This window comes from Pristis pectinata, chromosome 27 (genome assembly GCF_009764475.1).
Source record: "Pristis pectinata isolate sPriPec2 chromosome 27, sPriPec2.1.pri, whole genome shotgun sequence".
Lineage (NCBI taxonomy): Eukaryota > Metazoa > Chordata > Chondrichthyes > Rhinopristiformes > Pristidae > Pristis > Pristis pectinata.
The window spans coordinates 16,263,328-16,373,074 of record NC_067431.1 but is presented as its reverse complement, the minus strand read 5'-3'; the positions used below and the strand labels follow the sequence as shown (position 1 = coordinate 16,373,074).

The window sequence follows — 109,747 nt, the reverse complement described above, 5'->3', positions numbered from 1 at the left end:
CTTTTTTGTTCTACAGTTGTCTCTGACCCCAAGGCTAGTTCAAACAAGTCACAAAGCTGATTAGTCTGTGAAATGACAGTGGGTCTGAGCAGAAGAAGGTGAAATTCTTCATGTACATGGAGACTTTGACTTGTGCCACTGCCTGGGATTGTCACCCCAGTTACACCTGTGTTCTTCCTGATGGGTTTGGCAAAAGGCATGTAATATACCACACACAAATAGGACAGTGGTGAGGGCAGCCTTGTCTACTCCAGATTTGAAAAGGAAGGTTTCTGTTTCCAACCCATTTATATGGACTGCACTTATGACGATTGTGTAGAGCAGTTGTATCCAATTATGGATTCCCTCCCCAAAGCCCATTTTGGAGTGCATCTCCAAAATATACTTATGTGATAACAATGCTGACATTGTTGTAGGGATGAATCTGTTGTGGTTTGGAGAATTCTCAGATGCTGTCCCAGACTCATTTAGCCTCAGGGAAGTATTTATACATAGATGTGGTGCTTGGAGAAAGTGGTGTGTGTGCATATGTGTTAGAGAGAGATATATACACACACACACACACACACACACACAGGATACAGAGAAAGCTACCCTCTCATTCTCTCAGCAACTTTTGTTGGTTGGTTCAGAAGAAAATAAAGGGATCCCATGCTAAGACATAAGGTACCGCATGTTTGATAAAGTATTTTTTGGGGGATGCTGGTTAAGGCTACCAAGTCTGAGTGTACAGTACTGTTGTGGACTAGGTTACTATTGGTGAATGTCCCTTTAAGATAGAGCATAGTGTGTGTGTGGCGTGGTTACGACAACAGAAGATAAAGGACGTAATGAAGTTTTTGAAGCAGTCAGTTGGAATCAGTCAGAAGAGAGAGAGAGAGAGAGAGAGACACTACCCTGCTAGTTTCTATCGATGGATGATAAACAGTAACTGGGTCTGTCACTAGAATCCACTTATGGATTTTTGGAGTAATCTAGTGGAGTCCACTTTGTCGTTAACCTGTAGAGGGAAACAGGTATTTGTGTGGACAGCCACATCTCGGATACCTTTTGGGGTGGCAGATGCTTCGGAACAAGTGGTGGAGTTCACTTTGTTGTTGACCTGTAGAAGGAAACAGGTATTTGTGTGGACGGCCACAATTCGAGTGCCTTTTGGGGTGAGGCAGATGCGGTGGAGTAGTCACTGCTGAGTAGACACTGAGGTGTCGCAGGGGTTCCATTGTGGAACATTTGGATTTCGTAATTACTCTCTATTTTCTCTCTACATCTACATCTTATCTTCAGTCAATGGTGGTTTTGAAAAAGTCTTTGCTCACATTTCACCTTATGGCTTGCTGAACTGAACTTTGAGAATTACTCCTAGACTTGGGGTTTGGGAATTTGCCACACACACACTTCGAGTTTAGTTTTGGGGTTAATGTTTAAGATTTAACATTTTTACTTCTAACATTCTAACACTTATTTTTCTTATTATAAGTAGTTATTAATAAAGTAGTTTTTAACACTTATACATGCCTCAGTGTGTTTCTTTTGTTGCTGGTTCGTAACAGTACTGCTTAATTTTCACCACACTGTTGAAAAAGTTATTCAATTAGGTTGATCAGCACTGCCAACCACTTCGCACGGCCAACCAGCCATTATTCCCATCTCCAATACCAATAAAATTAAAACGAAGCAAGAAATTGGAAGAAATGTCCAATGCCCAATAACTTCCCTCCTGGGTTTTTATTTGCAATAGTGTATTGGAAATGAACCCTTAATCTCCAGAAACTCCAAGATAATCTGAAGGATGGGAATTCGGGAGTCTCAATTGCTATGAATCGATGAACTCTGTAGATTTTACAGAGCGAACAGAAAACAAAATGATAGGATTGATTTACATTAAAAACTTTAAACCCAGAAGGGAAAAAAAACTCCACCAGAGAAGGGGGGGAAAATTAGAAGGAAAACAGTCAAGACGAAAGTAAAGGGAGATATAAGCATAGAGATAGACGGGGATCCCGGGGTTTCCTGGATACCGGGGCCATTGCCAGGGTAACGGAGCGTTGCAGGGCCTGGTTCAAGGCGGCCGCCTGAAGGGACGGCTCTCGTCGTCGGTGGCGGGATGTGCGGGTGAAAGCCGGGCTGGAGTCGGGACATCGCGGTGTGAGGGAGGTGAAGCCACGGGGTTCCAGTTTAACGGGATCTAAACACGCCGAGACAGACGCTGGCTGCTAAACCAGCAGATAAATCCCGGCCATGCACATGGAATGATCACTGAACCATTCTTCTCAACACCCGGGACGACCAAATGCCCCTTCCAGCCAATGAAGGACTTTGAAGCGTATTCACAGTTGCAATGGATGAAACAGCCGACTTGTACACATGCAACAGCTTTGTACTGGGCAGCGGAAGGGGAGGAATTGAAGGGACATGGTGTGACGGGCTGTGTGGAAGACTTCAGATTTGATAAACTGCAGTGTGTCCGATTGCACTACTGTGAAGCGCCTGGGGACGTTTCACTGTATTAGAGGCGCTTTACTGAGTATTGTTTTACGTTGTTGTACCATAATGCTTTAAAGCACACCGCACCAGATAAAAATTATCGCTGGGACAACATCCTGGAAATCCTGACCTAACCACCTTAACAAGGTGCAGTGGTTTAGGAAGTTCCCACCACCACAAAGGAAGATTAATACAAAGTTGGGTGGCAGCGACCCAGTTGGGGTGCAGTCTATGCTACGTGCTGAACTTACTTCAGTTCATCCGATTTGTTTCGTCTCGTGTTTGAAATCTTAACTCATGGCATCTTATAAAACTGAGAAAACCTGGGATGACTTGCAAGAAAGGTACAGAATGAGTGGTGTTCTTGCAGTATATCTCGTTACAAAAATTACATAACACTGTAGTATCTATTGAGTTTTTTTTCAGGATTTGATTGAAACCAAGCTGTGTTGTAAAGACTCCAAGGCGTACTCCGCCCCCTCCTCCGTCATCACACAGATTGAAAATCTTATTTTGCAATTCATGAAATGTTTAAGGCATTTTGATGGGATAGTGACGCGTCACTACCTGGCATTTCAGCTGCATTGCAGATGATCTCGTATCTTTGACCCTGACGCATAATGAGAGAAGAGAAAAGAGTTCTCCAGAACTGGTTTTCCTCACCTCTGCACTTAACACCAAAACTACTAAAAATAGTTATCTTTGCACTTATGGAAATGAGTTATCTTTGTGATCCTTTCACAGTATTATTTGATACATATGTAAACTTGCACAGATACTTATACTTTGGGCCCAATTCAACTCCTTTTCTAGTGCTTGGGGTGTTCATAGCTTATAACTTGACTTTACCTAGGGGACACAGATCTTGCCCAAAACTTGATTGCTGTCGCAATGCAGCTGACTGATTTCTAGAGAAATGGAACTTCACTAAACTTCATGACAATTTTGCTTTTTCATTCCGCAAACACCTCCAATAAACACAAAATCAACGCCTGATTAAAAAAAAGTAGGTTTACAAGTAGATCTCCAAAGAACAGTTCGAAAAAACTTCTGCTTACTTGGTACTACTTGCTGTATGTTGAGTGAACCGGAATTTCATTTCTTTCACATAATGGATAAGATGCTTCTCTGGAATCAGTGTATTATAATTAATTCATTAAAGCTGTTTTAGTAGTCTTCTGGGAAGCAATTATTAAGCATGGCTCATTTTACAATCTTCCTACTTCAAAATGTTTAAATTCACATTTCTTTGCTTTTTCTGTTATGTAAATAAGCGCCCGAGTGCCATTATATGAACGGAATGTTCTGTTTGCAGTGTTTCATTGGCCGATTGGAAAGAAAAAATCATGGAACAGTACAACGCAAGAAAGTCGTCAGGACCATTGAGTCCACACTGACTCTTTGAATGAGCAATCCTGCATTCTTGTTAACAAACAATCTGTTGGAGGAACTCAGCGTGTCGAGCAGCATCTGTGGGAGGAAATGGATTGTCGACATTTTGGGTCTAAACCCTGAATCGGGAAAGTCCTGATGTAGGGTTTCGACCCGAAATGACAATTCTTTTCAGCGCACCACTCCTTCGGTACTGCACTGCAAGTGTTAATCTATATTTTTAACAGTGGTTCTTCAACTCATGAGATGACTCAAAATAAGGTTTATTTGGAGAGCAATCCTGCGGAGGAGAAAGGCAAATAGTGTCTAACTAAAGTGTTTTCTGATAAAGTTACAGAGAGGGTTGATGAAGAAATGCAGTTGATGTGATATGTATTGAGTTACAAAAAGCATTTGATAAGCAGCCACCTAATAGATTAAAGGCCAATAAAAGGGTCTACGGTGGCATGGATAGAAAATTGGCTAAGCAACAGGAAACAGCAGTAGTAAAAGGTTATTTTTCAGATTGGAGAGAAATGTAGAGTTCCTTAGCGATCAGTACCAAACTCGAGGCTTTTCTTAATGTATATGTTAATAATTTGGATATGGGTGTGCAGGGCATATCTTCCAAATTGCAGATGACACAAAGTATTGAATTGTGGGGCAGATAGTAATACACTTCAAGGAGATATGAACAGGCTGATGAAGTGGGCTAATGGATGGAAAATGAAATTTAAATACTGAGAAATGTGAATTGCTATATTTCAGTGGGAAGAATGAGAGGCAAATGTGCACAGTTCATTGAAAGTGGCAGGGCAGGTTCCAGAAAGTAGTTTAAAAAAAAGATTTTGGGCTTGATAAAAAGAGGCAGAGAGTTCAAAGGCTAGGAAATCGTAATGATTTCATTAAACATCGGTTTGGCCACAATGGAATATTGTATCCAGTTATGGGCACTGCACTTTAGGGAAGATGTAAAAGATTTCAGGAGGTGCCGAATTCATGTAGTTAAATGATTCCAGGAATGAGGGACTTTAATTATGTGGCTAGACTGGAGAAGCCTGGGTTTGTTTTCTTGGAACAAAGGAGGTTGTGAGGAGACCTAGTAGAGGATTTAGGAATCAAGCATAGCATGAACAGACTAGAGAGAAAGAAACAATTCACATTGGCAGAGGGATCAAACACTGGGAGACATAGAATGAGTTGATTAGCAAAAGAAACTAAGGTAACAAGAGGAAACATTTATTTATGCAATGAATGGTTAAGAGTTGGAGTGTACTGCCATTGGTAGTAACAGTCTAATTCAATTGTAGTTTAATAAATATCTAAGGAGAGACTTTGATAGGCTTTGGGGAGAAGGCAGGAGGGTGGAGTAACTGGATTGCTCTTGCACAGAAATGTTACAGCCTCAAAAAGCCAAATGGTCTTCTTCTATGCTGTAACCATTCTTTTACTTTGTCCATGATTGCACCATCTATTCCTTTGCAGTTTTAATCGCATTCGACAGAAGCTTGGCCTTGTTCCCCAGACAGGACGGGATAACCCTATGGCTAAGGACGTTCATCAAAGTGCCCATTCAAAGAGTCAACATGATAGACAGAATGTGCACTCCCCATCCAACCTGCCCAGGTACACTTATTTCAAAAATTTTTGTGGAACAGAAGGTCTCCTTGACTTTTTTCCCCTAATAGATCATTACTGATATGTACCTCAGTTCCATTCATGCATATTTGCTGAATGTCCTTTGCACCTTTAACTCAAAGTCTATACACTCTGTTCTGAAAAGTTGAAGTGACCCTCCATATCCACAGCTTTGAGGGAGAGAGTTCAAGAGTTCCAGATTTTTGTTCCTTCCTGTGAAAAAGTGTTTACTCACTTCCATTGTGAAACAAGTTCAAGGTCTCAAAGGACAAGGTCTCTGAACACAGCCTAGAGTTAAATGATTTATTTACAAAGGTAAACACAGGGAAAAGGTAAACAGGGCAACATACACACACGCACACACACCAGTGATAGCAAGCATGGGAAAGTCACAACAGGGGCCACAATACACACACACACAATGAACTGGGTACTAACAATCAGGCAACACAATACACTACCCACCACCCCTTGACACAGTGTAGGCACGGCTCCACGCCACCGGAATACTAACTTAAGATGCTTCTAACACTATCGAAGTGCACAGCTTACCAGCAGTCTCTCCAGCATTGTTCACAATTCCTTCAGGGCAACAAAGAGACCCAACCCAGCACATGGGGCACTCCTTATAGTGCTGGAGGGCTGGGTGTGGTCCAGCCCAGGTAGTTCAAACAGGCCAATGGCCTGAGGCCAAGTACAAAGGTGCTTAAAGTGACCAATGGTCAGGTGTGCACTGATGGGTGGGGTGGAGCCAAACTTGATTGACAGTGGTGTGTCTTTCGACCAGGTAATGGGCAGTGTTGTCACATGACAGCCACGACCCTCCACAATGCAACTTCATCTGTTAATCTGGAGTGAAACAGTTTCTCTCTACCTATCCTATCAAATCAATTTATCACTTTAACAGCTCCACTCTATAATGTCCCTAAAGCCAACGGAATGTACACCAAGTCTCCTCTAATTACCATACTGATAAAAGCTCATCTTTTGGGTAGTTGAAATGGAAGCTGACAATGAGCTTGAATTTCAGTTTACAAAATCTTTTAGGTTCAATGACATGAAGAAAATCTGAGTTCCAAATATGATTTTATTAATCATTCTTTGAAAGAGGACTGTTCAGTACGCCCTCTCTAACTAACCAGGAGTTTGTTGTTTTTTGGGCAGATTAAGATAGTGGAGGCTGCAATGACTGACTTAGGAGTTGTGCTGGGGTCCTGGGAAAAAAAACATTTGATCTCAGTTTGAATTTTTGAACAAGGCCCCAACAAAGGAACAATATCTTAATCACAGTCTATCTGAAAGTTATAATGGGTGGATGGCCAGTGGAAAGTATATTCATAAAACTGACTTCCTTCTCATTACCACATCATTCAAAGATTTTTTGTGGAATAGAAGATGGGAACAGGAGCCACCCCAATTACACTTTTTACCGAATAGTGCCAAGTAACATAAGTTTTTCATCATGTTTTCCCGTCCAATCAGAGGGCCATATTATTATTTGTTTTGTATATTGATTATTTTTTCCTTTGTACACACCTCACTCTTTCTAGATTGTTGTTCCATCTGATGCAGTTCCCAATAGACCTATTGCTGATCTTCGACGGGGTCACTGGGTAGTTGGTTCCTCCATTGTACAATGACAGGTAAGGGGAATAAAAATCTGGTTTAATTAATAGTGGATCTATCATTATTAAAATGATACAGGATTATAATAAGGTTATATAGATGAGGACTTTTGCCATCTGGATTTCCTATTTAAAATAAAGTATTTACATCAAATAAAATCAGTGAAGAATCCTTTTTAAGGAAACGTTTCTTATCCAAGAAACCGTGGGTAGCTTACAGGCATATCTCTGTGGTCATTTACTGAAAGCATTTCCTGAGGCTTGAGAATGATCTGGAGATCTTAAGAGAACTGGGAAATGTTTGGATCACTAGGGCAACTGTACATCTGAAAGCTGTGTAATTCGGTTGAGCTATCTTTTATTTGGTGAGCAGGTTTATTTGATATAAGGGAAAGAAACTACAAATGCTGAAATAAAAAACAAAACAAAAATAAATCATGAAAATCCATATTCAATGAATTTCATTATATCACTTGTATCACTTCCTCAATTCTGCACTAAGCATTTTTTATAGGCTGATATTTTAGTGCAGGAGTAAAATAGAATAGAATAGAATAAGGTTTATTATCACTGTCTTAAATGATGTGAAATTGTTGTTTTGCAGCAGCAGTACAATGCAGTACAGTACAGATTGAGGAAGTGATGACTTTTTCGGGGGGCAGCCCTTCTTGTGAATTGTCAAACATTTACTCAAACATCACCAAATACTTGTTGATTGATCTTACTGTGTATAAATTAGCAATCATGGTTATTCACATCACAACTGTGACTGTACTTAACTTGTTGTAACATCCTGTGATTCTGGAAAGTGCTGCATAAAAGAGTATTCTTTCACCACAAACAACATTCTTGTTCTGCATTATCAGAATCAACATCTTTCTGATGAAACTTTAAACCTCCATCCACCCTGTGTGCCTTCAGTGCCAAAGTTGTTGTTTAAATTGTTATAAAAATAATGGATGCCTGGAATACGTTGCCTGATAGGGTGGTGGAGCAAATTCATTGGTGCTATTAAGAGGGGCTTGGATGGGCACATGAATGAGGAAATTAGAGGGATATTGGGCATACTGTAGGTAGGAGGGATTAGCTGTGTCGGCAACAACATTATGGACTGCTGTACTGTTATAAAAATAAAAAAGAGCAATAATGAAGAATAGTTGAGGGATCTATTATTTTACCACTTAGGTAGTCAGCATTTCATTTGCTTTTTTTTTGAGGGAACTTTCTATATTAATTGACCAACACTATCCTGATTTGCCTGTAGTAGTTGTACCTCAGAAGAGATTGTGATGATTCTGGGTCGCTAGAGCTTGTGGTGGATACTACATAAAGCAATATTATTTTATGTTGCACGAAGGAGCAGCTATTTGTTTATTGCTGCTACAGTGGATTAAATCTGCCCAGGTATCTTTTTCTTTCATCAGAACATAATGACAGCCATTTTCAGATCCCGCAAATAACCATGAGGTGAATGGCTAGTTAACAAGCTTTTAGAGGTGTTACTTAAGGAGGACTTATTGATGAGAGCCCCTACAGTAATTTATAATGGTGTAGGAGTTGCTGTTTGCCATTGTCATGTTCAGAACAGTGATTTGCTTTCTGTGAATGTGCAGTTTGAACAGAGAAGAAGCACCAAGTAAGTCAACGCACAGCAACTTCCAGCAGCCAATCAATCCTCTAAAATTCTCCCATAGCCCTGACGCTGCTATGATTTGCCTCACAGATCGTCCTCTGCAGGTAAGACTTTGCCTGAGGAGGTTGTTACACCTGTGTTCTTATATTCATGAAAAGCTTCTGTTGATCATGGTACTTTCTGGAAAGTTAGCTTCTCTTTCATACTTGCCATTTTTTAAACTCCTTGCTGGATTGTGGAACATTTCCACAGTGCAGAGTGGTCTCCAGTATCTCATCAATGTCGGCTTTCTCCTCTATAAGTGGCACTGATCACTGAAGTTTTAATTAATCATGGTTGGGGTTACAGTTGAGTATGATGAAGTTCTCTTCTGGCATCTGCACTTCCCAACAGGTGTCACTGGAAAATAATTGGAAGCACAAATGCAATTTGGTTTTTTTTCCTCCCTCCGAGAATGGTACATGATTACTACTATGTTGCATTTTCACATTATGTGCAGCATAAACTCCTCCCCAAATGAAGCAGTTCATGCCTGCTTGCAGGAAGGCATGGACAGCATTTGGGTCTGGGATGATAAATGGCAAGTAACATTCATGGCACAGAAGTACCAGGCAATTACCATCTCCAGCAAGAGATTCTAACCACGTACCGAACACGTTGAAGGCTGAGTACCCTGCGGCCAGAGACTCACCTCCTGATGTCCCAAAGCCTTTCCACTACTTATGAGGTACAGTTTAGGAGCATGATGGAAGACTGCACTTGCCTGGATGACACCACCGTCTAGACAAAGCAGCTTGGTTAATTGGTACCTCATCACCACCCTATCACTACCAGCATACGATGGCTGCAATATGTATCATGGGTAAAGTATTCCCCAACTTTTTACATCAACATGTAAGATATTCACAAATACAAATGGCTACACTGACAACTCCTCCCAAATCTGCAGATTATACCATCAAAACTGACAAGGGCTTCAGGCACATGGGAACACTGCCACCTGCAGGCTTTTCTCCAATTTACACACTATCCTGATTTGGAAATATATCGCCATTCCTTCATTCCTGGATCTCCCTTCCCAACAGTGCTGTGGGTGTATCTTCACCAGGACTGTACTAATTCAAGAAGATAGCTCACCACCACTTCCGCAAGGCAGTTAAGGATGAGTGATAAATATTGACCACACCAGCGATGCACAGATCCCGGTGAATAAATTAAAAACAATAAGTCGATCTTATCTCTACAGTATGATAAGTTTAACAACCTGAACTTACACTTTAGAACGTTGGCATAACTTACTATTCCCTTTTGGATCCCTATAACATCTGAAAATTGATTTCTTTTCGTAAACACTACATTTATTCCTGTGTATAGACGTTATTAGGTATTACCGTTGCCGTTGGATCTGTATCTTGAAGTCAAACCTAGAAGCAGTGATGAGGGATTGTCTTAGATGCTGATGTTCATGCAAAATTCTGTCAAATGTCCACAGAAGAATTCTCAGGTACTGTCTGAAGATAGGTAGGGAGCTCTCCCAATGTCCCTCAATCAGCAGCATCAAGCCATAGGACTAATAGATCTCATAGCTTTTTAGTGGAGGTGCCCTGCTTTTATTTTCGTTGGAATTTGCTATCAGTGTGATTACTCTGGAATGTGGGGAGAAAAGCAATTGTATGACTTCATTTGTTTTTAGAAGGCATCTTCAAGGAGACGAGAGGGAGACGATAAAATGTCAACAAGAACGTGGAGCCCCAGCACAGGAGTTAAGTGGGTAAGATAGCAAAGTATCTATCCCTGGCTGAGTTCATTGAAGGGTTCTGCTTTTGCTACTATGTCCTAAAGAATGGGGGACCAAAAAAAAAACTCCAACCCTCCGATACCCTCACTCTCCCTAGCACTTAAAACATGAAGTTCTTCATGCCCTTGGAATCAGGCAGGTGCTGTGTGGGTTCAAAATAAAAACAGAAAATGCTGGAAAAGCTCATCAGGTGAGGCAGCATCTGTGGAAAGAGGAACAGTTAGTGTTTCAGGTTGAAGACCCTTCATCAGAACTGAAGGGTTTTCAACCTGAAATGTTAACTGCTTCTCTTTCTACAGATGCTGCCTGACCTATGAGTTTTTCCAGCATTTTCTGCATTTATTTCAGATTTCCAACATTTACCATTTTCTTTGATTTTCATTCATTGTGCAGGTTCACTGTACTGAAAAATCATACCTGGTGGTAAAGCAGCTCACAGATGGAATGACATTATCAACTTCCTGGGTGAAGGATGTGCAAGATACAGTTTAGTTTCTGTTTTTTTTCCAATTACTGCCCCTCTCTTCAACTTTCTTGGTGACAAAGACAGACCATCAGACATCAACACCAGAGGTTTGACTGGTGTCTGTTGTTGGTTAAATTGCAGGGTGTGGTGACTTGAGAAAAAAGTTGACCTGAGATACTCCATCCTTGGTTGCAAATTATCTGAAGTCCACATTCCAAATGGGATTTTTGTTTACCCCTCCACATTTTCCTATGGGATAGACAGAGGTCATTGCAGCCCATTGAATCGATGTGACTCATAGAGCAGTCCCATTGCCCTCCTAACTTTCCACTATTCTCACCATATTCCTAGAATTTCTATTGCTCAACTACACTCTTGGGGCAATTTATAGTGCCTAATTAACCTACCGATCCACACTTCTTTAGGATGTGGGAGGAAACCTCAGCACCCAGGTAATGCACATGCAGTCACGGGGAGAATGTGCAAACTCCACACGGACAGCGTTGGAGGTCAAGGTTAAACCTAGTTCACTGGAGCTAGGAGGCAGCAGCTTTACTAACCATGCAGAACAAAACTGGACAACAGGAGGATATTATAGAGTCATAGAGCAATGCAGCACAGAAACAGGCCCTTTGGCTCAACCAGTCCATGCTGACCACGATGCCCACCCAGCTAGTCCCAACTTCCTACATTCGTCCCATGTACCTATCCAAGTGCTTCTTAAATGATACCATTGTACCTGCCTCAACCATTTCCATATACTACATGCAGCTCATTCCATATACTTACCACCCTCTGCGTGAAAAAGTTACCCCTCAGGTCCCTTTTAAATCTTTCCCCTCTCACCCTAAACCTATGCTCCCTCGTTTTGGACTCCCCTACCCTGGGGAAAAGACTGTTACCATCTACCTTATCTATGCCTCTGATAATGTTAAATATTTCTATAATGCCACAGTGGAAAATCCTTTGGATTGCTGCTGATGTGTCCTTCTGGGCATGTAACTTCATTCCATTTGACTGCTTGCAGGAATCTTCAGCCTACCACTTCTTCAAGAAAAACCAACTGTTTGCCTGGAACTTTGTGGACACAATCATCTTGGAGGTGATTCAAGATGAATTGGTGCCTGATATCTTAATGGAAGTGCTATTGCATGATGACACTGAGGTACTGCTAACAACAAATATTGCCACTGTAAAAAAATGCACAATCCAGATGAAAGTATGATTGCTGTATAATAATTCCTATAATTCTAATAGAATTACATTGTGTATATAGTGCTAAAACTGGCCATTTGAACCAAAGTGATACCAATGTTTGTACTGCACTTGAATTTTTTTCCAGCCTATTTTATCTGACAGTGTCAGCATATCCTTCTACTTCTTTTTAGGGACATTTGAGAGACTCTTAGATAGCAACATGAATGATAGAGAAATGGAGGGCTATGTGGGAGGGAAGGGTTAGGTATTAGAGCAGGATAAAATGTTGGCACAACATCATGGGCCTAAGGGCCTGTACTGTGCCGTGATATTCTATGTTCTTTTGTTTTTGCTCATAGCTATCGAACTATATGTTGAACATATTGTGTCATTGCTCTTACTCCTTGCAGCAGTGTGTTACTCATTCTCGCCACTATCTGTGTAAGATTTTTTTTCTTGAATTCTCAATCAAATTTATTAGTTACTTATATTCCCCTATTAGCAGCTGTCACTTTTCTATACAGAAGATTCTTTGTGTGTTTAGTACTTCCTGATGCTTATGTGCTCTCAGTCTTGCATCATCTTTGCCACTCATTGTTACTCTTTGCCCATTGCTTCTGAATCTTTTTTATAATGTGGAACCTTGAACTGTGCACAACGTTGGGTGGTCTGACCAAGGTATGTGGAAACCAGAATGGTATACAAACGGTATTTGTTGGTATTGAGACTGAAACTCTGCACGGTATTCCAAGTGGAGAACAGGACTATACCCTCAAGTATCTTCTAACTAATGAGAGAGACCAAGGCTGCAATGAGGGAGACCAAGCCTCCCTCATTACAGAACTCTAACTAAGGTCTTTCCTGCAGACACGGGTCATATATTGCACTGAAACACAGACCAACAAAGTTCCAGGTTTGATTATTGGTGTCTGATGAACTGTCTGGTCTCAGAGTACGTGGCTGCCACATTTGACCCAAGAAGCCCAATCCCCAATTCCTCGCCAGTGATCCTTGCTGAAAATGGTGATATGAAGAAGCTGATAATGATGGAATAGGGAGACACAAGAGACTCTGTAGATGCCGGAATCTGGAGCAACACACACAAAATGTTGGAAGAACTCAGCAGCTCAGGCAGCATCTATGGAGGGAAATAAACAGTTGACATTTTGGAAGTCGAAACCCTTCATCAGGACTAGAAAGGAAGAGGGCAGAAGCCAGAATAAGAAGGTCGGGGGAGGAGCAAAGGCTGGCAGGTGACAGGTGAGGGGGGAAGGTAGGTGGGTGGGGGAGGGGGAATGAAAGGGAGTGATGTAAGAAGCTGAGAGGTGATAGGTAGAAGAAGCAAAGGGCTGAAGAAGAAGGAATCCAGTAGGAGAGGACAGTAGATCATGGAATAAAGGGAAGGAGGTGGGGAATAGATGGGCAGGTCGTGAGGGTGGAGGAGGGGAAAGAGAAGGAATGAGGGAAGACAAGGGGCGGGGGTTACCAGAAGTTAGAGAAATCGATGTTGAGGCAGTCTGGTTGGAGACTCCCAAGGTGGAATATTCCTCCAACGTGGCAATAGAGGAGTCCGTGGATAGACATGTCAGTATGGGAGTGGGATGTGGAATTGAAGTGGCTGGCCACTGGGAGATCTTTGCTTTTGCGGCAGACAGAGCGAAGGTGATCGATGAAGCGGTCACTCAATCTGCTTCGGGTCTCACCGCTGAAGAGGAGGCCGCACTGGGAGCACTGGATGCAATAAATGACATCCTCAGATTCCCAGGTGAAGCAGTTCCTCACCTGAAAGGACTGTCTAGGGCCCTGAATATTGGTGAGGGAGGTGGTGTAGGGACAGGTGTAGCACTTAGTATGGTGGCAGGGATAAGTGCTGGGGGTGGTTCATCCGTGGGGATGGATGAGTGGACAAGGGAGTCACAGAGAGAGCGATCCCTGCAGAAAGCAGAGAGAGGGGAGGGGAAGATGTGCCTGGTGGCGAATCCCGTTGGAGGTGGCAGAAGTTCCGTAGAATGATGTGTTGGGTGTGGAGGCTCATGGGGTGGTAGGTGAGGACAAGGGGAACCCCCTCCCTGTTATGTCGAGGAGGGAGATGGGGTGAGGGCAGGCATACGGGAAATGGAGGAGATGCGGGTGAGAGCTGCATTGATGGTGGTGAAAGGGAAACCCCATTTACTGATAAAAGAGGACATCTCTGATGTCTTGGAATGGAAAGCCTCATCATGGGAACAGATGCAGCGGAGGTGGGGGAACTGGGAGAAGGGGATAGCATCCTTGCAAGTGACAGGGTGGGAAGAGGTGTAGTCAAGGTAACTGTGGGAGTCAGTGGGTTTGTAAAAGATGTCAGTGGTTAATCTGTCTCTGGCGATGGAGACAGAGAGATCCAGGAAAGGGAGAGAGGTGTCGGAGATAGACCAAGTAAATTTGAGGGCAGGATGGAAGTTGGAGGTAAAGTTGATTAAATTGACGAGCTCAGCATGGGTGCAGTGTATGTGGAATAGGGCTTGCCTCATTGCACCTCTTTGGCATTTATTGTACAAGATTAGAAATGAAGTGTGCCCAGTGGGAGAGCCACAGCACCCTTGGAATGCATTAATGTTATCAGGAGAGAACTGTTCTACAAAGTTACTATATCAGCTGCAATGTATGGCAAATGCAGAGTTATTTCTTATCTTATTTGTTCAGCATTGTTTGTCTGCAAGGTTACTCATTAACACCTGAGTCCAGTTTACTGAGGTCACTCTACATGTTATTCCACAGAAGTTTGCCTAACTTATGTTTTAAAACATTGCTTTATTACCCTCTCCCTCCCAAATCTTATGTTTAATTTAGTCATTGAATGGTCAACGTTCTAAAGGTGTTCATTTTTGTGTCAGAGTGTTAAATGATTTAGATTCATTACATAATGATTAAATCTAATCTGGCCTATTCCTACTTCATTTAAAAATATATTGCTCTGGGAAACTATCCCACATGCACTCTGGGAATTTATTACCATTACAATATGAACTGTTCTGCAACTCCCAGACTGTGGAAATTTAAAATTACTCAAATCACCCTCATGTTTTTGCTACATTTCCCTTAGCTTTACATTGTTCATAGTCTCCCTGTTGCTGGATGGTCTTTTAGGAAGCTTCCATCAGAGTCCTGCAATCTTTTCTCTTTCCTGACTGAGATAGAGCTTCCAATATTAAATACCTTCTCTCAACTGCTGAGATTTCCCTTGTATTGATACTGTTTTCTTTCCCTGCTTTCCCAATATTTCTGTCCTTAAAACTGGAATGTTTAGCTTTCAGTCATGCTCAGGTTATAGCTCTATTAAGGTGACATCATTGTAATCTTTCAGTCTAATTTATGCTGACCACCCATTTTATGACCTCTACTTTGCATTCTGTGTGGTTGTAGAATCCATTCAGAGGGTATCTGGTGATTGTTCTCAATCCTGTCTTCCTCATATTTATGCATTGGAACTGGGACAAATGGACAGAATCATAAGCATGAAGCTGAAAGAAATGTGATTTGAGAATTTGAATCAGAAAGACTTTGGAGAGTCACCTGTGTACGAAACCCATATCTAAACTTCCAGATACATTGAACTATGGAATTATAGTAACAGAGAAGGAAACTCTATTTGTTACCTCAGAGTATGTGCCAACTTCCAGTAAAGGAATCTAATCCGTCCTGTTTCCCTGCTTTTTACCACAGTCCTGCTAATGTTTCTCTCATAATTGCCTATTTATTTCCCTTTTGAAGGCACTAATTGATACTTTGTCCACCATGGCCCTAGCCAGTGAATTCCAAATCATAACTGTTTTCTGTATTTAGTAAAAACTTTGCATTCCCCTTGTACCTTTTGTTTTTAATTTGTGCTTCTTGGTCCTTGAACCATCTGCTAATGGGAACAGTTATGGTCTTATACACTTCCATCAAACCTCCTCTCAACCCTTTTTGCTCCAAGCAGAACAACCCTAAATTATCTGATTTAACATTAGAGCTGAAATCCTTTGTCCCTGAAACAATTCTAGTAAATTTTCATCTGTAGTTTTTCTAGAACTCACATCCTTCTGCGCCCTCTCTGGAACTTGCATGTCCTTCCGAGAGTTAAATGATCAGACATTGTCCATAAGTTTGTTTTATACAGGTTCAATATATCTGTCTTATTATTGTATCCTTTGTTTCTGTTTATGAATCCCAGGAACTGCTATGTTTTACCCTGTCTACTTGCCCTGCCACTTTCCAGAATGTATGCATAAATGTACACAGGCTGTTCTTGCACAACCTTTTAGAATTGTGCAACTTAGTCTGTAATATATCTCTTTATTCTTTCTGCCAAAGCGCATCACTACACACTTCACAGTGTTTTGTCTACCACTGCCTACTTCCATTAACCAGCAATCCAAGTCTTTTTTTGTTGCAGTTTATTACTATTCTCTTTCCTGTTTACCATATTTCCAAACTTGGTGTCTTTCGCAAATTTGGAGACTTTATCTTGTATGACCTTGTCTAAATCATTACGACACAAAAGGGAAAAAGGTCTCACGGCTGTTCCCAGTCTGATGATATCTCTGTGGTAATAAGCTCAATGAGGAACAGGGAGAGAGCAGCTTCCATCACATCCCATGAGCAGGTGATGAGGGAGAATATACCATCCAGGCAGTCCATCTATAAATGGATCAGATGCTGCTAGTCCTCCACAATGGCCTGTATTCACCACTGCCTTGGTTACAGCTCTGAACCCCCAATCTCAGCAATGAGCAGCTGTACTGCTTGCCCAGGTTACCCAGTGCCAGTTCTCACAGGCAGCATTCCACACCAAGCCTTGGAGAGATTCATTGCTAGACTTGCATCAGCTTTCCAGCACAGGAGTGAGTCAGTTACGCATATATGCTGACTTTATTAGTACTCTAGTTGCAGGGAATGATCCTGGGCACTAAGTGAGATACAAGGATACAAGCCATTGAAAAATTTTTTAAAAACGCTTCTAATTTTTTTCCCCCAGTGTCGACCAATATATGCACCAAGTATGAAGAAATCCCAAGTTCAGAATGAATTGCAGTAAGTATAATGAACAAATGAAACATTTACATTGTTCCTTTTATGGCTTCATGATTGTGACTGCAATTCAAAAGTAATGTGGAAAATATAGTAACCAATCTGTACACAGGAAGTTTAAACAGCATTGAGTGCGCACAAGCAGGAACGTTAATCAGCCCCAGTTATCATCCAAAACTAACTATATATAACATGAAGTTATGGATACTCATGCACACATTTAGCCCATGGTGTTAAGGATGCACATATGCCCCTTCAAAAGCCAGCAAATTTAAATCCTCTGCATCCCTTCGTGATTCACATCTACATTTTAAATGTGATGTTTTTCATGAAATGGGGCTGCTGTAGCACCAGTAATGCAATGAATTGTCATCCTGGGCTATGTGCTCACGTCTCTGGAGTATGAGTTAAGTTAATGAAGTTCTGTTTCAGAGATGTCAAATGGACTGTAGCAGTTCAAAGAGGCATTTCTCAAAGCAACAAGGGATAGCATTAAATTAAATTGAACCAGCAATGTCAATATCTGGTAAAATGAATAAAAAAAAGGGAAAAAACTGAGACATGACTGGCATCTCAAGCTGACCCATTTATTACATGCAAGCCCCCACATCAAGATTAGTCACCAACAATTCTGGAGCATTCATCTTGAATGAAATGTAATTGCAGAATTCAGGCACAGTCAGTATTCAGATTGAAGTGATGTGATACTTCAAGGATTCCATTCTTCTGTGGAGAGGGATTGGGGTAGGGAGGTGATCTGCATCTACATTTTAAATGTGATGTTTTCATGAAATGGGGCTGCTTTGGTAACATTGGTATTGCATTGGTAGCTCTAAATGCTGTATTTCAGCAAGGATACCTTTATATATTAGGCTGTATAATCTCTCAGGTTATTGTAACTTGATTAAAATAAATCTGATGAGGAAATTATAATTCCACTGACTTCCACTTTATTATTGTTAATGTTTAAAACTATATATTGCATAGTTTACATATCAGGAAAAGACTGTCAATGGAATTGGAGCTTCTCTCACATATGTTGTACCTGTCCCCCAGATTATTAAGTTTTAGGTTCCTGAGTTATCAGAGCTTGGGAGATCAGTTGCTTTGACATTGACATCATTTTCCTGAGAGAAACAGGGGAATGGGCAGGAGAAGATCAGCTCAAAGAACAAGGCAGCAGCAGGTACACCCCCCTCTGACTGAAACTGAAAGAAGAATGCTGTATTCCTGGAGTTGAGCTTCACTGTAAAGAATGAGCTGGTCTGGTGTCTCAGGTACTGTTCCTGTGGGATAAGCAAATGTCTTATAACCACCTGGCTCACTTTAACATGATACCAGCAAGCTATGGTCATCAGTGCAAACACCCCAACCCTGGAAGCTACAGATGAGGGCTAGGAAGAATTCTACTTCAACTTGAACAAGTCCTAGCCCAAGTCCCAAAGTGATCCAGCAACCTATGGTCATCAGAGCTATTCCATTGGGCAAACAGAAAGCTATTCAATTCCATTGCTCCTGTTCCAGAACCAAGATCACTTCAATCTTGGTCACTGAGCTGCAGTGTGCAGATGACACATGCATACATTCACATCTGGAGGCAGAGCTCCAACTCATTGTTAATTCATTCTGTGAACCATAAGGGAGATGACACTGAACAAATGGGAAAGGGGGTAGGGGTGACCGGTGGGCAGGAAATCCCAGGGCAGTCCTTGCAGTAGATAGCTGCTGAGTGGCAGAGTCCTGAGCCACAACAGTAGTCCTTCTACAGTGTGGCTGGATACAACTGTCCACCTGCTGGAAACACTGTCATGCAATGAGTTCTGGCAGTACTGGCAATGTATAAAATGAACATGTACACAATGAATTATGAATGATTTGTGACAAATTTTACTTTTAGTACAATAAAATAAAAATGAAATTTCAGATATTCAAACACAAAATCCTGCCATTCAATATCTCACATCTATGTATATGAGATATTCAGTGGAAAAATTCTGTTTGAATGTATGAAGTCTATTTTGATTACTATTTAAGATATGGAAGTGCAACGTAACATATCAGTATTGTACACTATCTTGCCCATTATCGACACTTTCAGTATACCTTCATATTATTGCAGCAGTTGACCATATTTAGTTAAACCCAAGAAGGTGTAATTGAGCACTCAAAGGATTCATTGTAAGCTTTCTGGCACCACCCAGAGTGTTCTTGAACACAAAGCCAGGACCACGTAGAAAAAATCTGGACATGAGAACACTAAAGTTTCCTGGGCCCAGAGGCTAACAATGGTACACAGATCACAGAGCCTTAACCTTGGGTAACTGAGCACTTGGAGATGCACAGACCTAGTGAATCCAGGCAGAGTTCAAGCATTGAAGACTGAGACTGTTGAGCACACCAGTTGCTATGGTTGCTTGTAGAGGCTGGTTATCTGACCCAAACCCAACAGGACTTGTACATCAGATTAATTTTGGATCAAAAAAATTACGAATCTTTGGGCTCAGTTTGGGTTGGGATTGGCTGTGGTCAGATAGCATTTTAATTTTATACCTGAGCAGACTTGTAGACACCCTACAAGAGATGGGCTGGTAGGCTGATAGTTTAAAGGCCTCATTTACTTGGATTTTCTGAGACTTTTAGGTGATCTTTTACTTCACAAAAGCATAGCTTCGATGGGACTCGATTGACGCCAGATGGCAAATAAATTACAGACTAGGGGTATGAGTATAGGGAATGATCCAGGTTAGAAGCTACCTTTCGCAGGGGCTTCTGGAGCAAATTGTTGGCATATAGCTATGTACAGAAAGGAAATGGTTATCAGTGGTTGTCGCTAAGTCACAGTGGTCTTCAGGATTTTCTTCATCACCTTCAGTGGTGTAGTAGAAAGAATGGGTGGTTGAAGGGGAAGAGGACTATCCCATAGCATTTTAAAGTGATAACAAATCTTTTCTTTTGCACCTCAGCTAGTTTTTATGGTCTTGTGGTTTCTGAATGAAGGACCTGGGGATAGTGGTGATGGTGTACCGGCTAGAAGGATCTGTTGATCATTGCTTCTCTCTGATTCAAGCATTTACAATCTCATTATGAGGAAAGGCAAAAACTTGGAATTTTCAGACTAGAGCACAGTATTTCAAAATACACCAATAAGGACATTTGATAGTCAAGGAAATGGAGAAGATGAGCCCAGATTTTTATTTGCAATTATATGTGGAGATAAGATAAGGAGATACGGGTTCAAAGTCATTAACTTTTATCTTTCCAAAGATATCTGTTCTAGATATACTATCTGAAATTAGTTACTTTCTGAAAACCTATAAAATTTGGTTTTGAATGTATCTTCACCTTCTGCTCCCCTCAATTCCTCAGGGACCCTGTTGCACTGATTGACTACTTGCTCATTGAAATAATGCTTCCACGAGTAAATGTAAATAGGCCCTCTAACATGCACACCATGGTCTAGCTCTACTGTACTGAACTGGATTAAACAGCTTGCAGTGGACTACTGGATAATATAGTAAGATCATTTAAGAACCATTTGATTACAGTTGGGAGTGGGAAGATAAGGGCTCTCTGCAGATAGTCTCTCACATCACTATTTATCTCTATGGCACATTCCCATGCAACTGCAGGAGATGCAATTCCTGCCCTTCCCTTCTACCATCCAGGGGCCTAAACAGTCCTTCCTGGAGGAGCAATGATTCAATTACACTTCTTCCAGTTTAGTGTATTGGATTTGGTCTGTGGTCTCTTCTGCCTTGGAGAAACCAAACACAGATTGGATCATCATTTTACAAAATGCCTCCATTCAGACTGCAAGGGTGATATTGAGCTTCCTGTTACTTCTCACTTTAATTCTCTGTTCTACTCCTGCTTTTACCCCTCTGTCTTTGGCCCCCTACATTACTCCATTGATGCTCTATGTAAGTTTGTCATCCTCTGGGTGCATTGAACAACTTGAGATAGCCACTCCTTATTCTCTCCACAGATGGGGCAGTACCTCTCTTTTTCAATTTCTTCCTTTGTTCTATCTCCAACTGTCAATTTTTAACTTAGTTGTTACCTTGATATCTTTGGTCTGATTCCTATCACAGACATTCCCTCTGTTCTCTCCACCCCTGATTTCTCACTTTTCCGGTTCTGATGAAGGTTCTCTGATCTATTGACTTTGTTTCTCTTTCCACTGATGCTGCTTGACCTGCCCATTTCTGCCAGCAATTTTGTTTCTGATTTTGTTTCTAATTGTCAACATTTACGGCTTTTTTTCTCCAATTACTGGTCATCTGTTATCAGTGGTGTGATTTTTCTGGTAGATTTTTAAAACTTGCCTTTTCTATTTTTCAGACAAACAGCACAACTGGTTGCATTCAAGCAACGACCAGCAGTGTCAATATTGGAAACACTCTTGGAGGAAGAAATCAGTGACCTCACAAGAGGATTGATCAGAAATGTTCTTGAGGAGTTTGTTAACGTTCACCTGACCACTGCCACCGTCAATAAATCTCTGACAGAACTAATAATGGAGACGATTGAGCCAATGGTGCCACAACTTGTAGGTCTCCTTAGATTTCCCTGAATGATAATCTGTCATTGACCAAGCAACGCACTGAAAAATTCACTCTTTTCTTTCTGTCATTTAATACTGTCAACATAATAGATGGACAAAATTTCTTCTATTTGTTGGGATGGGGAAAAAAAAGCAAGAAACTAAAATGTGTATTTTTATTTTGGGCACTTCAAAGCACCTCACAATCAATGAAGTATTCTTAAATTGCTGCCACTGTTACAGAAAGTAAAACCTGAAAGCCAGTTTGTTTACAGGAGTCTCCCACCAACAGCAATGTGATAATAAGTCAGGTATATTTCTGTGTTGATTAAGGGATAAATATTGACCAGGACACTGGGGATTTCTCTGCTGTTATTTGAGGGTTTTTTTTGTTATTTCTACTTAATTAAATGTCTTATCTTAAAAAAAAGAACCTCTGACACTGCATGCTCCCTGAGCACTGCACTGGAGCATCAACCTTGACTTTTGAGCTCAAGTCTCTGGAGTAGGACTTGAACCCATAACCTTCTAATTCAAATTTGAAAGTACTGCCAGCTGAATCATGGCTGGAAAGATGATAAATGACATTTTAATGTGGATGTTAAACTATGATAGATATGAGATCTTTGAAGTGTCTTCACTATTACCATATAGGAAGTGCTGGGACCAATATGTGCACACCCAGAACTCTCAAAAAACACTGATGTTGGTTGAGGGCAAAATGTCTGAAACTCATAGAACATAGAACAGTACAGCACAGAACAGGCCCTTCGGCCCACAATGTCTGCGCCGAACTTGATGCTGAATTAAACTTATTCTCTTCTGCCTGTACATGATCCATATCCCTCCATTCCCTGCGTATCCATGTGTCTAACAGCCTCTTAAACACCAGTATCATGTCTGCTTCCACCACTGCCCTTGGCAGGCTGTTCCAGGTACCCACCACTCTCTGTGTTTAATAAAAAAACTTGCCCTGCACATCTCCTTTAAATTTCCCCCCTCACTTTAAATGCATGTCCTCCAGTACTTGACATTTCTACCCAGAGAAAAAGATCCAACTGTCTACCCTATCTATACTCTGATAATCTTATTAAACCTTCTGATCTTTTTTTTCAAAAGTGGCATTGTATTTTCAAGTTCTTGGTTAATCACCTCATCAAAAAGACTTCACAATGCTGCTCTATAATGTTGATCTGGAACATAGGCTCAGATTTTAAGATGGACCTTGAACAAGTAATCTCTGATTCAATCCTGCATGAAGAGGAAAAGTTCTCTTTAGGCAATATTATTCCTTAACCAATGCTGACGGAAATTGTATATTTGGCCATTCATTTCATTGCTGTGGTGGTGCAGAATGATTACTTAGTTTTCCTATATGTTTAAATATGCCTAAGGGCACTCACATGAGTTTGTAACTGTATGCTTTTTTTAACCCCACAGGTGAAAGAAACAGTAAATGAGATGGTACTGGAGGAGATCCTGCAGGAAGATATTGTTCCAGATGTGTTAGATGAGGAAATGAGGAATATCGTGTTGCTACAGCTAAGTGAACATGCCACTAAAGTATATGAACAGCAGATGGAGGAGGTAAGAGGAGATAGTGATGGTTGTTATCCCTTGTATCACACTCAAATGATCAATGTAAAAGTGCCTATAAAATAAAATCTATCCACTGTTCTGCACTTACTGTGGTAAGTAGATACACGAGTATAGCACTGGATTATAAAGTTAGAGTATGCATTTCCAGCAGTCTGAACAATAAAACTGGCTAGGCATTCCTACTCTGGGGAAGGGAAAACAGCAGACATTTGAGTCACCAGCTCATGATTTCTGTTGACAAGGATACCCATAAGCTCATTTGGAACAGTTGTGCTTGATTGATGTCCTTCTGCGGTCAAATATCTGGCTGGTAATTCCTGTTATGGCTTACAGATGAGGAGTACACTTTTGAAGAAATACTGGAAGACTCCTCTTACTTTTTCAATCCAATGTTTTTAAGACACAGGTCTTTAATTTGAGTGTAAGCGACAGGATAAATTTGGATTTATCCAAATTTTGGCTGATCTGCCAACATTTGAGGGATCAAGGTGATTGTTATAAATAAACTGGTTAGGAACCTGTCATTTGAAGATTTCTTGGGGACAGCCTTATGAGGCAAAGCCAAAGAAAGCAGTAAATATTATTTTGTCTTTGGCTCCTGCAAGGACCCAGGCAAAGATCCAATTGGGGCTTGCATTCATTGTCAATTTCAGGTGATATGAGTGCATCATTGATATGACGAAGAAGCTATGAAAGTATGACAGTGTGCAGGAATTGGATTCATCTGGGTATGGTGTATTCTATAAAGGAGATGGTGTAATCTGTAAATGTGGGAGGTGAATATATCAGTGGACAATATTTTGTAAAATCACAAGCATTATTAATTAACAGACATCTTGGTGCAGGTCAGAATATATGCTGGCAAGAGACTGATTGACATGTTTCTTCTGGAGACTCTGCTGAAAACTTTGGGAAATGAAGGGAGAGCATTCTCTGAAGAGATTGAGTTGGACAGGCTGTTAGACAGTAAGTTGTATTCTTCTCATCTGCACACAGTAGAATGCTGGTGATTGCAACCAACAATGTACTGACCATTGAGCAACAGTGCAGAATCTTGGGTTTTCCCAAGTTTCTACCCACATGGTTTGAGTTTGTTGTAACATGCGACCAAATGTTTCCCAACAAAGGAGAAGGAGAATGCGAGAGCTCATGAAATTCCTTCCTTTCCTCTGTATCTTTGATGTTGCTGAGGCCACTCTGCAGAATTCCAGGTCCAACCCTTGTAGAGTATCGTGTAGAAAAGAGGGGAAAATGTAAAAAAAAGGGGAAATTTCTATTTGCAAATAACATTTGATTTATGACTGCATTAGTAGAGCAAGAATTCACAACTTCCTGTGTCAGCTGAGAATGTTACCACTGAAACAGCTGATCAGGTGGATTCTCTTGCAAGCTTTCAATGAATGTTTCATTTATTTTGTCATAGGATCTTTGTTTGCTGGTTGACAACTGAGAAGAGTTACCTCGTCCTTTTTTAGGTTCAATGCTTGACATTCTTTTGGCCCAGTACCTCAACATCAGCCAATATAATTGTGTAACCATTGACAATGTGGCATTAAGAGATTACCATTTGAAGGCTTTTACTGATGTGGTGAGTGCATATTTTTCACAATCGATTCCCAATATATCCTTCTGGGGGTTTATACTCTTGCCCCCCCCCCCCCCCCCCCCGCAAAGCCATTACTTACTTCAGTATTTTTTTAAACTTTTGTTAGTTTTTTTTATAATTATCAGTCCAGGGGATTTTAAGAAACAATTTCCATTTCAAGCATCCCCCATCAGCAACAAGCTGGGTACTCTACACTATGTCTTCAAATACTCCTAGAACAGATACAACACAGGAACAGAGTAACAATCCCTATGTTCTTTTCCCATCAGTGTGCTCTAATCCCTTTTCCAATGCACCATAAACTACTCTTGACTCTGTCTTTAGTTCCCACACCGATTGTACATGGTCACTTTGAGCTGGCTTGAGAAACTAAGGGATTTTTTCTGTGTGTTGCATGCACATTAATGAATGTTATGCAGAACCAATAAAATAAGGAGGCAGGAATTACATCATAATCATGCTGTGTTACCTGCTGATAACGCACAGTTGTAATGGAGTAGTGCAGCAATTACAGTTCCTCCCATCTGACATTTCACACTTTTTTTTACTGGAAAGGTTCTTAAGAATTCCTGGGGGCTGTGGAAAATGAGGAATCTATGGTGTAATGCAGCCTGTTACCCTGCAGTGAGGTTGCCAGTCAGGAATCTTGGAATTAATGGTGATTGCACTCTGTTTGCCTTGAACAGGCGCTGGATGTGATTCTGACGGAAATGGGTGAACATATGGATGAGGACATGGCTGATCTTTTCCAGTATGAAAGGCAAATAGAAGCAGACTTCATTGTAGAGCAATGAAGTCGAGTAATCCGGGCTGCTGATGTGGGGGTGGTTCTAATTGTGTTTGCTTGTATTCCAACTTGCTGCATCAAAGGAAGAAAAACATGTTTGCCGTTTTATCACATAATTTAAACATCTTAAGGATCTTTTTAAATTCAATTTCTTATTTTGAACTGTCGGTCTTACACAAGAACAGTAGCTATTAAGTTGGCCAGGGCACAGGACTGCTGTCCTGCTCTTCAGGCACCTTTGTTTGATCTGAAGTCCCCATATAAAGGATTGCACTTGAAACAATGCATCAGTTGATCAGTTCTTAAACGGACTTTCACCTTAGTTTATGGAAGAGTCACTTGACAAAGGATTTCTCCGCTCAGAGGTTACTTGAGCAATCATCTTGCAATAAAGGCTTTGCTAGCAAAGTGTTTCATATTGAGATGGCATTGTGTGCAAAAGTATAAGAATATCTCTGGTATCATTCATTCCCCACAGGTAGACAATTTCCATTCCACCACACTTATAGATTTTAAAAATGACTGTCATCATTGCTACATTTTGTAATCAAGTGTCTTCAATTTTGAGAAATTTGATGCACAGATTAATTGATAACATTAAATAAATTAATCATGTTTCAAATATTTTTAAACAGAATAGGCAATAACTGACACTGCAATGCAATGCAGTCTGAAATCTAATTGAGTGGTTCAGAAGGTTCATTCATTGAACAAAGAAAAATGAGCAACTGTGAAGGAAGATGTAACCAACCTGTAACGGGGTGAAAATTGTGATGAAATTGCTGGTAGTTTATGGGGGTAATGGTTAGTAACAAGGTGCCTATGACTGATATTAGAGAATATCACTTGCAGCAAGTGGGTTTGGGACTTAAGAAAATATATTTATTTCCATCCTAACCTCCCCCCATCTGTCACTTTAGGTAACGGTGTTGGTTCAGTAGCAGCACTCTGACTGAGCCAGAAGCATCATGGATTCAATCCTTACTTCAAAGATTTAAGCACAAAATATAGGCTGACTGCAACTCAATAATGATTATACAATAAATAGAGGGTCCACCTTTGCTTTATTTAAGAGCATAATTAAGCTTTATCTTGGGTATTGTACCTATTGCCAGCCCAGATTTCAGCATATTCAGAATTTTATTTCTCATGTTTTACTTTGATTTCATATAAACGATATTGCAGAAGAAATTTGCTAGAATGGTACTAATGATACAAGACTTCAGTTATCTCCAGAGAGTAGATTAATTGTGGTTGTTACCATTAGAGAAGGCATTTGAAGGAATGAGGAAAACAAAATTAATGCAGTGAAATATTATAACTCAGTATGAAGAATTTGATAACATGATTGAAGGAAATTTAATAATAACTTATAAGACCATAAGATATAGGGGCAAAATTAGGCCATTTCGGGCCCCAGCAAAGTCAGCTCTGCCGTTCAATCATGGCTGATTTTTTTCAACCCCATTCTTCTGCCTTCTCCCCATAACCCTTAACCTCCTTACCAATCAAGAACCTATCAATCTCTGTCTTAAATACACCCAATGACTTGGTCTCCACAGCCATCTGTGGCAACGAATTCCACAGATTCACCACTTTCTGGCTGAAGAAATTCCTCTTCATCTCAGTTTTAAAGGGACATCCCTTTATTCTAACCAACACCTTATAAAGCCTCAGCAGTACATCCTTGCTTTTATGTTCTAGTCCTCTCGAAATGAATGATAACATTGCATTTGCCTTCTTTACCACCGACTCAACTTACAAGTTAACCTTAAGGAAATCCTGAACTAGGACTCCTAAGTCCCTTTGCACCTCTGATTATAAAAGAATCCAGATGAAACATGAAAAGGAAAATATACAAAGCTACCCAAACACTGTTTTCCCATAAATATACTTGTTTTTTTATTATTTTAAAAGTTTAAATAAATACGTCATATGGGTTTATAATTGTTATTGAGTGAAACTCCTACACATTATATGCATTTGTTCAGTTGCTAAAAAGATACCATTTATCTGAGGCAATCTGGACACCACAGTTAGCCTTTTTGCTTCTGGGTTAGAAAATAATCAGTAATCCCTAATCTGTAAAATATATTTGTCCAGATGTTGGATAAAGGCAGAATCAGTCCACATTTGAATGACATCCACTTTCAAAAAGCAAGTTGACACTCTGAAAGGTTCACTAATACAAGTAGTTCTCTGGCACACATCACCACGTTTACTCTCTGGCTGATTTCCTCCTTACCCAGGAGAACCTGGGTCATTCCATTCTTTGTGAGTTGACATTATATGGCCAGTTCTTCCACTGCAGCAGGAAAGGTCTTGTTTTAATCGGGCCCAAAGAATTTCCACTTGGAGAAAGTGCTGAACCCTGTACATTTGCTAGGACTGTGGATTAAATTCCATCTTTGTAATTGGTGCTCAGTTTTGGAGACTTGTCCCAAAACGTCTCTAAGCATCAACTGAACTTGGATTTACATTTATATTTTAATTATTAGCTGAAACCAAAATTTAAGGGCCAAAAATAACACGTTGATATGCCCAGTCCAAGTACTACATAACTTATCCTCAAAAGGTAGGAAGTTATAATTAATCATAACTAATCAATTAATCAGCTAAGACCATTATAGCATAGTTTAACTGCTGCTGCAGTATAATGTTTAGAAATTCATATTTTTTCATATTTCTTTATATTGTAAGGAGCTATTCAGCTGCTCAAGTCTATGCCAGCTCTCAGGTCATTCCTCTCAGTTCCAACCCTGACTATTCCCTTGTATTTATTCTCCCATCAACTCCCCACCTCCCCCATTCTCCTGCCACCCACTTAAACTAGGGGCAATTTACAGCAGTTAATTAATCTACCAGCATGTTCTTGGAATGTGAGAGGAAACTGGACATCCAGGAGAAACCCATGTGGTTACAGGGAAAATGTGTAAGCTCCACACAGAGGGGACCAAAGGTTGGGATCAAATCCAGGTTGGTGGAGCTGTACAGCACCATCTCTAACTGCTGTACCACTATGTTGCCCATACAAATACAAAAGCCGTGGAATTTTCGTATTATTTTTATTTTGAGTAAATCATAAATCTCACAGAATACTGAAAACCACACTTTTATTGTTCATCATCATTTCTTCTTGTCAGCTCCTGCCATTTTTGAGCTAATTCTTGTTTTGTTTTTCTGAAAAAGACAGGCAACTTCTCAAGCTGAGTAGAAACCCATTCTCTGAAAAATAAAAGTAAATTATTATTGCAAAAGTCATGGGACTGTAGGGATGTATCTGTGATGTATGGTCTTGGGAATATTTGTTGGGAACATAAGAGGAAGTTTTACTGTAAATTTGTAACTCTTCCTGTAACTTCCTTGGATGTATTTGAAGAAACCGTGAAGAGGAAGCTCCCCCCTTTGTAACAGTTGCTATTAGTTACTTGATCAGTACAGAATTACAGGACCATAGAGTTGCATATAAATGAAGATGTCTCTTCCCAGCAGCCTAAGCTTCAGATGCAGCAATTATACCAACTTTAATTAAAACTAAAATTTTGTTTTCATTCAATTAACATAATATACTTGAATAACATCATGAAGATTTTGTGATTACCTCCCACTTTGAAACGTAGGATTCTCTGCCACAGAACGTAGAAAATTTCTTGCAGAATCTGCAATATTTTGTGCATAATCTGCTATACTTTGAGGAGGCTCAGATGTGGGGCCGCCTTCTTCCACAGGGGCAGCATCATATGCTGTAAAATAGAGATGGAAGATACAGAGATTAGAACTGAATGTCCAGCAATGGTCATGTTTGAGAACATTAAAGTATGAAAACTTGCAAACTGAGTCAGGAGACACTGCAAGAATCCAAACTCCATTCATTCTAAGTTTTATCTCAGCCAATGAATTCATTGTGATATAGAGGCTGATTTTAACAATGAGTGAAAATTCAGGTTGTGGGGGAATCAGGATGACTAATTGATCCGGCTCCAGAATACTGTCATTTGGCTATGACTCGATTCAAGCCCCAATGTAGAGTAGGAACCTTGACCACTTCAGAGTTTATGAAGATATGAGTTTGGGCTAGAGCAAGCAATTTCTTACTGGTAAATAACATTGAACTAATTTAACCCCCAATGCACACTTTTCATTGAGAATGCTGTTAACGGTAATTGAGGATGTTTGATAGGAGCCCAGACTAACTTCAGCTTTAACTGCTCTGGGAGGGTTTGGTAGGACAATGTAGAGGAAGTCTTACAACTAAACTGAGCTATGTAAAATTGACAGAGTTCAGGGCTGATTGGGTGTAAAAGGTGGGCACCCTTTCTTTCTCAAAGCAGTTCTGTTTGAGACAAAATGACTTCCTGAGAAGATAATGTGATTTGTTACTGTATTCTCATTTAGGAATATAAAGAGTCCTATACATACCAGCCAGTGTTGCAACTAGAAGAGCCAGAACTGTGACTTGAATCTTCATTTTGATTTTCCTCTCCTTTCTGTCTTTTGGATTGAATTAGAGAATTTGCAGTTAGTTAACAGCAAGCTGTTTAGTTAGTGGGTAAGCACTGGTGGGCTGTTTAATTTCTGACTTGTTGACTATTTAGTGTTTACAGTCCATTCCATTCTCTCATTTTCCTTACCTTGTTTGTATCCTTTCTAATGATGCCACCTTCCATGCTAGTGCTTCCAATATATCTTTCTTTTACCTCAGCCATACATTCTACTCTCCATAGATGTCTGGGTCCTTGACCGTGTCCATTATTTTTCATGCATTTCTACTTTCACCCTTTCTCCCCATTTCCACAACCAGGAAATTCTACATCAGAAGTCAGCGTGTTGGAAAGTAGAGATAGTTGGAGGGTACAAATGGGTTTTATACCAGTCTGTAGGAAGGTTGGGGCTATGGATTATGGGTCGGTAGTTCAGCCGTCTGTGGAGGTGGAATCAGGATCAGCAATTGAAAAGCCACTGATACTGCCTGATCTGGTGTTTTGAGCACATTCTGGTTTTCTTTCAGATTTCCAACATTCAAAACTTTCATAAAATGAGCAGCATTTGAAATATTTCTTTCCTGAATAAAAACCAAGTGATTGGGAAGTGAGTTCCCTAAAATATTATCACATATTCCATGAAGGTAAATATCCAAGCTTTTCTTGCAGCAAAATTTAACTTTAAAGGGCACATTTCTTGGGTTATACAAATAATAATGTTGGTTCCAAAATGGTGTCCAATGCACAGCAGTACATTTGTGACATGAATTATATATTGGATGTTGGTATGTAGGCAACTAATGTCTGCTAGAAATATGCAGTCCAGGCAGATTATGACAGCATGCTGACTTGAAGCCAGCTCAACACCCCAGCTAATGCCCTGCACATTCACCTGAACATACATTAGCAGGTAGAAGGTACCCCTGCTTCCTCCCATCCTACCAACACTTTAATGGTATGATCAGGTACTTTCTAATTAGTTGCTGATTTGATTTCTACTGATCATTGCCTCAATTCTCTCAGTGTTTGGTGCCTTCTCCAGAGAGGTGTGGCAGAACCTAAAGGATTTTGTTTGATATAAGGGTTTCTGGACATGCCATTTGCCGGCAACATAGGTGGATTTGTGGCCATTACCCTCAGAGTACACACTGTCTGGGATAATAAGTAGCCTAACACAGAGAAGCTCCTGGAACTGCAAGGATAGGGCCTTATCTGTTCAAGATGTTCAGAGAGCAATTGTCCTGCCTGAGGTTCATGAAGAGCAACTTGTGATGACTTTTCTTCAGTGGAATGTCTTTGCTGAAATCTGTCACTTGCTGGAGATATTTGCAACACCTAGTAGTTTGCCATCCACTGATGCATAAGCAAGATCAATGATGTCCTACCCACCCCAGCCCCCAATCAAAGAATTTCCTTTATTTCATTCTCCTTCTTCTTCATAGCTACAATAGTATCATTTAAGAAGTACTTGGACAGATAGTTGGAGGAGAGGGGCCTGGAGGGGTATGGGCCCACGCAGAAATTGGGACTAGCTTGATGGACAACATGGTTGGCATGGACTTGTTGGGCCAAAGGGCCTGTATCCATGCTGTATTACTCTATGACTCTATAGGCAATCCCTCAGGATTGAGAATAACTCACTTTGTTCATTCCATCTCACCAGAGAGCAGCAGGCAGTTCCAGCACATAGGTTTGCAAGGATTGTAGGCAACCGCACACTGCAGGTTGTCATTGTATGCATTCTGCTTTGTATGCAGGCCCTCCTGGTCCCCTGTGTATACAATAAACTCTCTCCCTCCTCTCCACTCACTCACCAAGACCTTTAGTAAAACATTGGCTAATTTTAGTAGTGCAGTTGATCAAAGGCAGGCTGACCTGCAAAAACTTTCTCTTCTGATTTTAGCCACAATGCATTACTGCTGCAAGAAGTAGTAATGCTGAGGTGTGCAAACATTGAACAGTATATTGGCACTGGCTGCTCAAAGCAGGTACTCAAGTAAGCAGACAGTATGAAGTCTAAGTTCTAGTTGTAATAAAATGATGAGAGTGGCTTAATTGCACATTTTCAATCCTGAGGCTTATTTTCAGGAACTTTGTTATTTGTTTCATCATTTCTCTCTCCCTCTCCCTCCCTTTTGATCTCCCCATCATCTGAACCACTACCAGGTGTAAGTAAAGTAACGTTAAATGTGCAGATGCTGGATATCTGAAATAATATGCTTTTATACACCCTTTTATAAGATGTCCCTTGCTTGTGAAGGGGTAAATAATTGGAACTTCTTGTTTTTTTCATGGTTAGCAGCAAAGGTCATGAATATTTGAAACAAGGGGTTCAGAGTCTGATCCTTGCCTTATCCGATGACCATGCTGTAGGGAGAATAATCAATAGCAGGAATTCTGGCTGATTGCTCACATCCCCAAGCTGTCCTGAGGTCAGTTAAATTGTCAGCACTGGCAAATCAGTTGGGATTAGCTAACTAAAATGTTCTCAGAAAATACTAAAGTTGTTACTCTAAAGGAACGCTGGGATTAATTGTAATTGGATATAATTTAATTCAGATAAAAGTAGTAAATTTTATTGACTGTAAATAATTATGAAGTAACAGTAGGGAAGTGGGGCCTGAGAGTCAGACGCCAGCATGTATCCAACTTATAGAATCAAAATAGTTAGAGAGTTCAAGAAGATGGTCAAATTAAAAAGGTAGGTAAATGTCTGCTATGGCATAGTTAGTTGTACTTTTGCCTTGAGCCAGAGATTTGCCCACAAAAATCTAGGCTGATACTCCAATGCTTTACTGAGGGATTTCTGCACTGCTTGGATGGTCAGAATTTAAAATGAAAAGCCCTTTTTCCTCGAAGGTAGATGTAAAAGATCCATGGAACTAGTTTTGAAAAAGTGCAGGCTTGTTATCACCAGAGCTTTGACCAACATTCCCTCAGTTAACATCGCTAAATCTGATTATCAAATTATCATTCCATAAATAGCAACGTAATACAGAAATGGGCTGTTGTGTTTTCTACAACGGGAACCAAACATTAAAAGCACATTATTGGCGACATCCATCTCTAAGGACCCTCACCATCTGGGACATGCCCTCTTCTCGTTACCACCTTTGGGGAGGAGGTACAAGAGCCTGAAGACCCACACTCAGTGATTCAGGAACAGCTTCTTCCCCTCCGCCATCAGATTTCTGAATGTACCATGAACCCATGAACATTACCTTGTTATTCCTTTTTTTTGCACTATTTATTTAATTTTGTAATTTATAGTAATTTTATATCTTTGCACTGTACTGCTGCCACAAAACAACAAATTTCACGGCATATAAATCAGTAATAATAAATCTGATTCTGATTCCAATTGGATGTAGGTGCTTTGGGACATCCAATTCTGTACTTCTGAAGCCATGCCCACACATTAACTGAATGTGATGTTAAGAGAAAAGAAGTTGAGTGGAACATTTCAGTACTTCTAGCTTTTAAGCTCCACAGGCGATTGATCCTCGAACAACAATGTGACTAATATTACAAGAAAATAGACATACATCAATGGATACGCTCACAGACATGTACATATTCACATAAACCTACATAATAAATTGCAGATAATGAGGAAGATATGAAAGTTGTGCAATGGTGTGAACCAGGTTGCCAGTCTAATATACATCTCTGGTTTTTATCCTACTGATTTCAATACAAATACCAAGGGATGAGATGGAAAACTGACTGATAATTTGCTATCTACCTTTTGCAATATTGCACAGAGTCAAGGATCTAGAAATTTATCCATGCAATGCTGTATCAATAAGTGTTGCGAAATTTAAAATCACTCTAACGAAACATCACCTAATTTTGTACACACATTTTTGTCTGTCTTAACACTAGCTGTTAACATTGTAAGCTAGTTTTGGTTCAAAATTTTCTTGCTCCCTAGTGCTATTTTTCTAGCATCTAGCTCACAAAACGATGTCAGCAGAAGAGCAATGCTTAAATTTGTCTCCTGTGAAATTTTCAGCCAAGTTACTCTGATTAATGACTGGCATGTTCACTTACAAAAGAATCAGTTCTTACTAATGCTAAGGACCCAAAAGGGCCAATCACTGTAAACCTGTATTCATGGTCAGACTGCTGCATGCTACTATGCACATGAACAACTTGTTCTGTACACTGCTCACACTGAAAATTGACTCTTTCACGTTCCTTCAAACAATTTGCTGCAACCACAACTGGCTTAAATGGCCACTGGTCAACATATTACGTTCGTCTTTATTGGTGACATGGGCATGCAAAAAAACATCTTCCCATCTTCAGAAGCATGTACAGGGACTAATCCCACATTACAGTTAGCATGGCTTCAAGGACAGTCAGCATGGCTTTGTGAGGGGCAGGTCGTGCCTCACAAGCCTGATTGAATTCTTTGAAGATGTGACAAAGCACATTGATGAAGGTAGAGCAGTGGATGTGGTGTACATGGATTTTAGTAAGGCGTTTGATAAGGTTCCTCATGGAAGACTTATTCAGAAAGTCAGGAGGCATGGGATCCAGGGAACCTTGGCCGTGTGGATTCAGAATTGGCTCGCCCATAGAAGACAGAGGGTGACGGTAGATGGAGCGTATTCTGCCTGGAGGTTGGTGACCAGTGGTGTTCCGCAGGGATCTGTTCTGGGACCCCTGCTCTTCGTGATTTTTATAAATGACTTGGATGAGGATGTGGAAGGGTGGGTTAGTAAGTTTGCTGATGATACAAAGGTTGGTGGTGTAGTGGATAGTGTAGAAGGTTGCTGTAGATTACAACAAGATACTGATAGAATGCAGACCTAGGCTGATAATGGCAGATGGAATTCAACCCGGATAGGTGTGAAGTGATACACTTCGGGAGATCGGATTTGAAGGCAGAATACAAGGTTAATGGCAGGGCTTTTAGCAGTGTGGAGGAACAGCGGGATCTTGGGGTCCACGTCCATAGATCCCTCAAGGTTACCGCGCAGGTTGATAGGGTTGTTAAGAAGGCATATGGAGTGTTGCCCTTCATTAGTCGGGGTATTGAGTTCAAGAGCCATGAGGTGATGTTGCAGTTCTATAGAACTCTGGTTAGACCACACTTGGAGTATTGTGTTCATTTCTGGTTTCCTCATTATAGGAAGGATGTGGAAGCCTTAGAGAGGGTGCAGAGGAGATTTACCAGGATTGGAGAGCATGTCTTATGAGGATAGGTTGAGTGAGCTAGGGCTTTTCTCTTTGGAGAGAAGGAGGATGAGAGGGGACTTGATAGGGGTGTACAAGATGATAAGAGGCATAGATCGAGTGAACAGGGACTTTTTCACAGTGCGACAATGGCTAACACGAGGGGACATAATTTTAAGGTGATTGGAGGAAGGTATAAGGGGGATGTCAGAGGTAAGTTTTTTACGCAGAGAGTGGTGGATGCGTGGAACGCACTGCCTGCAGAGGTTGTGGGGGCAGATACATTAGGGACATTTAAGAGACTCTGAGACACATGAATGATAGAGAAATGGGGGGCTATGTGGGAGGGAAGGGTTAAGTCGATATTAGAGCAGGATAAAATGTTGGCACAACATCGTGGGCCGAAGGGCCAGTACTGTGCTGTAATGTTCTATGTTCTATTACTTTCTACTCCATATGATTGAACTTCATTTACTTACGCATCAGTCCACAAAAGCATGTGCAGTGGCCACAGGCACTTGTTTGCATTGCAGAATTTGCCAGACAATAAGCTACTAGCAGCTGCACATGCCTATGCAGAGAGCTGCCTGGAGCAGCTTGTATAGCTCTGGAGGATGTCTTGTATTGGAAGGGAAACCCTGCTTCTCAGAGGAAAATTATTTGCTCCAGGACTAAATCCAGTGTTGGCAACATTAGTCTCTGTGGCCAAAACCCTCAACACCAACTCCCTCCAGAGAAGATTCTGCCAGCTTTTCAAAGTCCTCAGTCAGTAAACCTAATTCGTGGTGAAATAACCAGCAGTCTGCAGAAGCTACCTGATTGCTGGTGAGTGTTGCATGCTCTCGGGCGAATGTCTAAACGCTGGTGGCAGTGAGAAATCTGCTGTACACCGTGGCAATATATGAGTGAGCCCAACAACACTTTTTCAACCGGTGCTAACAATTTTCACTGTCTTAGGAGCTATCCAAAACAGTTTTGGGGAGCCAATTTTTAAAGCCGAAAAGATAGTGCAGACAAATTTTTAGCTGAAGATCTCTCTCAGTCTCAATGACTGACACTTCCTTTGCTCTTTTGCAAGCATACCCTCACAAAACTCTACAAAGAGGCCCTTTCTCCTGATGGTTAAACAGTTAATAAGACAGACTGTGAGCCAATAGGAAAAATTGAGCAGAATTACATTAAGGTGCTCATCTCGGCCTTTTTTGTCAATGAAATTTTAGTGGGATTGAGGATTGCATGGTTATTCCCAGGATGGCCCAAATAGTGATTCCTGCAAACCAGTCACCATGTTCAGAAAGCAGGCATCTGCTGGTTTGAGTGAAGGACACTCCACTATCTATGCCCGTTATAATGTTGTAGACATCAGACAGATCACCCTTGAGCCCACTATGCTCCAAAGGTAACAAACCCAATGTATCTTGTCTCTCCTTAAAGCTGAACTAATCCAATACCCTGATGAAGTATTTAGATGAGCACTTGAAATGCCGTGGCATGGAAGGCTATGGGCTGAGTGCTGGGAAATAGGATTAGCATAGGTAGATACTTTATGGCTGACATGGTTACTGGGAAATACTTTGATATAATTGTTGAGATTAGTCTGAGAACCAGCTAGGGTTCAATGGGCTGAGATACGAATTTTGAGAAATATGAATCTTTAGAATGGAGGAAAAAATGAATTGATAGAATGAAGTCTCAGTCATTGAAACATCTGCTACTGATCAGGATCCTGCATGGATAGAATCAGATGGAGGATTCAGATCCAAACTAAAATCACATCTTGAAATCTAGTGCAGCACACAAAGCACTGGAAGAACTTAGCAGATCAGGCAGTATCTATGGAGGGAAATGGACAGTCAATGTTTCAGGTCGAGACCCTTCATCTTCAATGCATGAAGGGTCTTGACCCGAAACATCTACTGTCCATTTCCCTCCACAGGTGCTGCCTGACCCACTGAGTTCCTCCAGCGCTTTCTGTGTTGCTCCAGATTCCAGCCTCTGTAGTCTCTTGTATCTCTCTCTTGAAATCTAGTGTCTTTTTTATATTTTGATTTATTCTATCCAGCACTTTAGTTTTCAAAATCCATTTAAAACCCAGTCAATGCCACAATATTGCAACACTGTTGCCTTGGGTTATTTTTCACTGTTCTCTCTGCTGTTCTCACGTCTCTCTTCCTTTTAATATACATTCCTAGATGTACTTAAAGTTCCAGTTAGAAAGAGTAACCACCAATATTCCCTGTGATTCACATTTTTCTTCTCTATGTTTAAGTGAAAAATGGAATTAAAATGTTGAGTCATGCCTAAGAAGCAGTCTTGTGGTTCAAATAAAAGTTCTCATGCTGGACCATAAAGAAGAAAGGAGCAGCTCTTACCTGGAACTGTGTGAGTTTCTTTAAGCTCCTGTGAAGCAAGTTGCCCTGTATATATGTATTTATATATCGCTTGATAAGGATGCTTGGGTTAAGATAAGTTTTGGTGACCAATGATCAATGGGCACTTGCTCTTGTGTCATGAGTTTATCAACAGCAGCACTTTAGGCCAAGAATTTTGAAAGTTCTCGCATTTCTGCTGATATGACATCCTGTGTGCCTTGACTTTTTGAATCAATACATGGCCCAAATTACTGCTGTGCTGCATGTCATTATGGATACAGTGTTGTGTTAAGTTACCGTGATCGCATAACCTTGATGCATTCTTATTTGTATGGATATTTCAAAACAAATAAAACTAAGTTTATTTTTTTCTGGTGGGTGAGGAGGGAGGTGGAGTGAATTGCAGAGCAATGAGACACAATCTTGAAATTATAGACAGACCATTCAAAAATGAAAAAAGGAAACTTTTTCACAGAAAGGACAATGGGCACTTGGAATGGTTTCACCCAAAAACAGGGATACCCAGAGACCAATCCAAATTTTCGAGGCTTTGATTTATACATTTTTGATTTAGAATTTTATCAATGGATTGTGGAACAAAGATAATTTTTTCTAATTTCTTAATTTTTACAAAGGGCCACCACTGGCAAGGATAGTATATATTGCCCATCCCTAATTATCCTTGAGAAAGTGGTGGTGAGCTGTCTTCTTGAACTGTTGCAATCCTTCTGGGTGAAGGTACATTCACAATGATTTCCAGGATTTAAATGCAGTGAACATGAAAGAACAATGTGGTAGGTCAAGTCAGTCTTGAGGTCACTGTTGACCATTGGTGCAAAAACCTGCTCTATCCTGCCTGTGGCTAATATTCATCCAGGCCTCAATCAATCCATTGTGAGGTTAGTTGTTTTGCTTTGCATCATAGTGATTCTTCACACTGAGTGATCTGGTGGTGTTCATCTCCTCTCCAAAGATGTATGGTAATTGGCTTGCTTAGAGCTCATCTGCCCTTTGAAAAGTCTTGTTTTTAGTCCAACTGGGTGTCTGGACATCTTCCTCACTCAGCCTAACCCAGGCCCACACACCAGTTTATTTGCCAAACAACCCAACCATGGAACTGGGTGCACAGGTTACCATGATAGCAGATGGCCACCAAGAGAGGCCTGAACTGACAATAACTGTATGAAGAACCCAATCAAAATTAGTGCACAGGCACAAAATATAAATTCTGTCATATCAGTTCTTGAGTGGCCCTAAGGGACTGCTATCAGCCTTAGGAAATGAGTACAAACATTCTCAGGGTTTGATTTCTGAGGAACCAGAACCATTACAGTCAGTTCTTCTTGTCCTCTCCATTCCTCACCAACTCACTCTGCAATTTAAAACTAACTTTCTTCCCTACCCAGTACTGATGAAAGGTCTTCGGTCTAAATATTAATTCTGTTTCTATTTCCACAGATGCTGCCTAATGCACAAAGTGTTTCCAGCATGTCCTGTTTTTTTAATTTATTTTTATTTAAGGTTATTGAATCATTCTATGTTTAATGTCATTAATCCGGCAGATGCATTGTCAGAATTCCAAATGTGATATGATATCCCTTTTATGATATTGTCACCATTCCTAACATTGTCTTATTCATGCTGAGAAGACTTGCTGAGGATGAGTATTGGGCTTTTAAACTGAGGGATAAATATAGAAGCAACAAAATTAGCTGGAGGAAACATTTAAGATAATTGAAAATGCTAGATGAGAAATAAGACTTTTTTTTTTTACCCAACCAGTTGTTGTTATTCAAAATGCACTGCATAAAGTGGTGGTGTTTAATTGGATCTAACAATGCCTACGTTGAGCTATACTAAGAAACCCTCTTGCCAGAAATTAGATTGCTGAGTCCTGTTTTTTCAGTGGTCTGTGATTGAAAATTGTGCACAAATTATGTTTGTGACAATTTCTGGTCAATCACTATTGTAGATTATAACTTCAACACAATATTCACTTCAGGAACATATGTGATGGCATCATCCTTCTTGAAACACTCCTTTTGGAGCCTTGCAGGGCATCTTGGACCACATCATCCTGGGGGCATTTATTAAAAGGGAACTCCTGAGACAGTATGGTCTTAAAATCATAGCATCACGTTGGATGGGCAGCAAGGTAAGTAAAATATGTACCTAAATCCCAGCAACTCCCAACATACCTCCACCCCAAACCCCAACCCATCCCTCTTATCTGTGCACCCTGGCCCTGTCATCTTCAGCTACCTTTGCTGCACCCCGCACATGCTCCCCAGCCTCTATTCCCTCACTCCTTCGATCTTAATCTTCTCCCTGCTCTGTTCCAGGAGATCGCATCCTGAACCTGTCTCTGGATAAACTACCTGAATCCATCACTGGATAATCTTCCTGAATATCACCTAAACCTTTGGGCAAGTACCCTAAATTTATCACTGGATATAGTCCTCAAAGTCAACCCTGAACCCATCTTTGGGTAAGCGCTGGAACTATCCTGAATAAACATGCTGAACACCAACAGTCTGCACCTATCCCTGGGCAGACATTCTGAACTCATTGCTGGGTACACATTTGGACCCCACCCCTGAATACCCCTAGTAACCCAAAACCAGTTACTAGATAAACACCTGAATCCATCAATCAATAAACTCTCTGAAAACCCAAGCTGGGTGAACAACCTCAACCCACCACTGGAAAAGCACCTTGAATTGATTCTTGAATCTATGAACTAACACTGGATACATCCCCTGTGCATACCCATGGATAATAAACAATGTGAAACCATGTCAGGGTAAAATGTGCTGAACCCATAACTGGATACACACCCCTGAATCCAACCCTGCATAAGAACCCTGAACATATCTTTGGAGAAACAACCCAAACCCCAACATGGATAAGCATCCTGAAACCATCCCTGGGTAAGTACTCTGAATGCATCCTACTTAAACATCCTTATCCCACCTTTAGATAAGCTCCTCAAACCCATTGATAAGCAAACACACTGAACTCATTCTTGGGTTAGCAATCTGTACTCGCCACTGGATAATTGCTCTGTACCCATCCCTGGATAAGCACATTAAACCCTGAAAGACTCTGAACTCATCCCTGAATAGACTGCCTGAACCCATTACTAGGAAACCACTCTGAACACATTCTTGGATAAATACTCCAAACCGCCAAGGGTAAATATTCTTGACTGATTCCTTGGTAAAACTTCTCCAAAGCAATAAAAACACTTGCTGAATCCATCATTGTGTGAACAGTGTGAACTCAGCACTGGAGAACCACCTTGACTCCAGCACATGAAGAAGGCCTCAAACCCATCTTGGAATCTTTACCTGAGCTCGGAACCCAGCTCAGGGTAACCCCTTTGAAGCTATTCCTAATTATACAACCTGAACTCAATATTAGGTAAACACACCATTGTTTAAACTGCTTGAACCCAGCACTGGATAAACAGCCGGAACTGGCACCGTAGGGGCAGGCATGGTAGTGTAGCGGTTAGCGTAACACTTTACAGCGCCAGCGACCCGGATTCAATTCTGACCACTGTCTTTAAGGAGTTTGTACATTCTCCCTGTGTCTGTGTGGGTTTCCTCCAGGTGCTCCGGTTGCCCCCCACATTCCAATGTTGTACGGGTTGGGAAGTTGTGGGCATGCTGTGTTGGCACCAGAAGTGTGGCAACACTTGCAGGCTGCCCCCAGAACACTCTACGCAAAAGATGCATTTCACTGTGTGTTTCAATGTACATGTGACTAATAAAGAAATCTTAACTGTTCTCTGCGAAAGCTCCCTGAACCCACTGCAGGATAATCACACTCAACCAATCCTGAGTTACCCCCTCCCTACAACCCCCAAACACATCCTATACACATGTACCAGTAAGCATCTCAGTGGGAATATGCATTAGTGGGAACCAGCCTGGACCCACCACTGGAAAAGACTGAAGCCATTCCAGAACAAATACCCTGAAGCCTCTGCTGGGGATCAGGATAAATATCCCAAATCGATCCTTGAGTAAATACCTGAATCCACTGCTCAGTGAGTACCCTCAGCTCACCACCAGTTAAACACAACTTGTGTAAACACCAAGAACCAACGCTGGGTAAATATCCTGCATTCTTCCCTGAGTAAATAACCTGAACCCACTGGTGGCTTCCTGAATCCACAATTGAATAAATGCCCTCACTGCATCACTGAAAAAGCATCAGAACCCATCACTGGCTAATAATGCTGAACCTGTATCTGAGAAAACACCCACCCTCTAGGTACACCTGAAATCTCCCTGAAGGCTCATCCTGAACTAGGCACTGGGTAAGTACCCTGAATCCTACCATTGGCTGAACGTCCTGAACCCATCACTATACAAGTATATTCTCTACAAGTATATTAAGAGCAAAAGGGTAACTATGGAGAGAATGGGTCCTCTTAAGGATCAATGTGGTTGTCTATGTGTGGAACCACAGGAGATGGGCTCATATGTGTTCACTGTGGAAAAGGTCATGGAAGCCAAGGAATTAAGTGAAATGACTAATGATGTCTTGGAACATATCCACATTATAAAAGAAGAGGTGCTGGCCATCTATAAGGCATTGTGACCATCAGCAGCATTGGAAACATACTTTTAGGCACAGTAGTGTAGCAGTTAGCATGACACTTTACACTGCCAGTGACCTGGATTCAATTCCAGCCACTGTCTGTGAGGAGTTTGTATGTTCTCCCCGTGTCTGCATGGGTTTTCTCTGGGTGATCCAGTTTCCTCCCACATTCCAAAAGACGTGCAGGTTAGAAAGTTGTGGGCATGCTATGTTGGTGCTGGAAGCATGGCGACACTTGCGGGCTGCCTCCAGAACAGTCTACAGGTTATGAACAGTCTATGAGTTAGGAAGTTGTGGGCATGCTATGTTGGCGCTGGAACCGTGGCGACACTTGCGGGCTGCCTCCAGAACAGTCTACTAGTTAGGAACAGTCTATGGGTTAGGAAGTTGTGGGCACGCTGTGTTGGCACTGGAACCATGGCGACGCGGGCTGCCCCCAGAACAGTCTGTGCAAAAAAGATGTATTTCACTGTGTGTTTTGATGTACATGTGACAGATAAATCTCAAAGATGAAGATTTTAATATACGTAACATTATGGCCCAAAATTCTCCTGCTCTACCGTTACTGTCAAGTCAGATAAACAAAAGGAAATTTTTTTAAAATGTGGGTGCTGAAAATCTGAAATAAAAGCAGAAAATGCTGGGAAAAAGGTCAAGACTTTTTAGTTCTGATGTAAGGTCCTGCACCTGAAACATTAGCTGTTTCCCTTTGCACAGATGCTCCCTGACCTGTTGAGTGTTTCCAGTGTTTTTTGTTTTTGAGCCAGAGGAACAACCTTGGTTCAGCGAGGAGTGCAGTAGGACATGGCAGGACAGCACCAGCATACAATAAGTGGTAAGGCACCAGCCTAGTGGAGCTGTAACTCAGCATGCCGAAGAGCAAAAACACACGATAGGCAGCGATAAATGGTCTGGCAACTATAGGATCAGATCAAAGCTCTGGAGTGCTGCCACACTAAGTTATGAATGCTGCTGGACAGTTAATCAGCTAATGGGCAGAGGATGCTCCAAGGATATCCCCATCTCAGCAATAGCAGAGTCTAACATGTGAATGCTAAAGACAAGGCTGAAATGTTTACAACCATGTTCAGCGAGAAGTGCCAAAAAGGCCTTGGTTTCCTCCTGAGATTCCTACCATCACAGAAGCTGGTCTTCAGTCACTTCAATTCATTCCACATGATAACAAGAGCACTGGGTACTGCGAAGGCTATAAGACTGGGCAATATCCCATCTGTAGTACCAAAGATCTGCAGTCCAGAACTAGCTGTGCCTCTAGCCAAGCAGATTAATGACAATTACAACACTGGCAATTACTCAATAATGTGAAAAATTGACCAGGTATGTATGTCCTGTTCACACAAAGGAGTGCAAATCCAATCCAGTTAATCACCTCCCAATTAATCTAATATTAAGCAACTGCAAAGATACGGGAGGTTTCATTTACAGTGCTATTACGCAACACATACTCACCAATAACATAGTCACCTATGTGCATTTTGGGTTTTGCCAGACCTCAACACAGCCTTGCTTCTGTCATAGACCAGAGATCTATACTGCAGAGGTGAGGTAAGAGGGCTGTAAAACTGAGATCAATGGGTATCAAGGGAAGACATTTCAGTGGTTGGGGTCATACCTCATATAAAAGGAAGATGGTTGTGGTTGTTGGAGGTCCATCATCTTGAAAGCACAAGTCAGCAGTGAGAAGGAATACCCTCCACCTGCCTTGTTGAATGCAGGTTCAACTCCCTCAACAAGCTCAACAGCATCCAAGACAAAGCAACCTACTTGATACTCTCTGTATCAACCACCCAAAACATTGGCCCACAGTGGCTGCAGTGTATGCTATCTACAAAATGCACTGTGGTTACTCTCCCAGCCTACTCTGACAGTTCCTTGGAAATCTGTGAGAAGGATAAGGAGGGCAAGGATAGCAGGTAGATGGGCACACCATCACCTGTGGGTTCCCTCCAAGTTGAGCACCATTCTCATTCAGAAATATATTGCCAATGCTTCATTGTCACTGGCTCTAAATGCTGGAACACCCCACACGGCAGAACCATACAAATACCTCCACCACAATGACTACCGTTGTACAAGGAGGTGGCTGACCAACACCAAAGGCAATTAGAGACTTGGTAATAAATGGTGGTCTTGTCAGCAAAGCTTAGATATTGAAAAATGAATGTTAAAAAAAACAAGCAGGTGGTCTAAATTGAATGGGTATAAGTTGGCGAGTCAGGAATTGGGTTAGTATAAGTTGAATGGGTGGAAATTTGGGGAACTGGTAGTGTGACTCGAAGTGATGATGCAGCTTTACCAAACTCTAGTTAGACCACACTTAGAGTACTGTGTTCAGTTCTGGTCGCCGCATTATAGGAAGGATGTGGAGGCATTGGAGAGGGTGCAGAGGAGATTTACCAGGATGCTGCCTGGATTAGAGCATATGGAATATGAGGAAAGGTTTAAGGTGCTAGGGCTTTATTCACTGGAAAGGAGGAGGATGAGAGGAGACATGATAGAGATATACAAAATATCGGGAGGAATAGATAGAGTAGACAGCCAGCACCTCCTTCCCAGGGCACCAATGCTCAAGACGAGAGGACATGGCTTTAAGGTTATGGGTGGGAGATTCAGGGGAGATGTCAGGGGGAGGTTTTTCACCCAGAGAGTGGTTGGTGCATGGAATGCACTGCCTGGGGTGGTGGTGGAGGCAGATACATTGGACAGGTTCAAGAGTTTGTTGGATAGGCATATGGAGGAATGTGAGATAGAGGGATATGCGGGAGGAAAGGGTTAGATAGTGTGAGGGTGGTTTGATGGATGGCACAACATGGTGGGCCGAAGGGCCTGTTTTGTGCTGTATGGTTCTATGGTGATCATTCCCATTCCATCTCTTTTCTACTGTGAGTTTGGTTAAAATTACCCCAGTGTGTGTTGATGGGTATTTGAGAGTGAGATTTCACAATTGACTTCCTCCTCATCTACTGTCCACACGCACGCACGCACACACACACACTTGCACACACACCAGCACACGCAAACACAGACATGCACGTACACACACACACCTGTGCACGCACTCACACACATGCCTGCACACATACGTGCACGCACACACACACTCGCCCATGCATGCACGCACACACACACACACACACACACACACACACACACACACAGAGGCAAGCACACATGCACACACACACATACACATATGCCAGAGCACGCATGCATGCACACACACACATGCGCGCACGAGCATCCATACACACATCATTCCCACATTCCAAAGATATATAGGTTAGGAGCTGTGGGCATGCAATTTTGGCGCCAGAAGAGTGGCGACACTTGCGGGCTGCCCCCAGCACATTCTCAGTAATGCAAAAAGACGCATTTCACTATGTGTTTCGATGTACATGTGACTAATAAATAAATATCCAATATCAAATACTTGTTCTGGCATGTTCAGGCCTGGAATTTCCCTGGTCACTGTGATTTAATTGCGAATATCAGGATCTCAGAATGGAATGGAAGGAAGGAGAGAAGCTGAGGTTTAGGTGTGACAATATTAGAGCAACCTAAAACAAGCTGGACATCTTTATTTTGAAATAAACCACATCACCTCCCATGAGTCTGAAGATCTGAATTCACCACTCACCGTGGTACTGTCCCTCACAGACCACTGACCAAAGCTGAGGCCCTAGCTGGTAATAATTCAACTGGTTTCTGGCACTCTTTCATCTGGAGAGCACAGCTCCCCCAGGTCATGGAATTTAAGAAACCCAGCAAGATTACAATCCTCAAACCTTACCTACTGACACTTCCTGGGGCTGAGAGACCAAAAGAGCAGGATGCGATAAGGCTCTACTGTGAAGCCCAGTCTGGCCCACCCTGTCACTGAGGTTTGCAGATTGAGGAAACTCAATTGGACAAGGCTATTGTTGCCAGCCACATGACCTGGATCCCAGAAAGAGTAGTGGGAAAATCCCCATAGTTCTGGATAGAGAGCAGTACATCGCTGAATCATCAGGTGATGGGTTGCCTTCAGGCTTCTGATGAACTTTGTCTTTTGAAGTTTCTGCACAAAACATTACATTTATCCTTGGACTTTATACAGATGATAAACTAGCACCAGAGTCATCAGTTTGGTGGTAAGAGCTGTCATTTGAGTTCACAAAAGTTTGCATGGTACCTGGAACAATATTTACTCTTGGTTACAGTTTTACTGACCCCTCAATATCAGTGCAAGATAACCCACTGGTTTAGGGAAGGGTTAGTTTGTCTTTTTAAGGATTAGTTCCTTGTATCATTAACTGAGGAAAATTCAGATTTAATGCCATCCAGCAATTCTTTGCCAGTAAGAGCTCTTGGTGAGTGAGGTGAGGTAATTTGTGGATGCAATGGGAGGGATGTGTGTCGCGATTAAGCGACACCAAGATCAGGAGCAGTCCTGAGGTTGTACTATTTAAAATATAAGAAACTCTTGATGTTAGTAACTCTCATGTCACATTGTTAAAATGACATCAAATGATGAATTATCACAATTGTTGAAAGAAACCTGTTCTTGTTATTAATTCTGCATTTGGACAAGAAAATGTGGTTTCCCAATATGGTCCACAATATATGAGCTCACAGTCACCTAAGGATGAGGGTCTGTATGACTTTGCCCATCATCTACTCCCCATCTGTTTGAGTTAGGCAGAGGTTGGAGGACCATTTCAACAAAACCTGCTGTTTAGGACATTAATGAAATTGGATCATGTCCAGATTTATACCTTACCTCCCTTTGATGTCAAATAAGTTAGGTATAAATCAGTCAAATGTAAATTAGAAGGTGTCAATCAGGAGGGAGTAATCGAAGGATACTGGAGAGTAAATCAAGGAGAATCAGGTCGATATAAAAGGTAGGAGGTCTAAACTTGGCACCTGTGAATAGGGTGATGTAAATGAAGGGATGATGGAATCATAGAAACATACTGCATAACTTAACGTAAACCTAGGTTGCTGTTCAGGTGTGGGACCTTCCTGGTCTCTCTGACTTAGTTATAAAAGGTAATGCTGGAATCCTTCCACCTTTCCCAGGATATGCAAGCTGTTGCCTGCAGCTTCTTTGCCCCTGGAGCTTGGACAGAATCTAAGGATCTCATAAAGGAGGGGAATGAAAGCAACTTCGAAGTTGATGACTGATGATCAGAGTAAGTAGCCTGAGGAAGTGGTTTAAGTTGGTGATACTCTGACTGCATTACCAGACCAGTGATCCAATGGCCTGGACTAACAATCCAGGGACCTGAATCAAATACATGAGAATTGTAGAATTTAAATTTGATTAATAATTTTTTTACAAAAAGCTAATCTTCGAAGTGCTGAAAATAAAATTGGATTGTTCTAAAAATACATCGGGTTCATTAAATGTCCTTCAGAGGAGGAAATTCACCATCCTTACCTGGCAATGCACTGTGCGTGACTCAGTGCAATGTGACTGACTCTCGGAAAGCTCAGTATGCAGTTCTGTTCAGGGACAGTGAAGGCAAAGCAATAAAATCCTAACATGGGTTGTAACATGGGTTCTAACATGCTGGTGTGGCAGAAGTCCGGGAGCTTGTTGAGACCTATGCCAGTGATACAGAGGAAGTAATGTATATAACAGTGACCTAAAGTGATTGCATTGGCAATTGCAGTGAATTTGAAAGTTGGGTATTTTTAACAAATTACATCAGAAATATTCTAAAGGAATGGATAGGCAATCAAAGAGCTTCAAACAAATCATGGCAGCTGTACTTTGAGGAGTTTGTTTCCCAATGGTCAGTGTTTGTAGTGTTAAGTATCTCATAGCTGTGATGCTTTTGGCAATTTAGAAGAGCGTGAGGGAGCCAGGGATGATGTATAAACAGGAAATGAGTTTGGGAAGTAAGAGAAGGGAATGAGCTGACAGCAGAGAATAAGCTCAGAGAAAAGGAACAGGGAATGAGCTGGAACATCAGAACCAGAGCGGCAGGTCAGCAAGTGGAGAGACTGTGGGGAAAGTAGATGTTAAGACTACAAGCAAAGATGGAAACTGAAAGGGAGGGACTAATGTTCTGATTTGCATCTATTTCAATACAAGGAGTATTGTAGGTAAGGCAGATGAACTTAGAGCATGGATCTGTACGTGGAATTATGATGTTGTAGCCATTAGTGAGACTTGGTTGCAGGAGGGGCAGGACTGTTCCAGGGTTCCATTGTTTTAGACATGATAGAGGGGGAGGTGTTAAAGGGGGAGGGGTGGCATTACTCATCAGGGAAAATGTCACGGCGGTGCTCAGAGAGGACGTACTGGAGGGCTCGACTGCCGAGGCAATTTGGGTGGAACTGAGGAATAAGACTGGGATGACCACGTTAGTGGGACTATATTATAGACCTCCCAATCGTCAGTGGGATTTAGAGGAGAAACTTTGCAGGAGATAGAAGACAGTTGCACAAAATATAAGGTTGTGATAGTAGGTGATTTTAACTTTCTACATATTGACTGGGACTCCCATACTGGAAAGGGATTGGATGGGATCGAGTTTGTCAAATGTGTTCAGAAAAGTTTCCTTAATCAATATGTAGAGGTGCCAACTAGAGAGAGCACAATATTGGATCTCCTCTTAGGGAACGAGACAGGGCAGGTGACAGAAGTGAGTGTATGGGAATACTTTGGATCTAGTGATCATAATTCCATTTGTTTCAAGATAATTATGGAAAAGGATAGGACTGGTCCTAGGGTTAAGATTCTAAACTGGAGGAAGGCCAATTTTGATGGCATCAGAAGAGATCTGGCAGACATGGATTGGGATTGGTTGTTTTCCAGCAAAGACATGCTTGGTAAGTGGGAGGCCTTGAAGAGTGAAATATTGAGAGTACAGAATCTGTATGTTCCTGTTAGGATAAAAGGCAAGGCTAACAGGTTTAGGGAACCTTGATTATCGAGGGATATTGAGGCCCTGGAAAAGAAGGAGGTGTATATCAGGTATAGGCAGTTAGGATCAAGTGAGGTGCTTGAGCAGTATAAAAAATGCAAGAGAACACTTAAGAGAGAAATCAGGAAGGCTAAAAGAGGACATGAGGTTGCTCTGACAGACAAGGTGAAAGAAAATCCAAAGGGTTCTATAGCTACATTAAGGGCAAAAGGATAGCAAGGGTCTATAGAACTGAGGAAAAAGAGTAGTGAGGTCATGGACTATATCCAGGTTATGGAAGAGGAGGTGCTTGCTGTCCTGAGGCAAATTAGAGTGGATAAATCCCCAGGGCCTGACGAGGTATCCCCTCGGACCTTGTGGGAGGCTGGTGCAGAAATTGCAAGGCTCCTGGCAGAGATATCTAAAACTTCCTTAGCCACTGGTGAGGTGCCGGAGGACTGGAGGATAGCTAATGTTGTTCTGTTGTTTAAGAAAGGCTCTATGAAAAAGCCGGGAAATTATAGGCCTGTGAGCCTGACGTCAGTTGTGGGTAAATTATTGGAAGGTATTCTGAGGGACAGGATATATAAGTATTTGGGTACACACAGGGCCTGATTAGGAATAGTCAACATGGCTTTGTGCGTGGCAGGTCATGTCTAACCAATCTAATAGAATTTCTTGAGGAGGTTATCAGGAAGGTTGATGAAGGGAAGGCGGTGGATGTTGTCTATACGGATTTTAGCAAGGCCTTTGACACAGTCCCGCATGGGAGGCTGCTCTAGAAGGTTAAGTTGCTTGGCATTCAGGATGAAGTAGTTAATTGGATTCAACGTTGGCTTAGGGGGAAAAGCCATGGTAGTAGATGATTGTCTCTCTGATTGGAGACCTGTGACTAGTGGTGTGCCGCAGGGATCGGTGCTGGATCCGTTGTTATTTATCATCTATATTAATGATTTAGATGAATATGTGATAAACTGGATCAGCAAATTTGTGGATGACACCAAGACTGAGGCATAGTGGACAGTGAGGAAAGCTATCAAAGCTTGCAAAGTGATCTGGACCAGCTGAGAAAATGGGCTGAAAAATGGCAGATGGAATTTAGTGCAGACAGGTGTGAGGTGTTGCACTGTAGAAGGACAAACTGGCTAAGACTTACACAGTGAATGGTAGGGCTCTGAGGTGTGCAGTAGAACCTGGGAATACAGATCCATAATTCCTTGGAAGTGGCATCACAGGTAGATAGGGTCATAAGGAGAGCTTTTGGCAAATTGGCCTTCAAGAAGGGTTGTTAAGAAGGCGTATGGAGTGTTGGCCTTCATTAGTCGGGGTATTGAGTTCAAGAGCCGTGAGGTGATGTTGCAGCTCTATAGAACTCTGGTTAGACTACACTTGGAGTACTGTGCTAAGTTCTGGTCGCCTCATTATAGGAAGGATGTGGAAGCTTTAGGGAGGGTGCAGAGGAGATTTACCAGGATGCTGCATGTCTTATGATGATAGATTGAGTGAGCTGGGGCTTTTGTCTTTGGAGTGAAGGAGGATGAGAGGTGACTTGATAGAGGTGTACAAGAGGCATAGATCGAGTGGACAATCAGAGACATTTTCCCAGGGCGACAATGGCTAACACAAGGGGACATAATTTTAAGGTGATTGGAGGAAGGTATAAGGGGTAAGTTTTTTACACAGAGAGTGGTGGGTGCGTGGAACGCACTGCCGGCAGAGGTTGTGGGGGCAGATACATTGGGGACATTTAAAAGACTCTTAGATACATAAGTGATAGAGAAATGGAGGGCTATGTGGGAGGGAAGGGTTAGATAGATCTTGGAGCAGGGTAAAATATCGGCACAACATCGTGGGCCGAAGGGACTGAACTGTGCTGTAATGTTCCATGTTCCATGTTCCATAAATCAGGGCATTGAGTACAGGAGTTGGGATGTTATGTTGAAGTTGGACAAGACGTTGGTGAGGCCAAATTTAGAGTATTATGTGCAGTTCTGGTCACCTCCCTACAGAAGAGATATCAATAAGCTTGTAAGAGTGCAGAGAAAATTTACACAGATGTTGCAGGGACTTGAGGACCTGAGTTATAGGGATAGGTTGAATAGATTAGGACTTTATTCCCTGGAGCGCAGGAAAATGAGGGGAGATCTTATATACAAAATTATGAGGGGTATAGATAGGGTGAATGCATGCAGGCTTTTTCCCCTCAGGTTAGGGGAGACTAGAACTAGAGGTCATAGGTTTAGGGTGAAAGGTGAAATATTTAAGGGGAAATCTGAGGGGGAACTACTTCACTCAGAGGGTGGTGTGAGTGTGGAAGGAGCTGCCAGTGGAAGTGGTGGATGCGGGTTCAATTGTAACATTTAAGAGAAGTTTAGATAGGTACATGGATGGGAGGGGTTTGGAGGGATATGGTCCAGGTGCAGGTAGATGGGACTAGACAGAAAACCAGGCCGGTGTGGACTAGTTGGGCCAAAGGGCCTGTTTCTGTGCTGTAGTACTCTATGACTCAATGACTATTGGGAATATGGAATGAGCAAGAGCAAGGATTAAGCAGAAAGTTGAAAATGACTGGGAAATAGAGCAGGAAATGAGTTAGAAGGAGGGATTGAAGTGGGAATAAGGAATGAATTGAAAGGGGGAGCAAGGAATAAGCTGACAGAGTGGAAAAGATGGGATTGAGGAATGTACACTGAACAAGGAATGAGATGGAAGTGATTTAGGGAGCAGGGGAAGGGGAGGTTTAGATTTAAAAGTGAGTTATGTATTGTGAAATGTGTGAGTCCGAGTGTCTGAGAAAACATTAGATGGATTGGCTGTAAATGCACAACAGGAAAGTTACATCATAAAGTAAAGCATTTATGTACCTAGTTGTTTTAGAAAAATATCCAAATAGAAAGCATTTTGAGGCCATGGGGAAAGAGGAATAAAATTTTCTTTTGTTCATCTCCAGAATACGGGTGTCAGTGTTCAGTGTTTGGTACCCATCCCAAATTACCCTTGAGGAGGTGGTGGTGAGCCACCTTCTTGAAGTCCAACAGTCCTTCCAGTGAAGGTACTGACACAATGCTGTTGGATATGGAGATCCATTGTTTAGACCCAGCAATGATGAAGTGACGATGATATACTACCCCATCAGGCTGGTGTGAGACTGAGAGGAGAACTTGGCAAGCATGGTATTCCCATGTATTTACTGCCTTTTTCTTTGTCAAGGTCACAAGGTTGGGAGGTGCCATTAAAAAAAGCCTTGGCATAAATTGTTACAAGATAGTACAAATTGTAGTCACTGTGGATGGAGTAAATGTTTAATAGTGAGGAAAGAACTGGGCTCTAACTATGGAGACACCAGGAGAGGCTACCTGTGGAACTAAACCTGAGCAGGAGTCAGTAGCTATAGGGGGAAAAGTCAGAGAAGCAAGAGTTGTGCTTATGTCACACCTTTCACAACCTTAGTACATTCCAGTCACTTTGCAGCTTATGACATACTTTTACAAACATTGTCAAAGGGTACACAGCAGCCAGTTGGTCTTAACAAACTTCCCCAGTAACAATATGTCCAAATAATGTGTTCTAGTGCTGTTAGTTGCAAAATAAATATTGGCCAGGACAAAAGTGATAACCCATTATCTTTCAATGGTGCCACAGATATTTTTACACCCATCTTAAAGGACAGATGGGGCCTCTGCTTAAAATTTCATTCAAAAACAGCCTCACTGACTAAGCTGCCCTTCCTTAGGACTCTACTGGAAGCATTGTGCTTGATTTAGCACTGAAGTGGTGGAGAAAATGCACTGAGACAAAGAGGGGAGAACCTGTGCAGGTCCTGAAGCCTGTGTCTTGAATTAGTTCCTTTTATCTTAGCCACAAAGTGTGAAGAGCCCAGATTTTTACACTGGATCGAAACCAGCAGAATAACAATAACAGCAAGCAATGTGGACTTTCGTTTGAATATTTATTTGGAGAAATTCCCCATTGCCATATAAAATTAATTGTGCATCTGTTCATGGGCTGGTCTAACCATGTGAGCCTGCACTTTGGGAAAGGCTGCAATGTTGCACAGGATGTCTGCATGTGGGTTGAAGGGGAAGCAGGGAGGATGGAGCGGAGAGGGAGGGTTGCTGAATGGGGGTGGGGGTTGTAGAATAAGAGTGAGGGTACTGATGTAAAGAGACTGAGGGAGGGGAACAGGGTGGAGGCAATGGAGGTGGGCTGAGGAAGTGATCGTAAACAAGAGTGCATATGGTGCTGTCCATATGTGCATGTGTCTGTGGTCAGAGTGTGTCTGTGTGTGCTTACTGTATGTGTAGGTAGCTGTTTATGTGCTGACTATATATACGTAGGTGTGAGTATGTGTGCATTAATGTGAGTGTGTGTACATATGTGTGAGTGTTGTGTGTGTGTGCACCTATGTGTGTGCTTATGTGTGTGTGTGCATATGTGTATGTGTGCATATGTGTGATGTGTGTGTGTGTGTGTGTGTGCACGTATGTGTATGTGTGCTTATGTGTGGTGTGTGTGTGTGTGTGTGTGTGTGTGTGTGTGTGTGTGTGTGTGTGTGTGTGTGTGTGTACAGGGTCTGTGCAGCAGATCCTAGTCTCCAACCATCTTAGTTCCCCTCGCCATTAGACTCAGACCCCACCCTGTCAGGTCCCTGAGTAGGGTTGTGCAATGGTCACTCCATGTTCAAAGAGTTCACACACAGGTATCGTCCACTATTTGGAAATAGAATAAAGCAAGTCATCCTTGAAACCAAAAGACTGCCGAAGATGGAAGAAGAATTTGAATAGAACGATTATAAACTGTAAAACCTCAGAAGTGGAGGTGTAATGCTTCATCTCCTCCTCTGGGAGGCAGACAAGTCCTTCTGAGGTTTGTATGCTTCACAGTCAGCAGTGAGCATTCTATGAACATTCATCAGGGAGAACACAGATCGATGATTATGTCTGCATTTTAAGCCTCCGATCTTTAAAATTCTCATCCTGGTAGATGGTCCCATGTGGTGGAACCCAGGAGTAGGAGGGGACCATTCACCCAGTTAAACCTCTTCTGCCATCTGGTTACATCAGAACTGACTGTAACTGATCCCCACTTACCTCTCCTTGCTCCACGTCCTGCAGCACCCAACCAGGTGCACTATCCTCAGTGCTGAAAGCTGCAATTGACCCTCAGTATCCTCACATGGAAGCAAGAGTTTCAGATTTTCGCTCTGTGTGAAAAAGTGGTTTCTGACTGTTTTGAATGACTTTGGTCATTTTCTGCCCCTTTAGGATGTCAGAGTGATGCAGCACAGAACAAAGCTGTCCTACCTATGCCACCCCTTGGGAAAACTGCCCAATTAGTTCCAGTAGGTTGCTTTCCCATCACCCAGAAATCTGGTCTTCCTGTGTCCGCCTACTTCCCTTTTGAATCTGATCCCACCAATCTTATGTTGGACATTCTAACAACTCCAGGTAAAAAATATTGCTCCCTTTTGAACCTCTCGTTCTTTTGACAATTAGCCTTTTTGTGTTCTCTGATTAGTGATCCTTCTGCAAGTGGAAACAGTCTCTTATTTATACTGTCAAATTCAGAATTTTCAATGCCTTATCAAACCCCTGCATCTACGCACTAGGTATCAAAGCCACTTGTGGCTACTCAAACTGAGGCCACCCCTAAGCGATACCATAACATTCCTAAGTGCTGGGAAGACTACACCCAGAACCATGGTGGAAGAAAAAGTGCGTCACAAGGGTAGGCAGCCAGCCGTCTCAGGTTGGGTGAAAAATTATGCCAAATTATTGGTTGGTTGCTGTGTGAATCTCCAATACTGTTGTACTGTTAGTATATTAACACATAATAGCTTCTTTTTACAATCGCCATCGTAGTTTGCATTGTTCCTTGTCATGGTAGTGTTACAGTTACATTGTTGTCTCACAGATTCTGGGTTCTATCCTGACTTTAAGGACAATCTATGTGGAGTTTACACATTCTCCCTGTAACTGCATGGGATTTCCCCCCAGATGCTCCGGTTTCCTGCCACATTCCAAAGATATGCTGGTTGCTAATTGGCTACTGTAAATTGCTCCTTAGTGTAGGCTAGGGGGCAAAGGAATCACAAGGGGGAAGTTATGAGTATGTGAGAGAGAATAAGTTAGGGCAATAACATCAGAAGGAATGGAATTGATGGGATTGCTCTGCTGGGAGCTGACATAGACCAGATGGGCTGAAAAGCTTCTTTCTGTGTTGTAGTCAGTAAGTAAGATTTGTGTTACCTCACCCCAGGCAACATCTTGGTGAAGACTAAACCTCAGCGACTGGTGTGAAGACCAATTTTGCACACAGTCCTCCAAGAGTGGTCTTGTTAAGATTTTACAGGATCATCATTACCTAAGACATGCTTTGTGTATCCAAATCAAAGTACTTTGAATGCTTGAAACAAGTATGCCAGAAATACCCAGAAGGTGGGGACAAGAATTAAGTTAATGTTTCAGGTTGATGGTCTTTCACCAGAACTTGTCACAGATGTTGCTTGGTTTGTTGTGTATTTCCACCATTTGCTCTGGCTTTTTTCCCACACTGTTCATTGAGAACCCGGACAAGGTTGGAATTAACTTCAGATATTTGCCAAACTCCTTCTCTGGCACTGAATTGTCAAAGATTATGCCTCAACCACAAAACTCACTGTAAGAAGGTGACAATGTTTGACACCCTGAGAGATGGGATGATGAATCAGTTAAGAAATACAAACTATTTTGACTGTGGCCCCATAAAAATGTCTTCTCCTGTAGCTCCACAGAACTGAATCATTCAGAACAGGAAGGTCTAAAACTGAATCCTGCAGTCTCTGTCAGGGCAGTGGTAGCAAATCTACAATTGTCTTTGGGTCAGCCATAGCTGCTGTCATAGTCCACCAGTGATCCTGTTGGAACGTAAGCTTATCTTGTAGAGTCAGAAGATATTATGAACTAGGCTAATATTTGAAGCATGTTCACTTGGTTATCCCTGAAACAATCACTCTGATAAGCAGACAGAGTGAAGGAGGGGACAATACCTCTGTGTGAAATCTTCTATATCCTTCCTCATCCTTTAAATACATTTAAAGGCGCAGTGAGTTTCTTAAGTTAACTGCTGTAAGTTTGATATAAAAACTCCACTATAATTAACACAGGCACTTCCTGATCAAAATGTTTTAATTATTGTCCGTACATCTATCATGAAATTCATTGAACTCACTGCGAGAGGTGCAAAATGAACCATTCTGTTCCAGGATGTGGACTTTGGTTCTGCCTTCCTATTTCTAACTCAATAGACAGGCACAGCACACTTTGTGTCTGGTTAAGTAACAGTCATGGTCTTGTGAACACAACATTGGGCTTTAAACAACAGATTAATCCCCAAATAATCTGTGTGTGTGTGTGTGTGTGTGTGTGTGTGTGTGTGTGTGTGTGTGTGTGTGTGTGTGTGTGTGTGTGTGTGTGTGTGTGTGTGTGTGTGTGTGTGTGTGTGTGTGTGTTTGCCTTTCTTTCTCTGTGAGTAAATGTCTATGGATGTACCTCTTTGAGTGTAGGGTTGTTGCCTAACACACACTTTTTCTACATATGTCCTGCGTATGTAAACATAGGAAAAGATTTGCAATATTTTCTTTCATTTAACTCCCCTTTAACTGCCAATCACTGCAGCTCAGTAAAGTCATGTGTACTTTTCACCTAACATTATTGAGAAACAGGAGTGGGGCCGGGGTATTGATTTATTCATTCAAGGGTTGTGGGGCTTTGCAGTCTGAACCAGCATTGAACGAGCTGAATGATTGATTCCATGGTTTGACCATGACACACACTGGCACAGGATGAGCTATGTTTTGACTGAAATTTTTGAATTTCTTCAGTAGAAAAAATACTATTATTCCCCTGTAAATGTATTTTAGTTGCTGCATCATTTTGAAGACCTAAATCAGGTCAGTCTCTTCCTAAGAGGCACACCCCCACATTAGTCTTTCTCAATAACTCAACCCATGAATTCTGGTGAAATCTTTGTAAATTGTTTTATGCACTTCTTTCAAGGTTTCTACATTCTTTTTATAATACAGAGACATAATACTTTATGGTAGTCTAAGTACACCCTGGCCAACTTCCTTAAAAGTTTGATACAACTTTACTGCTTTACAATCCAGTACCCCTTGAAATAAACTCAAGTGTTCTTGATAGCATTGTAAATATGTTATAGCTAGAATGCTATTTTTACAGATCTGTTCTCCCAGTTGTCCAGATCTCATTATTTCCCTACCTGTAATTTCTTATTTTCTATATTGTACATGATATTTCTACTTTTGTTACCAAAGTACTTCAGCTCACATTTATCTCTGTTAAAGTTGATTTGTCACTTGATAACCAAGTCTGCAAGTTTTCAGATGTCTCTGTGTATTAGGTTGCACCTTTCCTAGTGTTAGTTGCTCTCTCATTGGCATCACTTCCTCCTAAGTCTAAATTGTGAATGTAAATTATGAACAACAGATTTCCCAACACTGGTCCTTGAAGAACACAACTTTCCATCTTTCTGAAAAAATCTGAAAGTGGTTCTTCAGCCCCAACTCTGTTTTTTGTTTTTTATTCAATTTTCTATTCAATCAGCTGTGTTTTTGTATGCACCCACATAACATAACATCTGCCACGATTCTTCTCTGAGGTGCTTTCTCAAAGGTCTTCTGAAACTCCAAATCTGCCTTTCTCATTACCTCATCAAAGAATTCTGCCAGGTGCATAAGCACAACTTGGCCTTTTGGAATACATGCTATCAACTTTTAAATTATATTTTCTATCTCTGGCTGGTGATTAGAGTGAACAGTGCTCCTCTCACCTCTAACCTCTCAGGATGTAGGGCACATGACTTGGCTTAACCAGGGGTTCAGGAAGATGAGCAGACTGGTTAATAAGAGTGTTACCTTCAGCAGCCCACTATATAGGGAACATAGTATGGCCACACAAACAACAATTAATGTGTACTTCTAGGAAGACTCTGCTCCTCATCTCCTGTCATGGAACGTCTTGATTTCACCTAAGTAAGTAAAAGGGACATAAGTTTAGGTTTTCATCCAGAATAAAGCACCTTCCCAAAGCAATGATCCCTTCACAGGTTCTAGGTTATGAGCTCATGACCTATCTTCTCCTTTCTTCTTTGGCAATCTCTCAGGTCAAGGATGAGTTGCTTTCCCTCTAATTCATTGGGTCCTGGATTGGTAGATGGGTCAAATTGGACCTACAGACTCTGGAGCAGAAGGTGGGTGGTATGGGAGGTGATGACTTCCTTTTGCTTTGTTCTCTAGATTTCCATGTTCTCCCAATCAAGCATCTCAAGGTTCTCAGCACCACCCTAGAAGCTCACTCTCCATTTTGAGTGGTCCTGACCAGAGATTCCCCTGAACTGCTGAGGATGTTATATTTTTCAGGGAAATTCTGAGAACATCCTTGAAATATTTCCTTTCTCTTCTGGTAACCTCTTGCTGTGACAGAGCTCAAAGTAAAATGTCTGTTTCAGGGGATATTTGTCAGGAAAGAGTTAGGTTTGAATCCCCAAACTTCTGATTCAAAGGCTTTGACTTCACTGACTATACTGCTAGGCTGGACCTGGTCAAAGGTCCATGCAGTCGTTGGTATGAACACTCTAACTCAATCATTCTTTTCCCTGTATGTCATCAATGGCCAAATGCTAAAATGATTCAGAATAAATCACAATTGATTCTATCGTCTATTTGGTTAATCTAATTAACCTGTGGCTGTTTATCTGTACCAACTCAAATGTATCAGCTGCACCCTGATAGGCCACTTTGCATCATGATTTCTCAGTCACCAATACAATGCTCTCATTGTATTGCGAATTGCATCCATGTCAATCCTTTTAATGTCAAGTGGATAATCCATTTGACTCTGAATCAGAAGATTGTGGATCCAAGACCTTCTGCAGCCTGTACCCCAAATGATAGTCCTTTGCTGCTACTGGCAAGGATGGAGATTGCTGCACCATCTCAGGGGTTGTCTTTTGGCTGAGATGTTAAATAAAGGCTATGCCTGTCCTCTCAGCTGAGCATAAAGGATCCTATGATTGAGATTTGAGATGTCTACTTGGTGTCCTGGCCAATATCTAACCCCCAATCATGTTGGCTTTGTTAGTTTTCTATTTACAAGTTGGCTGTGGCATTTCCTATGGTGACTGCGCTTCAGCAAAATGTCATGGGCTGTAAAATACCGTGACTCCCTTAAAATAAAAGACAAATTCTTTGTATGACTGTGTAAAAATCACTGCTCTCTGGAAAATTGATGCAAAAAATGCTCTCCCGAGCTAAATCTGACTGTGATGAAATTTTTGCTGGGCCATGTAGCAATTAAAATCACTCAAACTTATCCCAGCTATAGGAATTTTTTCCCTTTGAATTTACTTGCTGGGAATTGTTCATTAGTTTAACATTGCAACAAGGAGACCTCCTTTAAATGATTCCTTCTTCATGGATATCACATAATTGGCTGACATGGAGATCTGTTTCCTTTCAGTGGCAGGCAAGGCAGTGGGGAAAGGGGAGTTACGGCAGTGTTTTCCCCAAGGGAAGAGTTGGAGCTGTACTGAGGGAGACACATTAGCAGTGAGTTGTTGACCTCTCAGTATCAGGCTCAGTCCAATGTGTGGAGACCTGCTTTCTTCGGTGGTTGATATAATTCAGGGTGAGGGTCTAAGATGGGATACAGAGCCTCAGGAGGAACTGAGCTGATGGGGCATTGAGTGCATCAGCTGAGAGTCAGGCTGCTACAACCCCAGAAATGTACAGGGGTTTCACATTTACATGGGCAACAGAAACAGTTACACCGCATGTTACAGACAGATTGGGAGTGTGTAATTATTCCTTTTGAGGCTTAGCAGAGAGTTTAAAGGGCAGTCTTTTAAGAAGAGCCAAGTTTTATTTGGTGGCAATACAAATGAAGCAGGAACTCCTTGTTGCATCATTCAATTCTTCTTCTAAGGCAGTCCCTCAGGATTGAGGATGTTGGTTCTGAGGTGGTTCCTAAGGCAAATGTGGACCTTGTGGTCTCTGTGCAGAGGGTGGGTGGTTTGGGATGTTGTGTGCTCCTGCTGTTTGCACGTGCCCTCCACGCACTCCTGTTGTGCTGCACAGACTCTCTGAGCTCAGCAGCAGCGACTTATTCACAATATACTTCCTTTTCGATTTCAACCGGCCACAGGTGAAGGGTGGACGTGAATTGGAACGAATGTTACAATTTTTTCCAAGGGTATGTTAAGAAAGTTCTTGAAACATGTTCTCTGTTTCCTGAAAATATTTACCTGTGGCAGATCTTGGACCAGAGTCCTTTGTTTGGGGAGCCTGGTATCAGGCAAAAGGACAATGTCACCCGAGCTGGTGGAACGTGATCAGAGTGCTGTTGCTGACGATGTTGGCCGGAAAAAGGATGCTGGCATCAGTTCGCCTGCATTGAGAATCTTTTGTGGACACAGAGTTGGTTGCACTCCTCCTACTGTAGGTTCTCCATGTTGCCAGAACATGCAGGAGAGTTGGGATCATTGCTGTTTGGTGACTCATGAGCTTGGTGCCAGGTTGAAGTTCTTGGTCTTTGATCACCTTTTCCCTCAGTCAGTGAAAAGCTGTGTGGTGCATGGGAATCGATAGATGACTCCTAAGATATAAGGAATCCACATTTTCCAGGATCTCACCACAGATCTTGACTATTGTGGAGCAGTGTAATGTAATGGCTGCTTGACAGAGGACCTTTATCTTTCAAGGCCCATCCTCTTGTACACTTCAGAGAAAGAGTTAATGATGATTTGGAGCTCAGCAATGTCTACAATGTTTGCATTTAACCTATTGCTCCTGGAGCAGAGGTGACAAAAGCTGAACAATGTTCCACTTGTCCTGTAGAGTAATTACAGTCCAACTGGAAGATTGTTGGAAGGGCAACATTGCAGAGAAAAGGTTCACAAGGGGGAATGGTGACAGAGCCTTGTTTGGTCTCATTTTGCATTGAGATCAGATCTGTGCTGGGCCCTTTGATTTGGATCACGGCTTGCACGTAATTGTATAGCAGATGTAGAATGGTAATGACTCTCTGTAGACAGACAAATTTGAGTAGGATTCTCAGTAATTCTCTCGGTTGACAGAACCTTGAAATTGTCTTCTTTTTTTTCCTAGATTTGTTGTGTGGTGAAGGTCATGCCCAATGTACCTCTGGGTAGGCAGAATCCACAATTTCCTTCTGGGAGGAATTCTCTTGCCACCAGGTGCAGATGGTTGAGAAGAATCCCTGCAATGACTTCCTTCTGGCAGGAGAAGGGAGAGTAGATATCACAGTCAGACCTGTCTCCTTTCTTGAAGATGGGCACAATTACATCATCTCTGATGTGCTCTTCTCTTCCTGGATAAGAGAGATAATGTCATGATTTTGTGCCAAAACACGTTTCCAACATGCTTTAGTACTTCAGCTGGTATTTTGTCCCCTCCCAAGGCCTCATTATTCTTTACCAGATAGATGGCATTTTCAGCTGTGTGCTGGGTGGGGCTAACACAGATTTCATGGTGGATTGAGCAGTACAGAATGCATATCAGACAGAGAAGCTTGATTGAAGGGTCCTTTGAGGTGTCCCTTCCAATAGGCACTGACTGCTTCTCAGTTCTTGATAAGCACTCCTGTATTCTTGCCTCTGAGCAAGGTGGACCCCTTAGCTGTTTGAGTCACAGATGTTTTGACCGCACTGAAAAGTCCAGGCATGTTGTGGTTATTGGTCAATTCCTGGATTTTCCTGTGCTATTTCCACCCACCACATGTTGAACTTCAGCTTTCAGCACCTAAGGATTTACTTACCTGCTCTTTATATTTGACAATCTCTCTGGTCCAAGAGTGTATTGTGTTTATATTTAGTTTGCTCCTGGATCCTTTGTTAGTCTTGAATGGGAAGGAGTTAGATCCATTGGATTCTACAGCGTGTGTGAATGAGTGAGGGTTTTGTCTTTTGGGATTATGTGTGGATCTGGAATTTATTCAATAAAAGTTTAAGGTAAATGTGTTGAAAACTTTAGGACAGGTTTAACTGTTTCCCTCCAGTGCCTTTGTTACTGAAATTTATATTAGTCCAAATGGTAATGGGATTACATTTATAGGTCAACAAATTCTCATTAACAAGGTCAAAAACATCAAAGTGTAAATGAGTAACTCTAGTGTGAAACTACAAAGAGACCGAATAAAATTTGGTAGAGCTTTAGAAGTTAAATATGAATAAAACTCGGGTTTTCTTTTCCATTCGGAGATTGTTCACAGCTTGAAACATCCACCATGATAATCAAGACAACTGTTATGATTTCGATCATCCTCACAGTCTCAGGTTGGTATATTTTATTTTCCTCTGATTATTTGGGTTGGTGCCTGATCTGAAGCTGGGCTTTGGTACCAGTCTCAAAACCATTAGAAAATGGGTCAAAACTTACCTTTTCACTCTGTCCCAATACCCCGTTGCAATTACTGTCACCATCTCTCCATCCTCATTGCCCTGTCCCTATTGCTCTCTCCACCTTCCTCTCCCTGTATTCCCATCCCTATTGACCCACCCCATTACCCCCTCCCACTCATTGTCCCTCCAACATTCCCTTATCATCACTGCGTCCCCAACCAGTCCTCGATGCTTCATCTCCACTATGATCATCACTCTGACCCATCATTCTGTTCCCATTTCCCTGTCTCCTCCTGTTCCACCATGTGGTCCCCATTACGCTGCCATTGTTACCTTCCCCTCCATCTTTTTCCACAATTTCTGCTCTTTCCCATCATACTGGCCCAGCTTTTCTCACCATCTGTCCTTATCACCATACTCCCATCACTCTTTCACCATCATCCAGTTCCCATAGCCCTCTCTCCTTCCTCCATACCCTCCTTTTTCCTGATTGTCGTTTCACCATTGTCCTTTATCTCTTGTTTTGTTTCCCATTGTCTAACACTCTCCCTGTCTCCAGCGTCAAGTCTCCATTACCCTTTCACCATGATCCTGCCCCATTCTGCTTGTCCACAACACCTCATCCCCACTCCATTCCATTAACCTGTCCTTTCGTTTGTCTTCTCCATACCCTGATCTCCCTGTCCCCATACCCGGGATGCCACCAGCCAGCACTGTGTAATGGGTTCGTGTGTAATGTACATGTAGACAGCAAGTCACTGTCATAACACCAGCTGGTTTCTAGTTCCATCCAAGGCGACATTTGCAATTGATCATAATAACCTGTTTTGAAGGTCAGGAAAATCCCTTAATCTGAATTAGTACCATTGTCCCTGCTGTCTGTCACTTCTGTAAATCAATGGGGACAGGATTAAGAGTAGCTACGTTACTTTCCATGGTGTAAAGGACCATCAATTTTCATTGTGTAAAATCCTTTGTGAATAATTAGTTGAGGTGGCAGATATATCAAGTTCAGATCCCAGATGTCAAGGTCAGGAGCAGAAATTCATCCTGGGCAGCATTGAAAAACAGTGGTATGAAATGTTACATAAACCCTGATATCCAGTTCAGTCTCCTTCAATATAATGCATCAAGCCAGGCACGCAAATGGTAACTGTACCATGGGCAGGTGTACAGTGAGATTGTATTTAATAACTCAGTGTATGATAGGAAAACATACAACTGGTTATTCTTTTACATGCAAGTGTATAACAGGTGGATGCAAAAAGAGTAGGTGAATAATAGGTAGATATGGGCATTATGCACCTGGTGTATAACAGGCAGGTGCATCACAGGTTGTTGAGTAACAGGTAGGTAGGTGTATGACTGGTGAGTATTAAAAAAGCAAAATACAACAGACAGGTATTTAACAGAAGGGTCCTAAATGGGCAAACGTATGTAACAGTTGGGTGTATAATGAGCAAATACTAAGTGACTAACAAGTGGGTACTAACCAAGTAAGTAAATAACAGTTGGGAGTATAACAGTTGGGTATACAACACATGAATATTAAGAGGGCAACTATATAGTAGATGGGAATTTTGCAAGTGGTCAATATAATATTGTGTGTTTAACACCTCCACTGAAGTTAAATTATTTTGTCTTAGTGTCCGTCCAAGCTGCCTCTCTCAGTATACCATCAAACAACATGCATGTGACTGTCCAATAGCCAGAATACAGAATTGTATGGAAACCTGCAGCGCAAATCATAATGGTATCTCACCAGCTGCCTTGTAATGCAGAGGGCCTTGGCTCCATGAAGTTATCAGGCCACTTCTTGAACTACTACAAACCACTTGTCAGTGAAGTAAACTGTAGATTCATTGAATCTTTCTCATGAGTACCTTCTCTATTCCTCCCATTTCCTTCCACCCTGAAGGCTTATGGGCCGATGACAGAGATCAGTTTCGAAATGCCTTGAGGGACTGCATCAGCCAATTGAACAACGATGCCAAAGGCAGTGCAGACCTGCGCCAGGGCTTGAATATTAACCAACGACACATGTGAGTACCAGGTGTGAGGTGGGTTGTTAGTACAGGCTGGGATCCTGTCAGGTGGTTCAAAATGACAAAAAAAGTTGGCACATTAGTTCCAAGTATCAATTGGCTGATCAACAGAAAACTGATGAACTGAACCAGCACCAGGGTTGTTGAGTGGAAGGTGATGCACTGCAGATGGTAGTTAGACAGAGGCTAAACAATGGTTAACGGGTGTTAACTGGACTAGGCCATTAGGCCCTTTGAGCCTTCTCTGTCATTCAATACAATCATGATTTATCTCCTATCTCAACAGTGTAGTCCTCTTCTCTTCCCATATCCACTGTTGCCTATTGTTTCCAGAAATTTAACTGTCTCCTTCATAAATATATTCAGTGATTTAGCCTCTACAGCCGTCTCTGGTAGTGAATTCTACAAATTCACTGCCTTCTGAGTGAAGAAATTTATCCTCTTTCCAGTCCTAATGTTTTACCTTAAATCCTGAGACTCTGATCCCTGAGACAACCCAGCCAGGATTAAACAAAGTCATCATGCACCTATGGAAGGGAAATCAAGTATGACAAACCTACTGGAGTTTTTGAGGCTGTAACTGGTGGAGTAGACAAGGGAGAACCAGTGGACGTGGTGTATTTGGATTTTCTTAAGGCCTCTGATAAAGTCCCATGTAAGTGGCTACTGTGCAAAATTAAACCACATGGGATTGGGGGTAACATACTTGCAAGGATTGAAGGTTATATGACAGACCGGAAGCAGAGTGGGGAACAGAGGTGACACCACAGGGATCAGTGCTTGGGCCCCAACTATTCACAATATATGTTCATGATTTGAATGAGGGAACTGAATGTAATATTTCTGAGTCTGCAACAACATGAAACTGAGTGGGATAGTGAGTTGTCAGGAGGATGCAATGAGCTTTCAAGCCAATTTAGACAAGTTAAGTGCGTGGGCAAATACATGGTAAATGCAATGTAACATTGATGGTGTGAAGTTATCCACTTTGGTGCAAAAACACAAAGGCAGATTATTATTTAAATAGTGATAGCTTGGGAAGTGTTAATGTGCAACGGGACCTGGATTTTCCCGTACACCAGTCACTAGAAGCAAACATGCAGATAAAGCTAACAGTTAAGAAGGCAAATGGTATATTGGGCTCCATTACAAGAGGTTTTGAGTACAGGAAGAAGGCTGTCTTGCTGCAGCTGTACAAGGTTTTGGTAAAATTACATTTGGGAACATTGTATATTGGGAGCCATAGGCTATTATCAGCATGTAGCAAAGGTTTACTGGATGGATTCCCAGGATGGCAGGACTGTCATCTGAGGAGAAATTGGGTCAATTATGTTCTCTGGAGTTTAGAAAAATAGAAAGGGATCTCATTGAAACATGCAAAGTTTTAACATGTCTTTATAGACTGAATGCAAGGAGGATGCTTCCTGTGGCTGAGGGGGTCGAATGGGGTGGGGGAGGGAATTGGGGAGGAGGGATGTCTCAGTCATATCCTGACATTAAGACATTAGTCATTAAGACATTCGGGATTGAGATGAAGAGAAATTCTTCCCTTAGTGTTTGATGAACTTGTAGAATTCAGTACACAAAAGGCACTGGAGGTCACTGAGTTTATATTACAGAGGTGAATATATTTAAGAAGGAGATAGGTTCTAGACACAAAAGGCTTCCAAGGAGAGAGCAGGAATATGTTATTGAGATAGGCAATCAGCAATGACCATATTAAATTGTGGGCTCATTTTGGAGCCAAGTGACTTATTTCACCTCTTATTTTCTATGTTTCTATGTGTCTATCACCAAACTCTCATCGCAGGCACTAACTGTGGGAGGTGTTTAGGTTTCTTTGCTTATCTTATCTCATTCTCCATTATGCTCTGAATCTTTGCTAAGAGTCCAGTTAGCAGGAAACTTACAAGCAAACTGTCTTTTCGATATCCAGCTTTCAAATTCATCCCCTATTCTCGTTGGTTCTTCCAGCATCACAAAGGCTAACCCTGGCCGGACTCCCCTTGCAGACGGCTTTGAAACAAGAATGTCAGAGAGAGCAGAGGCCATTCAACTGCAGGTCGTACAGCAGCTGGGTGACCTGAGTGAGAAGCTCTCAGGTGCCATTGATAGCATGCATAAGAAGATCAGCGAGGACGTTGAAGAACTTACTCAAAAGCTGACACCCAATGCTGAAGCACTCAGCCGACAACAGGACAACAACACTGACCAACTGCGGCAGACATTGAGTCCCTACAACAAGGTTCTTAAGGCCAAGCAGGAGAGCACAGAGGATGTGAGGGATGTGCTGAGTCTGTTCACTGAGCAAATGCAACAGAAAAACATTGGAAATGCAAAAAACCGGAGCATGACTGGCAATGATGAGGAGATCCGGAACAAGTTTGACCAGGCCTTCCAGGAGCTGCTCAATAAGATGATTCCCCTTATCAAAGATAGCATGAGCAAGGTGAGCCAACTGGCTAGTGAAATGGCCCAGAAAGGTTGTTCCAAGTATTGAGAATACAAAGGTAAGAATGAGAGAGACTCATAGTACAAAAAGTGGTTCCATAACTTCAGTGAACTAACTGAAAGCAAACCTCACAAGTGTTGAAAGCATGAAACAAAATCTGCAATCGTACATCATACAAAGATCTCAGCAACAACATCAACCAATAGATCAGACCAGCAGTCCCTATAAAGAAGGCAACAAGAATGTGGAGCAGACGCAAAAGAGAGTTGTCCCCAAGTGCAAACATCAATCAGCAGAACCTTCAGTGTCAGCCCTCAGCTTTGCCGAACTTCCACCAGCAGCAGTTAGAGACTAAAAGAAATAGAAAAATACTTAGCTGAACTGTGTCCTAGAAATGTGGAGTTGCTTTGGAATACAAAATACCATGTCTCTGTTTATAGTTATTGATAACTGTTAGAATGTATTTATTTGTAGAAAGTAATGATTTTGAAGTCACTAATTAAAATTTTCAAGCCTGATATGTGGAATGTGGTTTCCTGAACTCACCCTTGTATCTCTGTAATTTTCATCAGCCCAATGACCCTCTGTGAAAGCTACACTGCTCCAATTCTGGCCTCCTGAGTATTCCTGAGTTTAATGACTCCACCATTGACAATCATGCCTTCACCTGCCAAGGTCCTAAGTTTCAAAATGTCTTCTTCAGACCTCTCTGCCTCACTATTTAGGAAGGGAAAAAAGCAAGGAAAATGACGTAGTGAAGAGTAAGTAGAAGTTGTAAATGTTATTTTCAGGAAATAAGCATTAACACTTCTAAAATTAGGCCTTTAAGGGCAGAAGTTGTTCAAAAGGAATTTTATCTCAATATGTCATTAAAAACTCAGTCATGCCTCTTTCAGGAGGACAACATTTGCGGCAGTTTTTATTGTGAGAATAGTGCATAACTGGTTGAAATGTGCATTAAGTCAGTATTTCCACATGGATTACCGTGTTGGTTATGTCCTGTAGAGGAGCAGAGTTTTATTGACGGCATTTACAATTTCTGTATTTAACAGCCCAATGCAGACTTCAGAAGTATTTGATTAGTTCAGCACAACATTGTGGGCTGAAGGCCCTGTTCCTGTGCTGTACTGTTCTATGTTCTATGTTCTGTGTTCTATGTTCTATGTAAGTAGCTGTAAGTTTCAGAGGACATTGACAATGTGATTAAAGTTTTGCCATGATTCCACCACAAGTTCCAGCCCATCATGATGTAATCTTTTAGCGAAAGGCTCACATTTATATGGCACTTTTCAGTGCCCCAAAATACTTTCCAATCAATTCATATTTTTGAGGTGTTGTAATGCAGAATTTGCCAGAACTAATTTAGTCACAGCCAAGTCCCATGAACAGCACTAATATAAGCGACCAATGTTGTTGGATTCACACTAAATATCGACATCAGGAAACCAGAGAATGCTTCCCTTCTCTTTGAATAAAGTTGGTAATTGGTATTGGAAATTGGTTTATTATTGTTACCTGTAGAGGCATACAGTGAAAAGCTTTTTGTTTGCATGCCATCCAGACAGAACATTCCATACATAAGTACATCAAGGTAGTACAAAAGGAAAAAAAGAGAATGCGGAATATAGTTTTAGAGTTGCAGAGAAAGTGCAGTGTAGGTAAACAAATAAAGTGCAAGGGCCATGACAAAGTGGATTGAGAGATCAAGAGTTCATCTTTATCATATGAGAGGTCTGTTCAAGAGTCTTATAACAGCAGAGTAGAAGCTGTCCTTGATCCTGGTGGTACATGTTCTTAAGATTTTTTATCTTCTGCCCAATGGGAGAGGGGTGCAGTGTAGGTAAACAAATAAAGTGCAAGGGCCATGACAAAGTGGATTGAGAGATCAAGAGGTCATCTTTATCATATGAGAGGTCTGTTCAAGAGTCTTATAACAGCAGAGTAGAAGCTGTCCTTGATCCTGGTGGTACATGTTCTTAAGATTTTTTATCTTCTGCCCAATGGGAGAGGGGACAAGAGAGAATAACTAGGGTGGGAGGGATCCTTGATTACGTTGGCTGCTTTCTCAAGGCAGTGGGAAGTGCAGAGGGAGTCAGTGGAGGAGAGGCTGATTTTTGTGATGGACTGGATTGTGTTCACAACTCTCTTCAATTTCTTGTGGTCTTGGGTATAGCAGTTGCCATACCAAGGTGTGATGCATCCAGATAGGATGCTTTCTATGGTGCATCTGTAAAAATTGATGAGGGTCATCAGGGACATGCCAAATTTCCATAGCCTTTTGAGGAAGTAGAGGCACTGGTGTGTTTTCTTGGTCACAGAGGCCACATGGCTGGACCAGGACAAATTGTTGGTGATATTTGCAACTAGGAACTTGAAGCTCTCAACCATCTCCACCTCAGCACCATTGATACAGACAGGGGCTACAATGTCTTTTGTGATCAGATGAGAGGGTAGATGAGGCTTTGGTTTGAAGTCCCTTTAAACACCATTCTGGAGTCTATACATTGATTATGCTTTCAAAACCCTGACGTGAGTCTCACACTCATGACCTTCTGACTCAGGTTGAAGTGCTGCACAATCAATAAGACCAGAGGAATGAGTGAGGTACTGGTGAATTCAAGTTGTGCACCTGAAAGGATGCATCCTAAGATGCTGAGGGGAAAAAGGAAAAGGAAGACCTCAAAATTATATTTCAAGATGATGTAAGCTAGAGAATTGGAGTATGGCTGAAATAATAAGTGAGGCCGAGCTGAACTGGACAGTTTTAGACCAGTTTGTTTAACATCTGTCATAACGGTAATGTTGATGCTTTAACATTTTAAATTAAAGATAATTTACAAACTATCTAGGTAAAGGAAATAATTAGAAGCATAATTTCAGAAAGGGACATTATGCTTAACAAACCTGACCGGCTTCACAAAAGAGGTGATAGATAAGGTGGACCAGGAGACAAGTGGATGTAGTATACATTGATTTTCAGTAAAAAGTTTAGAGATGGCACTATTTGAGATTAAGGGACGGGAAGCAAATCGGATTCAAAACTGTCTGAAGGCAGGAAGCAATGAGTTAGAATTCAGGACCACTTGATGAATTCAGGACCACTTGATGAGTTGATGAAAATGTGGGGAGAATAAAAAAATGGTGATTAATGTAGGCTTAGTGTAAGTGGGTGGTTGATGGTCATCGCAGACCCAATGGGCTGAATGGCCTGTACTTATGTATGGACTGATCTGTTGGACGGCATGCAAGCAAGAGCTTTTCCATGTACCTCGGTACATGTGAAAATAATAAACCAATTACTAATGATCTCCTTTTGGTAAAGTCTCAGCCTGGTGAAAGTCAGTCATGGGTTCTGTTCAGGGCTCCATCTTTGTGTACTTGGCTCCAGGGAGTGATATTCAAATTTTCAGTTCATATTAAAATAAATAATTCATCATACAAAAAGAAAATATTGATAACATGGTAGAATGTGTTTAAAAGTTGGAAATATTTACAGACAACACAGAGAAGATTGATGGGGTCTTTGATATCGTGCATGTGATCTTTTAAAAGGTGTTGATGAAGGTCGCTTGGGTTTAAATGGACAATAACATCATGGATATGGAACTGGTTGGAAAGCAGAACTGTCAGGCTGTAGCGGGTTGTGCAGTGGTGCCATCAAGGGGTCAGTGAGGGTAACACTGCTGTTTTTGGTAGATATTGGGAATTAAATTCCACATTACTGCCATTCCCTTCCAACCTACTGTGTGGCCTGTTCAATGTACCTCCATTGTCAGAGCTAGAACTTGCTCCACCCTTGGATGGGGCGCCCAGGTAGAGGTATAGCTTGCCATTGCAGCCATGCCACTCGAATTGTAGGTGGTCAGAGCACCGGATGGTCCTCTGTGACGTGCATTCTGCCTGCCTCTTGAAGGTTCAATATCCTTCTCCTTGGGCTTTCTGCGGCATGGATTCCAGCACGCGACGTCTTCACTTCAAATTGTTTGCACCATTGTAGCTCAAAACAAACTTGTCTTCTCATTTTCCCATTGACCAGTTCTCTTTGACCCATTTCCTTTTCCACAGATGTTACCTGACCTGTTGAATGATCAAGTCAAGTTTATTGTAATATGAACAAGTCCGGTGAGGTACCGGTACAATGAAAAGTCTGCTTGCAGCAGCATCACAGGCATGTAGATTTGGACAACACACAGAAGATAAATTATACTTAAATGATACATAATTATACAAGACAAAAATGACTGTGCTAAACAAGACATTAGTGCAAAAAAACCACAGAGACAAGTCCATGGTAGAGCAAAAGGTGGTCCATAATGTTCCACTGCTGAAGTAGGGTTAGGGTTGTGCAGGTAGGTTCAAGAACCTGATGGCTGTAGGAAAGTAGCTGTTCCTTAACCTGGTGGTGTGGGGCTTCAGGCTTCCGTACCTCCTGCCCGATGGAAGCAGCGAGAGGAGGGCATGACCCAGGTGGTGGAGATTCTTGATGATAGGTGCTGCCTTCTTGAGGCAGTGATTCATGTAGATGCTTTTAATGGTAAGGAGGGCTGTACCTGTGATGGACCGGGCTGTGTCCACTACTCTCTGCAGCCACTTGCATTCCTGTGCATTGGAATTGCTGTACCAGGCCATGATGCAACCTGTTAGAATACTTTCTACAATACATCTGTAGACATTATCCAATGGTTCTATGACAGACACCCTTGGCCATGATGGGGAAGTCCATTAATAATGCAAACAGGTGGCAGCAGCAAGGGAACTGGTGACCACCACTTCAAACAGAATCCCTGCATGGAGCAGCAAGCTGCCAACTGTGGCCCATCCTGCTCACAACTCTAGGGTCTAGAACTAATCAGAGCAAGCTTCAGCACAGCTGGAGCCCAAGAGCTATTTTGCCATAGATTGACTTAAATGCAGTGGGTCAGTGGTCTGTTTTGCATTCCTGAATGAGACTTCAGCGCACACATATCCACGTCCGCACCCTCAACTGCAGCAGCTTCCAATGCCCACCTCTGTGTATTGTGCCCTGCAATGCTGCTTATGCCCCCAGCCGCCAGCCCTTGCTCTGCCAATAACGGGCTTCCAACCCCTTTGCAGTCAGATTAGACTGGAACATCCTGGCTCAGCCAGCGCACCAGCCTTGTAAGTGAAACTGCACAGCCTACTTGCCTCCTGTGTTCCTGGGCTGGTTGGGTGTGGAGGGAGGGGGAGGCCACTCAGGCAGTGGTTCACTGCAGATCCAGACCACACCAGTCACTACTACCATCATGCTTAGAACATAGGACATAGGAAAGTACAGCACAGAACAGGACCTTCGGCCCACAATGTTGTGCTGACATAGCTAATCCCTCCTACCTGCAGGATGCCCGTATTCCTCTATTTTCCTCTCATTCATGTGATCATCCAAGCCTCTCTTAAAAGCCCCATTATAGGGTCCAAATTAAAAGCACCATTTCTGGACGTTGATACTGTGCACAGTTTTCCTGTATTACATGGACATAAAGCATATAATATTTATTATGACCATGTTGTATTTATTATTACCATAGATACTGTTTACTCTGTGAGCTTCATGCAAGCAAGGAGTTTCATTGCACCCTGGAGATAGGACAATAAACTAGTCTGAATCTGGAATGAGCACGTCCATCATCAAGCGTAATGAGTGTGAGATCAATTGAGAAGCAATGTGTCAATCTTTGGAGACCTGTCATAGATGGGGAGGTTCATACTATGTTGGAGACAAGCCTGAAGGAAGGAAAGTAAGTCAGGGATTTATCATTCAGGAATCTCAGTCCAGTCAGCAGCACGTAGTTGACCCAGAAGTGCCCAAAGACTGTTGTCTCTGGGGAAACATATTTTAGGTTCCCTCACAATGCTCCTCGGGGGTGGGGGGGGGGGGGGGACAGCACAGAATATCATCCCAAAACAGACTAAAAGCAGAAATGGCATTAATTGCACAAGGGTGTCTCAGGCTAAGAAGGGCCCAACTGAAAACCTGGAGTGATGCAAAGTCATCCAGAAATTATTATTTTTGGATTTCAAGCCAGATAACATTAATTACCAATGGTAACATGCTGAAGGAAATGGTGTTATGTGTGTGAATTTCTTGGCCTGCATATTTACTACAATGTATCTGTACTAAGAGACACTTTCCATTATTGAAATAAAATATGCAAATATTATCAATTGTAAAGTAATTCAAAGTTTTATTGCACATATTTTATGATTCACACTCTAGAATTGCAATCAATGATACTCATATACTCCTCTTTGCAAAAAATAAATAGATTGAAGATAGTTATATTTAAGCATATTGTTGTCTGTGCTCCAAGAGGACCTCAAAGTAACTTTCTACTTCTCAATTAGTTCTGCAGATTCTGCCAGAGGTTGTCCCATAAAGTTGTGAGCTGGGTCTGAAGTTCCTGCTGAACACTGCCTCCATTCAGGACAAGTCTCTCTTGCATCTCCTTCACATTCTGACTGATGATTTTGTTCAACTGCTCAGTGTAGGGAGCCACGTTCTGATGGAACTCCTTGATTCTCTGGTTGACGTTAGTGTTGAAATTTTCGATGAATGGGTCCAGGTTCTGGTCCATCGTTCCCATGTTCTCGTTAAGCTTCGCTTTCAGTTCAGTGATGTAAGGGTTCAGCCTTTGTTTCAGAACTTCCACATGCTCGCTGACCTTTGCCTGGAGTTTCTCAGCATATGGCACAACCACCTGGGTCATTTCTCCAATCTGTTGGTTCATCTTAACCTGGACATCCTTGGCGTAGGGGGCCAAGCTGTTGCGAAGCTCCTGGACGTTCTCATCAAACTTGGAGCGAAATTCTTCAGCTCTGGCAGCCACATTCTGCCTGAGGGTGTCCATGTTTTCATCCAGCTTCCCCTGGAGCTCCTCAGCGTAGGGAGCCAGGACTTCCCTCAGGTTCTCTGCGCTCACTTCCAGTTTTGCCTGAAGCTCTTCAGTGAAGGGAGTCAGCTTCTGCCGAAGTTCCTCTGCATTCTTACTCAGCTGTTGGCTGAGTTTTTCAGCGTAAGGTGTCAACTCCCGATGAAATTCTTCAATGTTCCTGCTGATTTTCTGACGGACTCCATCAGCAAAGGGAGAAAGCTTCTCCTTCAGGTCTTCCAGCTGTTCTCTTATCTGCTGCTGAAGGCTCTCAACATCTACTGTCATCTTCTCACGAAGATCATCTGCGTAAGGAGTCAACTTCTCTCGGAGATCCTCAGCATATTTATTGACAGTCTGCAGATTATCCTGAATAAGGAGACTGGAAAAAAAAAGAGACAATAGTTTCTCATACTTGTTACAGAAAAGGGATACATTTAGACAGAGCTCCATGGAAGTTCCATTCTGAAACATATGTACAGAAGAAAGGAGAGCTTACAAGGGACATTTGGATAACAAAATTGTCTAAGGTTAACTATACATGTTCATTGCAAAGAGAGGAAATGATTCACCCAATGTCTTTCATTCTTTCTGTCATTTCCTATTTGTTACATTTTGGGAGGAAAGTTAGGAGTGAACTCTCACACAGTGAGTTGAATGGGCTCCTGTGCTGTATATTGAACGATTGTAGAAAGGCATACATACTGATTGGTAAAACACTGCAAGGAGTAGATGAGTAGTGAAATAGTGTTTCAGATACAGAGATCGTTGAGGGGATGATTAACGTTACAAAGGTATATACCCTCCCAGGTTTTAAACACTGGACAAACAATACAAAGTAAATGGATGAAATTGCAGCCATGCCTATATCTACAAATGCCTTTCCTTTAGTTGTATCTGAATTCATTGCTCCAGCTGAACCAATTCCTATTGTTCCTTTGTTTGTACCGACACCTTCTACTCACAGTGATTGAGACTGATTAGTTTTTTTGCAGAAACTGATTTTTGTTTTGCTGAGTATCCATTCCACCAGCCCAAGTGAGTATATCCCCTCTTTTATTCCTTAATCTCATTCCTGTTTGTTTATAAACTGGCGGAGGAACCCTCACTTTAACCATGCTTAATAGTATGGCCAGTGGTTATGCTATTGGTCTAACAAATCCATAAAGCCAGGTCGTATTAATTCAGTTCCCACTAAAAACACATTTAAGTTTGATTAGATAAATAAATCTGGAATTAAAAATATCAGTGTTGTTACTGGTGATTGGATTATCATTAAAATCCATCTGCTTCACTAACATCCTTAAGGGAAGGAAACCATCCTTATTTGGTCCATAGTTGAGACTTCACTGACCTCTTAAACTGGCTTATTAACAATTAGGTATGGATAATAATGTTATTGAGGCTCAGATTCTGTAAAATAATAATAAAGAACCTCTTGGACTTTTGCAATATTCCAGTCTAAGATATGCCTGGCCTTCTACTTCTTGCTTTACTCAAGATGCTGATCTGTTCTAAATGCCCCTGTCAAGCTCCCAATGCTCACTTGAGTTGCTGGCCAAGTTCTGAGCTTTGGATCAGCTCTACACTGTCCTTGGCTTCCTCAGTCAATTGGTTGATGTAATTCCAGAAGGCACCTCCAACCTGATCTCCATTGAACTCAGCCCGACAGCCTATGGGAGAGAAAGGATGAGATAATCAGAATGGGAACACAGGACGGATGTTCCTTGCATCTACTGCTCACTCTACAGAAGATGTGCTACAAGACTTCACCATATCCTGGTGATTGCCAGTGCTCCTTTCTGGAGATATGGCTAGATGACTCATAGGGTAAAATCCCTGGTCTTTGAATATTTGGAACCAGGGCTTAAAAGAAAACCAGTATGGGGAGGCATCAAGTTGCACCCGGAAGCCAAGAACAGACTATGCACCAGGCTCCAAATTCTGATTTGAGCTGAAATCTGGTCCACATCAGTGGCATGAAGATCTTGAGTCCAAGGTCAATAAAGAATCTTTGAAGATTAGAAATGGTAACAACATTCCAATCACAGTCCAAGAGTAAGAGAGCAGGAAAACTTGAAGCTCATACCTGTGAGAAAGGCGGCAGCTATAAGCAGCAGGATTGCTCTGGGAAACATGGCGGTGTTCTCTAATGGTATTAAGTACGAAGAACAACTTTTGCTTCCTTTTGCAGCAAATCTATGAAAAAATAAAGATCAGAGTTAATGCAGGGTTTAAATCCACACAAAATACACCTGTGAATTACTGTCCCCTTCCAAACTCCATTTGTAGGAACACAAGGACGCAGCAGGGCCAGACCATCCAGCCCTTCGAGCCTGCTCTCCCATTGAAGTCAAGGCTGATCTTCTACCTCAGCACAATTTTCCAGCACTATCCCAATATACCTTGATTCCCTTCACATCCTGAAATCTGCCCATCTCTGTTTTGAAAGAAACTCTGTGACTGAGCCTCCACAGCCCTCCGGGGTAAAGAATTCCAAAGGCTTACCAACCTCTAAATTACAAAATTCCTTCTTATCTCAGCCCTAAATGGCCCACCCCTTATCAGAAATTCGGCCCTCGATCCTAAACTCTTCAGTCAGAGAAAACATCCTCCTTACATCTAGTCTGTCAAGCCACTGTAACACTACTGAAAATAGAAAACTGTTCTCTTGTTCCTATGATTACGTCTTGACCAATTGTCTGAAAACTGCAAATGTCCACGGAGACAGTAGCTAAAAGGATAAGCATGCAAGCTACCTGTGTTGGAGAAATGTAAGCCTCTGGGCTCCTCTCACCTGCCTCTGCTCTGCTCCTCCAGAAGCTCTGTGTGTCAGCCCACAGGCGCTCTCTCTAAATAAGGGAACCTTATCAGCAGCTGATAACACACTGGTACACTTGTCTTCGACTCATGGACTTTCCCTGAAAACCAACAGAACGTGGAGCTTCCAACAACACTGTCACTCTGAACTGCTGCCTTAACTATGACTCCAACCCAACCTGACAGGGCAAACTCCATTCAAGATTCATTTCTCAGTCCAAAGGCCATGATTTATTACAACTGTAACATTTTGATCATTCTATGGACTTAATATGAGGTGTTTTGACTAACAGGGAGAAACTGTTTCCATTGGCAGCAGGTTAGGTATTCAGAGGACTTTGATTTGAGGTAATTGGCAAAGGAAGCAGAGGGGAGATGTGGGCATCTTTACATAATGAGTTGCCATGATCTGGAATGCACCTTGCAGAGTGAGGGGAAGCAGTCACCCCTTCCCTATGAAAACAGGATGAAAGAAAACAATTGTGAAGCCATAAGCAAAGAGCGGGGAGTGGAATTAATTCCTTGAAACAGGATTGATGGGCCAAACAAACCCCCGTCTGAAATGAAAGATTCTATGGTTTTGCCTCATTTCACCTGTCTCTCACATTAGCTAAGGCCCTCAAAGCTGTCCAGATGAATATATTCACAAAAGCCAATCATTGTTTCTTAAGGAGACAGTGTGTTTGATTATGGCATTTGCAGCATATGTAGAAATGGTTGTAAAAGGATCATTGTTACTGTACGCCTGCCATCTCTTTGTCATAGAGTCACAGAGACATACAGCACAGAAGCAGGCCCCTTGGCCCACTGAGTCATTGCTGACCTTCATTAATCTCATTTTTTTATTCTCCCCACATGCTCATCAACTCTCCCCAGATTCTACCATTCACCCTAGACGCAATTTACAGTGGCCAATTAACTATTAACCTATATGCCTTTGGGATGTGGGAAGAAACTGAAGCACTCGGAGGAAGCCCACGCTGTTACAGGGAAAACTTGCAAACTCCACACAGACAGCGCCAAGGTCAGGATCGTACCCAGTTGGTTGCGCTGTGAGACAGTGGCTCTACTAGCTGCACAGCTGTGCCGTTAGTGCAGAGTCAGGTGGCTGATGCCTTTTATGATTAATGGCAAGGCTACAAAGAATATAGGAAGTGAGACTGAATGAGTTTGGGAAACACAAAATATGGCACTGAGTCCAGACCTCAGATTACGTGAACGGGGAGTTGTGAATCTTGAATGGAGTTTGCCCTCTCAGGGTGAGTTGGAGTCATAGTTAAGGCAGCAGTTCAGAGTGACAGTGTTGTTGGAAACTCCACGTCCTCTTGGTTTTCAGGGGTAAGTCATTGAGTCAAACACATGAAAATGGTGCTTGAGGAAAATGGCAGACTGACTGAAGGCTGGATATATTGGAAGGTTAAACTGTGATGAGACACAGGATGTGTTTAATACATATTTGAAGCAAATGGAGATTTTTTTCTGTGGTAATGATATTATAAGGCAGTGGGAGGAGGAGATAACAAGCAGAACAAAGCCATTTACGAGTGCAGGAAAACAAGTATCTAGAAATAGATTTGAACACCTCCACAATGGTATTTAATCTATTGATATGTTGTAGTGTATTCAACGTCTTGCTCACTGAGGCATTCAAAATATTAGGCACCCACTTTAATCCAGCACCCTCAGAAATTGTCTAAAGCTATAAATTTGGTACTGCAATCAAAATCCAATAGAAACAATTGGGGATTGGATCACTGAATGGAATAATCTGCACATCACCAAATGTGGGATTCTCTGAGACTTAGCATTTGTCTGTTGAGTTACACATAAGCACACTCAGGCTAAGGTTTTTACTACACTAGAGCTCACATTTAATATAGTGTGAAAGATTATCATCACTATGAAAAAGGCATCAAAGAACCTGAGGGAGTTCCGTTCTGTGCAAGATGCACATACTGCATGTAAGCAAACTGGTGGGGTAAAGGAAGTATCTTCTTCAATGGGACTGGATCATGTGAAAGCCAGGAAACCACATTATTTTTGTCAAGGCAACCATTCAGATCAAATACACATTCAGGTTAGCTTGATGCTTCAGTTGCAACAAAGTGGGACACATCGTACAAGTCTGCAAAGTTGATAAGGTGCCACATCAAATATTATAGTGGAAAATAAAGGCTATTAGTAGAGTAGGTAACATATCAGACAGAAGACTGGTTAGTTAACAGAAAGCAGAGAGTCAGCATAACTGGTCCTTTTCTGGTTGGAAAGACGAAATGACCAGTGTGTCACAGGGATCAGTGTACTGGACCCTCAACTTTGTAAAAATATGTACAAGTGACCTGGTGTTAAATTTGTTGATGACACAATGATAGGTGAGAAAGTAAGTTGTGAAGAGGATATCAGAGGCTACAAAGGGGCAGAAATAAGTCATGAGTGGGTAAAGGTCAGGTGAATGGAATATAACGTGGGGAAAATGTGAACTTGTCCATTTTAGCAGGAAAAATAAAAGAGATGCATGTTATCTGAATGGTGAGAGATGTTAGAGCTCTGAGATGCAGAGGGATCTGGGTGTCCTGTTGCATGATTCACAAAAGACCAGCATGAAAGTACAGCAAATAAATAAGAAAACTAACAAAAGATGTTATTATTTATTGTGAGAGACGTTGCATGCACAAGTGGGGAGATTATGCTGTAGTTGTCTGGGGCATTAGTCAGACCACACCTGGAATGGTATGTATAGTTCTGGTTTCCTTAATTAAAGAAGTGTAGAAATGCATAGAAGCAGCTCAGAGGAGCTGTAGCAGATGATATATGAAATGTGTGGGTTGTCATATGAGGAAAGATTGAACAGGTTATGCTTCTATATGTGGACTTTAGAAGAGTGAGAGACGACATGATTGAAACATATAAGGGGCCTTGACAGGGTGAAAGTGGAGGCGATGTTTCCTCATGGGTTATCTGGAACTGGGAGTCACTGTTTAAAAGTAAGGGGTCATTTAATGTCTTGTCTTAGAAGGTTTTGAGTCTCTGGAGTTCTCTTCCTCTAAAAGCGGTTGAAGCAGAGACTTAAACTTCCTTAACGCCAAGTTCCATAGATACATGACAAGCAATGGAGTGAAAAGTTACTGGGATTAGATTGGAAAACAGAGCAGAGTTACAATCAAATCAGCCATGATCTAATTAAATCATGGAGCAGGCTCAAGTGGCCTACTTCTGCTGCTTATTTATATATTTGATGTATGTTCATTTGCAAAAACAGAGAAAGCACATTGAGTACTGATGGTAACAATCTACCACTGTCCCAGTGGAAAGGAAGGAAACTTATGAAGCAATCACAGAAGTGTAGGCTGCACAATATTGAAATAAGTGACTGTAAGAAATTAAGAAATTGAATCTAAGTAATTTTGAAAAGTTAAAACACATGTATCAATTCTCACTAGCCACTTCTTTCAAGACCCCAGGATGACATTGGCAGAATTAGAACATTTTGGCTTTGAGAAGAGGAGCTAGGGTTGTTTTCTTTTGAACTTGATTGAGGTGTGTAAAGTTATGAGGATCTACAGTAATTAGGAAGGACCTATTTTCCTGAGAAGAGCAACCAAAACCAAGTGGCATAGAGGGGAGATGAGAAACGTTTTTCACCTAGAGGGAGTCAGGTGACTGGAACCCACTGCTGAAAGAGTGACAGAGGCAGAAACCCCCTTTATATTTAAGAACTACTTGATCTACTCTGGAAATCTGTAATGGGCAGGGTTATGGACCTTCTAGCTGGCATTAGGTTGGTTAGCACTGTTTTGTCTGCAACAGAATGGCCTTCTTCTGTGAGATTAATGGCATATGATTGCCTGATTCTGTCCTTAGCTTTGGCACCAGAGAGGTGACACATCATCCTGTGAGTAGATTTATGACTGCAGAAATTCCAATCTGACCTTCCAGTTATTGAATTGACTGTCACTGTACCTTTTGTGCCCTTTCTACCTTCAACTCATGCAGCTGACTCACTAATAATGTTGTGGACTTGGCTCTGGGTGACTTGCCTGAAGAATTATTCCATTCTCTGGTGTTCAGAGTTGAACACCACTTAGAATCAATGCTGCATTCAGGGCAAGAGCTCATTCCTCTGACCTCCTGCTGCAAACAGCTTTTACTTTGCTCCACCTAATGTCTCCATCCTCATACTCTGCATTCCCACCAGTTCCATTTCCATTGACTCTCACTATCTGATCTCTTCAATCCCTCCTAGACTCCTGACCTCTTGCACCATGCATAAACTCCTTTCCTCACCCTCCATTCCCTGACCTTACTGATCTTTAGGCATCCAACAAGCTTATAATAAACAGCTGGCATGAAAGAGGAAGTGGTCTTCAGAGCACAGGCCAATCTGCAGTCACCAGCACAGCACATATGTGGCCATGACACTGTTCTGATGAGGTGGGGGAACAATGTGTGTGTTCAACAGATATGCACGTATAAGGACATGTAATTTTCAACCCCCCACATATCTCCAGTAAATCAGTTTAATTGTTGGGAATTCTGTAGTAAATTGTAACAGAATTCATGAACATAGAACAGTACAGCACAGAACAGGCCCTTTGGCCCACAATGTTCTGCCAACATAGCTAATCCCTCCTACCTACAGAATGCCCATATCCCTCCGTTTTCCTCTCATTCACGTGCCAATCCAAGCCCCTCTTAAAAGCCCCCTATGAATTTGCCTCCACCACCCTATCCAGGCATCCACCACTTTCTGAGTAAAAAACTTACCCTTCACGTCAGTTCTGAACCTACTCCCTCTCACCTTAAATGCACACCCTCTGGTATTGGATTGCTCAATAATGGGAAAAAGATATTGTTTGTCCACCCTAGCTATGCCCCTCATAATTTTATACACTTCCAACAGATCACCCCTCAGCCTCCGCTGCTCCAGAGAAAAGAGCCCGAGTTTGTCCAGCCTCCCCTGATAGCACATACCCTCTAATCCAGGCAACATCCTAGTAAACCTCCTCTGCACCCTCTCTAAAGCCTTGACATCCTTCCTATAGTGAATGCATGCAATACTCCAAATGCAACCTAACCAGAGTTCTATAGAGATGCATCATAACTTCGGCACAGCTTTGTGGGCCGAAGGGCCTGAATTGTGCTGTAATTGTTTTATGTTCTAATTTCTTGACTCCTATACTCAATACCTCGATTAATGAAACCTAGCATTCCATAAGCCTTCTTAACCACCCTATCTACCTGTGTAGCCACTTTCAATGAGTCATGGACTTGCACCACAAGGTCTCTCTGCTCTTCAACACTGTTAAGGGTCTTGCCCTTAAGATTGTACTGCCTCTTGACATTAATCCTACCAAGGTGCAACACCTCACATTTATTCAGGTTAAACTCCATCTGCCATTTCTCTGCCCACATCTGCAACTGATCTATATCACGCTGTATCCATCATGATATAGATCAGTTGCAGATGTGGGCAGAGAAATAGCCTTCTACACTATTCACAACTCTACCTATCTTGGTATCGTCTGCAAACTTACTAACCCACCCATGAGGGTGTGGATTTGCTGATTAAATAGCGTATGAGAACAACAAATGATGTGCAGTTACTCCTTTTGGCAGCAATAAGGAGGTATCTGTGGTGAGAGGCAGTTTTAAAGGGGTGCAGACTTAGGTGAGCTTGCACTCAAGCCTTTGAACTTGGTAGGTTCAGTTGACTGCTAAAAAGACATATGGGATTCCTTGCTTTATTAACAGAGCAATAACAGATCACATTTAGGTTATTTAGAATCTTATAGAACATAGAACAGTACAGCACATGACGGGCCCTTCAGCTCACAATGTTGTGCCGACCTATATAAACCTACTCCACGATCAATCTAACCCTTCCCTCCTACACAGCCCATAACCCTCCATTTTTCTTACATCCATGTGCCTATCTCTTAAATGTCCCTATTGTATCAGCCTCTACCACTGCCCCAAGCAATGCATTATAAAACATTGATCTTGGACTAAGTTGAATTATTGACGTTAATTATGGCAATAAACTTCATGATGTCAAAGCTGCAGAAGGAGGAGGTTTCAAACATGGTCCGACAGAAGAGGGCAGGTGCGGTTTCAATAACAACCTTCAAAGGGATATTGTGCAAATACTTGAAGGAGATATTTGCAGCGATATGGGGAGTCGTGTGGGAAAATAGGATGTACTGTGCTGCACTCCAAACAATTCAATGTGGATTTGATTGGCTGAATGGATTGTGCTGTATTATTTAGATGATTCTACAGATAACCATTTTGTAACATGAAGTAAAACAAGGAAAACTTTTCAGGCATTAAAGTTTTATTGCAGGTATTTTACAGTTCACACTCTAGAATTGTAGTCATTGATTTTTAATATGTTCCCCTCGACAAAAAAATAAATACATTTAGCATATTATCATTTGAGATAACAAGAGGACCCTTTAGTTCTGACACATTGTTTGACTGAGTAACTTCTTAATTCTCAATTAGTTCTGCAGATTCTGCCAGAAGTTGTCCCATAAAGTTGTGAGCTGGGTCTGAAGTTCCTGCTGAACACTGCCTCCATTCAGGACAAGTCTCTCTTGCATCTCCTTCACATTCTGACTGATGATTTTGTTCAGCTGCTCAGTGTAGGGAGCCACGTTCTGATGGAACTCCTTGATTCTCTGGTTGACGTTGGTGTTGAAATTTTCGATGAATGGGGCCAGGTTCTGGTCCATCGTTCCCATGTTCTCGTTAAGCTTCGCTTTCAGTTCAGTGATGTAAGGGTTCAGCCTTTGGTTCAGAACTTCCACATGCTCGCTGACCTTTGCCTGGAGCTTCTCAGCATATGGCACAACCACCTGGGTCATTTCTCCAATCTGTTGGTTCATCTTAACCTGGACGTCCTTGGCGTAGGGGGCCAAGCTGTTGCGAAGCTCCTGGATGTTCTCATCAAACTTGGAGCGAAATTCTTCAGCTCTGGCAGCCACATTCTGCCTGAGGGTGTCCATGTTTTCATCCAGCTTCACCTGGAGCTCCTCAGCGTAGGGAGCCAGGACTTCCCTCAGGTTCTCTGCGCTCACTTCCAGTTTCGCCTGAAGCTCTTCAGTGAAGGGAGTCAACTTCTGCCGAAGTTCCTCCGCATTCTTATTCAGCTGTTGGCTGAGTTCTTCAGCATAAGGTGTCAACTTCTGATGAAATTCTTCAATGTTCCTGCTGATCGTCTGATGGACTCCATCAGCAAAGGGAGAAAGTTTCTCCTTCAGGTCTTCCAGCTGTTCTCTTATCTGCTGCCGAAGGCTCTCAATATCTACTCTCATCTTCTCACGAAGGTCATCTGCGTAAGGAGTCAACTTCTGTCTGAGATCTGCAGCATAGTCATTGACAGTCTGCAGATTATCCTTAATAAGGTGTCTGGAAAATAAGAGGCAATTGTTTCTTATACTTGTTACAGAAAAGAGATAAATTTAGACAGAGCTCATGCAAGTACGATTCTGAAACAAATGTACAGAAGAAAGGAGAGCCTACAATAAGAAAAGACATTTGGATAAAGAAGCTCTTTGGAATTAATTGCACGTGTTCCTTGGTAACACAGGACAAGATTCACCCAATGTCCTTCATTCATTCCCTTCTTCCCCAGCTATTACATTTTGGGATGGATAAAACACAGTGGGTTGAATGACCTCCTTCTATGCTCCAAGTTAAATGATTCTAAGAGGACAATTATACTGCTCGGTTAAACTCCATAGGGAATGGACATGTCAGAAAAAGAGTTTTTAGGTATAGAGATCATAAAAGGGACTGTTAATGGTACAAAGGTATTTGTGCTCCTAGAGTTTAGCAACATCAAGAAAATAAAGATTAGAATGCAGATTGAATGTTGAGTTAGAAATTGGTCGGTAATTGAGCGGTAACGTACACTGTACAACACTTCATTTTCAACTATACCTATGCTGTATCTGATATCTGCCACTTCCTGCACACTTATCTGTACTTAGGTCGACATTTCCCATGGCTATATTTAACTATAGCTGCATTTGGCCCCATATAGAGCCACTTCTATCCTTGAATCTATACCTGCTTATACCCATAGCTATGTACATTGATCACATTTCATTACAGGAATAGATTTCAGTTTGCTGAGAGTCTGTACCACCATACGCAGCAAGCAACATCTGTTGTTTCAAACACCAGTTTCATTCCTGTTTGGTTTCAAACTGGCAGAGAACAACCCACTCTAACCTCTCAATGTACCAGTATAACATTTTCCTATTCTGCCATTTCCAGCTGTGTCCCAGCTGGCACATCTACTGTAACAATTCCCATCAATCCCGACACTCACTTGACTTGTTGTCTGATTTCTGAGCCTTCATTTAGGTCATTGTTCGTCAATTGGCCGATGTAATCCCAGAATGCATCTTGAATCTGATCTCTAGTGAGCTCAGCCTGGGACCCTGTGTGAAAAAAAGGAAAGAAAGTGGGCTTTCAGAGTGGCAACCCAGGAACAAGTTCAACATATCTACTATTCATTCAGCAGGCGAGCAGTTTGTAATGGTCCATGAGACTTCACCATATCCTATCAAGTAATGAAGGGATAATCAAGTGCTCCTCTCTGGAGATGAGTTTAGATGATTCTTAGAGTAGGGTAACTTGCTTTTTGGGACCTCAGTTTAAAACTTGTTCAGATTGAATGTTGAAACAAGTCTTTCCCCAGAGAAGAACCAAATAGTAGAAACACTGGTTTCTGAGCTCAGGACCTGAGCTTAAAACTGGGCTAAACAGATGGTGTGCAGATCCTGTGTCCAAGGTCCATAGCTAAAGAGTGATGCTAAAAACCTAACAGTATAAAAATATTTTAAGAGAATTAAATTTAGAAACTCATACCTGTCACCAAAATAGCAGCAGCTAATACAAGGATTGCCCTGTGATTCATGATGGATTTCACACACCAAGTAAAATTCCTGCTTTTCTTTTCAGAAAATCTGTGAAAATGAACAAAAAGATTTAGAGCAACATTTAACTCCTCTTCCTTCAAGTTATACATTACTAAGTGGAACATTTTCTCACTGATAGTTTGTGTGACTTATATAAAGGGCATGCTGTGTTTTCCTGCCTCCCTACGAACACCACACAATTGTACCCTGTCACATGACTGAAAATAGAAAACTGAATTCTTGACACAGTAGATTCAATCTAATAGAAAGGCATTTGCTGAATGGATGCACAGGTAAGTGTGCAAACACTTGAGTCCCCATGTTTGGACCCCACCAAAGTACAGATGCTGCACTCAGGGCTCTTCTCACCTACCTCTTCTCTGTTCTGCTCCTCCTGAAGCTCTGTGTCTCAGCTCACAGACTTGCCCTCTTTTTAAGGGCACCTTATCAGCAGTTGATAACCAGTTAGTCTGCTTCGACTCGTGGACTTTCTCTGATGCTGAGACAACGTGGAGCTTCCAACAACATTGACACTCTGAACTGTGATGTGTTTCCTTCAATATGTCTCCAACTCAACCAAAGGGGGCAAACTCCAATCAAACGGCATTCCTCGGTACAAAGGCCATACTTTGATAACATGCAACAGTTGAACAGTCTAAGGATTTTGACAGTGTAAATTGGATTAGTGACAACTAAAGGACATACCTTAAGAAGAACCAAAGAAAGATGAGCAGAATACGGGCAGTGAGTGTAATGATCTGGAATGGACCTAAAGGCTCAGCTGTTACTAACTGTGATGCAGCTACTATCATTCTAACAAGTATGTGATCCCTGTTGTCTAATGCACTTCCGGTAGGATGGTACGTCAAAACCCTTAATTAGTACTTCTTTTGAATTCTCAGGTTTTTGATGCTTACTGATTACTGTTCACTCCAGGTCGTCCCCAGGTTAGGGCAGGGTTCCAAACAGGTCACAAGTCGGAAATGCGGCCGCGAATCGAGTTCCCACACAGCAGGAGCTGGTAAGCTGGGGATGACCTGTATTTATCTCGTTAGCAGTTAACGCTCTATGCAGTTTGACAAGAGTAAGGTTTCCTGTACAATGAACCAAAGATGTGCCTTATAGTCAGAGATTCATACAGTACAAAATTAGGCCCCTCCCCCTCAGACTGCCATGTCCATTGTACTTATCCATACTAGTACCATTTACCCACATTTGGTCTGTAGCCACCTATACCCTGGCCAAAATAAAATGCTCCACGCACCAACAATATAATTTTACTTTCATTCATCAATCAGCATATGGCCAGATTTAGCCTGGTTTAGTTAGCTATGAGGAATATGGATTCAAGGCTCAGGACTTACGCCATGACTTAGGCTTAGACTTTCAGGCAGTCCAGAGGGAATGCTTAAGTATGGGAGCTACAGTTCTCAGGATAGAATCTCCACTTATTCAGTCAGTGTTATGAATAAACACACAAATTAGGAGCAAGAGTAGGCCACTTGGCTCCTTGATCCTGTTCAGCCATTCAATAAGATCATGGCTGATCCTTCTGCACCTCTGCTCCACATTCCCACTTACACCCAGTTACCTTTGACCCCTTTGCTTATCAAGAACCCATCTACATTTGCCTTAAAAATAGTCAAACACTCTGCTACCACTGCCCTTTGAGAAATCTCACAACCCTCGGAGAGAAATTTTTTTTTTATCTCATTGATGTTTTAAATGCCCAATCCTTATTTTTAAGGAGTGACCCAGAGTTCCAGATCCTCGCACAAGAGGAAACCTCTCCACAGCCACTCTCAGAACCTTACATGCTTAAATCAAGACTCCTCATTCTTCTGATAAAGCCTAGTGTGTCCAATCTTTCCTAATGAGACAACCTGCAGTTCAAGATGATTCTTCACTGAACTGATACCAATGCATTTACATTGTTCCTTAAATAAGGAAGTCAACACAGTACATAATATGCAACATGTAGTCTCACCAATGCCCTAATTGAAGCATCATCTTTCTATTTTTGTATTCAATTCCTTAGGACCTTTGCTGTTGCCACGACAAAGGCCCCAGGTCTGCTCCTGGTCAATAACATTCAGTTAACAACAACGTTCTGTCAGCTTTTCTAAATACTTACTGTTCTTGCATACAAGTCATTCGCCAGGACACCCAGATCTCTCTCTACATCTCAGAGCTCTGCAGTCTCTCACCATTTTTCCCCTCTTTCTTTTCTTATGTTTCCACCTATCACCTACCAGCCTCTGTCTCACCCCTCCCTCTCACTTCTACATACTGGCCATCTTACCTCTACACTCTCAGTCCTGACCCAAAACATTGACCATCCCTTTGCCTCCACAGATGCTGCTTGATTTCTGAGTTCCTCAGCAGTTTATTTTTTGCTCCAGATTCCAGCATCTGCAGTCTCTTGTGTCTCCCTACAAGCTCATCACTTGTTTCATCTTCCAAATCATAAAGAAACCCATTTAAGGTCAGCCAATACTCTGTCTATGCCAACATGTTATCTCCAACATTTTATTTTCCACGATAACTTTTGATGTGACGCCTTACCAAATACCTTCTGGAAATCTAAGTGTAGTCCAATCCCTGCTTCCCCCGTATCCGTAGCATATGTGATTAAATCTGTCTAACCTGATTTCCCTTTCACAAAAACAAGTTGATTTTACTTGTTAGCATGTCATCTTTTCCTGTTCTGTCCACCAGTCTTTTTTTCAACCAAGGCCTTAGAATAGCCCGATTTGCTGGTTTATGGGCACTTCCTGTGCGTGAGTTGGCTGCTGAATTCCCCCATGCTACTTCAGGATTGAATTTTAAAAGGAAACTCCTTAGATGCCAAACTTCTTTTGTGACACCCTGAAATGATGAGGTGCAACCCCGCTTCTGTTGCTCTTTAAATGCAGGGACTAATTGCATTAAAGTGTTATTCAAATCAGTGCAGCTGAGCAAGAATGTGGGAGGACATTTTGTAATTATAAGAACATAAGAAACAGAAGCAGGTCTAAATTATTCCATGCCTCGCAACTACTCCACTGTTCAATAAGGTCTTGGTTAATCTTTTACCTCAGCACTACTTGCTACTTTTGACCTTATATCCCTTGATATTCCAAAAATGTATTGATCTGTCTTGAATGTACTTAGCAACTGAGCCTTCTGGACCTCAAGGGTAGTGAATTAAAGAGGTATTGCTCTCTGGGTGTAAAAATATCTTTTCATCTCAGTCCTGAATGACCACTGCAGCCAGGGGTAAACATCGGTAAATTAATTTTTTTTAAATTGCTGATGCAATAGAGACAGAAATAGCAATCACTCTACAGGTTAGGCAGCATCTGTTGAAAGAGAGAAAGAGTTAACATTTCAGGTCAAAGACTCTTTATCAGAACCAAAATGTTAAATCTGTGTGTATTTTCCAGTTGCTGAGTGTTGCCAGCATTTATGTTTTATTTTACATTAGGGAAACATTTTCTCTGCATGCACTCTGTCAAGCCATATTATTTTGTTACAATGAGATCACCTTATCAATCTATAAAATATAAACCCAGTCTTAATCTCTCCTCATGTAACAATCCCACGTCCTAGAAATCAGTCTGGTGTGCCTTCGTTGCACTCCCTCTATGCAAAGTACGTTAGGGAGGACAAAGCTGTACACAATATTCCAGTTGCAGTCTCGGGGCCTGTATAATTTCTGTGTGACATCTTCACTCTTGCACTCAATTACTCTTGCAATAAAAGCCAATATAACATTTGCCTTCCTAAATACCGACCCGCAAACTAACTTTCAATATTCACCCAGTGGGGCATCCAATTCTCTATGAATTTTAACACCTTTTAATATCATTCCATTTAAAAATTACTCTGCATTGTACTTTTGCCTTCAAAATGGATAACCTCTGCATTTACTACCCTCCAAGTGCAATGCAGAACTATTGCTGCTGGTCTTGAAGAGGTTGGTCCTCCAGGTGAGGGGCAGTAACGGGAGTCAGTGCGTGGCGGAAGGGAGACTCTTGCCTGTGACGTCGGCTCCTTGCCGAGCGCTGATTGGCGGAGCCGTCGAGGCCGGGAAGATGGCGCTGAGTGGCGGCGAGGACGGCGAGGACGGCGGAGGGTCCGGGCCGCTTTTCCCGGATCTGAGTGCCGAGGATTCGGAGGATTCCGGTCCGACTCTGATCGAGAGCTTGTGCATGAACTGCTTCCAGAATGTGAGGCCGGGCTGGGAGAGGAGATGCCGGCGGGAGGGGGCAGTGGGAGGGGAGGCATGAGGGTTGTGGGCCAGGGCTTGGGTGGTGGGTGAGGGTTAGGAGACAGGGTGTCGGTGGGGATGGGGTGGGGTAAGGGTGTGGGGATGGGGTGGGGTAAGGGTGTGGGGATGGGGTGGGGTAAGGGTATGGGGTGGGGTAAGGGTAAGGGGATGGGGTGGGGTAAGGGGATGGGGTGGGGTATGGGGTGGGGTAAGGGGGTATGGGGTGGGGTAAGGGGGTAAGGGGATGGGGTGGGGTATGGGGTGGGGTAAGGGGATGGGGTGGGGTATGGGGTGGGGTAAGGGGATGGGGTGGGGTAAGGGGATGGGGGATGGGGTGGGGTAAGGGGATGGGGTAAGGGGATGGGGTGGGGTAAGGGGATGGGGTAAGGGGATGGGGTGGGGTAAGGGGATGGGGGAGGGGGTGGGGTAAGGGGATGGGGTGGGGTAAGGGTATGGGGTGGGGTAAGGGGGTGGGGTATGGGGTGGGGTAGGGGTATGGGGTGGGGTAGGGGTATGGGGTGGGGTAAGGGTGTGGGGATGGGGTGGGGTAAGGGGATGGGGTAAGGGTATGGGGTGGGGTAAGGGGTGGGGTAAGGGGATGGGGTGGGGTAAGGGTATGGGGTGGGGTAAGGGGGTGGGGTAAGGGGATGGGGTGGGGTAAGGGGATGGGGTATGGGGTGGGGTAAGGGGATGGGGTGGGGTAAGGGGATGGGGTGGGGTATGGGGTGGGGTAAGGGTAAGGGTATGGGGTAAGGGGATGGGGTGGGGTAAGGGGATGGGGTGGGGTAAGGGGATGGGGTAAGGGATGGAGGAGTAAGGGCTGGGGAGTGGGGATGAAGCATGAGGAGGGTGGAGATGAGAGTGGGGCTGGGATGATGGCTGGGTGGTTGAGTGTGGGTGGAGAATGAGTGAGGGCTAGGGTTGTAGGTGAGTGAGGGCTGGGGCACTGATGGGGATATTGGTGGGTTGAGGGTGGGTAGTGGATATTGTTTAGAATGTGGGTGTAAAGGGTGTTGCGATTCATAGAGAATGAATTTGGGGACATGAATGTTTTTGAGGATGTTGGTGGGTTGATGGTGCAGATATGAACTGAGGATGGGTTGTGGGAACTGGCAACAGATGGAATGTTGAGGTACCAGTATTGGCCAGGGACGAGGAGGAAGTTACAGAATAGCCTGAGTGGATGCAAAGAAGAGATGCAGGTATTCAGCCCTGAGCTCTGGGGTTTCCCTGCATTTTATCACACTTCTAACTTAATTCTGTTCATTGACCCCCTGGGAGTGTTGTTAAGATCTGGAACTGTTTAATACAGTACAAGCCAAAAATGCATCTCTTCTGTTGGAGGAAACTAAATTGATAACCTTACAATAGTGCTGTGAATGTGTTGTTGGAAGCATTGTTAAAATATAAATGCTTCGTATAGGCTGAAATATTTCTGTTGAAAGGTTATATTTCCTCTTCACCCCTGCTCAACATTTTGAGTTAAGTTTTTCTTTAACTGAGTGCAGCAGGAAGTGCAATTTGCTGCTATCTGCTGGAAAACATCGCATTAGTTATAGTAATTTTCTAAATCCATTAGATGGTTCAGCTTAAGACTTATATGCCCTTTTATGTTTTTTGTTTGCTGGATGGTGCACACTGATAATTCCTTCTACTTTTGCTCTCATGTTAAAGGGGATGACCAGGTTGCTGTTGACAAAGATTCCATTCTTCAGAGAGATTATTGTTAGTTCATTTGCCTGTGAGAACTGTGGTTGGGTGAACAATGAGATCCAGTCAGCTGGGAAGATCCAGGAACAGGGAGTGCGATATACGCTGCATGCTTCTACCAGACAGGTAAGCCTCTTGTAAACAGTGTCAGACTCTTCCACTCTATCATCATTGTTTGTATACTTAAGCTCCAGTATCAATTTGGTTGTCCTTTTCTGTACTCCATCTGAAACTTGCTGCAGAATGATGATGTGACTTTTGCATATTAGTAACTGTGCATCCCAAGATCAGTTACATTTTATTAATGGCTGTATAACTTTTTGGTTTGCTGATCTATTAGACCAGGAGAATATAATATTAGACCAGGAGACCATATAATAATGGTCCCATAGGTACAACAGCCATATGCTCTGGTACCAGGAATTGGAGTTACAAAAGAAAGTCGTCACATTGATGTTTATTAACCCAACTCTTAATTGCATCCTCAAATTTAAATTTAATCTGATGTATCATTAATCCTGTCTGTCTCTGTGTTCCACAGGACCTAAATCGCGAGGTTGTGAAAGCTGACAGTGCAACGACCAAAATCCCTGAACTTGATTTTGAGATTCCACCATTTACACAGAAAGGAGGTAAGTGTATCATTAGATTAAATGGTGCCTATAAAATTCCCATCTGAAGATGCAAAAGGAGTTGACCATGATGATGCCTGACCTCAGAGTTTTGTCGTACCTTTTCTCAATTGCTGAATCATCAGAGGGGATTATGATTAGAGGGTAGACCAATGAAGCAGTTATTTGCATTGTCTGCATATTGACTTTTCTTTTTCCTTCTTCTTATGTTCTTATTTTGCACTGCAGTATGTGATCATTGTCCATTGCAATTCACTGTAAAGATTGCTTCTGGTGTTAGACTGTTTACTAGCATGCTAGGTTCCACAGGCAGTCACAGCTGCCCTGAAGCAAAGCAAGCAGATCTTAACAAATGATATTGGTAAAGATTTGGAGTATTATGTTTTAATTTCTACTAACAACAGTCATGTGAAAATCTATTATAAATCTGTGGGATTATTACTTGTTCTCTAAAGTTGTATGTATGTTGTTTAATGTCCCCTGTTCAGAAGTTATGGCCTGCATTTGGATATACAAGTCCATGAAGTTAAGTAGTTTCAAGGATCACATTTGTATATAGGTTATGATGGATGTATGATAATGACTGCTGTATTGAACACATTGATTCACCATTTTAAACAAACTTAAGAGTTTGTTCTCGTATCTGTTTCTGCAGCTCTTTCTACTGTTGAGGGTTTGATTGACAGAGCGGTCGGGGGGTTAGAGCAAGACCAGCCTATGAGGAAGGTAAGTGCTTTTCCATTGTTTTTTTTCCTCTTGCCGTTGGCCTTTTCGGAACCAGTTTTACATGCGAGTGTAAGAAACTTGAGTATTGAATGCGTGCCTCACATCTGCTCAATCAAAACCTTCCTCATCGTTCAGACAGCTAGAATATCCACCACTGAAACCAAAAAGATTATTTAAAAAGTAAAAATTGGGGTTGGTATTGTAGAAGCATGTGATCCTTGTGAAGGAGGAATACTGTTTTGAAGTCATGGAGAATAGTTAATATCAGAACGATTCAGTCCTGAGCTTTGATTCCAACCTGTGGTTGGTGATGAAGGAAGGAAACAAGGAAATAATCATAGAATGAGTGCAAGGAGTTCAAGAGGAGCCAGACTGTTCAAGGAATTGGAGCTGTGGATAGTGTTAATAAATTGGAGATACAGAAGCATCCTGGAAAGAGATTGGAGGCTAGAGATGAGAGAGGGGTTGATTATCAAGTAAAATACTTGTGCTTGTGGAATCCCAAGGTGCTGAATTCCCTCCCTTGATGTGGGACTGGTAATCCAGACTTAGGCCAACTTTAAACGTTCCCAATACTTCTTGGACTTGATCTATATTGTGCCATTTATTCAGTAACGTGACCTAATGAAATATTCTTTTATCCATGTGTCTCTACCAATTGCAGGCAACCAATCCGGATGTGGCCTCCAAGGTTGAAGAATTCATCGAGAAGCTAAAAAAGCTGAAGGAACTTGAGACTCCATTCACACTGGTAGATAACTTGCTACCTTTCGGTGGTGGTGTGTCACTGCTGATTTTCTTTCAGTGGGAGTATGTTTGATTTCATATTTTGCTGGTGGGAAATAATTTGATTCCTCCTCCTATGTGTAATACAGATAAATAATGAAAGAATATTACTGACAGCTATGGCAATATCTGCAGGTAGGGCATCCTGCTCTTAAGGAGAGAACTTCTCTGATGGCTCGTCTGTAATAATCCTGCTGTTGAATAGTTTGCCAACATTACTGACTAATGCACCAACTTGTTTGGCATTGATGGTACATTTGCCAGAAAACTGAGTTGAGGGCAAGAGGCAGTAATAATGCTGGAGGTGATAGATGAGACAGACGAGAAAGAATCTGTGATTGAGTGCACAAACTTTCAAGAAGCCTTGACAAAGCACCATGCACTTGCTAAAGGTAGAATGGAGATTTGGAGTTAGGATTAATGAGTGGTTTTAAGTGTGTAGGGTGTCCCATGGGATTCTGTTTGCCATTTACATTTGTGTTTTAGACACAGGGCTAAAGACAGTGGTGTCTGAATTTGGCATTGTAGCAAATTGCCTGGGTATGCTGTCTATATTTTTTTAATAAAAAAGTAAGATGTATCCAATCTGGACAGTTACACCTTTTCAATTAACAGAACAGTGATGGGAGGTATTGTTAAAACAGTTGAAATGCTACTGAGTGGCACTGATAGTCTGTGTTTTGCTGGAACCACTTGGCTCCAGAGCTGGCTACAGTTTTACTCCAAACATGGGCAAAAAAAAACTGAATTCCAGTGGTGATCTGATAAACAGCCCTTAATGTCAATACAACATTTGACCAGATGTGATATCTGAAATATATTTCAGATCCTTCATTGTCCCTGGATCAAATTCCTGGATTGCGCTCCTTAACTAACCAACCATGGATCCATCTTCACCACATGGGCTTTTCAAGAAAGCAACTCTCAACCCTGTTCTTGAGGGCATTTAAATGTTGGCTTTTGGATTTAGAGTAAAACTCTGATAACTCACTATCTGATGGTTCAGCATCTGGCTCACTGGGTGCTAGTTCCCAACTCCTAGTGCACTGGAGCCCCAGATCCTGTGCTCCCTTGAAACTTACCAAATTTACTAGAAAACTTAATATACTACTGTACTGTATAACATCTTAAAGTGAATTAAAAGTGTTAGAATATTTATTGGAATAATATCCAATAGCCTGGAAAATTTTCCAGTCTAGCACCACCAAAATCCTGAGTTTGCCAGATCAGTGGAGTTTTACTGTATATCCAAATCCTGCAAATGAATTAGAAAAAACTTAAAAATGTTTGATGCTATTTATTTTGTTAAAGATTGAGTTGATTTGGTTGGTTGATAAGAGGATAGGATAGATTTTTTAGAAATAGACATTTTATATGCTACAAGGACTGTAATCACTAACATTTAATATTGAATTTGGGATATGGGACAGCAATTTATTTAAATGGTGACAGTGGAATGCATTAATAGAGTTGGTGATTGAAAGGGGTACGTATTAACGTAGTTGTTTGAAGGACAGGATGAATAAGAGAAAGGTGTAGGTTACAGTACAATGTACTAAACACCAAGAATAACTGATTTCTTGTTGTATTTAATCTATTGTTATGCTCTACAGGTTATTGATGATCCATCTGGGAACAGCTTTATTGAAAATCCGAATGCCCCTCAGAAAGATGAGGCCTTAACAGTTACTCATTACAAGCGAGATGCTAAACAGGACAGTATGTTGGGATTGCAGGTAGGCACAATGTCTGTAACTGCGATATGCATCTCCCCGTTACCAGTCACTTCAAATCCCCCTCCCACACTATCGCTGATATGCCAGTCCTCGGCCTCCTCCACTGTCAGGAGAATTCCAAGCACAAAATGGAGGAATAGCACCTCATTTTCCATCTTGGAACCTTGCAGCCTAATGACATGACATTGAATTCTCCCACTTTAAGTAATCCCTACACTCCCCCCCCCCTCTCTCTTCTTCCCCCCCCCCCCCACCACCACATACCCCCAACCATGCCTTTTCTTTTCTTCCCTTTCCTAACCTATCTCTTTTTTTTCTCCCCCCCCCCCCTTTTTTTTTGCCCTTGCCTTTGACCCAGCCCCAGTGGATCTGTTCTCCCCTCCTTCCCTGCATTTGCCCATCACTATCTCTTACCTGCATCTACCTATCACCACTTTGTGCCCACCCCGCATTCCCTCTTTTGTCCACCTATCACTGCTCTGCCTTTCCCTCCTATATATTGGGCTTCCCCTTTTCCTATCTTCAGTCCTGAAGAAGGGTCCTGACCCAAAACATGATATTGACCGCCTGCTTTTCTCCACGGATGCTGCCTGGCCTGCTGTGTTCCATCAGCATCATTGTGTTTCTCATCTAGATTCCAGCATCTGCAGTCCTTTGTTTCTCTGGCACAATGTCACAGGTGTGTATGCACAAGCTAAATTGTTTAGGTCCATTTAATCACTACTTGGAATAGTCATTTTCAATCTTTATTTTGGGGGACTGGAAGTGGGCAACAATTGGTGACCTTCCAAATAACACACATTCCAGCAGACCACCCCTTGTAAAAAATCCATTCAAGTAAACCAGGGCAACTATTTAAGGGAGTGCTTATAGCAGCAAAAATAACACAGTAGAAAAAAATTTGATTGACAAATCTAACTGGGAAGATCTTTGTTTTTAAAATATATTAATTTTGATGCTTCTATTAGAAAGAACAGTTAATCTTAAACTCATTAGGGAAGGGCCCTTCACCAGCTGCAACGGGTTTGGCTGAAGATGTTGGAGAACCTCTGCACATTAATGAAGCTCCAGCATGTAGGTTTACTGATGCAATTCCCCAATGTATATTGTTCATGATACTTAGGAACCAATATAGGTAGAAACTCAATGAATAACTTGCTTATCTTTTCTGAATCCTTAAATGATTGGATAGAAAGTAATGTATCCAAGTATAACAATGACACAAATGTGTAAGAAACGTAGATGCAAGCATCAGATTACCAAAAGAGACAAGGGTACATGCTGATAGATAACTAAAATCTCATGAGCAGGGACAAAAGAAAAGGCATTTGCTAGAATACAGTAGGGTAGACTGTGTTACAGCTATTGCAAAGCTTGGTTAGAGCATTCCAGGAGTTATGAAGGCATTTCTTGGAACCACAGTCTTCATCTTAATGAACGATGGAGCAGCCTTGAATGGCCCAATGGCCTATTCCTGCTCCTGTTTCTATGATTATGTTTTCTGTTGTGTTATGACAATTTTTTAAGAAGTCCACAGAATTCGATTCCATAAATCACACAGAAACAAGCATAGAACAGGAATGTCATTCAGTCCATTACAACTGTTGCACCATTTGGTGAGAACACAGATAATCTATGATCCAAATCCATTCACCTCACTTTATCCCATTTGCTGATTTCATAGATTAGCTTTTAAATACTCATTATAGTTAGTTTTATCCTCTTGACTCCAATTCTTGGCACAAATGGCAATGTTACGGTTTTAGAAAAGATATTTTTGTGTGGGCATTAGGGTTAAATGAATTTCCAAAGTTGATTGTTGGAAGTCCTGAAAAGAGGCCAAATTAAACTGTTCTCCTTGGAGGGGAAGTCAACCTGGGCTAGAATTTCAATTGCTTGGCAGCCAATTTGAGTGAGACCATTGGGCACTTTAGCTGTATGTCTAGTGTTATGCTCGGTGATGCAGTTGAACAGGAGCAACCCATGAATAATGAGGAAGGAGACAAAATAAAGCCTGATTGTCTATGGTCATTTTTATTTTATTTGCTCTTCTTGCAGGAATGTACAGAAGAGGAGAAGCCTGAAAATATCAAAGAAGATTTAAGGAATGAAGTAAGTATTTCTGTGAGGGCTTCAAAATAAAAACAATCTGTCCTGTTATTCTAATGATTCTCTTGCATTGTAGATTTCCCACTCTCAGCTTGAGACGCGAATGACCTGGTTTATTACACATCGGCTCTGCAGAAATTTGAAAACTTCTGAATATGGACAGTGATATCCAAAAATTTCTTTTTGTTCCCTTTAGCTGGTGATAAGTTGATGGCCCTAGGTCTAAGAATGCTTTTGTACCCTGGACTTGGATCTTGTCCCCTATACATATCCCCAATTCTTTGTTAATAACAGTTAACAGAACAAGGTTCTGGTCATTGTCGCCATCACCACCACCTCCCCCTGCCCCCAACTGAACTACCCTTAAAAATTCGGTCCAAAGAAGCGGGTCAGAGATTGGGCATTCTGCAGTGAATTGTCTTTCCAACATTTATAAGGCACAGTCCAAGATTGTGATAGAATGCATCAGAATTGCACCTTCTGCAACTAGAAAGTAAGACAAAATGGTTTACATGTTAGTGTTTATTTACTGCAAAGCTCAGCAAGGCTGCTTTGGCCACACCTCTGAAATCTGTGCTATAAAAGTTTTTGAAAAAATGAATGCAGAAATGGTGTGGAAATACCATTGTGTGTATGTTGACTTGAAAATATTTTCATGCAGCGAAGTCAAACACAAAATTCCCTGCCTAATGGTCTTTAATGTACAGATGGCACCATTATCTTCAAGGGCAATAAGAGGTGGGCAACAAATGCAGGCCATGCCAGCTGTACATCCAACTCGTGGTGTGGGGTGAACAAAGCTGTTGTGAGAGGCTGGTGAAAGAATCCAAAATCCTGATAGTCCTGAGACCATAGTATAGAACCTCTTATCAATTTGTAACCATTGACACACCGACTGCTATATAAAAATATGTTCTAAATAAGTGAGGCAAAGGTTAGGAGTGGATAGTCTTTTTGTTAACTTTGCATTTGATAACTAGATGTGACTTGGGATGTTTGATCTTCACACTGAAATGGAGTTTAATTACTCAGCACAGCTCAACTATCAGCAGAGAAAATTATCAAGTAGCCTTTTGCAGAGGGAAAGAGAGAAGGAAAATTTTGTTGTTAAATTAAGGTGTTTTTACTTTTTCCTATAGGTGCTGCAATTTCCTACCAACTGCCCAGAATGCAATGCACCTGCTGAAACTAATATGAAGCTAGTACGTATCCTTTAACAGATGTAGTGAATTTGCAGGTAGGGGAGCAGTGTTTGTTGGATCACATAATTTAGCAAAGGTAAAACGTTCATATGAGTTTTATTCAAGTTAAATTCTAAGTGGAAATCAACAAGAATTCCTTTGACATTTTCTTTTCACTGATAACAGTTGATGGGTAGTGTCAGTGCCTTTGCTTCTCCTTGTTCTCCCAGAACTTTGCTCCAGGGCCATTCTTTACACAAACCTAGATTATTTAAGAGTATCAAGTTGAGTTGGATCTTTTCTGCACATTTCCATTGTTTGCTGGCATGTATGATATTTGTGAGCACAGGTTTGTGATTACAATATAGATGTGGTAATGAACGTGGTAGTGGACAGTTCAGCCTGGGATTCACCTGGTTTCTGTTGTTCATTTACTTGTTCTTTATCTGTTAAGGTAACAACAAAAATGTCCAGAGGTAAATGAATACATCACTGTATAATATGATTTGACTTAATTTGAAATATTCATAACAAATAATGTTGGGGGGGGAGGAAATGAGCATGTCCACTGTGAACAGCTAATATTTTTGGTGAAAAATTACTTGTTTTTTTCTGAGAGGCCTGAAATACTACCTTCGGGAAATTACTTCTAAATGTACTAACAGCAACTTTAAGAACCACAGTAGTTTCAAAATGTGGTCAGATTTAGGCAGACCCTATATTATTATTTTTTTCTTTTTTCAATTATTTTAATATCATTCCACATAAAGGCCAAATGGTTGGGCTTGTCATGGCCCCACCGGTAACAAGCCCCAGACACAGCCTAATCCTTATGGTTGGAATACTATTAGTAATCCTGGTCGGTAACCAGATGGTGATGATGGTATTTGGAATGATGAGTTAGACGAACCAGTGTGTCTTTGGCAAAGCAAAATTATTATCATTGTGTTGGGGTGAAGACCAATTGCACATTGCTGGGATTAATGTAACTAACTAAATATGGCACAGAAAGGCAATTCAGCCTGAGATTCAGCTGGTTTCTGTTCATTTACTTGTTCCTTATCTGTTAAGGCAACTAACAAAAATGTCCAGAGATAAATGAATACATCACTGTATAATATGCTTTGACTTAATTTGAAATATTCATAACAAATAATGTGGAGGGGGGGAGGAATTAAGACATTCAGAGATTTGAATCATTTGAATGCATTGGGGAAAAAATGCAACATTCTGGAACCACTTGAAAGATCATTCAGCATGAGAAATAGAAAAGGCAAGTTAATGTTTAAAAGGTGAACATTTCCAAGTATATTTATCAAAGAAAATTTCAGGTTGTCCCACATTAGCAAGGACTGAGAGTCCTGTTTTTAAGGTGCTTGATCTCTGGAGGGAGGTTGTTATTGATCACCGCATTTCACATTTTTGACATTTTGAGACGTATTTAAAATGAGCTGTAAAGTAATGTGTCTGCATGCTTGGTTGGACTTGAAGTCACTTGGCATCATATCCGTAGTAGTCTACAGCAAAAGGCAGAGCACCTATATTCAGCTTTACCTTCCAAATACTTTTGTGTTTGTCAGAAACTGAGATCTTTGAATTTCATGTCTGATAGCTTCTCTATGAAATGTTTCGAATATATACATAACAGAAATGAATATTATTCCCTGGAATGAATTATTTCAATATCTTGTCCCAATTAATGCCCAGAAAGAATCTTGTAGCACTGGCATGGCACACTCCCTGCCTACCTTGCAGTCATATTGTCCTGGGTTTGGAATTAAGTCTGAATCTAGAGTCCTGTCAGTGGCTTCCTTTACCAAAGGTTTCCAGAGATCCCACACTTCAAGGAAGTGATCATCATGGCAACAAACTGTGAAGCATGTGGACACAGGACCAATGAGGTAACTCTTTGCTGGCTGGATAATATAAAAATTTATTTTGTTTTCCTCTTGGAGAAGAGGGTTATACAAATGATATTAATATGTGCGTATTTATTTCCCACCTCCTATTTATTGTTTTGTAAAGAAGTTGGCTCCCCTTTAGTTCTTTTTGTACCAAGATCCAATCCACAGTCAAGTGGAGAGTAGTGACTTAACCTATAGTTACTGATGATGCAGGTCTGGACAAGGTCATCAGGTGTAGTTATGGGTGACTGTTCTTTCACCACCTGCACACTTACTGCGTTTAAAGGTTTGTGAGAGAGTTGCAGGTTTGCATGTTCATTGATGTAGCTGTGTTTATGGTATAATAAAAATGCACTTCCTATGTCTTTCTCAACAGTGGACATGTATATGACTCCAATGTTGTCCTTGCAAAATTGCATTTCAAAGAGCAACCATCAGAATTTATCAAACCTTAAAAGGGGATATTGAGTAGCATTATTGACTGGCATAGGGGCAAGAGCTGTTAAGGACGGCTTGTGTTCTGGTCCTAAAAGCCAGAAGAATTCTAATCTGGTCAATGCCCAAATTCCATTTATTCTCTTGGGTGCCAGGCAGGTTGATACAAGTGATCTTTTATGTCTTTTGGTTAAAAGAAGAGAAAAACTGATGATCTTCTGCATATTTAGTGACTTGTGTCACAGTGTTTGCACCCACTGATTGTACTGCGCATTTTAGTAAATAGCCTGCATTGCTCACTGCTGGTGTGCATACAAGGGTACTTGAATGGGGCATTAAAGATAAAATGTCCTGTGGATGCTTTAATCTTGGCGTGAGGGGAGTGGGATGAGTGAGCGTAAGTAGAAGAAAGAACAGCAGAAATTGTACAGCCACATTTATTGTAGTACTGTTCTAATTATAGGTGAAGTCAGGAGGAGCTACTGAGCCTTTGGGTACAAAAATTACTCTACGGATTACAGATCCCTCTGACATGACCAGAGACCTGCTCAAGGTACAGCATCATTTCAGTGCCACTCTTTAGAGTACCTACATGAGTTTTCCTGTCATGTAGTCAACATTCCTGCATTTGGCAAAGTAACTTGGTTTATAACTTTGCATTTATGGTTGATATGAATGCATAAATTTTCATTAATGTTATTTGCAAATGACCTGTCCTTTTAGTGGTCGTGCTTTTAACTCTATCTTTTCTTTTGCAGTCTGAAACCTGCTCTGTTTCTATTCCAGAGCTGGAATTTGAGCTAGGAATGGGAATCCTTGGTGGAAAGTTCACCACTTTGGAAGGACTGCTGGCAGATGTAAAAGAACTGGTAAAAATTGTTTTTGTAATCTCTCCAACATTCAGGTGTGAAGTGCTAGAATATGTAACAAAAGTTGTCGTTGGTCCTTGTCCTGCATCATTTGAGGAAGGGAAGAAATGGGCAATGTTTCTTGCTTTTGCCCTTCCCTTCTTGCAGTCCCAAAAGAGATTTAGCATTGAAATCAAAAATGGAAAGTAATGAGCAATGGGAAGCAACATGTTTGGCGCAGCTTTGTGGGCCGAAGGGCCTGAATTGTGCTGTAGGTTTTCTATGTTTCTAACAGAAGAATGTTTTCGCTGAGAAAAGTTTGGAATAATTTATGAAAAAGTATTACAGAAACTTACTTAAAATTTAGACATTTTTAAAACTTAACTTGTAGAAGCAATGTCAGTTCTGATTTAAAGGTCCATCTGAAACATCAACATTTTCTCTTGCATTTCTAGGTTTTTTTTGTAATTTTTCCAATTGTATCTGCTGTGTAAATTGTAAGAGTGGGTTGGACATTAACCCAAATAACTTCCTTGCTTGTGACATTAGGTTGACATTTCAAGACTTCAATTGCCCTTTGTATCGATCAGCAAATACTTTTCAGTTGATTTAAGTTTTAGTTCCATTATACAAACTCCTCTCAATGTGATAAGATAGATAGCATAATATTTGGAAGTATTAGAAGGCTGCACCAAATCAAGGTCTTGATTAAGAGAGCAAAATCAGATTATTACCTTATCCGAATGATGCAATGGAACTGTTTAAAAAACCCTATATAAAAGCATTATAGAGTCAGAGTTATATAGCATGGAAACAGGCCATTTGGCTCAACTCGTCCATGCCTGTAACTCTTTGTATTAACAAATACAGTACAATCAACTAATATCACATATACAATCAACCAACATATTATGTTGGTAATGCTGCAATTCATCTTCTGGATGAGCAGTGTAATCTTAGAGGAAGGAAACTAGAACATTAAAATTCTAGTACTCTTGCATGATTTGTACTGAAGCACTGACAATAAGGCAATGATCAGCAAGAACATGGGAGCAAATGGAAAAGCTGCAAGTTAATTTGTGAATTGACATCTGTTTTATTAAATATTTGCTACAATTACAACATAGCTTTTGATGACTGAAACACTGAAAAGACTTTTGTTTTCTCTCCTTTGTTAGATTGTGACAAAGAACCCATTTTATGCAGGAGACAGCAATGTTCCTGAAAAATCTGTAAAACTTAAAGAATTTGCATACAAGTTAGATGAGGTAAAATGTTCTTGACTACTAAATCTTGTGTTTTAAATAAAAGATTATTTTCCAAGTAACATATATTACAACAGGGAGTAACTGTAGCAACCTAAAAGTTTATACCTTTCCTCATGATTGGACTTTATATAAGCCATGTTCCTAATTCTAGCAATATAATGTGCACAGGACTTTCTGTTCCTCTGTAATGGACAGTTAAGCAAAGTAAATTGTAAAGTGAGGGAGCCTGGTATCTGTTGCTGTAGCTGTGTACAAAGAAAATAAAATCACTGACAGCTGAATAAACCTCCACCTGTACTTGGTAACAGAATAGAGAAAATGGTTCATGCCCATGCATGTTAAATCCAACCTTGGGCATTACAGAAAAGTTCATCATATCCCCTCTGCTCCCTTGTAATACACCCCATTGTATATTTCTCTGGATGTGACATGAGCCAATTGCTGTGAGTAATCTGGATGGAACAATCTTTCTTTTAATTTGTAGATTATTAAAACTGCTGTTGACTTTTCCTATTGAATTGGTACAATCCCGTGACATTATACTGAATTAATGGAAGTATGAAATTGAAATGGCCTGTTCACTGTGCACATAGAAAGTGCCACTCTCTCAAAGATTAGCCACATTTTTCATTCACCAAGATTCCTCAATTCCATAGAACCTTATTAATTGTTTTTTGGACCATTTTGATATTTTTGTGCTTTCATTAAACACGTCACTGGATTATGATTTAATTTTAATTTTTCCCCTTTCAGATTATGTTGGGTAAAAAAGAAGCCCACCTTATTCTTGATGACCCAGCTGGGAACAGTTATCTCCAGGCAAGTACGATACATTACTAAACTTTGCACCATTTGTTGTTTTGTGCTCATCACAGTATTTATTATTACCATGTTCACGGTGTACTCTGAGCTTCAAGCGAGCAAGGAATTTCATTGCACCCTGGTGTATCTGACGATAAACTAATCGGAATCTGATGTAAAAATGACAAGACTGAGTAGAAAATGGAAAATCAAATGGTAACTTCTCTGGTTAGTTAAGCTCATAAAACATTACAGCCCTAGAGGAGGCCATTTGGCCACTATGTCCATGACAGGAGTTGATGGCTTTTTATATGTGGATTTGTTACATTCAGCAAAAGCTGAATTTGCTTTGACCAAGTGTCCTCAATGGCGTGTCAAGTTTTTCTTTAGTCATAATGAATAAACCAGAACACTGAACAGTCACTATTTCCAGACTAACCTGTGTCATAATATGTATATCTTTATCGTTTATTCACTACTTGGATGTGGCTTTAACAGGCAATGCCAATATTTCATGCTTATCCTTAATTGCTCCTGAATTGAGAATCAACTTGGTGGGTCTGGAGTCATTCACAGGCCAGACTAGGTAGGATCAACAGGTTTCCTTCTCTCAAGGGCATTAATGAACCAGGTGGGTTTTTAATGACAATCCAGGAGATTCATGGTTACTATTTCTGACAATGGACCAAATTTCAGCTTTATTCAGTTACTTGAATTTAAATTCCCCAACTACCATGGTAGGATTAAATTTTTGTCTCTGGATCAATAGTCCAGATCTCTGACTGTATCCATTCACTGAGCCTCTATGCTACTATACTTGCTATCCCCCTTTCAGTGAATGAGCAAGGTGGCCAAATGTAGACTGGATCTTTTGCAGCAACAACTTGAATTATTTGATCTAAAAGATGCTATGGCAGAAGAGATATTGCAGGGCAGAGAATCCTAGAGACTAGAGAAGAATTGTCCACTTAATTATTTTTCATCAGTCATTCCTAATGCTTGCTTGTTTTTCTTTCACTGCAGAATTTGTATGCCCCTGATCCTGATCCAGAAATGAAGATAGAGAAATATGAGCGCACGTTTCAACATAATGAGGAACTTGGTTTGAATGACATGAAAACTGAAAATTATTAGCTGCAGAAAGTGGACAAATAGTGCAGGAACAATCTGTTGAGAGCAGGTTGAAGAGGAAGAGCTAATGTGATTGTGATAGTTTGTGTTGTCAAAAGAAACACTTTACATAAAGGACAAGGCATGGGAGTATTTATAGAGGAATATGACATGGCCCTGAACATGTTCAAACAAGATCAAATCAAAAGTTCCTGAACATTGGCATGATGTTTGATGGAAGAATTTTTGGGGAATGTCCAGTATTTATTTCTGCTCTATCCCTCAAGCTCAGGGAGATGGTCTGTGTATACTTCAGCGGTTTCCTGATCAGGATGAAATTTGCAGGCAAGATCCTACTTGCTAGCATCCGATAGACAACCATCTTATATAATGCCGCTGATATTCTTTGGGCACTTTGAATTCCTAGTACTGTTTCCCAGTCCTAATTTTGGATAGCCTTATCCAGGCTTTATATTTTACAAGTCCCTAAATGGGCAGGGTTTCCTGGATATCCCAGAGACATGGCTGTAATTGGTGGTATCCACATTATTTGTTTATTGCCTTTGTAGACATAAGTGAATAAAATGACTTGGCCTATTGAGATGTCTGCAAAATCTCAAGTACACATCTATGTCTGGATAGGAGACATTTCATTAATACAAAGGGAGGAAATGCAAATGCTGTATAGTCTGAAATCAAAATTATAAAATGCTGCATATACTTTGAACCATGTAGCATCTTTACAATTTGATATCAGCTTAACAGTTCTATCCCTTTTTACTGATGAATGTTCCCTGTTTTTCTAGTTTTGTAACTTTACATTGCCTTTAATTTGACAACAAGTTATAATATTCAGCCATAAGGTATCTAATATCATGAGTATCCCTTGCAATTTTTCCCCTGACCAACTGGTAAAACCGAATCTGAATAAAATACTTTAATGACCAAAATTACCAATGGAAGATGCTCAAAAGAAACTGGTATGAATCTCCAGCCTTTATGAAAGGGTGACTTCTGTCTACTCAATGAGCTGTAAGGAATGTGTGAAAATTAATGGCTGAGATTTGTTATGTACAAACTCCTGTTGGTAACTTATGAGAGAAAGGGATGGTTGGCATTTGAAAGGCTTTTGTCCGTTGGAATCCTGTTGTGAAGACTGAAGCGCTGCAATTTGTTTAATGCTGGCATTTGCGACTTTCTCTACAATTGGTCTGTGTGTTCATCATTGGGATAATATGTATATTCTGGATGGTTATTTCAGAAGAAGAAAAAATAAATTCAATTTTAAGAATTCACAAGAGTCTGGAAAAGTTGATCTCTATTTATCCTGAATTGAATATCCTTTGCAGTTGTTTTCATCTCACAATTGGACCTGATGGTCTGTACTGGTCCTTCCAAACCAGTTTCATTCTAGAATAATCTCTTAATACCTCCCATCCCTCATAACCATCTAATCTCCAGTAGGAGGCAAAAGATTGGAACAGGTAGAAAAGTTTCTCATTTGATGAAGGTTCTAGTGGTGACTTACAGGGCCACATTTCCCAACAACCATCTACCTTTTCCTGTGGCAAAAAGAACAAACTGCTGGAGGAACTCAGCAGGTCAGGCAGCATCTGTGGAGGGAAATGGACAGGTGGATCCCAGTGAGGAGGGAAGAGTGGAAATATCCAGAGGCTGGGAGGTAATAGCATGGAAGCAAATAAAGGAGGTGGGGTGGGCAGATGGGAACAATTGAGGGAGGGGACCTAGTGCTGCACCTTTGCTATCATCTGCAGCCCTTTGTTGGCTCCATGACCCGAAACACTGACTGTCCATCTCCCTCCACAGATGCCACCTGACTGCTGAGTTTCTCCAGAAGTTTGTTTTTTGCTTGAGTCAGCAGCCGTAGTCTTCTGTGTCACCTTTCCCGTAGAAGGTTTAGGTCACTTTCAAACTTGTCCAGCTACCTTTAGGAAAAGCCTAATCACTGATCGCATTTTAAAATTGTTTAATTTGAACCATACCACACCACTTTATCAACTAAACAAAAATCAAACTAAACTAGTGGATTGACAATTGCCAGTATATTTTTTTTTAAAAGCCTTAAACAGCACTTTTTAGATATTTTTGCAATAAGGCACCAACTGATCAAATTTCCTAAGATTTAGTCATTCTAATCATTGTATCCATATGCTTTTCAATTTTTTTTGGAAACTACCGTTTGTTTAATCCAGAAATGATGATCAGAAATTAAAAAATAACCTTGTTACTTGATGTATTATGCATCCTCCAGGGAATACTCTTGGTGAAGCAGCAGTTTATTTGTACCCTCCCTCAAATGGGAATTGAGATAATTAACTAAAAGCAAAATAGTTGCAGATGCTGGAAACCTGAAACAAAAACAGAATGCTAGAACTCAGCCGGTCAAGCAGCATCGGTGGAGAGAGAAACAGAGTCAATGTTTTGGCTCAAGGACTCTTCAGTACTAGAAAAGTGAGAAAATAAATATGAGAGAGCAGAAGGAGTGTCTGTGATAGAATGCAGACAAAAGTTGTGAAGGTAATAATTATTTTAACAACTAATAGTAGGAGACAAAAAGAAACAAAGGTATAAATTTATCTGTTGGAAAGAAAGAATAGCTACCATAAATAGTTAAATTCAACATTTTGTCCTGAGAGCTGCAAAATATCCTGGAGGTTATGTTGTGCATTATCGGAGCTATGTAGGAAGCTGAAGACAGGTTGGAGTAAAATGGAGAATTAAAGTCACAGGAAGCTTGAAGTTGCTTTTGTGGACTGAATGGAGGTGTTCTGCAAATTGGACATCCAATTTGTGTTTGGATAAGCACAATGTGATATACAAATAGAGGGGAACATAGGTGAGTTTTAACTTTGCCTGGAAGCACAGTTTGGGTCCCTGGATGGTGGGAGAGGTTTTTAAGGTAATTATTATCTTAACAACTTTGGTCTATACCCTGTCACAGATACTCCTATTCGTTCTGCTTTTCCCCTCTCTCTGCAACTTTAAACATTGTTATGTCACTCTTAAAATTGTGATGAAGGTTCCTGACCGAAAATGTTAAGACTGTCTTTTTCCCCAATGAATGCTTCTTGATCTGCTGAGTGTTTACAGTATTTTCTGTTTTTGTAATTGACCAATTAATTAGCATTTTAGTTGAGGGAAATAATACCCTTAAAATAAATGCCACGGGACCTTTTACATTCAACTACATGAATAACTGAATTGGAATTGGGTGTGGTGTATTGCAGGGGTTGATCTAATATCTTGTTTTCTATGAACAGCCAGTGAAAATTGTTCTCCAGTGATCAGGCTGGTGTCTGTAGAGGCAGTCCCCAGGTTAAAAGTGCCCAAATTATACCCCTACATATGAAAAGAGCTCCAATAATATCAAATTCAAAAGTCTACGAACAGCAGAATGAGTTTCTTCTCTCTCTCATCCTCTTTCCCCCTCCCCCACTTTTAATAATTGTTCTCTCATCAGTCATGTGCTTCTCATGACATTCATTAAAATACCATGGCAGTATGGTTACCGTATCAAGTGATTTATGTGTATTTTCCAATTTGTGGACAAAATAAACCCAAGGACATCTGTAAAAACAGAATTTGTTCATTACCTGGGGACAACCTCCATGTAATGCCAGTGAGAAGTGATGTTAGCAGAGTCTTAATCACTGCGGGACTGCAAGAAATTTTGGCCAGCTCACAGCAAGCAGGGTGAATTCCATCAGCATCTAAAATATTACTTATGTGACAAACTATTCCCAATGCAGTCAAGCTACAGTGGGGTTGGAGAAATCTTATATTTTGATGTTGTGAACATGCCCCCTTCTCGTTACTATCGTCAGGGAGCAGTCGCAGGGGCCTGAAGACCCACACTCAACGATTTAGGAATAGCTTCTTCCCCTTTGCCATCAGATTTCTGAACAGTCCATGAACACTTTGTTCTTCCTTTTTTTGTACTAATTATTTTGTAACTTATAGTAATTTTCTGTCTTTGCACTGTACTGCTGCCACAAAAGAATAAATTTCACGACATACATGTCAGTGATAATAAACCTGATTCTGATGTCTCTCAACAAGAATTGCTTATGTATAATGCTAAAGCTCCATCCCCCACATTTCGTAATTTGCAAGAGGTGATGGTGCACAGTGCCTGCCATTAAGATCTAACTAGGAGAAGGCCATGGAGATAAGTGCTCTCGCTGTGGAAGATGGAGAGTTGAGGCAACACTTAAACAGGTTTACAGGCATACTTGTGAAGCACAAAGACAAAATGTTCCATCCTCCTCCGTCTCCCGCTGCAGACAAGACCTCCTCGGGGAAATGTCATCTTTTACT

General features: G+C 41.5%; 5 protein-coding genes across 19 annotated transcripts; 3 read left to right on the top strand and 2 right to left on the bottom strand.

Annotated features, from left to right (window-relative positions):
- Positions 1 to 7,049: 7,049 nt before the first annotated feature.
- Positions 7,050 to 26,280, top strand: LOC127583744 (uncharacterized). Of its 3 annotated transcripts, XM_052040041.1 has the most exons (11): positions 7,050 to 7,136; positions 8,732 to 8,855; positions 10,445 to 10,522; positions 10,943 to 11,035; positions 12,043 to 12,180; positions 17,209 to 17,264; positions 21,603 to 21,810; positions 23,245 to 23,391; positions 24,249 to 24,369; positions 24,879 to 24,991; positions 25,696 to 26,280. In XM_052040041.1, the coding sequence occupies exons 2-11, from the start codon at positions 8,826 to 8,828 to the stop codon at positions 25,801 to 25,803; spliced, it is 1,092 nt and encodes a 363-aa protein (XP_051896001.1). In that variant the 5' UTR covers positions 7,050 to 7,136; positions 8,732 to 8,825; the 3' UTR covers positions 25,804 to 26,280. The 3 variants fall into 3 exon arrangements, with proteins under 3 accessions (XP_051896001.1, XP_051896002.1, XP_051896003.1); XM_052040042.1 differs by lacking the exon at positions 10,943 to 11,035; XM_052040043.1 differs by lacking the exon at positions 25,696 to 26,280 and having other exon boundaries at positions 24,827 to 24,934.
- Positions 26,281 to 39,319: 13,039 nt separating this feature from the next.
- LOC127583763 (apolipoprotein A-IV-like) lies at positions 39,320 to 68,505 on the top strand. 13 transcript variants are annotated; one of them, XM_052040081.1, is made up of 7 exons: positions 39,320 to 39,988; positions 40,176 to 40,259; positions 47,527 to 47,639; positions 54,626 to 54,808; positions 62,637 to 62,711; positions 64,696 to 64,819; positions 66,797 to 68,505. In XM_052040081.1, exons 3-7 carry the CDS (start codon positions 47,603 to 47,605, stop codon positions 67,320 to 67,322), a joined length of 945 nt encoding a protein of 314 aa, XP_051896041.1. In that variant the 5' UTR covers positions 39,320 to 39,988; positions 40,176 to 40,259; positions 47,527 to 47,602; the 3' UTR covers positions 67,323 to 68,505. The 13 variants fall into 13 exon arrangements, with proteins under 13 accessions (XP_051896041.1, XP_051896049.1, XP_051896042.1 ...); XM_052040089.1 differs by lacking the exon at positions 54,626 to 54,808 and having other exon boundaries at positions 39,331 to 39,988; XM_052040082.1 differs by lacking the exons at positions 39,320 to 39,988; positions 40,176 to 40,259 and adding an exon at positions 41,935 to 42,160.
- A 5,128-nt stretch (positions 68,506 to 73,633) lies between these two features.
- On the bottom strand, positions 73,634 to 76,299 carry LOC127583582 (apolipoprotein A-IV-like). The gene is made up of 3 exons (XM_052039703.1): positions 76,251 to 76,299; positions 75,708 to 75,834; positions 73,634 to 74,543 (listed from the first exon to the last, which is right to left on the bottom strand). Exons 1-3 carry the CDS (start codon positions 76,297 to 76,299, stop codon positions 73,634 to 73,636), a joined length of 1,086 nt encoding a protein of 361 aa, XP_051895663.1.
- Positions 76,300 to 83,343: 7,044 nt separating this feature from the next.
- Positions 83,344 to 86,431, bottom strand: LOC127583764 (apolipoprotein A-IV-like). The gene is made up of 4 exons (XM_052040092.1): positions 86,285 to 86,431; positions 85,862 to 85,959; positions 85,320 to 85,431; positions 83,344 to 84,391 (listed from the first exon to the last, which is right to left on the bottom strand). Exons 2-4 carry the CDS (start codon positions 85,908 to 85,910, stop codon positions 83,482 to 83,484), a joined length of 1,071 nt encoding a protein of 356 aa, XP_051896052.1. The 5' UTR covers positions 85,911 to 85,959; positions 86,285 to 86,431; the 3' UTR covers positions 83,344 to 83,481.
- A 3,408-nt stretch (positions 86,432 to 89,839) lies between these two features.
- On the top strand, positions 89,840 to 106,981 carry zpr1 (ZPR1 zinc finger). Its single transcript, XM_052040077.1, has 14 exons — positions 89,840 to 90,122; positions 91,838 to 91,999; positions 92,415 to 92,505; positions 93,161 to 93,231; positions 93,896 to 93,982; positions 95,631 to 95,753; positions 97,812 to 97,865; positions 99,002 to 99,068; positions 100,874 to 100,944; positions 101,846 to 101,935; positions 102,141 to 102,251; positions 103,409 to 103,498; positions 104,252 to 104,317; positions 105,323 to 106,981. The coding sequence occupies exons 1-14, from the start codon at positions 89,988 to 89,990 to the stop codon at positions 105,431 to 105,433; spliced, it is 1,329 nt and encodes a 442-aa protein (XP_051896037.1). The 5' UTR covers positions 89,840 to 89,987; the 3' UTR covers positions 105,434 to 106,981.
- The last annotated feature ends 2,766 nt before the right edge of the window (positions 106,982 to 109,747 follow it).

Excerpts from the sequence above, each read along its gene's own strand:
- LOC127583744 (XM_052040041.1), top strand. The coding sequence starts at position 8,826 with ATGATTTGCCTCACAGATCGTCCTCTGCAG. Across the intron at positions 11,036-12,042 it reads TGAAGGATGTGCAAGATACA|GAATCTTCAGCCTACCACTT; the intron begins GTTTAGTTTCTG and ends GACTGCTTGCAG. Across the intron at positions 24,992-25,695 it reads TGAAGGCTTTTACTGATGTG|GCGCTGGATGTGATTCTGAC; the intron begins GTGAGTGCATAT and ends TGCCTTGAACAG.
- LOC127583763 (XM_052040078.1), top strand. The coding sequence starts at position 49,161 with ATGGAAAAGGATAGGACTGGTCCTAGGGTTAAGATTCTAAACTGGAGG. Across the intron at positions 49,288-54,625 it reads TTCCAGCAAAGACATGCTTG|GATGTCAGAGTGATGCAGCA; the intron begins GTAAGTGGGAGG and ends CTGCCCCTTTAG. Across the intron at positions 64,820-66,796 it reads AATATTAACCAACGACACAT|CATCACAAAGGCTAACCCTG; the intron begins GTGAGTACCAGG and ends TGGTTCTTCCAG.
- zpr1 (XM_052040077.1), top strand. The coding sequence starts at position 89,988 with ATGGCGCTGAGTGGCGGCGAGGACGGCGAGGACGGCGGAGGGTCCGGG. Across the intron at positions 103,499-104,251 it reads TTGCATACAAGTTAGATGAG|ATTATGTTGGGTAAAAAAGA; the intron begins GTAAAATGTTCT and ends TTCCCCTTTCAG. Across the intron at positions 104,318-105,322 it reads CTGGGAACAGTTATCTCCAG|AATTTGTATGCCCCTGATCC; the intron begins GCAAGTACGATA and ends CTTTCACTGCAG.
- LOC127583764 (XM_052040092.1), bottom strand. The coding sequence starts at position 85,910 with ATGAATCACAGGGCAATCCTTGTATTAGCTGCTGCTATTTTGGTGACA. Across the intron at positions 85,432-85,861 it reads TGCTGCTATTTTGGTGACAG|GGTCCCAGGCTGAGCTCACT; the intron begins GTATGAGTTTCT and ends TTTTTCACACAG. Across the intron at positions 84,392-85,319 it reads GAAATCAGACAACAAGTCAA|ACACCTTATTAAGGATAATC; the intron begins GTGAGTGTCGGG and ends CTTATTTTCCAG.
- LOC127583582 (XM_052039703.1), bottom strand. The coding sequence starts at position 76,299 with ATGTTTCCCAGAGCAATCCTGCTGCTTATAGCTGCCGCCTTTCTCACA. Across the intron at positions 75,835-76,250 it reads AGCTGCCGCCTTTCTCACAG|GCTGTCGGGCTGAGTTCAAT; the intron begins GTATGAGCTTCA and ends TCTCTCCCATAG. Across the intron at positions 74,544-75,707 it reads GAACTTGGCCAGCAACTCAA|TCTCCTTATTCAGGATAATC; the intron begins GTGAGCATTGGG and ends TTTTTTTTCCAG.